The sequence below is a fragment of the Lipophrys pholis genome (assembly GCF_963383615.2).
Source record: "Lipophrys pholis genome assembly, chromosome: 13".
In the NCBI taxonomy this organism is placed as follows: Eukaryota; Metazoa; Chordata; class Actinopteri; order Blenniiformes; family Blenniidae; genus Lipophrys; species Lipophrys pholis.
In genome coordinates this window covers 16,844,363-16,988,541 of record NC_137632.1, presented here as the reverse complement: position 1 = coordinate 16,988,541, position 144,179 = coordinate 16,844,363, and the positions used below count along the sequence as shown (strand labels likewise).

Genomic DNA, 144,179 nt, shown 5'->3' with positions numbered 1-144,179 from the left:
CACACCTGCTGTGGCTGCGTATGCTTTTACTGTCTGTGTATTTGATTTTGACCTTAGATCCAGCTCAGCTTTTTTCACTGCCATCTCTCAGGATGCAAATCCATATCATCATCCATTTGTGATCCCATCTATAGATAGGTTGCTTGCTTTTTTATTATTATTATTATTACAGGACAGTTTTCTCTTGTGTTTTTCAGTGTTTATTTTCACAGTCTGCCTGTGAGCTGCTACTCAGCAATTTCTTACAAATACTCCCACATATTTTTTTTCTTTTTTTTTCTTTATTGTATTTTGAAACAACTGACATAAAAATGAAGAAAGAAAAAGTCATATTTGTATGGATGGTATCTGTGAGAAACACTTGTGCAAGCCACCACATCCCTGCCTCCTATAAAGTTGTGTGATTGTATCTTTGAAAGTGCAGAGAATACAAGTTAATATGAGTAAATCTCATTATTTTTTAAAAGAAAACAAAAAAACAAAAACTCTCAAACAACCAAAACAAATGTGCCTGCCTTCACAGAAATGTTGTTTCTATGCTTTTTATTACACAGCAGTAACTGAATAAGGGACATATGACTCTATGCCACTTGCTAAAAATACATTCAGCCTCGTGGGGAACTGAATCAAATCCCATGGAGGTTAATACAGGCGTGTTGTGCAGTCTGCATGATAACATACAAGCAAACCCATATATTTATTCCTAAAAGGCAAATTGTTTGCACCTTACACAATGTGCACTTGCTGAAAAGGTCATTATTCCCCTGAATCCAAATCCAACACTTTAACAGAGCTTGATGGCCCAATGTTTGCTCTTGCTTATCATATCTAGATATTTAAATTACTTTTTTTCCCCCCCCTCCACGCTGAATACTGACAAAATCAACGATGGAGCAAATACATAAATAAATAAATAAATCTACCTTCTGGAAACAGATTTCCAGTAAAAGAGCCAAATTTAAAACATGTAAAATGACCTTTACGTGACTCAACAGCTGTCAGTGCAAGGTTGTCTCCTTGAAAGAAAATGACTGGACAACTGCCAAAACCCAGCTTACAGTACAACCTCTTCTGTGATTGGCTTCAGGCAACGGAGGGACTCTGGTTAAGGTTAGCCCCCCCCCCCCCAAAAAACATGCTTTCTTTCGGTAAATAAATGTGTAGTTCATCATCTCACTTTCTCCTTTGATAATAATATGTTTAAGCTGTAGGTGCCTCTTTTGAGTTTTATGCAGTCAACATAATACAATTCAGTAAAATGGCTCTTATGTGATATTGTGTTGTTGCTACTCCACTACTTTGGGCAGGAATGCATTTTAGTTACTTAAGATTCAGTCAACTTGTGACTCATTATTTTCTTTATGTATGAAAATAGTAGCTGCTGTCTCTTGCTCTGTCCTGGTCCTTTGGTCCGTTTACTCCACAGTACTGTCCTCCTTACAGCATCCTGAAATATGTCCAACTGGAAGTAACCTTTCACATGTTTCCACGGTACCTCTGATGTAATGTACCCCTAAATAAAGATCACCTTACATTTTTAAGAGCTGTCTGCATGTTGGTAAGATGGATCAGCTGTTTTGCCGCTGCTGTGTCTGGTCACTTGTTCATCCAAGAAACAGATTCCGCTTTTTTTGCGCATAACTCCTGGAGAATGAAAATGCACGTGTGCAGTTTGAAGCCCACAGCTGAAAATACGGGACTTTAATAAATACTGAGGCATTCAAACAGACGTGAGGTCAGAAGATATTAGTGGGTGAATCAGTCATTCACAGAGGTGGACATTCCTGGTCCTGGATCATTTGTTATTTCACAAAACTGCATGTATTTTGGGCAAACTTTCCCCAAAACGGTATATATAAGCAGTGCATGAGAGACACAAGCTGCTTTATGTTGGCAGAATCTTGCTGGATGCTAAAGATTTACTGGATCGAAGGCAACATGTAAGTGGAAGTGACTATTTTCTTGAAGTATTTTGAGTTTCTAAATGTGTCACCAACTGATATATACCTGCAATTTGGAAGTTTTGCCCTTTCATATAATTTGTATTAATAAAATTAAAAAAATGAATGGTGCAATGGACAATTTAAGCAATAAGAATGAGCACGACTTAGAAAATGTTCATTATCAGACCATTTGATCGGTTTGTAGAAGGAAATATTGACTTCATTAAATGACCAAACTTTACATAATTACATTTGCAATAAAAAAAACCAAACTGTTATAATAAATAAGATTGATTGTAGACTAAATAAAATGTAAGATTATACTAAATGTTACCAGTGTGCAGGTTTCAGAGATAAACAATAGCTCTTGGGTTCAAAGTAAAAATAATTAAGCCATCACATGTAAACAAATGTCAGTTATTGCTGATGGAAAAAACAAACAAACAAGAAAAAGAGATATCTGGCAAACTACCAACTTTTCCACTCAGTGTGAGGCAAACAGTGTTTATGGAGAGTGAGTTTAGAATTATTCACAAGAGTTTCACTATCGATATGTGAGAGGTGACAGCGCTGCTTTAGTGAAATTTGAAAGACATTTCTTCAACATGCCTTCATTCACTCTGCTGATGAGCGGTGACGCATTGGATCCCTGCCTTTTGGAAACATGCAGCAGGTGGGGGTGGGGGTGGGGCTAAACCACACGCTTGTCAGTCATACGGCTTAAATTTCTGTTGTTTATCACCGAGTAAGTTGACAGTGTCTTGATTGTACAAGCTTTGGTTTCTTGAAAGTTGGACAGAGTTGTAACAAACATGAACCAAAATGTCCGGATTGTTTACTGGGCTGCTCCCATTTGCAGGGTCACTTCAGGAAGTCATTGAAACTCGCACAGTAGAATCGGATAGTTTGAACGCCGGACGCCTTTCCTGTCACAATTGAGGTTTGAACCCAGGTCACCTAAACCGGAGGCGTAACTAATCTAATAGTTTTTTTTCCAGAAATCCTAAAATACAACATCTAGAATCTTAAAATCTTGTGTTTCACTTACTCAAAAATTAGGATGAGGGGAAAATCATGTGTTTCTTGCTAATGAGTAACACAAAAGCACAGTTTTCTCTCCATCCATCCATCATTCAATTTTAAATAAAATTTGTATTCATCAACTGCAAAAGACAGACATAAAGTGCATTTGTGAAAACAATTTATTTTCTTTTATAGCATTTTATGAATTGAAGTTGTTTATTTAAGTCCACCGATTGATCTTTGCTATCACTGTATCCGACTCGGGGAAGCAGGCGGCTCGATCCGATGCAGGGCACACCACTCTGGACGGGTCGCCAATCCATCACAGTACTCTCTGCAATTGTAAATCTGTTTTTTCTTCATCTCATTCTCACATCTGGTCCTCCATTTTTTTTTTTTTCTTCTTCAATGAACAAGCATGGTAGTCTAACAGTGGATGAGATGAATAGTCTGAGACAGTAATATAGATGGTGACTTTGACCTGTACCAGCTCATCACTCTCGTTCCAAATCAATCCACCTTTCCATCACCGTGACCCACATGTCCATCCCTCTTCCCTCTCTCCATCCTCCTCCCTGCCTCGGTCCAATCTCCATTCATCAGAGTTTCTATCTCTATTCTCCGCTCTCGTCTTTTCTCCCAAAATTACCAGACAGATTTTCTTGACGTTGAGAAAAAGTTTGGTCTTTTTTTCCCCCCACCGCGCTTTACAGAAAAGAATAGTTGAGAATGAATTTGGACTTTCTAAATAAGTTTGCCCTGAAACCTTTTGTTCCCTGGCTCTCATGCAGTATTCATATATCGGAATGAACTGTGCCTGGCTTTGCTTTCATTTTCCTTTCTACCTAACTAATCAGGCACGCAATTTAATGACCTTGAGGCATGAGCAAAACTGTGCGACTCACACCTGCTGCTTCTTCGCTGCTCGTGTGTGTGTGTGTGTGTGTGTGTGTGTGTGTGTGTGTGTGTGTGTGTGTGTGTGTGTGTGTGTGTGTGTGTGTGTGTGTGTGTGTGTGTGTGTGTGTGTGTGTGTGTGTGTGTGTGTGTGTGTGTGTGTGATGTGGTGAGAAGGGTGAAACACAAAAAAAAAATCCTTTATTTTAGTTCCTCTATTCCATCACATTATCAAAAACTGTTGACGTTGCAGTTCGACTGATTCAGGAGCCACATTGAAAAACCGTCCATTGAGTTGGACAAGACTAACAATGTTTATCAGACCATATCTCAAAGTCACTTCTCAGCAACATCGGGAATTTTTACAATAATGCTGTATTTATTAATCCGTACTGCAAAACATACAGTTCCCTGACATGTCATGGTATGAGAATGAGATTGTGGTAAATCCTTTCTTGTTTTTTTTTGTAATCCTGCGTGTGCTTTCCAACAGGTTATTGGAGTGGTGACAGCCATGCGAATCGAAGATGGTATTTGCACAGTTCTTATCACATTGCCCATCTACTGTCACAGAAGCCCGAGGATTACATTCACCTCCGGCTTACAGCGGAAACTGATGGAAGCAGCGGGTGGCTACTGTCATCGGTCTCCTTTGAAGTCCTTATTTTTTCTTTAAATGCAACATTTAAACGATATACGATTAATCTATGTTTTGGGGGTATTTATTTTCTTTGTTTTTGTGATTTGATCAGACATATACAGTGGCATCACGGAGTCAGCTGATCACAGGACAGCCAGATTAGGTACGGTTGTGAGCATTATCGGACATCAGAAAAGAACAGAGCTAAAGGATTACACAGGGATCGCAATTGGCAACAATGGTCATGATGAAAGGGAGAGAAAGAGAGGGGAACCAGAGAACGGTACAATAAAAGTGAAAGAAAAAAAAAAAAGGTAATCTTAACCACCTAAAAGGAAGATTCTGAGCACAAAAAAATAGTTTTTTTTTTTTATCTTTTACTGAGAATTACACTTCTTTTATTGTGTTGTGTTTTTTTTTTCTATTAGTGAAGTGTGAGAAGGGTGAAGCAGTGAAGAACCAGAACAAAGAGCTGTAATGCACATCTGTCCTCTCTACTCTGCATGCAGGAGACCACCTCCAGCTGTCTGCATAATAAACACTTTCTGCCACACACACACACACACACACACACACACACACACACACACACACACACACACACACACACACACACACACACACACACACACACACACACACACACACACACACACACACACACACACACACACACACACACACACACACACACACACACACACACACACACACACACACACACACACACACACACACACACACCAAAAAACAGGGAAATATCCGGGCCTGCGTTGGTGCGCACCCTCCTGCATTCGGTCCGACTGAACATTGCTGTGAGCGCAGACATTAAGATGTTGTAATTTTTGGGATAATTAGTTGGCCTGTCAGTTTTATGGCTGTACCTTGCTAGCTCCGAGATTAGGCCTCCGAGACCTCCTGCTCTGCTGCACACACAGCGCTGTGCCACTGTGCGTGTGCGAGAACGAGAGTGAAATGTGGAGAGAGTGAGCGCGGGAGAGTGAATACCACAGAGCGGGAATTATAATACCGCTATTTAATTAGTAAAAACCCATTGAGCTTCATCTCGTCCATCAGCGATCCTGCGCTCCTATCACCATTAACGAGATAGAGATTTCCTTCAGTCATACTTTGCTAATGTGCCTTTCCACATACAAAGATTTTGAATTCATAGCAGTCATTTACATACAAATGCCTTTTGAAATTGCCGTAATCTTGACTCCTCCAAGTAATTATTTCACAGCAAATGAGAAATGCCTACAATAAGTTCGAAATTCAAATTATGCTCAGACCCTAAAGATTGGAAAAAAAAAAAAGAAAGACAAATGTGTCTAAAAAATATAAGATATGCATTCAATTGGTTTCCACTTCGCTCACTTCACTATTCAAGTGTTCTGTGGATAGTTCAAATCTGCAATAAGAGACAACAAAGTACAAGAGTAAGAAAAAAATATAGATAAATGTGATGCAAACAGAGCTGCAAGGAGGTGTTGCGGTCAGCACTGTTGCCTCATAGCGAGAAGGTTGTAGGTTCGAATCTGGTCCTCTGGTTTCATCCTACAATCCAAAAACATGTATTTGAGATTAATTGTTGACCCTAAATTTATGTATGAATATGTGTGACTGTGTCTCTCTTTGTTTTTGGACTGGTGACCTGCGTACACAATAACACACCTGATGTTTTTTTTTAATGCTTTGATGAGTATAAAATATTGGGCATGTCTCCTTGATGCTGCAGTGTTTTTATTAATAGATTAATCTACAACATCCAATGTGATTTATTACATGTGGAAACACCTCAAAGTACATCAAATTTGGACTTTGACGATCATCTCCGAGAATATTTTTCTATTGTCATTTTATTTATTCAGATTTTGCCAAATTAAGAGTTGTTTGCGGTCTTACTTGTATCAAAACTCTACATGATTGTTCCTATAAGGACTCAATACTTCATCTAATCACTCCACGGTGACCACAAGCAAATGAACATGGAAGGGTTATTGTTTCCAGTTGATAGTTCTCTTGTCAACCATGCAAAATAGTCATTGCAATACTCATATTTGTGTGTGACGTTACTCTTGATGTTTTTCTAAGTAACACACATAAACTGAAATGCATTCCATTTGTGAGTGCGAGCAAATGTACATGTTCCATTCTGAATTTTATTGAATAAAACCTGAATGGTCAAATGCGTTGCTTTGATTAAACAAAGGGACCTTTAATTTAAAATCTGAAAAAAAAAAAAAAAAAAAAACGTTTAATACTACCTCAAAATATTTGAACGTGTGATCTGTGATCGTCTGCATGTTCTTCCTGCATGTGCTGGATTTCCACAAACACCAAACCAGAAGACAGTGCAAACCACTTCTCCAACATGCAGCCCATTATCATTTGTTTCTTACGAAATAACTTTCCCTGTACAACTGAAACTGCACTTTCACCATTCGGGAGCCTTAGAATTCTTATGGACCGAGTTACCACACACCTCCAGATGGTGAAAGCATCAGATAAGTTCTGTTTACATTGTGCTCATGTACACTCACGGATGACCAGCATTATCGATCAAAAAAAGTAAATGCTTATAGAATAATTCTTTCATTTTTCTTCTTTGTTTGTGTTTGGAAGAAAGAAAAAACAAAACAATTCCATTATATTATTTAGTGCGCTGGTGCAGCTTGTGGACATCTTAAACACTGTGTTTACTGGCCGCAGTCCATTAGCTCATACAGTCTGTTAGTAATTCATGTCCGCAGACATACACTCAAGTGAACAAAACACACACACACACACACACACACACACACACACACACACACACACACACACACACACACACACACACACACACACACACACACACACACACACACACACACACACACACACACACACACACACACACACACACACACACACACACACACACACACACACACACACTCCCATGCACAAAGCAATTATTCATGACTTGAAACAGGAGATGACAAGTAATTGAATTATGGTCCACATAAACAATAAACTCTGGTGAAATAGACCTGCAGTTTCCACACACCCTGCTTCACACCCAGTTTTTGGCAAGTAGTGTGTATGTAATGCATACACACTCAACCACATCCACACATACATTGACACATGCACACGTACATCTCGAGATATTACTGGATCAAAGAAGCACCTAAAAATGATTGTTTCGACATATAACCACTGCAAAGTCTGGCTTCAACATGAACCACGAAACCGCTGGCTATGAAACTTCAATTACAAGCATGCAATAAACATAAACAGTACAAAGTGCATCAGGTAAACAATCATTACTCAGTGAAGATGTATTGTCAATTTGTGATCAATATATAATGAAATGGGATTGCAGAGACACTGATGTTCACATTAGCTCCAATAAAAAGACGCAAAGGAATTATTGTATAAGTATTGTCTCACCTTGCTTCCAGTCAATATCAGCACACGATGTAAAGTCACATGGTTCTACCTACTTGTCGGGGTATTTTGTATGTGCAACGCACTGTAATGCCGGCAAGACGTGTAGTAAATGGATGTCTGAAACTTCGTTAGAGAACACAGAACTCTGACTCGTCATTCAACACACATTATACCACACAGAGGGACGTGATCAGCTGCTGCAGCCATCTCCCCATGGTGTTTTTTACAATTAGAACATTACCTGCTCTAACCAGCGTAATAAGCACATGCCAGGGTGACCAAAAAACAAAAGAAAAAAAGAGAAATACTAAACGTAAAACCACAATAAACAGAGAAAGGTATATGAAAATGGCATCACATAGGTCCTTGCACTATTCCACCTGACCGCACCGCCGCCACTACAATATAGTGCAAATGCAGCGGGCGGTTTTTCCTGCTTGGGCAAAGCAAAATGACTTTGTAATGATTTTGTGGCTTTAGTTATTACTATGTGCACGTAGAGATGTAAGACATTACAACCTAAGAATAACAAATTACAAGAGATGTTTGTGTTCTATAAATAGAGGTCTTAATCACATTATTTTGTAATCCAGTAAATATATATGTGAATAATTAAAGATTTCAACCCAAATGTTGTTTGGGAGTGTAAATTGAGTGATCATCGGGAAGGTCATTCATACTTGCATTGCAAAACTGAAAATAATTAAATATTATTGAAAAGATAATTAGCTATGTTAGTCGAATGTTAATGTAGTACAATATCTCAAGAGAAATGTTTTGCAACATGGTAACGGGTCCTCCTATCATTTTTCAATAAATGAGGGGAAGCCCATTGAATACCACAGTGACTTCACACAATCTCAGATAACGGTAAATCAAAAAGGATATAGAAAAAGAATATTTGAGATAAATCTCGAGTTGTTGTACAGTAATGACTAAACATGTCAATGTGGAGTGAAACCAGAGACCAATGTGCAAAATAGTGCAATGAATCAAACGCACCAATCAAGCTGTTCCTGGTAACATTACATACTCCCTTGAGCACCCCAGTGACCTCTGTGATACTGATAGCGTCGAGTAGACGTCATGCTGGTCTGAGAGTAGGACCCAAAGATATTACCCTGTCCACCCACACACATGCACACTCACACACAATTATACACACACACACGTATCCCTAGGCGCTGTCCCGGGCAGCATATGGCAGACCTTGAAGTTCAAGGACACCAATGTTTCACAGATTTCGGAAATCTATCACTGACAAACGCACATTCATCTCAGCCTTACCCTGTGGAAAACACAAGCACAGACACACACTCCATATATGTCAGAAAAGTCAGCGGCTCTGCAGTGATTATTTTCTATCTGATGACTGGAGGTGCATGACAGTGGCTTAACAAAAGAGCCCCTAAGGGAGCGCTCATCTCAGACACCCACCGCCTCTTTTTCCTGGCCTTACATATCAAAGACAGCTTTCCCTTTCAGGTTTGTTGTGCGACTGCAGCACTGACATGTCCCTCATTTTTCCGAGACAGTTTACACATGTAATTCTGTGTAAATCCTCATGTTTAGATTGTTCTTGCACTGAGTGAAATCTCGAAACATGCTTGTTTCTTTTGTTGATGTGAAAAGAATTACATTTAATCCATCAACGCAAATAGTGAAATATGCAAACATGATATGGTACACCGACGCGGGGCACACAAAATGCAGCGGCTGTGACATATGATCAACAAAAACAAGTGCCGGACAGATTCTTGTATTTGTCAGTTGTCTGGCCTTGGTGTCTCGGAATGACATGTTTGAATAATCCACGTTGTGCTTGAATAAACAGAGCAGCTATCTGCCTTTCATAGATCTGATGGATATCTGGTGGCCTGAGCATTCATCACAACAGAAAGAGGAAAGAGATACAATGGCTCTGGTAATTCACAATATGTTTACCGCCTCACCTGTAGTTGATATTTGCAGATACAAATTTGTTGTGAAATTATTTTTAGTAGTAGAAGTATTTTGATTAGATGATTTGAATTTTGAGTTACTTAATCTTGAAAGTAAAAAAGCTAAATAAGTTCAAATAGTCAAATGAAATGCAATAAAATGAATACCTCAAGATCCTGTTAAGAATGTCAGATGGCCAATAACCAAGATTACCAACTTAAAATCTGTTTTTTATCATCCTATTTTCAAAATAGTTTTTTAAAAATATGTTTTGCTAATTTGTTTGAGCGAGACTTTATTATGGTGTGTGTGTGTGTGTGTGTGTGTGTGTGTGTGTGTGTGTGTGTGTGTGTGTGTGTGTGTGTGTGTGTGTGTGTGTGTGTGTGTGCGCGCGCGCGGTAATTAGCCTGTTTGTTCTACATGCTTTATGGGTCCTGTGGGGGGGGAACGACAGGAGATGGGCACACACACCCCAACTTCCCTACAGAGGCCATCTGTTGTACACTCAAAGATACTCAAACATTCACTTACACACCCACAGAAAGGTGATATAAAGACACTGATGAGGAAAGCGCACACATTGATGGGGAGACTCATTTGAGTTGACTGTTTGGAAATATCCCCCCCACTGACAGGAGAATTGACATGGTGATGAAGAAGAAAAATGACCAGTATAGCACTGAACAGGTTTCCTCCTACAATTCAACGGCTCGAGCATTTCTTTTACGAAAACCTCCTTCTGAATACAATTGATTCCTATCAGTTGTGAGAATTCACAAGTTAATCTTTTCACAAACATTGCTGTTCAACAACACATGCTGGCCATCAATTTTCCCAAGTTCAAACCAGGAGTCATGATATTCTCACACGTGTGTCTCGTTCAATCAATGGCACAGAGTTCACAAGCTTTCTGTCGAGCTTATTTCCCCTCATTTCTCCGACATGTTCATTAACGCCGTCTTTGTGGCACTGTGATAACGCACCATCTTCTATGTAAACATGAATGAATCTCTATTGTCTTGATGTGCAAATTTGCCCGTTTCAATCCCCTCCACTGATGAATCACAGCTATAAACATCCGACTGTAGGTAAATGCAGATCTTTGAAGCTATTGTTGTATATTGTTCCGAAATAGAGAAGACGGCCACACCAGGAGACATTTCGGTAACACGGATCCGCGCCCCTCTGATGTGTACATCCCAGGAAAATTCATTTAATTATCACACTCCACTCAAGCGGCTCACACAAAGTGAATACATAGCACCTCAAACAACAGGGACCCCACACCGCACACAATCAGAAACTCCACGGCAAAACAAAGAGAGGCAGTGGAGTCAATATTCCACCTTTCTGAGAGACACGTAACTGTGAGGCTGAGCTATAACACATTGTGTGGTAAGCTCTTTTTCACTTGGCTAACCTTGAATGAAGCCTCAGATGAAAAGAAAATACTATTTTCACCTCACTCCTTGGCCAGAAGTGCCTTGCTAGGGGCTATGTGTGTAAGTGTGCATGCGTGCTCATCTTTTTGTTCCACTTTTCTTATTCTCATATTGCTTTGAAACACATTCTAAGCAAGTATATTATTGGTAACATCTCATACAGTTTATCTGAGATAGATGTGTGGAGCCCAACTCCCCTTCGAACTTTCTCTTTTAGTTTTTGTGAAGGAAGTATAGAATACTATCGATACAAAATAAATAAACCATGACAAAACATGTTTTTATAATTGAATTGATTTGCGTTTAACAGAGACAAATTAAATTCTAAATTAACTGGTTAAAAATTCACAACTGTAACCATGGCAACATGTTCATTCTACATTTAAAGACTTACCAAACAGTTCCATACAAAAGCACAAAAATAGCTAGTAATTCAAAAATAATTACAGTTAAAAAAAAAAAAAAAAAAAAAAGAATTAGAAGAATGGGACAAAAATTGAATAATCCATCCATCTTTCTTTTATGCCACTTCATTTAGGCCCAGTTTAAATGACAATGTTTCAAATGAACACACATTGGTTTAGCATTTCCGTTTCAGAAAAGACATTTTGAAAGCGTTTTGAAAACGGTGTCCGTACACATGGAGATGGCAGATGGTGGCTGAAATCGATGTGGTTGGAATGTAGGACCACTAGTGGGTGCTGTTGGTTGTATTTGTAATGGAACCACATGCAGAGAACAATAAACAATGGTGAGTCATTTGTACAGACAGACGACCAAGTTGGATTGCTATTAGGAGTGACTCAACTATAAAACTATAAAGTCCTGGGATAATATGGACTGGGATTCATGCCCCTCTGGAGGCAAACATTGTTGTTGTTGTTATTGTTGCAGCATGATGCACATAAGCAGTGGCAGCATTTCTGGAGACAGTGTCAGAGCATTTTTTGAAAAGTTCCACATTGGGAACCGTTTTCAGAAAGCATATTCAGTGGCACCGAGCATCCTTGTCGTATAAATGGACACCCAAAATGCAACAAAAGTTTTCTGTTTTCACTTGACAATGTTGTGTCAACAAGGCTTTAGTTCAGGGTCACGGGGCACTGGAGTCAATCCCTACTAACTATGAGTAAATCCGGCCAGGACTTGAACCCAAGACCTTCCTGCTGTGAGTTGAGAGCGCTAACCCGAACCAGTGCAGCATTTAATCCAAATAATACAACCAAAAATATGAAAACAGTGTCAGTAAGTGAATGTTTCTCTGCAGTAGTGGAAGCCAAAACTGAACGTAGGCTTAACAAAACAACCTCTTTGCAGGGCTATTGGAATTCTGTAGATATTGTATTGCAAATACGCTTTGTATTAAGTTATTTGCACAATCAGCCAATACAATCATCTCACAGGGGGGAGAGAGTCTATCATTTGAGGGTTTATATAGCTCCCACAGCCTCCACAAATCGTAAAGGCTTTAAGGCTCTTTGAGTCGAGAAGAAATGAGATCAGGCATGAAAATATGGCAGAAAAAAAAAAAATTTTTTTTTCAAATAATGTCTACTTTTAGGATCTTTCTTCTTTCGCACATCGTGAAGGTGGCGGTGTGCGTCTTTGTCAGCCCTTTTGATGCTTCTCATTTCTCTTGGAGAGCTGTGTGTGTCTGAGGGTGGACTTCAGGAGAGGCATTTTCTGATAAACGGTGCATTCACCGGATTCAGTCCCAGGGTGACTTAAAGGTTTAGTTAAACATCTCAACTTGAATAGCATAAAGTGTGTGCGAAGTTTGTGTAACCTGAACACGCAAAAGTGTACAGCAGGCAGTGTCATATTAGCATTTGGATGACTTCTGAGAAATACAAAGCACATGTGTGAAACTGATTTGAAATGGTTTGGTTTCAGACAAGCTGCCAATCGAGAAATTTCATTCGATTGTTTTCATTCTCAGCAATGGAATCCGATACAATTAATTTCTGCTCTAGAGATAGTTCAGGACATTTGAACTGGGATTGTATGAGGTACTTATCAATTATAATCATATTATATGGAGTAGTGAGAGGTCAGCATGTCCTGAGTTTGGAGGAACACGCAGCTGTAAGGACATGGAAATCCAGCCACTTTGTGAACGTGGTAAAGAGCGAAATGTGTTTTATCCATCTGAAATTTAGTCCAGTCAAAATAAGGACAGGAAACATTTTCACAGATTTATTTAGCCGTCAGAAAAAACATTTTGGAACTGTAATTGTGGCTGTCAGATGCCAGGGGTGCTGTCGGGAAAGACAGCACAAGGGGTCACGGGATGCCATTTCCTGGGCCCTTTTCTAAGTGTAAATCGTGATTATATCTTCAGTTTAATGTGTTTCTCTTAATATTTGGTCACCCTGCTAACTCCTGTTACCTTGTTCAGAGCAGGTTTATGTGATAACGGTATGGTACCATGAGTGGAGGCTGTGGCAGCTGATCACACCCCTTGGTTTGTATAATGTGGTCTGATACTTGCTATTAAAGTCCTAGTTCGAAGTTCTAATGCCATGTGTCAGGCATCCCATTCATTGCACGCCTTATCAGCACTGCACTGTTAATATGTCTTGTTCATTAGTGGGCTTTGCGCAGGCTGAAGTTACCAGTTTGGTGGTGTGATACTATGGCTTATCTGTCAAACTATGTATTCAAGGTAGTAGCAAACCAGACCGGAATACCACTTTACCTTTGTAAAACGGCTGGTTCTGTCAATATGTTGGTATTTTTGTCTCCAACTAAATATTACTCAACCTTTGTGTCATTACTGATGCTTCTCCAAACAAAGACCTTTGCAGCAGATATTATGTTGGACATGACGTGCAATCCCACTTCCAATGTGAACTCGGGGAGGTAAAAAAGACACAGCTGCAGTTGACTATTTGTTTTTCTATTGCTACGTTTCCTCCCCTTTAAGCCAAACCACAGTCAGATTATGTTTTCACAAGTTCATCCTTCTATCCAACACTCATTTCTGTTTTCCCCTCAATACATCAGACCACAACCCCTTGTTTTCCTAGCTCCCTATTACTCCCTCAGTGGGATCCAGGGCCTTAAACTACTTTCTCTCCGGCCTATGACCGCCCAGGTCACATCCTCTATGTCCCTGACCTTCAGAGTCAGCGCAGCCTTGGGAAAGCATCCGCAGACTGATTTACCGATACGCAGGACAGCGAAGCATCAAAGGGGTCAGCAGGGCCCTGCGCTGCTTCACTATCCCACGAGCCAGGCCTGTACCCTAGGTTAGTGGTGATTTAGTGATGGGGCGATGTGGATCTGAACAGCAATGTCAAAGGACATGTGGGAAACATGTAGAAATCTGAGAAGTGTGTTGCAACAGAGTTATGTCTCGGTTTGTAGCTCCATCATTTTGGACATGCAGGGAATGAGAGGGAGACGACCGAGTGGGAGATCACTTTCCAACGTCATATGCTATTGAACCTCTATCTCCTAATTCTATCTAGGGTTCGTATCATGTAACTATCTGGAGTAGTGGCATGAGAATATTGTCCTTTTTGTGCATGAGAAACAAATTATGTTTCTTGGAAGATGCAAAAGTTGCTCAAACAAGGGTGAAATACAGGAATGAAGATTATTCACAACCTCTTAAAACATACCATAATTTACTACATGAGCAATTAAGAATTATTTATTTTTCTCTAAAGACGAAGCTTTAAAAATAAGGAATGAACGTGTAATGTTAACCTGGCATTTTATTGGTCCCTATAGAGAACTTAGTTTTCGCTTTACCCTGCTTTTAAAGAGAGGTCAAAGGTCAGGGTCAACTACAAAGCAATGCCAAGTAAGACAAAAGAGAAAAATACAGGTTGATCTCAACCATGTGGAAAGTTTCAGCATTCTTGGTGGCTACAACTTGGTTTGTTTGTATATATACATATTTTGTTACACTTCGCTTTTTGAATTTTCAGTCAATCAACAAACGAGACAATCTTGTACGATCATTTGTTCTGGTGAATATATTTGCTCAAATGGAAACTAAAAACAAAGATATCACAGTTGTATCTAAATACTGATGAATCCCAGGAACAAAAAGCACAAAGAAATATTGATACATGCTGTGGTGCCATCTATAATAGAGCTTTTTGTCAGTTTGGACTTCTGCAAAGCAAAACTTGGTGGAAACAAATGCTTCGGGAAGCAGATAGAGGAAGATGTGGATTTAGATAAAGCCTAATCTTCATGGATTCGGCCGACATCCTCCGACTATCAGAGTACTGTTTTAATCACGTGTACATGTTTGTTTATCCGGCAGTGGGGATTAAACGCATTGTGTTTTGGGGAACTATGGGCTCTCGCTGTCACTTCATTCCTTAGATTGTACAAAGACCCAATTAGCATCATCCATCTGCCATTATAGTTTCAGATGCAAAGCGCAGTCCTTCATGAAAGCGCTACCTCACTAACCCGCTTACTCATTTCAGCAACGTTTCACCGGCTCCAGGGAATTTGGGCTGCAAATTGTATACAAGTAAGATGGTAGCATATGTTGTTGCTATTTTAATTAACGGTGAGAGACAAATTGGCTGTATCCCAAACTGCTTATTTGTTAGTTCCTCCGCAGAGTCATTTCCCACCTTTGCACAGGAAAATCAAGGCAAAGAAAAAAACCTCAAGATGAAATGACCCAATAGTGGCAATAAATCACAAGAATCCCTCAGGAAATCTTGAGATACAACTGCAAGCTTGATGTCTCGTCACGTGAAGTCAAAAAATAGAATTGTATTGAAACGTAAAACGTGTAAAACACCATCCACCGGTCATCACAGAGCAGAGGAGGCAGAGACAGACAAACACACACCCTCATTCACACTTATGGCCAAATTGAAACCGTTAACCTCAAAACCTCATGTGTTTTTTGTACTATGGCATGAAACTGGATTACCTTCAAAAAACACAAACATTAAGAGAACAGGCAAAGGCCACACAAATCATTGAATCAAACCAGAGACACTCTCACTGTGAGATGAAAGTATATCTTTATTGTTGTCCATTTCAACTGGTCTACAATTTCAATTCAACTCCATCACATCCAGACTCTGCTGTGTTTGACATTGACTTTGACAAACAGCTACATACAACTATTATGGTATGATGCAGTACATTTTAATCACATACCTAAATATACAATATAATGAAGAAAATGACCTCAGTTAAACATAATGTGTGTTTACAACTATGAAATGTACTCTAATGATGACATTATTTAAATATGTGAAGTATTGGGTAAATAGCCAACTCTAATCTGGAAACTCACAGTTCGACTCGAGTTTAAAATAATACTTTTAGATAGTTCATGTATAACATCGATTGTCACCGTATGATCAAAAAGTCAACAACAAAGAATATAATTGGATTAAAGTGCTCAATATAGCTTCTGCACTGCCCTCATGGGCTCAATCATGGTGGTCCCTCATACAAGGCCTCTATTAATCATATGGCAGCCATTAATTTCACCGGGGAAAGAGGCACATGGATTTACTTCATAACAAACACAAGCAGGTTTTGATGTGTTTAGAAACAATGTCAAATCACCTAATGACAGCTGGTGCTAAACAGGCAGCCGAGTGCATGACATGTGTTCAGTTTTGCTCATGTTTAGAGCTTTACTCAAACAAACATCTTTTTCATCCACTCATGGTTTGCTTTTATTATTTGTTTTTTCATGTGATGAAAAACATCTCACTCTGCATAGGAACTCTACTTTGAAGTTTTCTCCAAAATATGATGTGTTTTTTACTACAAAGGGCACAGAAAATATGGCAACTAACATACATGCCATGACTGGACAACATTGTGTTTTATCTTAAGTGTGTATTTCCCCCCGGCTAGCTCAGTTGGTAGAGCATGAGACTCACAATCTCAGGGTAGTGGGTTTGTGTCCCACACCGGGCACCACCTTCCCGTGGGCTCACCACCTGCAGGAAGGTTCTTAAATGGTGCGATGCGATCTGGGTGACAGTGCTCAGACTGTCACCCCCGCGACCCAGAAACGGATAAGCGGAAGAAAATGAATGAATGAATGAATGAATGTGTATTTCTCCTAATTGAAGGACGATCACCATTTTTAAGGTTGCGGTCTGTATAACTACCATGAAAGTTGAACTCAGTGGAACATTCTACAATATTTTTTATCCAATGTTATTTTAGTTGCTATCAATACATCTTACAAAAGTTAGAGCTTTAACAAAAGTTTTAAAAAAAAAAAATTTCATCTGATGTTGCTATAGAAGAATAATTAACGTTGTGCTTTATCTCAATGACAATTTTAACTTTGTAAATTTTATACAGGCCTGTAAAAACATTGAATTCTAACCGTTTTAAATTCTTAGAATAAATTGTGTATTTATCCATTCAGAAGTACTGACTATTGGGCTTCATAATATCACAAATACTGAACACTGTCATATGTTGGCAACAAAACTACTTTTTTCAAAAAACAGTAACAATTAAGATGTAATTATTTTTTATTTTATTAGTTTCACATGGTTCTCTTTGGTAGAAGCCTCTTTCTTATACTTCCACCTAAAACCATCTCTTAAGATTTGGTTTGCACCAAAAGTGGAAAAAAAACAAGAGATGTTTGCATTCTTTGCATTCCTGTTGGGTTTGTTTTACACTCACATTGGCATTTCAAACAGCCGAAAAAAATAGATTTAAACAATCCACCCGCTGCACAGCCATCTTGAGGTATCTTTTTTTGCAACAGGACTTCCATGATCTCCACAGCAATGTGTAGACTGAAATGCAATGCAGTGCAAGTGGGATTATTGAGGTGGTATTTTTACTAGCTGTGAATTCACCAACAGCTGAAAACATGTGTAAAGGAGTGGAAACCTCAGCAGGAATTCCTCCCTCGCAAACATCAAACAGCCTGTGTGTAAACAGTGATAAGTCTGTGTTATGAGTTCGTCATACCATAGATATCTGAGCCAATAGCCATCTGCTCAAACTGAAGTGATTGATACAATCCGCATGGAACATTTAGGTTTCAAATTCTCTGCCAATTCTGCTCTCTTCTTTACGCCAAGATGGTGGAATTTGCAGTAATTCAAGGGTTTGCAACAAATTGCAGGATGTTTAGCAAGGTTTGCACAAAGCATGCTGCACACATTTTAGACACGAATCTGAGGGAGCCGATTATTTTTATTTTCTCTTTTATGAGGGTACGCACAGGGAGAACATGCAAACCCCAAACAAAAAGGCCGGATGTGGATTAAAACCTTGCTATAACATGAGAAATCTTGGACCTGAATGCGTTTCAGATTTACTCAGAGAATAGAAAACACTCAGATCCCTCAGGGAGAGGTTCACTCAGCTTTTAGTTTCGAAGCGCTTCGCCTGTGGAACAAACTTCCTGAACACCTGAGGACTGCTGACAAACTCACTTCTATTTAATCAGGCCTTAAAATATTATTATTTTTCCAGGCTTTCCTACAAACTGTTTTTTTAACATAATTTCTGGACTATAAGCCGCTACTTTTTCCACACGCTTTGAACCCAGCGGCTTATAAAATGACACGGTGAATTTATGGATTTTTAAGGGTTAACGGGCTCCATGCCGCCAGATTCTACTTCCGCATGTAGATACATGCTGTTTTGAGCACTTCTGCTTCTCCCAAAATTGCCCTAAAACTGATATTTCTGCTCTTCATGACCTCGTCTTGTGTTCTCTTTCTCTCTCTCGATGCGCTGTGTGCAGTAATTTCCGGCACTATGATGGACAAATTTGTGCGAATTGATGAAAATATGAGCAATACCCGTATTCCTACTGTGAAATTCCTGCCCTGTTACAAAGTGGACACCTGCGGCTTAAAGTCAAATAAAATACTTTCAAGTAAAATACTTTATTTATTCTCCTTTCATTATACCCGCATTGTTTCATTATATTTCTTTTCTGCCCGTGTCTCAATGGTGCTATAGAAACAAACGTGCCTTCGCTTGTCAACAGAGGCAGCCATAGCTTGTATTGTCACATTGGACATCTCGCTATACAAAAATTGTTCCCACTTCATCTCATAGTTTTCAGAATTTTGAAACGCTGAGATTCACCTTGATCATAAACTTGGTTGAATTGGGTGTAGCAGGCATGCTGATGAGCTTCAAAGACAACATTTTAAGTCTGATATTATTGTTATTAATATATTGCATTGACATACATTGCTTAAGCCCTGCAACCCAAGTAGGTACAACATACGGTCTATTCATTCATTTGTTTTATAACTTTATCAAAAGAGCTCTGAATCTGCTTGACACAGACTTCAAGATGCAATGGAGGTAAAACTACCGATGCCCGACACCCAGTATTGTGTTTTGACGTCTATTGTCCAACCTGACAACATACAATTCATACAATGAAATCTAATCACCAGAAGGCCAATGTAAAATCTGATCTACGAGTATTACATTGCTTGAACAGTCAAGCTATATAGTAATTTTCAATGGTCTTTTCAAGTTGTGCACAGCTCGCACAACCTTCAGAAATAAAGGAGAATGTTGTTTACTCGTCGGGTTACTGTAGTGCTGCGTGGAGTGACAACAATACGAGACCCAGATAATCACGAAAGTTTTCAACTCCAATCTCCACCCATGGATGTGGGGGTGGGAAGTAAAATGACAATAATTTAGAGAGATTTGAGAGATGAAAGACATCAAAGAAACTACAAACATGAGAGGAGACAATGGCTCAATTTAGCAAAGTGAGAGAGACATACCCCAAGACCCAGTGAAAATTATGCCCTCGCATGCCAGTGGAACTGTTGGCAGTCTGAAGCAGAGTGGAAAGACTGTTTTCATTGTACTTCAGGCAAATGGTAAGTGGATCATTGTGTATCACACTCTGGCACCGGTGAGAAGATTACAACCATATCACACAACATGTGAAAAAAGGCCCCATCTGTTCTCGGCACGTATGGCTGTTTGTGGCTGAATAGTGTGCCGTGATTATTGACATTCTTTATTTTGGTTTTTAGTCAATGTGTATTGACTCAGATGTTTGAATAGAAAGTTTTGTTTGTCAACTCAGTTCTTCCTCCATTGTTTGACCTTCTTCATTCAGTTGTGTCTCTTTTCTGTAAAGATATTACCCAGTTCTAGTTTTATGTATTAAATGTTTGAAAGTTTGCGTTACAGAGCAATGGCTCTGCAATGTGTTGTTTGTGGATATGCAGGAGGTAAATAAAATACATTCAGCATATGGCGCGGCGTCATCCTTCACAATCTGCACAGCAACTGCAACTCCCAGCATCAATAATGCATCATCGAACACCCGGAGAAACTCCAGCAGCATTAATCTTCGCACATCAGAGGAGCAGACATCATGCAAGCCACATCCACCATACTAGTTATACAGTTTACATTAAGAAGTGCAGCATTAACAGCTCCGTCCATACGCTAGACTGTCTTAAATGCAACAGTTGCTTTGACCGATCTGTAATACGCATACTCAGGCAAAAGGCACGCATTAACCATTAACACTGGCTCTATACAGGCCTGTAATCCAGCACTAAATTCTTTCATGTGAGCCAAGAGGACAATTCATTCTGCCCAGAAAGAAAATTTAGCAACACACATCTCTCCCTCGCTTTCTCTCTATTTAAAAAACGCAGTGCACAAGGCACATATGTCAGCTTTGAACATTTATCGGCGTGCTTTACTTCAGCAACATGGCTGCTGATAGTGCAAGTCACAAACAGCGCTAAGCAAGTGACTGAAAATCTGCCATCGATGAGACCGAGCAGTTTAGTCATTTCTCATTTAGTCGTGGCATGACTCAAGCAAAAAGCATAAAAGAAAAGTTTCCTGAAAAATTTAGCTTGTAAGAAACTTTCAAGTGAGAAGGAGAGCGCACTGTATGACAGACGGGCACTTATAGTATGTTCATCCATCTATCAAATACAGAGAGACAATCACACACACCTTCACCCCTACGTATATGTTTTGTACTTTACTAATTCCTGCATAATTGTACATCTTTTTTTTGTAGTAAATCAATTTTAAAAAAGAACAAATTTTTGCATACATTTAGGAGTCGTAAGAATTGACTCTCCCAGTAGAGCCACAATTCCTATTAGTAATAGAAATTGGATATAATGAAATTGTAAGCTACCTATGTGTAGGCTTTGAGCATGATTTCAGTACCTCAAGGTCGGGCCAAGTATTTTCTCTTCTTGAACTCAGAATGAGGTCAATGTATTGTACTGTTACAACGCATTAGCTGAGCTGTCAGCACTGTACAGGCCAGACTAATCACTGATTCAGTTAAACTGAAGTTCCAGCAGTTATTTGGAATTGCAATCGTGGTGGGTGCAACACATTGTTTTAGACCGGCAACTCAGTCATTGATGAAGTCTGATATTTTTTTACTCCACTGCAGGCATAACATTAGTTCTTGAATCAACCAACATAAGAACTAACAGAATTGAGAAAAGCAGCAATGTAGGGCTACAAATCTCAGACACTGTGACGGCAGGGCAAATAAAGACAGCAGCTCAAGCTCAACGAAATTTCAGTAGTTATGTCTGCATTAATAGTTTAATAATTGTAATTAGATATTAGTGCATTCCAGCCAAAAGTCATGAATACCACATACATTACATTTATACTCAACTTGTGAGCCCTTTGATAAAGATCAGTATTTGTGTATTTTTCAGTACTTATTTGCCAGCAAATTACATGCTAAAACCTAGAGGTGAGGCTAAACCTACCTAATTAGATTTAAAATAATCAACCCGAAGTGTACTTTGGTTGACTTTTTTTTTTTCCCCCCTGAAATTTTTAGCCTTGATCTACAATCAGTTCAATTCAGTTTTTGTTTTCATTCATCTGAAGTGGCTTGATTTTGTGGGGGGAAAAAAAAGTGGATAACAGATGATGCGATCATGTGGTACGCATTAATCTAATCATTCCCATTTCAATCCAGTGCCTTTCAGCCATGTATTTGGAAATGACTGGTTGGCAAGACATTGTGACACGGCTCATGGTGATGAATGCTACTGAGATCATGGGATTCATCACTTAACCACACTTCCCCTCGCTTTTCAGCAGACAATGATTGCCATGTAGGCTCTGATGTGGAAGCTTCCTGGAGATGGGTGATGATCAGCCCATGATTTAAATGTTTGACAGTGTGTGAAAGTGTGTTTTTGGGATTTGAGCAGTACGCAAATAGTGGGACTGTAAATTCAAAGTATTAAGGGAGACTTCCAGTCTGGTGAAAGAACTCCAGAATGGCAGAAAGAAAGAAAGTTTCACTGAGACCTTTCATTTGGCGCCCATGTTCACGCACGCACACACAGAGCCTGGTCCTGTTTAGAGTGAGGAATTAGGCTTCGCCGCTCAGTGGTTTGCCATCCAACTCTGCTATTAATTGAAAGCTGGATAATCTTCTTTATCAGGAGCAGATTGCAGAGTTCATGTGATGTAAACTTTCTTTTATATGCTTCCAAACTGGCCTTTGTATGACTCTTAGAAAAGAGGTACAGGATGTTGTTGTGACTTTTGTGACTGCTACCACAGCCAGGGCGAATTTAATGTTTTCCGACTCGAAATCCGAGAGCCCTTTTTGCAGCTCATCTTTCTGCACATTTGAAAATGTTAAATTGTTCTATAAAAATTTGATTTGGGCATCCGACATTTCAGATTGGAGGTTTATAAAAAGCCCTGACATGGCAGATCAGAAAAATCTTATCCATGCTCATGCACAGCAAAGCTCACTGACTTTTTGTGTGAGCATACACAGGGTCAAGCACCCTACTGTGAAATTCTGCTGGATGTACGACTGCGTATCTTTTTACAATCTGAGGTTTATCAAAATAGACTGTGTTTATAACAAAACCACTGCTCGTACTTGCATGGTTACTGCCTCAGGTTAATGTCAAATATGAGACACCCACTCTGAAAGGAGCCAGACATTTCACACAGCTTGTTAACAGATCTTTGGATTTAAGTGGACTTACTGGAAAACATTAACACAGCTCTAATACCGCGTGTGACTGTCAAAAGTAGGATCTCAAAAAAAAAAAAAAAAGAACAGGCCAACAAAGGAAAAAACACCAAATGACATCTGTTAAAATCAACTGGGAGATGTCACAGGACAACTACAATATTATTTATATAGTCTCTGTATGTGTGTGTGTGTGTGTTTGGAAAAAAGCAGTCTAAAAAAAATAAAAAACAGAACTACGGTAAGCTTCACCAAAAACAGCTCCGTAAACAAAAAACACATGAAAGTCAAAATGTTCAGGGAAAATGAGCAACTGTACTGTATGTCTCTAATCTTAAGTATTTCGTTTTCTCACAACTTTTTACTCGCAGCCGTTACATTCGAGCAGAAGTACCTGTAGTTTCAATTCACTGCTTCTTTTAACAGCCCCATAATAACACCAAAGCTGGTTTTACTTGCACTGGGATGGACCGGTGACCTGTCCTGAGTGCTTCCTGCCCTCGCCCATAATTCACTGGGATTGGTCCCAGTGACCCGCGACACTGATGGCTGGGTGAATGAATTGTGGGTGCTCAGGGAAGCTAATGAATAAATACAATTTTAAAAAATAACTTATTTGGCCATTCAAATCTAAAAAAAAAATTTAATTTCCATTTAGAGAAATATTTTAAGAATCCCATGAAATTCCATTGGAAACTAGTATTTTCTTCTTGTGTTGCAGCAGTGTTATTTGAGAAAAACACAAAATCTGCAACCTCGATTACTCCCAGCAAAATTAACGTTATTGTTGCACTGAATTCAAATTCTTTTGGATAAATTCAACATGAATATTATCAGAGCTCCCCCCCCCAACAGCCCAGATGAAGGAAATCCTTGCAGTCGTTCATTTAATTTATAACCTTAAACGCCAGGAGACTTGTCTGTGACCATGACCCTGTGGACAGCTGAGATTTAAAAAGAAAGGGTAAGATGTGAAATACATAACGAAAACCAAACATTTAGTGACAGTAAGTGCACCAATAAACCATTGAACTATATCAACTGCTGCAATAGTGAGCATTGTGTTGATATATAACAGCCTGAGAATATGCGAGGGTGTTATTTTTCTTTTGAGTGTCTAATTTAAACATTTATCTGGCAGCAGATGAGAAAGTGACAAAGCACAAACCAGCCTCCGACTGTGGTTTAAGCCCACATTACGTGTGATATATTGGGAGGCCAAATATGCTTGATGGCATAGTAATTAGGAGCCATATATTTTCCCGAGCAATGTGACGCCAGAATCATTACCACCCTTCGCTGTGATGAATGTTTCATGAGACTTGGCGGTTATGAATATATTTGTCCACATTTTGTATGTACATATTAAAAATTATGGAAAGTTTTACTGTGGCTGTTTGCGAACACTTAAGATCCCAGTTGCTGTCCACTCATTGCCAACAGATCCTGCTGTTAATGCCCCTAAAAACAAACAAACAAGCAATCCTCATGAAATTTTATTTTGAAAACGGTACATTAATTCATCATTGTTATGATTTGTAAGAATTATTTGCTGGCCATTTTCCCCAGCTTAAGAGTAAAGCTCCAGAGAAAATTCTACATTAGTGGGAAATTTTCAAGTTTAAATAATACTGGCACAAATGTCAACAACAAGCAAGCTCATTAAAAGACCCCATTGTTGTTGAGGGCATTTAGTCTATCCGTCTAAAATATCAGTTACTGGATCAGTGAAAGCATTGTGGAAACGGCACGTTTAGTTCAACGGGGAGGACATTTAAAATGCAATAATCCTCGCGAAACAGATGTAAACTGCTTACAAAGAAACGTAAACACAGAGTACTCAGTGTTTCCAGAGATGTAATTCATACTATACAGTAATGTGCTGTGCGACACATGCGCTCACATGTACATCTCTCTCTCTCCCTCTCTCTCTCCCTCCCTCTCTCTCACACACACACGGACACACATGTGAGTGCAGGTGCAGCTCTTTTGACTGATGAGTCTCTATGTGTTCCCAAAGAGCAAGTTGCTATTAGACAGCTGTCACTACATACACTTAACATGAGACTCTCCATCCCCAGTTTCTGCTCTCTTTGTTCTCTTTGACCGCTTTTTTGCCCTTCTTTTGCCGGCCCTGCTTCTCCTCCTCCTCCTCTCTCTCTCTCTCTCTTTCTTTCCGCTGTGGCCGAGTCGTGGTGGAGCCAATCTCTCATCCCCCAGGAGTGAGGTGCCGGGACTCTCAGGGTACGGCAACTAGAATAAAACTCCAAGTCATCTAAAAGAACCGAACTCGGCTCCACTGTACACTGTAGGGCAGAATGAAAAGCAATCTGTCGTGGTTTTAGGGGCTTCAGACCAGACAAGGGAAGCAGCTGCAGCTACGCCAGTGCCAGGATTGCATTTCTATCTCCACACATTGACAGAAAGTTCAACAATTACCCCGGAGCCTGGCCTCAAAATATGATTAGCATGGACCCAAATGATAATGGCTTTTACATGCAATTACGCCAAAGGGGGAATTACCCAGTGTATGGGAATAATGTAGCGGGAGAATGAGACAATTGCTTGCTAATGTCTGCTGTTGTTGGCAGACATGCTGGAAATTTGTTTATTGTACTGTAAGGTCTTACATTCTGATGGTAAATCATGGGATGGTTATTCATTGAAAGAAATCTACATCTTCTAATTGAATTACCGACATGAAGTGTTTTTGAGTGTGTTTGCACAGAGGAGATGAGAGAGAGAGAGAGGACATTTGTGCCGCACTGACACAGAGCCGACAGATATTCATAGAACGCAAACGTGCAGCCAATTCTAAGAAGAGTCCAACTGGATTGAAGTAAGGAAATGTGTGAGGGGAATTTCTCTTTCCAAAGATTGTTGTTAATTGGAAAGAGTTTCCACTTTTAGTGGAAGAAGCAGTCAAGCGTCAGACTTCTGTTAATTACAGTACATGTGACAAAATGGAGAATATAAGCACTCGCCACTTATGGGTGTGCCATTTTCTTATATTTGTAGTCCTGCTAATATCTGCTGCTGGTTTTGAGAATATGCGCAACCTGCTACACATTTTGACACAGAAAACACAATCGAGGAAATAGGCCACAGTTCATTCACTTATTCCAGGAGTTCACACAGTGTGTGTGTGTGTGTGTGGGGGGGGGGGGGGGGGGGGGGGGGACCTCACTGGTGGCAGCAGCTTCAGGATTGGCACAGAAATAGAAAAAAGCCTCTTTTTTTTTTTGTAAACAATTAAGACAGAAAAGATCAATGTGAAAAGTAAAAGTATGAATTATTTTATTAAACCTCACATTGTTAGTATTTAATAATTTAAAGATATATTTATATATTAGTAATTGCATCATCACCAAATAATTATATATCCTTATGTAAAGAAACAAATAATTCAAATGTACATTTTATCACTTGTTTCAAATGAGTAAAAATCGTCAAAATGAATGAAAGGTTTCTGTGGTTTCTGTGTGTCTAACACAGGCACATCCACACAGAGAGAAAAAGGAAAAGAAACAGAAGAAAACTGGGCAGTGTCTTCGAAGAACATCTTTCTTCGTGGCTTAACTTGATTTCTACAATTTCCCAAAGCACCTTTGGGTGAGACTCAACAACAAAGAGGACAATAACTCTTTCTAACAGATATAAATGTGTGACTCTGACACAGTTAATAATCAGTGCTTTCCTTGTGGGTGTTGTGCACACGGTTCTACTATACAGTACACAACAAAACTAATTATACTCCTGCCCGATGTAACTGGAACATTCACACGTACACAAATAGTAAATCTTGGCTGTATTATTTTGTTTTACCAAGATTAATCTATGGTTTAGTCAAAGGAATGAGTTACCAGGTTGTTTTAAACATATTTGTTGTTGAGGCTCTTGTTAAAAAAAGAAATACAGTCCTGTAACACACCCCACCAAATCCGGTACATTTCTGTGTGAAAACTTGGTAACCACAAATACATCAAATATCATTATTGTTTATATTATTAATGCTGTCTGTTATTACATTGTGCTACTTTAAAATGCTTTCCAAAAATAATAAACAGATTCTTCCTCCAAAAGAAATTGTACAGTAGGAATGTTTGGTGTAAATACACGAGATGGGGAGTATTTTACAGAATTGCATCACATTTTCCAAACAGGACAAGATCAGAGCTCTGTACGAGCTGAGTCAGCCAAACACCTGATTCATGACTATTACTTCTGAGGCACCTCACCCGATTTCTATTGTTTAGACTACCTCTAATCAGACTCCCGAGGAGCCGTGGCTGCCACCCCAGGAGGACTGCTTACTCGCTGGCCGTCAGCTGCGCGGTCTGGCGGTGTTGGGTAACCCTGACTCAGAACTCTGCGGCTTGTCTCAGAGTAAACAGATGGCCTCGGCTGCGATGACTCCGTTCTTGATCTCACCCAGAAAGGGATTCTGGCTGTCAGATGAGATTTCCGAGCGCTACAGAGGTGAGATGACTAAAACGGTCGGAAATATGTGGCGTTTAAATAGAGGCGCAGGTCCAAATTCTTGCGAGAAGTTCTATTTAGATAATCACAATTGGACTGTGAAGAGTGAATAGGACCCTGTGACTCTGTATGCATGCAGCTCTGTCTGTCCCGCTACTATCTGTCTTGGAGTTATAGTATCCAGACACAAAAAGAGAAACTGTTTAAAGACCAAAAGCAAAACAGTTGAAGATAAAACAAGATAAGTATAAGCTACTAAAAACAAAGCTTCCAAAATGTTTCTCCATTTCTGGTAAAATCATTGCACACATCTAAGGTTTGTAAAAGTGACCGAAACACCCAGGTTGGAAACTACATCCTCTTTGTTACCTCATTGTCAGAGCGCAGGGCCTGCGCCTAATGACTACCAAATGTCCATGACCTTCCCTGACACTGTCCACCATCTTCCTTCACATTCTCTACACACTGACAATTTCCCTCCATCTCATGATGTCATGGTCAGGATCTGAGGAAGGAACAAAAAAAAACAAAAAAAAACCTAATAGGATGAAGTGATCATCCCATAAGGAATTCCGTTCTCAGAGCTTACGAGCCTGATGAGGACCAGTATCCAAGAGAAGCTTGAGGGGGGGAAAAAAGAAAAAAGAAAAAAAAAAAAACCCTTTTGGTCTTTGCACCTTCTTTCTCAGACAGTAGGCAGGGTTGGGAGGTGGGGTGGGGTGGGGGCTGCGGGGGAGTAGTCTGTGTGGGTTGTATTTGATCAGACTGGACCTTTACAAGGATCTCGCTCAGATTTTCCAGCCGAAGAAACCGAGGTGCTAGCGGACCATCACATCATTACAAGGACTTTGATAACCATACCTCTGTTATAAGGGAAAGTCGGCAACGTGCCCTGAGAAGTGTGCGCGTCTGTCTGTGCGTGTATGAGAGAGAAAGAGAATCTGTCTTTGTTTGAGCTGCCGGTCTGACTGACTTCTGCTTGCTAAGGTGCACTCAGAACCTAAATCCAGGATTCCATCGCCGCTAAACGATTGTCTGGGTTTCCGCTTCGTACTTCCCGATCACTTTTCAGGTTCCAAAACTCATCATTTGTGTCCTGTTTTCTCCCTGCTGTTTAGTTTAAGTTTTCTTAAGTACTACAAAAGCTATTAGTTTCAGTCTCAACGTTAAAAGAGCTGATGTATTTAGAAAGTTGACGTTGAATTTAACATTCTTTATTTACAGGGACAATCTAAAGCAAGATATTTCAAGATATGGTGATCAGACTTTTTACTGGGGAGTGTTTAAGTAGTTTTACTTAAGGAAAGATGTGGATATCAGACAAGTTTTTAGGTTGACCTATGTGAACAGCTTTGCTGAGGTCACTCAAAGCATTTTAATGCTCTGCATGTGACTGTCACGATGCTTCACCCAACTTCTGAAATAGAATCTCCTAAGAAAAAAAAAGGCATCAGAAATTTAAAAAAACATTTTCACAGTTAAGTATCTTGTGTCTATGGGACCTTGTTCTTCACTTCTCTTTGGTTCTGTTCAAACAGTTGTCAGGAAATAGTGTTTTGATATTCTTAACAAAATGGCCTCCTTTTGTCTTGCTGCAGAGTTGTTGTCAAAGTCCAGATGACTTATTTTGCCTTTACAGGCACTCTCTAAATCTGCAGCCAATAGCAATGCGCGGGCAGCTTAACGTGTTTCCAGCCTCCACCAACTGGCTGCCCGTTCGCAGCCCGACCTGACAGAGGTCTGTGACGCACATACAACACGATCCATCAAATCTGGAGACATTCTCTCCACATAGCGATGCGATATTGTTTCACAAGGTTTTTAAACTAATGCAAGCAGTCCGGCGAATGAGACAGTAGCACAGTCCCAAAATATTTATGCTGTTTCAACTATTCTTCACCAGGCTGACATATTTTGCACTTTCTACATTACAACTCAGTCCTACGTGTCCTTCCAGAAAAATTCCCCATTCGTTTCATGGTTCCACAAAACATTTTCCCAATGGCATTGTGAGGTATTACCATGTATTAGCATGTTCTTTGGCACACATCAACATGTTTTTGTGCTTCTTGAAAAGCAGCAGCTGCCTCTGTGGTATCCTGCTGCAGACATCGTGCCTGTTCAGTGTTTTGCGTATGGTGGAAAGATTTAAACTTGTTCACATCATTCATCTCAGCATTGAGCTGTTACTCGAGGCATCCTTTACAGACCATTCTGCATCGTGTATTTAGAGTAGCCATAGTATGAAATAAATGTGGTGTTATTTTGATGTCCCTACCACGTTAAATAAATGCAGAGCACATTTTTTTGTGTTTTTTAAGTGCAAATTCAGTAAATCATCAAACTCCAATAAAGAGAGATCAAATCCCATTTAAATGATTACACTTGTATATTCTTGAATTCAGGACGCTGTTGTTGAGGTTATAAGCATACAGTGTCCACGAGCATTGTCAATGGTTAATGCCATTGATCCATACAGACAAGAAGAAATGTTTGCATGTGCAATATTGGATTAGTACATTTTGCTCTGTCTGAACAAAGCTGCACTTCAAATTACCTTGAGTGCTGCAGTCATGCACAAAACCTTTGAAAGTTTGTAAACTTTTTTTTTATTGCCAATGCATGTATTATTCTAAATATGCAAGCATGAGAGTAAATATGCAGTCAGACATATGATCAATAGAGCAAAAAGGCTTACGTTGCCACTTAATGTTAGGTCTGTTCCACCAGTGGCTCTCCATAATGATGTATTACCAACATAATGCCTCCATTAGGAAAAAGTGTCATCTTACAAAATCAATACCGACATGTCTGACAGTCCCCACGAGTCTGTATGTCCGTCTATTTGTCCCCTGCTAACTGGTCATGTCATTAGTGCATTACAGCGGCTGCTTCCCTGAACTGTTTGGACGGCTGTAACTGGAAGAGGAAGTTGGAATCAGAGAGCATGAAAATCCGGCTGATACCGTCCGCCCTGTTAATGTCGTTTTTCCTCCTTTAACAATCAAGGGAAGTAGAGGACTTTAATAATCTTTCAAGGACCTACATCCTCTCTTTTGTAGATCATCACTGTGCTTGACAATGTTTTCCCACATTTAAACTGGTGGTACACATGTTGACATGAACAGAAAAACCTTCCTTTAATGTGTGTTTTTTTTTTTATGTATTTCCAAGTAATTGTAACAACTTGAACAGTGTTAGATAAATAAACTTTGCCTTTGCTTGCATACCTACAAGTGTACAATACAAGCATAAGTATAAGCAAGGATTTCCGCACTCGTACCTCCCCTCACGCACAGAGTCGCACACAAACCGTAAAGTCCCCATGAAAGCAGGGCAGAGATCTAAGGAAGCATAACAACGTTTGACAGTCAACAGCCCTATTAAAGCAGGCCCCACTGCAACCAAACACAGTGTTAATTGTAAATGTCAGGCAGAATTAATGCAAAATTAAAGAGCTTCACTTTCTTTGTGTGTATATTTGAGAGGGAACAATGAGGAAACAGCACGGGAGAAACCTAGCCCAGTGCAAGCTGGTGTAATCAGCTGGTCTCATAGCATCAAATCTGGAGAATTATGAATGTAAATGGAAAATGATCTGTGCTCAAAATCAGAAAATTATACATTTTGACTGTATAAACAAATTACACGTATGTGAACCGTGTAACACTTATATCTTTATGACAAAATACATATGCTGTTACACTTGTATGTACTTTTCTACATTTTCCTCTTTGCTGTGATCACATTGCAAATGAAATGAGTGATGATGAAAGGAATAACCCAGAGCTGGACCCTTCCTCTGCGTTCCTGCTGAACTGGTGTGGTATGAGTGACTGACTCGTTGGCTGGCTGACAGGCGGACTGTGGTAAACTGGCTTACTGTGGGGAAAGGCCGGAAAGAGCTTGTCATGTCTCCTCAACAGTCATGGAAACGCACACGAGGGGGAAAAGAAGAAATAACGGGGTGAAAGGGAGAGACAGTCAGACTGAGAGACATGGTGAATGTGACAGAGATAGAAATCAAGCTTTATGCACAATGTGGGAGCATCCATGCATGTGCGCCTGATGCTTTCAACAGAACAATGCTTCGTGCTATTTGTTGCTCTCCGTTAGTATTGTCCCAGCTGCCTTTGGATTGTATTTACGTGCGCAAGCATGGATCTGTGGCCGTGTTTACAGCTGAGATCATGGTCCTTGAAGACTTAATGTGGGCCTGCTTATGACTGTTATAAGAAGACTGCAACAGGTCCTGCAGCGAGATTCTGAAAAGTCTGTGTACTGTGTTACACAATACTCACTCTAAGCTGTTTAAAGTTCTTAGCTGTGCAGCAAATTGATAGCATGAATGGAGCAACAGGCAGCAAACTGCAACGGAAAAGAGAGACTACAACTCATGATGAGATCTTTTTTTTTCTCTCTTTTTTTTGCATTATTTCCTTTGATGTGTCAAGCATGTTATTCGTTTCCTACAGGGGTGAAAGCAATTACAGTCATTATTGTGTTGATACGTACTGATTGAAGTGTTTGTAAATCATTTTGTAACAATACAGAAACCCACTTGAGGATGAGTATGACCATCTTTTTTCAAGCACTGCAGCAGCTGGAGCGCTTCAGCTGCGACATCTATTGAAACTCAGCTGTATAAGTCAATAGTGGCATTAACATGTGGCCTCGCAATTCACTAAGGTCATGCCGAGTGAGAAGGCATGAAGAGTGTCAGAAATACCAGTAGTCAAAGACAGACCTTGTCAGAAATGTATCCCTGTATCCGTGGCCCTCGACCTCAGTCATAAAACTCACAGACACAGAGGAAAACCCGCCACTAAATCAGCCTGTTGCTGCCTCTCACACTCCAGGTCTGATCCGGGTGATATATGGCTTTAATAAGTTGATGGAAAGATGGGGCATGGGAGAGGATGAAAGGTAGACAGGAAGAGAGGGAGAGTGAATAGGGAGGAACTTTTGGAGTGAAAGTGTACGTGCATCAGGGGAAATCTTAACTTTCATAAAAAATACACGTCAAAGCAAACCGCAGTTTCCTAGAAACACTGAATGTGAATTTTCTTGTTATGTGATTGATCACAGAAGCAGGACAGAAGGTACCATCTGGTGGGCTTTGGATGAAGAAAAAAAATTAAGTTGATGAAGTACAAATTTCTGCCAATGGTTTGTGAGAATGGGTTAAAATCTTTGTGAATATGAACAGATAAACACAGTGAAAATGTCTAATATAAGTAGAATCCATTGTGTCGTATCCCCTGATTGATAACGTTATATAGAACTTTTTAAATTATTCTACTTGAAATATTATACTTTTTTTATTATTATTCCTTTGTCAATCCAATCTGACCTGTTGTGACCATAAAAATGACAGTATGATAACCATTAAATAAAACTATGCATCCACCTCCCAAAGTTTTCCTCTGTTTTAGTGCAAAGAGGTACAGATCTACTGGGAGACCGTTTCAATTTAAGCGGAACAAGCTGAACTTTTTGAGCAATTTCAGCATTATACCATCTCTAATGATGCCTCCTGGTGCAAAATACAGTCAAATGTCCAAAAACCATGTTCTCCATTTGCAGCATTTTGCAGCCTTCAGCATGTTTTTTTACAAACTTACCTGCACAGTATGGCTTTGATGCTATAGTTGCTCTTTTAGTAAGACTCAGCACAGGTCTCACTGAGACTGTCTCAGTGTTATGTTACATCTGCAATTTGTTTTTCTTTTAAAATCTCCAATTGTGAGACTTTGTAAGGTCTAACTGGCTTTGGGCCTCGAGTGATGTGTTTGACCTTATTGCGGTCTGATCAGATGCTGTTAGACAAATTGGTCAAATTCAATCTTCATGGTGTGATCAAACTATTTTCATTATTATCAGAAGGTTAGAAACTACAGACATAAAATACAAAAGCGTGGGACAGTATGGTGCATGATTTTAAACCAATCTGACACACCCTCAGCATTGCACATTTTCCAAAGCCATTTACCCATTTTAGTGTTCTCAGTCAAAATGTGTTTTCTGTTAGACCAGCGCAAGCACATCGGTGCACAAAGAACAGCTTTTCTCTGTTTAGTATTGTTTGTTTAGCTAATACAATAACTCAGAAAGTATGCAGGTTCATACGCTCTGTCATAAACTTCCATCTAAATACCCTTTAACGAAAATCTGTGAGAACCAAATAGGAAGTAAACAAAAGTCACATTGCTCCAAACAGAGACAAATCATTCAACTGTGACGCAACGAGCATGCCAGCAGTGAAAATCAGACGCTTGTTTAGCAGCATGCAGTTTGTCATGCAATCATCCCTGCTGCTGCTACAAGCCAGACTTGATACAGTAAGCAGTTAATGTATATGTGAGAGAATGAGAGCGCGAGAGAGAAGGGAGTGCTGGAAGGTGAAAAGTTTGAAATAAAAAAAAAAAAAAAAGGTGGAAGAAAGTGAGGGACAATATAGAAAAGGGGGAAAATGGAAAATGGAGTTTGACAGTTATGATGTAGAGAGAGAGAGAGAAAGAGAGAGATGACAGAGTGCTGACATCAGAGGGCCAGCAGTCCCCTCCACATCACTCAGCCTTCATGGAAAATCAATTCTCCCTGGTATGGCCAATGGTGTCAACAGCGGGCAGGACCGGCCACTCTACAGCCTCGCTTCTGTCATTAACGCTAAAAGACCGAGTGGAAATAACATCCACTCTTCGGCTTCATCATTACACTTAAACTTGGACCCTCTTCTTAAAGCTTCTTGGCCATGCTGCACTGCACCAAAAGAAAGAAGAAAAGAAAAAAAAACTTAGCAAGAAAACAGCAAGTTCAGCTTCTTTTTCGTCTCATCGTGTAGGGTGTTTGGCAACTTAGAATGTGGTGACAAGCTTCAAGAGCTTGCTCTCATGCAATGTTGGAGTGAAATCAGATAAATGAATCTCGGATGTGACTCCAACCCAAACTGCTCAGCTTGTAGTTCAGCCAGTAGGTGTGGTTGCAGAGTGCAAACAATTCTAAATATAAAACAAATTTGCCAAAAGAAAATGTCAAATCTGACAGCAAACCCTTCAGGAATAATAAAGCCTTCTTTTAGAATCACAATGCAATGCATCACTGAAACAATGACAATGATTAGCCAAAGAAAACTAACCGATTCACTTCTGATTTAGTTTTGTATGTAAAAACATGTGATTTTTACCTGATCTCCTTGAATGAATCACCCAGAACCTGAAAACATGCCTTTTTCCTACACAAGTGTCAAACCACCATTAACCATACTCATGTGGACAAGACACATCATCACCTTGTAGGTGACTTCCTGTATGTCACTCCATTGGTCAGCTAAATGCCACACCCCTCTGTGTCTATGTCAAATTAAAACCTTGCATTACAAAATAAAAGACATTGCAAACAGTTGAGGTATATATTCGCGCTCATCTTGTTCGTAGGGCACAATGTGTGTGAGGGGTTGAAGAGAAGCGGGGTTCACACCCAGTATCCAGTATTTTTCTGACTTGACTGACACACACACACACACACACACAAGCTGTGATTGACGTGTACAACCTCTTTGTATCGTGTTTGTAAATAAAACCCCACATTTGAAAGTATATATGTTTATACTGATACATGGATGCCACACTTGAATGTCTTCAATGTGCCTATACAGTTGAAAACTAGAGCTGCTAAACTGTTTATTTGTTTTAAAGAAATGACAATAAAGAACTTCAATTTAAAAAAAAAAAATTTAAAAACAAGGAGAAACAATTTAACTCATTTCAACTCAACTTTACTTCTATCACATTTATATAGTGAAGCCTGACCCTTCAAAGACAGCTAAAACAAAGTACTGTACATAAATAATCCTAGAACATAGAGCCAAAATGAGGTGTTGTACAAAACGTTTTCTATTGCAAACAGGGATTGAAAGCACTTTTGGCAAATTAATTAAAATACATTTGTGGGCAGAAGCTTTTCAAACATACATTTGTATTGTTTAGAGTCAAAGCAAAGACAGGATGAATTAGTAAATAATGGGAATCACACTGTTAACTACTTTTTTTTTTCTTTTTTTTTTACATAGTCCCATGTCATACAAAATGTTTGTTGTAGGACATGGGACTAAGAAGGAAAAAAAAAATCCAGAGATGGCCACGTGGTTTTCTTTCATTGCACTCATTCACCTCAGTGACTGTGTTGTTCCTGGTCCTTTTTGATCGCTGCCTCTCTATCAGACCACCACTGGTGAGCAGGATGTGATGATAGCTTCACTTTCCTTTATGTTGGCACCATTTGTTAAAGTGACAGAAGCACTCTGGGTCCTGTAGTCCTGGGACCAACGTGTGAGTGTTTGCTGTGATGATAACACTATATGTTACTTTGGCAATAAAATGATTGAAGAGTCAGGGTGGGTTTAAACTCCACCGAGATCACAGACCTTACAAAGCCAACAAGCAGCATCCATCTATCTTTGAGTTTGTAGCGTGGCACATGTGGCCAAACCAGTATTGTGACAGCTGAGCGTTCCCAGCAGTGTTCCACATGTACATATAAGATCTTCGTCGTGTCAGCTTTTCCTTGCTTTGTGTCTGTATTTTTTTTTGTTTGTTTGTTTGTTTTTTTGCACATTCTGCACAACACTGGAGGAGTGAGACCTTAACTGTTTCCCAATCTGCTGTTTCGGGCAGATAGATGTGGTGTGCAACAAAGATAATTAACACATGGCATCACAGTGCTTTCTCAGTAAACTTTGAACCCAGGAAGTGCGCTTACAAGGATGACTTCCTCAGTGTAGTTCAGAGAGGTAGCTGAGCGGAGCAGCGGAGTGTCAGGTCATTTGAAAAGCAGCTGCGCACAGTTGGAGGCAAAATATTTTTTTGAACCAAAATGGAACTTGAGGGGGGGGGGAGACGGAGGAATGAGGCTAAAAAACAGGCAGCAGTGGGAGTTGACATCTCAGCATGGGGAGGATAGGATGTGGATTACACAAGCGCAATTGAAAAAAAACATGCTAAAAAAAAAAAAAAAAAAAAAACTGATTAGAATGACAAATATCAAAACATATGAACTATCCACCCACGCCCATGATGAAGTATTGCTTGCCACCAGATAAAACATATTAGTATAACAGCAAGGGTGACCGGATTTGGATTTTCAAGTAGGACACTTGGCCTGACCTCGAGAGCCTGAAATGATACTTGAGCTTCATTCAAACATGCACTATAAATCCAAAGTATGCCTCTGCTGTATGAATAGAAAAAATAGTTATATAGCAAGAATAATATCTCCCTATTAGTGAAGACACAAATTCAGATATAATACTCAAAATATGTTATTTAGTCATCATGAAGCATGATGCGTACCCTTTGAGAAGCACTAAAATGACTGTAATAAAACACTGTACTTAAATAATGATAGAAATAATTGCTCGTGTCAGGGGGAAAAATACTATTATAGAAACATAAAATGTCTGTTTTCTAGACGAATAAAACAGATGAGAATAAAATAATGTTTTGAATAACTCTGTTGTAGAAAATCCAGCTCTCATAAGAAATGTCATCCTGTTTTCTTCAGTGTAATAAGGTAACACTGAAACAGTGGCCTCACAGAGATACTAGTTTAAGAATACATTTTGTGGTCAGATTACAAACTGCTTTGATGTCTGTCCTCTCTGCTATGTGAGCGTAATATATTGGCTAACAAGGACGCCTTTTGGGGATTAAATCACGTGCAGCAATGTATAGAAGTACCCCACTTAATTTAAGTACATGCTTGAATGCCACTTGAAAACTGGCCATTTTAAAGAATTTATGATAAAAACAAAACAAAATGGGGGGGGGGCTAATCTAGACTGCTAAAGTGTACACAGATTAATACAATTGCACTCGTGTCCTGGCTGTCATCTTCTCCTTGACCTTAAGGGTGTAAAATAGTGGTTTATCTCATGAAGAAGGTACATTATCGCCTCAAATAAAAATCAATTTGAGAACCACAGAGGCGACGTCTCCGGTGACAGTCCAGGTCTGTCTGAGCCATAGAGGAACAGTAAGTCGTTCAAGAAGCCAGAAGGGGCGTCATGTTTTTGCCAATTGCACGTTGGCCCCATCCAAAGAGAAAAATTAATTTTACACATTGTGACTTTTTTTTTTTTTTTCCTTTTCCCATTACCTTCCAGGTGGAACCGGGTTTTCTGTATCTGGAGCTGAGGAGTGAATTTCAGCAGCGTGCTACCAGGGCAATATGATGAATGGTTCAGGCTTAATCTCCTGCATTATTTCATTACTGTCTGCCATTGTTTGAAAGGTTCTTATCTTCTTGGATAGAACTGGCAAGGGCATCACACTTGCCAGCACACCTGCCTACCGTCTTCTTTTCTGTGGTTTTGAATTGCTTCATCATCCCTCTGCATGCATTCACTCTCTCCATACCTCCCCCATTTCCGCCCTGCCTCTGTTTTTCCCATCATGATGGTGGTTTCAGCACCACAAAGGTTTTATAGATTAAAAAAAAAAAAAAAAGAAAGAAGACAAAACTAGCAGCGGCTTGTCAGGAATACTGTGTTCATTGTTTCCTGACTAAAGGAGGGCAATGTCCTGTTTTTTTTCACTGAGCACATCTGCCTGGGAACATCTGGATAGTGTCAGCCTTTCAACATTGTGCAGAGCGACAATCACTCTTTTCCCTCGCTGACACATCTCATCTCCTCCCAGTCAGCACGCAAAGACGGAGAGCGAGAGACAGTGATAGAAGATGCAGACATTCCACTTTAAAGTCGCAAAACAAATCAATGTTAACCAGAGGTGATTGGAAACAAAATGTTTTATTAGATGTGGCCAGACTAATAAGGGGCAGGATGGCCGTGTTGAAGGCTGGTTAACAGATGTGGAAAGTGTGTAGATGAAATGAGATAAGTCCAGATCGCAGCTCAAGGAACTGATGGGGCGGAATGTGTCTTGCACTGGAAAATGTTTCTTTCACAATCTGTGTCAGGGATTTTATTACTCAATAACAGAATTTGAAGTGTTTTGCAATAAAACACTTCATAATACGACATTGTCATGATTACATGTATCATAATTATGGCACACGAATTAGGGATCATTACTTTGGTAACATTTTACAGTTGAATATTTGCTTTTCTTTCATAAATTCTTTCACATGTTTAACAGCCACTTCTTGTCATCAAAACAGGATCATTCGGATAAAGGGATTTTTTTGGAATGATGAGTAATGACATGAATAAAAAGCTACAATACCTTTTGTTTGTGAATGAGAAATTACACTTTATTTTCCTGTTGAAATATAATAAAATATTTTGGATGTTTTATAATCACATCATATCACCAGACTTATTAACATTATTTTAATGTAGTGATATTACTAAAATGGAAAATGTTATTGGCTATGAAACATTCTTATATGAAGTGTAAACAGATGCATGCCAAAGTAAATAATACAGTGGAAATACTTTATGTTACCTTATGATAGAAAAAATGAGAAGACCAGAGATTTTTCCTCCTTTTTTGAAAACAGTAGCTATAAGATAAGGAAATTCTTTGAAACCCTTTAGTTTACCTGCTGTGAGTGTACCAATAATGGACAAACCATTACCTTTTTCAACTATTATAAACTTTTTGACATGCACCCGTATTCATTCAGAAGTCACAACATTGGTGACCTTTATTCTGAGGAGCATAGGATGTTTTAAATAAACGTAACGACAATGTCAAAGAACAGTTTGTTATCTCTGTAACGATTAAGATGTGAAACTCATTTGTGATAAATAATTTGCTTATGTTATGGCAGTGTTCAATGTCTGTGGTCCAAGGCCATTGCCCCGCATGTTTTCCAGGTTTAACACATTTGAATCCAAGATATGTGTCGTCGTGAAGTTCTGCATAAGTCACGAGAGCGAGCAGTCATGCTGGACTGAGGCCTTCCGGAATGAAGATTGGACATCATTTTATCACTGCTGGCCTGTGACACTATTAGTTTATAAAACTTTATATGTTTGCAAAGAAAAGTACAAAAAGAAAACACAAGGGCACATCTAACATCCATTTTTTGGAAAATATTTTTGCGAATATTTATTATAAAAATATAAATGTTTCCACTACAAATCATTTTACATTAGTAGACAAGGCCATCTACATTTGCACGCAGGAACTCTCACACAAACACACAGATCAGTCTTGAGACATAAAAATTAAGGATTTGAATATGGGGTTCAACAGTATTGCTCTCTCAGAAGTAAGTCAAAATCCAAAACACAGACAGCAATGACACATAATTTACTCTATGTTCAGAAAATAAGGGGGGGAAAAAAACAACAACAATGCACTGTTGTGTAATGTTAACAAATAAATAATGTAATCATAATCGCTTTTTTATGGTAGAAAAAAACAAAACTGACACATATAATTCAAAATAACATAAAATATAATACAGATTTTTTTTTGTCTCCATTTTTTAATTAAAAATGTTTCACAATTTTTTTATTTTGTCTTTTTATACATACAAACATTTGTACAAAAAAAAAAAAGAAAAAAAAAAAGAATGGCCATGTACATGTAGTGAGATCCGTAGTGCTAGTTGCTATCATTATGATGGTTTACTTTATGTACATGCTAATTTTGAACACATAGCAGCAACAGCAGCATCCACAGGTAGACCAAGTAACAGAAGACAAGACCGACAGACTGAACAGGGCTGGGTTTCCCAAAAGCACCAGATTCACCCCTGTCCGTTAAATACATTTAGTCTATAGCCAAGGCAATAACATTTCCATTAAAAGTGCTCCAATACTGTGTACTATAAGTGCTAGAAGAGGCTTTAAGAGAGCACCTTCGGGGTTGAACATTACCCATCCAATAGCACAAAGTACCAAAGTGCCAGTTTCAAAATACTGGGTATGTGTTGCACTAAGGGACTGGCTGGGAGACATCAAAGTAGGAGACGGGCATCTACAAAAATGGACCTCCTTGAACAAAGACCTTCGAGGGGTGCCTTTAGGAAATCCCATTCTCGATGCATGGCGTGTTAGGACACTAACTCAGAGAGCAATCATTCGTCAGAACTGTGGCATTACCACACTTGGTTAGTTTAGGCAATTGTTGATCAATCCCAAGAGGAAAGGTTTAAAAACAAAAAAAAAAAAAACGAAAACCATAAGTTCCTTGAAAGCAAACTGTAAACTGGATCTATTTGCTTCAGGAGTCCAACGTGATCCAGCCTGACTATTAGAGGCACTCCACTTTTTGTATTCAACGCTCCAGAATTTATGGATTAGATTCAACTTATCTTCAAATAAAATTTCCAATCAGAAAAAGAAGACAGAGTCAACATGGTTTTTGTTAATAAGTTATGGATTCAAACCTCAGCAATTGGACAATAAGTTTTCAGAATGGCATCGAAACAATTATCTGACACACAAAGTTTAAAAAAAAAAAATCCTTCACTTCAAACAGATATTGACACTTTTTTTTTTTTTTTGCGAGAAGTTAGCGATGCAAAACTTGTCTTTCCAACCAGAGAAGATGAAGTTAAAACTCCCGGTTCAAAGCACTTCTGCCACACGTCTAAATGAGAGGGCTAACATTGTTTCCTCTAATTCAAGTCCTTTCTTTCCTCTGCAATTTCACTCTTCCTCCTTCCTCTTTCCATGCACATCTTTCCCAACCTGTACTCTCAGGCTCTGTCTCAGCGCCATTCACTTGGCCTCCCCTTGTTAGAGAAAACAGAACAAAGCACACATCCTGAGATTTCACACAAAGGGCAATGGGTCACAGAGGAATCTGCACGACAACTGTACAATATCTGCTCAGAAGCACGTAGAACATTGACGTCACCGAAAAGAAAAATCTGCGTGGGAAATGAGTCGCGGCCCCTGTGCCTTCCAAACACAGCATTCACTACATTATGCAGGTGACTGACTCATGGCTTCCATGTAATGAGACTGATTTTCTTATTATTGCTTTAATGTGTCCACAGAATGAAAATGCTATAGGTTAGAGCGAAAGAGAAAAATGGCTCGGTTAGCATCTCGGTGTGTCCATACCAGCTCAGTTCTCTCTCGGATAGAGACTGTGAATGTAGGTAGTTGCAACAAAATCTCACACCTCAGATTTTGTGACTCCGGGAAGGGGTTCCACCTCTTGGCCGACGGCTGTGGTTTGCTCCTCCTCGCAAGCAAGGCATCTCAGCCGTTCCTCTGCTCTGTTTCACTGGCTGATAGTCGGGAGTCGTGCGGCCAAACCACAATCACGGAGCGCTCCAGCTTTATGTTAGTCCAGCTCTTGCCCTGTACTTTCCCAGTACAATCACAGTTGTTATTCCTTGTCAACACTGTCCGACCTCCGGGTCTTTCCATTGTTCTCTCCCCCTCTATTAGTCTGTAAGGCATCTCAACATGGGCACGGAGGGCCAGAGAGTAGAGCCAGCCAGGTATCTATCTGGCTGATCTCCATCTGCTCAGAGCTTTTCCATTTCTCTCGCAGGATGTCTCTCAACCAACCAAAGAAAGACATAATTTGAATCATATCATATTCCCCCCCCATTTCCAGTCTGGAGTTGCAGCCACTGTGTCGGACTGCGATTAGCAACCACGGTCAACGTGGACCAACAGATAGGTCTCTGGTGGTTTTCACTTTGTTGGTTTTGTCTTTTTAAACAGGTACCGGGCCATTCTTAGTGTGGGAGTCTAGAGCTTTCAGGCTGCTCACTATCTTCTTCTGCGGTCCTACAATAGTCACTCCAACCTTTTTCAGATCCCTGGTTTGTAAAGGAGAGAGGAAAAAGAGGGGAGGGGGGGGGGGGGGGGGAAACAAAATCAGACAGAGGGAAATATGGGGGCAAAGATGTAAAGTGCGCATTAGTATTGGTGAATGTGACACCCATGTGACATTTAATGACATGCTCCCAGTGGTGCTCCTTTCACTTTCATGTGCAGTTGTCATTCACAAAGGACTGCATTTCCCAGAAGGCTACACTGACAGCTCCCATTATGACCCTGTCGGTGCAGGAAACAATGGCAGGCAAGAGCTACAGTGGCACAGAAAATCTTGCTTTTAAGTTGCTTAGAGCTGGAGATCTTTGACAGGGGAGCTGTCAAATGGGGAGCATCACTGGGACATGTGTGCAAAATTGTTAATACTCATAAACTGAAACATGCATAAAAAAAACACTTTTAGAGGACTATTGAGAAATTACAGCATGTTATTAGGCGTGTTATGCAGTGAAAACCTGAAATAAACAAGTTAGCTTGGTGTACTGAGCCTTCTTCAAAACACACATTGAAAAGAACTACAAGAAGTACATTGTATATATAGTTCAATATACAGAGTATTGAGGATATTATACACAGGAAATCGTGTTACATTTCGTCCTTCCCTCCGACACACAGGGCTGTATTAGTACAAGCAGTAGAGCTGCAGGCAGAAGTGTGGCATTACTACAGAACAACAAACATTTTTAGCCATTCATTTTAGTGCTACAGAAAAGGGAAAAAAAACAATCACAATCACATTTTAATTTTTTCAGATGCAAGCAGATCATTTAGTTTGCAAATGCAGCCAAAACAGCAAATAATTAGAAACATCTTAACCACCCACAAAGAAACAGGGAACAAAATCACACACTTTGCTTCACACCGTCTGTCAAAATAAAGGGACAGTTAACGCTGCATTGTGAACTGCCTTTTACAATAAACAAAAACCCGGGAAACCGCTAAATAATATTTCTCTTTTTAGGCAACATCAAATATTGACCGCATCAGTATATTAGTCAACATCTCCTGACACCGAGTTGTTATGAGCACCAGATTTGGAGCTTTTACGGGTCGTATTTCACTTCTGTTTATAATTGCAGATTACAGTTAACACTGATCCAAACAAAACTATCCCTTTGGCAGACAGACAAGTGGAAGCTCATTAGTGGTTCTGGAGGAAGACTACTGGTGTCAGACAGGGCTGAGGCTTAATCCCAAACCCACCATCCACAGTCTTAGGAAGGTGGAGAGAAGCTGGGGGTTAGAGAGTGGTGATCCCCATGGACGGCTCCCATTCCGGGCAAGAGGCTGGTGTGACGTGGACCTCCGTCAGGACCACTCTACTGGAGAGAGCCAGGTCCAGCAACGTTAACACATTGAACTGGATGTAATCAAATATCGTTATGTCACTGATTACGTTTGACACATTGAATGAATGCTGGTTATTACATTCTTGCAGCGCTGTAAAACAATGAATGTTATAATCTTTAAAAGGATGACAATTCAAACTTGAACAAACAAAGAATGCCAGAAAAACAGATGCAATAGCAGAAGAACAGCAGAAAAGTTTTATAAAAGAAAAAAAAACAGTAGTATTGAATGAATTTTGTGCCTGTTATTGTGTTTTCGGCAAAAGTTTCACAATTATCCAAGTTTTAAAGCCATTGCTGTCAACAGATCACAGGATTATTATCAGAGATGATTTTAGACAACTTTTAATTCCCTACAGAGCCACATTGTCTTTCTCTATCTCTCTCTCTTTTCTGTATAACTTTATTTATCCATTAATTCAGTATTTCCTCTCTGGTCTTTCTTTTTTTCCCTGCAGCTGTCTTTCAGACTGAAGCTTCAGATTCACCATGACTAAAGTTATTTAGCTCCTCTCTTTAGCTCTCCTTTCGTCTTACTGCTGGTGGATTCTGACTTCTGCATTCACTTCTGTGTTCGCGTTATAAAATGACATCTTTGCAGTTTCCATTGCAAAGCTATTGATCCTCTTTTTGGGAGTTGTCAGCATTGTCACAAAGACCTCGAAATCTCAGAGCTTTTTAGGTCAGACTCCCGAGATTGTTTTGTTGTATTTGTCTGCAGCTTAAGCTGGGCAATTTCCACCAAAACACTGTAAGTGTGCACCAAACAGTCAACAGAAAGACTTTATGTGGTCATCTTAAAAATAAAATAAAAATGAACATCAGCGTATTCTCTTATCCTAATCATTTTCAAAGAAATCATCTAAAGAACAACAAACTTAATCAGGAAACAAGACAAACATACAACACAATGTACATTACAATATGAATAACACACATATGCACCATGGTTGATTATCATTGCTCAATGAACAAGAAAATTGATGGAATAACTAACAGCATCTAATCCTTACAGGACCAAAAATCCAATGCATCGGCTTCTGTCCTGTCATACGTTTCCGTGGTGTATTTCATTGTGAATTCAGCTATTAGATTACTTTTCTTTCTTCAGTAGGTTAGGTCAAGGGTATCACACTTCCTTGCGCGCACCCGGAATGAACTCCGGATAGACTCTGTTCACATGAAGAAAATAGCCTGAAAGATGCAGTATTTCTGTAGTCAGCCCATCCTATCCTCGAAAAAGGATTAATCAATTACTCCAGAAGGTGAGTCAGCACACTGCAGCCAAGTATGATAACTGTTCCTCGGAGGTCAGAGCATCGCTGAGCCTTGTGCTGAATATCAAGGACTAGATTAAGACTGAACAAATCAATAGAGCAATCCATATTGAGCAATGCATAGTCCGAGCCAAGGCGACGAGTCTTGTAGCTGAGCTCGGGTGCTTTAGATGGAGCCTTCAGTGGATTAATACAGCAGTGATCCAATTTAGCATACCACCACAGACAAGGCATTTTACAATGATGTGACTTATGTTTTTCCTCAGTTTGCGGCACACAATTTCTGTCAAGATGGAATTCCACCTCGTCTGCAAGTCGGCTATTTTATTCAGGAACATCGCGACAGAAGAAAACCTTTCATGGTTTAAATGGCATGACAAATATCTGGAGAAGAGAAAAATATTTTCTGTGAATAGAAACAATAAGATGAGGCAGAATGAGAGAGAAAACAAAGATTTAAAAAAAACAAATAAAAAAAAACATCCTCAATGCTGAACAAACAGCAATAATTGAATGTTCTGCTCAGAGACAACTGCACAGTTCATGGCAATTTAGAGCTGCCGACGTGAGAAAGCACCTTTGGTGTGGATGCGAGAAGCCTCTCTTCTTCAAAGTACTGTTAAGAGCCACTGCTCGTCAGCTTGTGGTGCCAGCTCAACAACTCAGCCTTACTTAAACGGCGGTACATGACACAGTACTTCACTCCAGCATATTAAGTCTCGCACCGTTAATGACTGCCCGGTTTGTGAGGTAATTGAGTTACGGCTGCTTGTCGCTCTGACCACCACACCACAGCAGCCCCCACTGCTGCCATCACCACTGTGAAGGGCTGCTTTGATCACAATGATTAGAAATGTCCAATTATTTACTCTGTCACATTCCACATCAATTAAACCAGCGGCAGCAGGGCGAGGGAAAAACAGGGGGCAGGAATAGAGCGACAGACAGAAGAAAAAAAAAAAAAAAAAAAAGGCTACAAAAACAAAAAGATAAAGCTTCATTTCCCCCAAGTAGCTGCGTTTGGGGAAACCCCTTTTCCGTCTTTGGTTTTGATATATTTATCAATATAGATATTTGAACACAAAAATGGAAATTATACCACAAAAACATAATGTAGTACATAAGTAAAACATTTTTAGATAAATAGTTAGGATTTGAATAGAACGGTAATTCCTACTTTTATGTTTAACACAGTAATTCAGATTACTTAGCAATAGTGATGAAAATATTCACTGTGCTTTAACTTTTTGAATTGAAAACAAATGAATTCATTCTAAAAACACAGTTCAATGATTGTGCCATTCACAATGTTTCTGACGTTACACCTATTTTGCACAAGCCCTACAGGATGCTCCTCACATTCATATCTGGGGAACTGAATCATCAATGACCAGAAGCGTCCGAAGGTCCTTGGTACTGGTCAATCTGCTCAACATCCTTGACTTGCAATTGATATTTGTCTTTCAAATAATTTCGAGGCCATCTTTGCTCGGTCTTTGTTTTGCATTTGAACAAATCAAAGCACCGAGCGTTTTCTAGCTCTGCATACCTATCTGACAGCTATGCCTTCATTTCCTCTTTCAAAGCCCACTCTCTCCTCTTTTATCTTGTCAAATCTCCCCTTTCATTCTCTCCCTCAGTAGCGTCTCTCTTATTCCCTTTCCCACATGGTACTCGCATCTCTTTCTCTCCCTGACTCACTGTTGCTTTCCCTTTTCTTTTCTTCTCCTTTCCTTTATTGCTCTCATCTTCCCTTCTGGTCTTACTTGCAACATTAAAAGAGCGTGGCTAAAGACCTGTCGTTCTGAGTTACCGTGAGTCTCATCTGGACACCTTCAGTAATGCATCTATACCTTTACTTAGTGAGAACAAGATTATGTGTGTGCCTGTTCCTCACTCAGAGCCTCTTCAGTTCCAAGTTCTTGTCTCCGGTGCTGGGGCCCTGTAAACTGCTACTGGCATGAATAGGCTAGAGAAGCGCCTGATATCTGTGTCTGTGGGTGTGCTGTCTTACTCGGTGGATGTCTTGGCCAAGGTGTCGCAAGAGCTGTAGCTGACCCCGGAGAAGGCCTCTTTGCAGGGCAAAGTCCTCATTCCATCCATCCAGTCACCCATTGTCCCCATCGAGGGCACCTCCGAACTGCTCCTGTCCAGCAACAAATTAGCAGGCCTGGGTAGAAGGGACAACAAATAGCAGCAAAGTTAGGAAAGAAACTTGTGTAAGTGGAACATAGATGCACGAGCACCCTCCAGATCCTCAGCTGGTCATCTATATTCATGACTGCAGCAACTGTTTGTCGTGCAGCTATTTTTTTTCTTCTTTTTATCATGGATGGAAGCAGCGTAATGCTACAGCTGAATGACTATCAAAGGTATTCGGATATGATGTTTACGCTCTGATCTTGTCCCTTCGAGCAAACACTACATCAGCACAGAAAACTATGTATGGAATGTGATTAAACTATATTTCCCCCCACAAAACATTTGCATCCTACAAGTGGACGCTCCAACAGACTATGTGAGCAGCATTGTCTGCAGCAGTAGCAGAAGCTTGATCATATATAATGAGCTGTGTAGCAAACCCATTGGTATGCCTCAGTGTGTTGCACAGTCGAGACCGTGTCATGTGTGGCTCGAGGGCTTTTTAATCTCAGAAACAGATGGGAAAGTCTATGTTGTCACACCAACTATTTCTCATTCCCCTTTTACAAATAAACAGCTGATGCTGTTAATTGCTCATTGCTGGCGCCATCCACGGTCACTGAGTTAGCATTGAGTTGTTTCTTCCAACTTGTGTGAAATAACAACAACAGTTTCTTCTTCTAGTTGTTGTCACTTTCCTGATTATGCCAGATGCTAATGGAAAGTCAGGCAAACACTTTCATGGTATCTTCAGAGGTTTGATACTCTGTGCTTGACACCAGTGCGCCACATTTTTGGTTGAACAATGCGTCAAATATTCAACGCCGAACTCCACCATGTATTCATATATTAAAAGGCGAACGGGCAATGTGTGATCAAGTAAGACTTGATAGACAAGGCAATGTGATGGTTTCAAGTGAACTGAATACTTCCTCTCAGGAATATTGAATTGCTTTACATTAATTTCCCGTAAACGCACTCTGAAGTCATTCATTTGCCTCGTCTTGACCTACTCTTTAGTGTTTGTCTGAAGTTAAAACTTGTCCTCGTCGTAAACCTTGATGATTTTCCTTATGGAGACACCACAAAGACGACAAGTCCCATTAATGCAGGTGTGTAAACCGATTCAGGCCCAGACAACGTAAGTCAATACACACACACACACACACACACATACTCACACAATACATTTGGGCTTCCAATAAAGCTGTATCAAACCATCACCCTAAACATTTCCATACTGCATTTATCATATTCAGAAACAAGATTAGTAACAAAAGCAGCATCAGTTTCTGTCTAATTCCATTATCGTTTCCTGAAACACATGTGCAGTGTGGCAGAATGCAACGTGAGATTTGATTAGAGTTGATGGTTTCAATTGGATCAAATCAAATTAAATGCAGTGCGTTGGGCTTTATAATGCTCAGTCAACAGTAGAGAGTGAAGGAAAGGCTGCAGGCACCGCTCTGACCAACTCTGATTGATGTTTGCCAAAGAGGGGGGTGGGGGGGTGGGGGGGAGGAGGAGGACGCTGGAATGGAAAGACTTACAGCAAGCATGAGAGGAATATTTGCACCGAGAGAGGAAGGGAAGCTGAGGATGATAGAGCTAGAGAGCTATGTTCTTCATCAAAGTCTAATTTCAGAGGCTATGACTGATGCTTGTTTGTACAAATGCGGTTGTTGTGAAACCCGATCACACAAATCAAAGCGAGGAACAGGAAACCAGGCCAAACCTCATTAGGTCAAACGGGGACCCGAGAGTCACCGATCAGTTAAATAGCTGTACATGAATGTCTACTGCAGGATTTAGGAGGAGGGCGTCTCAAAGTACACACTTTTGAGTTATCGATGCATATGCAACACCTGTCTGGCGGTTTAGACAAAAGCACCTGTGCTAAAACGTGCACATATGGAAAACCAAGAAAGCAGAAAAGGACAGCACAGAAAAAAGGTAGTTTCCCCTCAGGGAATACTATTCATAGCCAAGTAAATAAAGTCATTATAATAGTAGGAAGTCCACCGCCAGCTTCCTGACTTAGATTGGCGGGAAGGTTTGGAGTGATTCTAAATTTCTGTGTGTGCATGCGAGTGAGTTTGGGAAATATTACTCAGGGAAAAAGTAGGTGTGAAAGGAAATACAATTAGCCATGAACCAGCTACGCATAAATGTTTCAATCTACCCAAAATATCACAGGGCTGTAGAACTTCAACAAATGCATATAAAAATGAGCATTTATATAAAATTTGTAAATAAAAAACTTCCCTAAACAAAAAAAATATTGAAATACTGTGTTTTGCTTAAATTTGCTGGAGGATATCTCCAATTTCTGCTCATATGAGTTCCTTTTCTTGATACAACAAATGACAAAGAACTAGAAAATGTACATCATACTTACATAAAATAGAAGGAAACATGAACGTGAGTATCAGTCACTGGTAATAGCTGCCAGTACTTTGGCAGGATGACAGGTTCTAGTTGCTCCTGTTGCATTGAGCCAAAGAAGGAGAGACACGCTTCTTGTATTTTCTATACAGACTGTGTTTGTATTCATTTTGTGAGTATGGATGAAGGGAATTTTGTAATCAAAACACTGTAAACTCTGATTTATCAAATATAAAGTTGTCAGCATGACTAAAGACGATATGAGATACTTTCATACACCAACCAGGGTATTTCTTTAAGAGGACCAGTGAGGCCTAACAGTATTAATTATATTAGAAACATTACAGCGTGCTAAAAAGTTGACTTGATTTATTTTTTTTTTCTGATAATTTGGAAAATTAAGTTCTTCAATTCACAATAATTTTTCACTTCTGTTTTTTTAACTTTTTTCCACAAGGTGAAAAACAAGTGAAGCATTAATATCCTGATATAGCAGAAATATTCTATGTCGCTGATTGATTAAAATAAGTAAAAAAAAAAAGAAAACATTCAAAGGAGTGCTATAATGAGAGATCACTAAGCTGCTATTAAGTCACAATGTGAGGAGTCCCCGACGAAAAAAAAAACAAAGCGGCGGGTTGAGAGAAGAAAAGCAAGGCGACATGTCAAACAGAGAAGAAGGAGAAAAGAAGGAAGAGGAGGAAGAGGAAAAAAGATGCTCTTGAGGTGGTGGAGTGGGTGTTGTTACAATGATTGAGTCTTTTCCTGCCAGATCAGAGGCCTGTCAAAATGCTGAGGTCCCCCCAGGACCCCCTGGAAAGCCTGGCTTCTCAAAGAGGAAGGAAGCTGAAGCTCGACGGATGGGATTCGCGAGGAATAGAGGGAAGTATGAGAATCTTCCTTGGATGATGGTGACGGTTAAACACTTGTTACATTTTCAAAAGTGTCAAGGATGAATTGAGATGTTTCTTGCTGATATAAATCCACTGAAAAAATATCTAAATAGATCTAATTATATTTTACATGTCAACTTTGGGCCTCATCTTTTTTGCACAATTGTTGATCTCTCTCATTTCTGTACCGTATCCTCCGCATTCCCTTATCTGATCTGCTCGCCTTGTTTCTGCTTTCTTTCCCACCTCTGCTGTCTCCGCTGAGAGGTAAACTGCAAATGACCTTGTTTCGCCTCCCTTATCATTGTCTGTGTTTCTTTTGTTCTTACATTTTCAGCAACATCTCATGACAACTCAAGAGACAAGATGATTGGAGGGGAAACAGAAAGATGAAGGGGTTGAAAAAAAAAAAAAAAAAGCATCTGTCTGGCGGCTTGGGGGGCGGGTGGGGCTTTCAAAACTCCTTGTGGACTTAGCGTCACACAGCAACGCAGAAAACACCCGCTTGAGCAGAAAAAAGAGAATAGATACACAGAAAAGGAATAAAAAAAAAAGCCTTCCTTTCTCAGTCGATCCCCGCTCCCTCTTCTGCTGTTTCTTTCATTATTGTGAACTCCGAGCAGCCGTGGCAGTGCGGGGCTCTAGTTTTTAGAGCTCGCAGGGGAAGAGGGGAGAGGTGGAAGAGGAGAGGAGCTCAAACAGAGGAAGCATGCGGGGGCAGGACCGTGTGGGAAGAAATTGCCTCTCACTGTGTTACTGGGACAATTCCCAAGGTGGATCTTGGAGGAGGTTAGCTTGATATATGGGGCCAATATTTGCCCTTTCAATTCCACCTCTGTTGGATAAGATAGATATGATGTAGTTTTAATCATCGCTTCTCAGGTGGTTTGAGGAAAGCTAAATTGCTATTTTGATTCGATTTCAGCCAGAAAGTGCCGTCTTGCCTATTTCTGCTCGAAGATTGAGCTTTTTAAAAACATTTTTTTTTCCTGGTATTTTGTTTGCATATGTTACGCTTAATTCTGAGTATATCCGTTGTTTGTTTTTTGTTTTTTTAACAGTCCCATGGTCTTCTGTCTATATTTTAGACAATCTATGAATCCAGCTTAAAAAATGTTTTTGTTTTGATTATTTTAACCCTTTTAAATTCCCCATAAGGCAGACAATTTAGGACATTTCGACTCAAACCTTAATTCCAGCACAACCAAAACTTCCATTCATCCATCTTCAATGCTTCCTTATCCAATCCAGTTGTTGGGCAGTAAAATTGATCCCAGAGGATCAAAGGTGAAGGCAAGTAGATCATTTAGATTTACCAATTAACGTCAGCTGTATGTGTTTGAACTGGAAGAGGAAACCAGAGTAGCCAGATAAAAACTATCCCCCGAACAGGAAGAACATGCAAACGCAGAAAGCCTCCCAACTGGAGATACTCTGGATGTAAGGTAGGACGGCTATTCACTACACCACAGCCCTCCTAACTTAACTTATTAAAGTATAAATAAATGAATCAATGAAGCACCCTATGAATTCACAGTTATTTAAGTTTTTTGGCTTATGAAAAATGGTCTTTTCATAAAATCCCCACACTAACTAAATCTGTACATGTATATGTATGTATTGAAGAAACCCCTTTTCCATCTTTGGTTCCGTCGAGAAAATCCAGTTTTTATTTTGGACACATTTTTACCGCTCTGCAATCTTGCACTGTATTTACAAGAAAATCTGATAGACAGTGGCCTCCAGTCCTCACTAGACTCCTGTTGGCCCGTAATTAGTCTCTGACAGCCAACCTTGGCCCACTGACCGCAGTCTTTCTTCATCCACATGCGGGGAGGGTAAACTCTGACCAGGTCCCACCCCCGAAGCCTCCAGATGCTCTACCCTGGTTCTGGGCTTTGGTCTGGGCTTTGTAGAGGAGGACGGGGGGGGGGGGGGGGTGCTGCATTAGCGAGCCAGGACAGCCTTGAGACAAACGAGGTGTGTAGAGCTGAGTGCAGCTGCTCCCGCTGTGCAACTGCCGCCGCCACGACACACACACACACGCACGCACACACACACACACACACACACACACACACACACACACACACACGCACACACACACACACGCACACACACACAGGCACGCACTCAGAGTTCTCATAAATCACCACACCAGCCTCTGTCGGCCAGCCTGCGCTCACCCAGTGTTAAAAGCCAATCAGGAAAATTACATGCAAACTCCAAGGGACCCATTTTCAGTTTCTTAAGAAATCATTAGTCAATGTTATGAGCTTTGACGTCTCCATAATACCATGGCCGTCTGCTGCAGACCCAACGCCTGGATCCCTCCCTACCCTGAACTGACAACTGTACATGGGCTGCCCTGTATCCCTACAGCCCCCTGGGAAAGAGTGGTGGTCCCAACTATGGAAACAAGCATGAAGGAGGGTACATAGAAGGGCAAAAAGTAACCTGAGAACAAGGGAAAGTGAGGTGGAGGAGGGACAGGAAATGGAAGAAAACTTGGACTCAACATGTTATGAAAAGGTAAAAACTACATATACTCATTCATTCTTAAGTGACTTTGAAAATTTTAAAGTGGAGATCATTAAATTAGACAACCTACAAACATAAACAATGTGCAGCATTGAAATGAAACCACAATCTGTGTAAAAAAAAGATAAAAAGGAAAAAAAAAAAATCTTTCCACCAGTCTGAAAACAACTGGTTTATTGTTCATTACATTAGTTATAATGACGTCGAGAGAAAAATCGTCAACTGCCATGAACATGTAAATGCATTTCACTGTGGCACAAAACTATATCTGCTGCATATAGAAGGCATGTGGAACCAGTACTGTTGATCTGGTAACTGATTGTAAACTGATCAATAAAATAAAAGCCATTCCAAAACTAACTTTCCTTTCAGATTACTAGACAAAGACGTCACACACTTGCAATTTGAAAAATTGCTATGAAGGTAGAGACAATTAAAAATGGCTTACATGATGCTTACAATACAGGTGTTTTGCCATTTTCTTTAAAGTGTATGTTGTATATTATCAGTATCGATAGTTCGCAATGGTACATTTACCCTTTTCTTTGTTGGAAGATCACAATTTCAGTCAAAACAGGCAAAAAAAATACAAGATCCCCACTAATTCAGCGTAGAAACTGGAGCTTATCAAAACATCCATCCATCCATCCATTTTCTCCCACTTATCCGTTTCCGTTTCACATAGCACCGATTAAGAACCTTTCCTGCAGGTGGTGAGCCCACGGGAAGGTGGCGCCGGGCTCTTATCAAAACATACTGCTTTTAATAAGAGAAATATTCCTATTGAATTTATTGCCCCCTGGTCTAAACCTACCATTTTCAAGATACTAATGACATGATAAATGAAAGATCCAATATCGCTTTGATACCTGGAAGTGGTGTTGGCCGTGATTTTGAGGCTCCCGGGGTTGCGGATGAGTTTATCCAGGATGCTGACTATCTGTTCAAACTTAGGCCGATTGTTCCTCTCTTTCTGCCAGCAGTCCAACATCAGCTGGTAGAGGGTGGCAGGACAGTCCATGGGCGGGGGCAGGCGGTAGCCCTCATCCACAGCTTTTATTACCTGCAGAAAAAGACACACAGGATTAGAGAAACGAAAAGAGACGTTAATTCAGACTCAAGCTCAGTCAATTAGTCTGCATGGTTATTATTTTTAATTGGAAAAGGTTTGCATACTAACGCTGCTGTAAATATAATGTCATCATTACACCTCATGTGTCTTTTATCTTAATCAACTGAATGGATGAGTGGTTCTTTTTAAAGTATGAGCACCTGTGTAATTACATTTCCTCCTGAACACAAATATCTCATCTTTCCCAACATGAACTATGTGGATAAATAATTAGCGGGCCTTACCCATACCCATTCTAAAAGAAGTTACCGTGTCAAACTAAGGTGTACTTACATCCTGATTGGACATCTCCCAGTACGGCCGTTCCCCATACGACATCACTTCCCACAGCACAATGCCATAACTCCAAGCATCGCTGGCTGATGTGAACTTCCTGTAAGCTATGGCCTCTGGAGCTGTCCACCGTATGGGGATTTTACCTCCCTGAGAAACGGGAAGAAAAGTATTGCAAGTCAGTTTCTTGTCAAGTTATGAAATCAGTAATTTCTAAGTGTGACAGGCTTGCTACCTTAGCATGCCATCGGCTTTTACTGATGAACCCATTGATATTCAGCAAATGATTTTGAAAAAGTATATATCAAAGCAATCCAGATTTCATGGACAGGCTTTTGTCCCTTTCAAGAAAATCTTATAAGCTGTTCTAAAACCCTTAAATCCCAGAGGCCTCTGTGGTTTGGACTGAGGAATGGGAATCCCAGCTTCAAAACCCAAACATGTTATGAACTACATCTATCAATATTTCCAGCGTGCTGTGAAGTTCCTGCTTTAAAAAATGTAAGCAGGTTTCATGTCTTTTAAAAACAGGTAAGACACAAGGAAGCAATTTCTCAATTTCATTTGATTGGCTTGGATTTATTTACTTTCCCAGACTGGCACGTAAGTATATGTAAGCTGATAATAAATGACTCAAAGGAAGAGGAAAAAAAAATCTTTAATCAAACTTTATCAGGATCAATCTTGAAGACGGAAAGAAAGAACATTAATCAAACCCTAATCCAAAGTTTCCTGCATAACTTTTCACTATAGCATGTAGTTGCATTTGTCATTCTGGCCGGGCAGCCAGACAAATGAGCAAAATGGAGCTGAGGAAAGAGGAGTGATGGCAGCCAAAGCTAACAGAAACATTGGCCAAGCTGCTCAGCCTGGTGCCGTGTGTTCACACACTGTGCCCTTTAAAAATCTCATTCTTTACTGCCTGGTGCCTACGGGAACACGGGGGAACATATGAAACAGTAAAACACAAACAGACAAATGACTGCACAAATGAACAGGAGTGTACTCAGGAACATAATAAAACCACAAACATAAAAACACACTCACCGCCTCTATATTCATACTATACCCACCTGTTCTACCAGGAGATCGAATAATAAAATGTGCCGAAATCTCTTCACACGCAGCAACACACCCACATGCAGACACACAACTTTCATTCAGGTTTCTCTTCAAAAGTAAAAACTAGGAAGCTTGAAATATAAAAAACTGCTTTTGTTCAGTTATGTCAGTTACTGTAACATGGCAGAGTTTATTATTCTGTCGTATTATCTTAGATTATGTTTTCTGGGAGAAAGGCAAATGGCCCACTGACTGTTTATTTGACAGGCAATTCCCAGCCAGCAAATTATACTCTGTTTGAAGGGTTATCACGCTTCAGTGAGACCATCCTGTGTTGAAAGTGACCACAGACACACACACACACACACACACACACACACACACACACACACACACACACACACACACACACACACACACACACACACACACACACACACACAGGTACACGCACACGCACACGCACACGCACACGCACAGACAGGCATCCATGCACAAACTGAGTAGAGTTGATATTCCTGTTGGCTTTATCTCATTTTTGACATGACTTGTAGAAATAAAATGAATAAATACCAAAATAATTAAAGGAGTTTATTTTCACTACCAATCTTATTAAACTTGTCCAACTTGTCTCTTTAAATCTGAAATGTGTCATACCACGAGTAGACGTTAATTGAATTTTATCTCATTTTTTTACCCCTTGCCTGAGTAATGAAGGTGTTACAAGAAAAATCCTCAGCAGACTTTTAAGATATATGAAAACACTCTAAGCCGTTTACAGGAAAATCCAACAACTCAAGATCTATTTACCATGTAAGGAGGCAAAGTAAGGTCAGCATTAAGCATATACTTAGCGTGAGATTAGACCAATGAAAATGAACATGAGCAATTATTGACAATTTGGGCTGAAGAAAGAAAATATTTGGAACAAAAACAAGCTGCAGGAAGCTCCTGGTCTCAGTAAGAGTGATTGTCAGAGCAGTGTATACTAACAGCGGTAGTATATGGTGCTCGGCATGATATTTAATAATATTTTGTTCCCAAACAGAAAGTAATGCTCCGTTGCATCCTCCTGCAAAGCATTTTTATTCATGTCATTTAGGCACTTAATTTGTGTTTGTGTTCCAGCTCACCCTGGTTGTGTAGGCAGCCTCCGGGTCGTCCTCCAGGACCCGGGACAAACCAAAGTCTGACACTTTGCACACCAGATTGCTGTTGACCAGGATGTTTCGAGCGGCCAGGTCTCGGTGAACGTAGCCCATGTCTGAAAGGTACTTCATCCCCGAGGCGATGCCGCGCAGCATGCCAACCAGCTGGATTCCCGTAAACTGGGCATCATGTTTCTAGAAGAAATAAAGAAGGACAGACGAGATAAAAGCACACTGTGTTAATGTCTCACTCCTAATGTACATTATATAGAGCACAAACAAGAATCTGACCTTTCTGCTTATTTGCATAAAATGTAACCTTTCTACATTACCATCCAGTCTTTTCATTAACCTTTAAAGAGCACCTTTCACATTCTGCACCTCATCTTTAACTCAACTGTGAAATCCTAAAGTCACAGTAACGTATGGAAATTAGAATGAGACCAGTATGAAGATGGGTTTCTTTCGCTTAGTATATCACTTATTATTCAAATTGGATCACTTAACAATAGGAGTAAACTGGCCTGATATACAGTATATGATAGATTAGCTCAAAAAATAAATATAAATTGTTAATATCATAAACTGTAGCTTCAGGGCTTAAATGTTATTTTTTATTATAATTGCTCTTGTAAACTGTAGCTTCAAGGCTCAAATGTTATTTCTAAGGCCATAAGAAAACAATCGTGATAAAGATTCCACATACTGACACAGCGCTATTCTAATGAAAATAATCCAAAAGGTACAGATATGGTGCTCAAAATATAAGGAGAAACAAATAGCAACGATTTTTAATTGCAAAAATAAATATTTAGACAACGATCGAACAGTCATGAGAATCATGAATAAGTCAGTCACATGTCTGTGCATGAAAAGCAGCATTATAGAGCAGTCCAGGCTCTCTAAAGTTGACAGTTTTCCAATCTGCATTCTGCAACCTTTCACTGTGAATTTCATATTGAGAAAGTTACTCAATTACCACTGGCAATTACATGTGTGTCTTTCTAGCATGTGGCATATGAAGAGCAATCGAAATAACAGTAAAAAGTTAGCAAGCTACAAAAAAAAAAAAAAAAGTAGCCAGATTACTCTAATGTAAATGTCATGAATCTCTCAGCCAGGTTTAGTACACACTACTACAATCATCGGGGAGACTGCTCAGTGGACACTCATTGAAGACGAGTGATGCACACTGAGGCACAGACTCTATCAAAGTAGAAATGTAGATTTAAAATTCTTTTTTTTATTGGTGTTAATCTAAGATTATGTTTGACTGAAGTCATAACACGTGAAACTGTGTTTTAAGTGTGGTGTAGGCCTTTCCTGACCGCAGGTCCTTGATTGACAACCTCAAAAAAAAAAAAAAAAAAAAAAAAAAAAAAGGTAAGCCACAGAAAATCATTGCTTAAAAACTGTTAGTCATTCAAGGGGCGCTGGATCAAAACATATTCGTGAACATTTGGCCGTGAGGTCAAACTGTGGCTGGAAAAAGTGTTAAGACCGCAGTCTTGGAAAAGATTGTGAAGAAATGCAGATGGACACGTTAGGGAGGCTCCACGAGAACAGGGCTGGAGTTAGAGCATCCAGAGCAGAGGGATCCAAACTACAGGCGGGTCAACTGGAGCCTGTGGCTCATTTTCAACAAATTGTCAGAAGTACAATCCTTTCCACCCAGGAATCGATTCTGCTTCTGGGTATCGACGCTGGGCAGAGCTTGAATAAGTTAGTTATTCAACCAAAAAGAGGCTAAACAGAGCAGTATTGCTGCTGGATGTCCTAAACAAGCAAATCTCAGGATATTTCCTGACAAATTCACTCATACACTTCACCTCCAGTGAGTTGTCCAGCAGTTTGTGCATTTCAATGTGTTTGATGCTCACTGAAAAAAGTCGACACCGCTGATCTGGAGCCAGCACAGACAGACATGTCCGCTAAATGTATAAGAAGTAGAACTGGAATGTCTGAACCGAAGCTGCTTCAATGTCAGTGTTAAGTATCTGCAGCCAGCGATGACTTGAGGCACAGTATGATCTGTTACTGTCCGTTGTTTTACCTCCACCAAGAGATTTTAGATCAAGGCATGCTAAGACGACAAGCTTCGTAAAGATGCTGGTTTTCTTTTCCAGCGGGACTTTCCACCTGCCCACATTTCCAAAACTCCACGAAGCTGCTTCACTGACCATGACATTACAGAGTTTCATTGGCCAATCAATCTGTAAGTTGTTTTCAGGACGAAGATGAAAGAGCCACTCCGCAGAGGAGCTGAAAGACATTACCAAAACAGGCTGATCGCCTTAATGCCACTCGGCATTGATGCAATCATTTGTGCAAAAGGAGTCCTGGGCAAGTATTGGATTTCTAAATTAACATGACTTTCGGTCCTTTTGATTCTTTCTGGTGGGTCTTATGGAATATTTTAATATGTTCTAAAATACAGAATTTGTGACTTCGAATATGAGAAAAGGCTTGAAATATTTCGGTCCATGTAGAAGAAATCTATCCACCGCTCCTTAAAAACAGTGGGTTTCTCTGTGTTTGTAAAGGATCACGTCATATGGGAGATGAGTGTAAGATGAGTGTGTTTTTCTTTGGAAAATGAGCGAGACCCACCTCACAATTTGTCTGGAACAATTAGTGGCCAGACCACCTGGTTTAGTCACTTCAAAGTTTGCAGCTTCAGAATGCATGCTACAATGCATGAGCTCTGAAATTGAATGCATGGGTGTGTATTTGTGCATATGACACATTCTGAGACAATGATCAAGTGCAGGCCTCTGTGAAAACGTCAGGAAACAACAGCAACCCGCCCTGTATATGCCTGGATGCATCGCAGACACATGTGGAAAAGGGCTAAAATGGGCTGCAGTATGTATGTTTTCATGCCAGTGTTGTGGTTTGGCCGGGTGCTTCGGCTAATTTCAGAGAAGCAGGTCGATTCCTCTTTAAGAGACAGAGCCATGGCAAGAATCTAATTCAGCGCTGGCTGAGAGAGCAGTGGGGATACAATTATGAAAAAAAAAAAAAAAAAAAACCCTGTCATCTGATGAATGGTTTGGAAAGTAGATCTGAAAATGATCAATACCACTAAAATCAACAGGCTTTCTTAAAAAAAAAGATAATTTGTGTCTGGTTAATGTATGGAAATGTATGAAAATCAGATGTTTGTTGTACTTACTCTTAAGAAGCTGTCAAGGGAGCCATTCTCCATGTATTCAGTGACAATCATGACAGGTTTACCTGCAACAGAGATGAAGAACAGCTCAGTTAAATTACTCGCATAATTAATGTTCTTAACATCTGTTTGCGGTCCGACACAAATACCCAACAAGCAAAAAGATGCAAGAGCTTAATACATAATTGACTTTAGATTTACACTGAGAAAACAGTAAAAGTCACAGGGAGTCAGCAGGGCGGGCTGCAACTTGATTTAAAACAGACAACCACAGGTCCTGATAGTGACTAGGCTCAACTTGCTTCTCTTTCTGTCTTTTACACACACACGCACGCACGCACGCACGCACGCACGCACGCACGCACGCACGCACGCACGCACAAAGCAGAATAGAGTGATCCAAGTCATAGTTTTAGAGTCCCAGCAGGTCAGCTGTCAAAGTGTGACATCTTTATTTCTCTGGAAGATCTGGCTGTAAATCCATGCTGCCTGCTATCATCTGTACCTGATCAGACTAAAGCCAACACCAGGTTTATGACATGGAGAGAATGAAAAAAAAAAAAAGAAAAAGAAAACCCTAAAGAAAAAACCCCTTTAAATCACCCATTGTTAAAAGAACAGCGTCAGCGTCATGACTTGTTTGTGTCCCAGGCGGCCTTTGTTCTCCCTCCTTCACTATTGACTTACCACCAGCCCTCCCGTTTCTTCTCCATCTTTATTCTGATTAATGTGGCCTCCTCCATTCCTCCCCATGCCCTTTTTAATCCCTCAGCGACCTTTTCCCTATCAGTCCTGCATTTCTTTCCCTATCACTCCATTCATCCCTCCTGCATGTTTTAATGTGAATCCTTTCCACATCTGGTCAGGCGGTGATTTTTTACGTTTTTTTTTTTTTTTCCTGTTTTCAGAAGTGACGGGGGGTGATTGAAGAGGGCGACAGAACTGGTTGTTAAAAGAAACAAATCTATTAACCTCACCAGGGGGAGAAAAAAAAACTGTTCCATTAACAATGACGGAACTTGGCTAAGTCGACACCTTTAGATAAATAAAAGCAACTCCAAACAAAACCGATGTGCAGGAAAGTTCCACTGTGATTCTTAGTCAGAGTGATTTGGGTTATTTTTGATTGAGTTCTATTGTTTTTCCATTGAAAAACACAATGAAGACAATAGGTAGGCGAAGCGCTTCTCTGAAGTCAGGGATCTTGGAAAAATAATACTAAAAGCAATACTTCCAATCTCTAATCACCGTGAAACATCCAGAACCACACATCTTTAGGCCCATTTTGTTTTGTTCTCATACAGAGACGAATACAATAATAAGTCAATTTCCTCTGATTTTCAAATAAAAATGTAACTTTCTGAATTGAGCACGGGGTGGGCAAATGTAGAAACCAAAGCTTCTCCGTTAAATTTAGAGAAATAGTCCTGGTCTGATTTTTATAATCTGAAGTATGTCATGTGCGCTAAAGTATCTCAAGGTGAATGTTTGATTTTATTTTCAGACATGAACAGCAGTCCCCTGGCTAAAAGTCCTGTTTTTGACTGATCCGACCACCCCGGCCTCCACTTTATGTGGACTTGGTGACTCGTTACGCTTTGGCTGTGTTATGGGGCAGGAGACAGAGTGCGGTGAAGAATTTACATACACCTATTCACACACATAAACACTGCAAGTGGTCACATCATAAATATCAGTCATTTTAAACTTCCAAAAACTTAAACCCACTTTAGTGAGTTTCTGGAGAGGTGGTGGCAAGGTCTTCATTTCTTTTTCTTTTTTCTCCCCTGAAAACAACTATTACTCAATTTTTTCCTACTCTTTGTACTGCATGGATTGTCACTAAGGGCTGTAACACTTTTACTTGCAATTACACTGAAACAAAAAGTCATCATTTAAACACAGTCACAGATCAGTTAAACACCCTCCGCCCACACCTACTCCCTACAAGGCTGTGATGGATTGTTCCGTTTTCCAGCGAACGTTTTTTTTTTTATAGCCGCAGCCGGGAACACACACACCCGGTTCCCCCCTCCAGTCCTCCGCCCTCTTCTCTTCCCTTATTCTCTCTTTCTATCCAACTTTGGCAGCAAAGACAAAGGCTCCAAAGCCCCTTTGTTCTGTGAACCCGAGTGCAAGTGTGTGTGTGTGTGTGTGTGTGTGTGTGTGTGTGTGTGTGTGTGTGTGTGTGTGTGTGTGTGTGTGTGTGTGTGTGTGTGTGTGTGTGTTCCTACAAATATGAAGCCTGTGGATCAGCCAAAAGCTGCAGCAAGGTAAATGGGGTGTGAAAGTCTCAGGATTATTAAGAATTAACAGGAGCAGCTTAATAAATCACCCTACAGCAATGTGTGCCTGTGTGTCTGTGTCCGTGTGTGTGTGTGTGTGTGTGTGTGTGTGTGTGTGTGTGTGTGTGTGTGTGTGTGTGTGTGTGCAGGTATGTGTCTGTGTGTGTTGCAGCATATCAAATGGACCTCTGAAAACTGCGCCCTGCACTCACGCTGCCCTGACTCGGGCACATGTGTTAAGGGCATCCCTCTAAATGTCATGTAGGCACGCACACAGAGGACTGGGTTTTGGGCGTCCCCTATTAGTCTGAGCAGCACATTAAACTTTGTCCTGTGTTATTACTGCACTTCTCTCCGGCTGGACATCAATAGGAAGAGTGTTTCAAGACATATTAGGTAAGCAGTCTCAGTGATGAGCGATCACACACACACACACACACACACACACACACACACACACACACACACACACACACACACACACACACACACACACACACACACACACACACATATTACTAACAGGATGTACAGTGTTCCAAGGCCGAATGAAAGTGAATCTAAGAAAAAGCTCAATACGTGAGGGAATGTGCTTCTCGAGCAAAAGTCTTTAATTGTTCTTACTTAATACGACCTTCGCCAAACATTTAATCCAATGTTTTCGCGTATAAAAGTTATGCTTGAAATAAGGATATAACTGACCCAGCTACAAAACAGGGAACATGTAATTATTGTATTATTATAATGCATTCCACAGTAATATCTGTTCATCATGTTTTGGTTCGACATGAACCCTCTGCTTTCCTTTGTACATATTTGAAATAACTACACATAGATAAGGTAGGGTAAACTAATATTAAGAGTATCTGAATACATTAATATAATAGGATATCTTTCTATTGAACATAAATAAATAAGGAGAGAAAAGCAAGGGATCATAATCCATAGGTACTCAACGGTTTGTCTTCATTCATTTATTTCTCCTTCCTGACACAATGTGGTTTCAATGACTTGTCTGTCGCTGTTTGTGAATTGCATGTTCATTTTGTATTTTTCATTTTGGTTCTGATTAGAATAAGCTGAGTATTTCACTGCATGCAATGGGTATGAACTCAAGAAGAGCAATTACGGCGCTGAGTGTAAGCCAGAGAGAAGTGAAGACCAAAAGACCTAAAATCAAGGACAACGAAATGAGGGAAAGTTCTTCAGGTATTTTATTCTACTCTTTAGAATAACCACACTGGCAGAGCTACTTAACAAGCCAAGTGCCGCAGGGAGAGATAGAGTCTGGGCCCGTTTCTCAGCGACAAAGTTCAGACTCATTATTTCCTTTTTTCTGTAGTCTTTCCCTTTTAAAGAGGCCTTCTGTGTGCTAATGATAGTCTTATAAAGAGGCCCAGAGGGGAGCGAGTCAGAGATATGGATTTATGGATTTATGCCCGCTTTGGACACAGGCTTTGATCAGAGCACATTGATCTGCAGAGATTTACACCACAGCAACTCAATAAAACTCCTCCGCTCTCTCACAGAAGTGTCGGCCACTTTAGGGCCATTTGTCAAAGACAACTGCAAATCCAGAATCGGTAGAAAGACTCTCTGGAGACGGCAAATTTGGGATGGAAAGTGAATGCAAATGATCTGTTCGCTTCTGTTCAACATCATGTTTCCTGAAATTTGAATTGAATTTTAGGTCATATCAGCACCGCACAGCGTTGAAGTGGTTATTATCCTCACCTCACTTTGAGAGTAACTCTGGTTCTAGTCTGGGTACTCGCACAGTACAAAAAACATGTGCATGAAGTTGAGTGGCAACTCGAAATTGCCCATAGTTATAATAATAATTACATCAAATATGTATTGATTTTAGGTTAAGCAGTAACTAACATACAGACCATTATTACACAAGTATGATAGATATATTTTAGTTCAACAGATGAAGTCATTTCGACAGACTGTTTCCCCTTCAGCGTACTTTCAAGGCGAGAGTGATGCATTAACTTACTGCGTGTTACCACGCCTTCCAGCCTGATGATGTTTGGGTGATCGAACTGTCCCATGATTGACGCCTCAGCGAGGAAGTCTCGCCTCTGTTTGTCTGTATATCCTCCTTTGAGGGTCTTGATGGCCACACAAATCTCCTTCTTGCTGGGCAGCTTCAGTCGACCACTGCACACCTCTCCAAATTCACCTGCACATAGAAAAAAAAAGAAGAAATGTAACAGAAAATTATATTTTGGGGTGAGAAATAGGTATAAATGTAAACAATAAGAGTCAAAAATCATTCCAAAACTGAAAAATAATGTTGTTTTAATAATTGTAAAGGCCCATGTTTTAACCCCTAAAAGAACAGATACTGCTCAGTCGTTCGCGGTCGCTCTAGTCGAACTTCAGCGAGGCCGACACACCAGCTATACTTGCCCTATAAGTGTATAGAGAAGTCATGTTCCATTGGTCATGAAGGGATTACGGGCATCACTTAAACGTGCGGTTACCTCGGGAGACGTACTGCACAAAGATCTTGAACTTGATTTAGTGAAGTGGTTCAATTGTTGTTTTAGGTGCGATGATGTATGATTTTCACAGATGCCTGTCAGCGGCTGAGCAAGACGAATGCACGGATTAAAAAGGATCTCAGTGATTACCTCCCTGGTGAGGTAATCACCGAGTTCTTGATAAAAATCAAATAACTTCAGCTTGAACCAAAAGCAGCTGCCGAGGCTTCTTTTTGAAAACCACAAGAAGTGGCCGAGTTACTCTGATGCTTAAGTCCTCACACTGGCTTCTGTTATCATCATTCAAACAATTTCAAAGAAGTGTGGCTTATCCCTCACTCAGTGAGGAAGAGTCAATGCACCACCAGATGTTTTGATGTTAGTCAACACTGCTTATTGATTGCTTATTGATTAGGCAGACAACAGCTATTAATACCTATCAAAGCCGTGATACCACAGACATCATTTCATACATCCAGTCATTTTCAGGTGTTGTCCTTTACTACCAAGTGAGCTGCACGTAGTGCTGCTCCTGCAGCAGATCCAATGTATTATTCTGTTGCTTTTCATGCTTGTGTAACTGTTTTAATGCACATCATCAAAGTGATTGTAGGTTTTGTAAATCCTTTTTCCCTCTCCATTCATTTCCGTGCCACTGCTGTATCTCATTAATCCTGTTTCTTCCTTTTTTTTTTTTTTTCCTGGCTCTGCTCTCTTCCTCCTGCAGTCTGCTCATTTTATGAAACACAATGAATGACCAATGCTTACAAATTGTGGCACGTAAATAAACTTGTCTTGCCTCCGTCATGACCTAACTCCAATCAGTCAGGAAATAGATTTGTTCAGTTTGGGAGAATCGCAGCAAAATCCAAAAAGCACTTTACAAATAGCAAGTCCCCGCGGAACAGACAGAAAAGACAGCGGTGTGACCTTTCCAACTATATTTCTATACGCCGAATCAAAATGCTCCATGACTGAACATCCACTTTGGGAGAGCTCAATTAGCATTCCTCAGTGGTGACGGGATGTGTGTGTCTGTACCTCAGTGTGTGTGTGTGTGTGTGTGTGTGTGTGTGTGTGTGTGTGTGTGTGGGTGTGTGTGTGTGTGTGTGTGTGTGTGTGTGTGTGTGTGTGTGTGTGTGTGTGTTCAGCTTCATAGGGTGATTGTCCAGTGGAAAGTCAGCCCAGCGACAGGCTTTTGGCTGGACTGCACAAGAGGAGAGGATCTTGCATATTTTTAGGAGTGTGTTCTAGATCATATTATATATGCATCGTGAGCATGCTCATTGCGATGTGATGTCAGAGCTCATATGTGCGGGTCAGTCTGTCCATCAAGAACAATCACATCTATAAAGCAGCTCTGGATCAGTGAGTGCAGGTCAGCCCCTGGTCTTGCAGCAACGGGGTCTGGAAGAACTTAAGCCAGCATAATTACAACCTGTCTAAATACCAAAAGTATGCCTGCTTTTTCCTGCTCCGCTCAGTTTCTCCGGTTCTCAGCGGTGGACAAACGTGCCAGGCCATCGCACCTTTTTATGTGGTCACTGTGAAAAAGAAGATCTCAGTCTAATAAGGCTTGATTAGGGACACTCACTCCTTTCCTGTTATGAGTGGAGCTAGGTATTCCACTTTGATGTCAAAGTCTGACCCATGTAAGCAGAGCGGCGTGTGTGTTTCATGTCTTTTAACACACAATCACCGATTGGCATGAAGATCAAAGTCCTGTTAAGATGTTTGACGAAGACAGATGGAGGTTGAGGCACGGATGAAGAAAGAAAGAGGTATGCTGTATACAGTTCACAGTGCTTATGTGGTTTCATAGAAATCACACAGATGGGTGGTACTTTGCATTGAAGCTGACGGACACAAATGTTTACATCACGGCTTAAGCTTTAATGTTCACCTCTGGTGTTCTGCTTACTTTTCCAAAAGTTAACACAGATTAACAAAAGCAAACTCCTTCCTTTTCTCCTCTCCGTTACATTTGCATCTCCAAATATAATGTTTTTTTACGCAGTATTTCCTTGTACTGTTCTCAAAATGTTTACTAAATTTCCGTTCACATTCCAAAACTAAAATGCCTAATAGTGCTATTAAAAACCTAATTTGCCTTGTCAGCCGCTGCTGTCATTTAAAACGTCCAGAACATAACTTCACAGTTCTTTCCCACATAAAAATAGACGCATTGCATAATCTCATGTTGAACTTTATATCGGCGTGGAGAGGCACTAAAATACATACATGTTGTCTCAGTTATGCACTGTGCACATTAAAAATGTATGGCACACTTTAGTTTATGTAGCCTTCTTTTAATGGCCTGTGATCAAGCAATAACAGTTTATAAGGATGATGAAAAAAAAAAAAAAAAAAGGATATACGGCATTAAATCTTAACACAAAATGTGCATTTCCAATTATGTAAAATATGTTTATTACACTTGTCTTGGTGGCACTATTCCATAAAATGCACGGTGACAGTGTTGCTTGAATAAATTATAAAGTGATGTGTAGAAGAAGAGGGCTTTATTGTCATTTGCATCATCATGCAGTGAAACAAAGAGGAGTGAAAAACCTAAGGAGCAGGCTCCAAAGCATTGTAACAGTCAGAGAAAAAAAAAAATAATAATAATAATAATCATAAAACAGCTTAAAACAACAGTTACAATAAAGAGATAAATCTAAAAACTAGTTATACACAACATATTTATCTGAATATCTGATTATCTGGGAAACAATTATCAGCCAGTGCATTACTGTAAACCTAAAAGATCGCAAAGTTTTGTTTAAGATAGACTATGAATGAAATACTTTCTTGAGTGTGGAGTAGTTCCTCGTAAAGCGGAGTGTTGGACTCAGCCTGTCCCGACAGTTTTACAGTGTGAAGGGCTGTTTGGACTCCGGAGACTCTTTTACTGTGTGTTCAGTCTCGTTCTATTCTGAATATACTCAACATGAGTCATAAGGCGTTACCCTCCCTCGCTTCTGCTCTCCTGCTCGAGTTATCGGGGAGTATCAGGGAGAGGGGAGGAACATTGTTTTAACATTGCAATTACTTAACATCAGGAATTCTAAATGATGGTGATTTTATTTTCTTATGATGAGTGTAGCGAAAGACATGAATACGAGGAAGTGAAAGAGGGAGAGGAGTCGCAAACAGCTGTGGGTATTCTCATTTCACCCTCCTTCCACCCACCATAGGTGAGGTCTGGTGAGAGCAGACATCAAGCTGGGGCATTAAATGCTTTTTCACTCCCAGCTGTGAAACGTATGACTAGCCTGCTGCTATGAAAATGTGTATAGGAACTCGACATGCACCTAACTTTTCCTTTGTGTGCTTGCGCTCTTGATATGTCTTTGTCTTTCAAACAGAGCATGAAGGTGTGACAAAGTCAGAGAATGTAGATTTGATACGACGGTGATGCAATATAAGCATATTTTTTTTCCCCATCTTGTGACTCTCCAGTAATGTCATTGCTATAAATTTAAAGTAAGTTTCAAAAGTCTGATACAGCAAAAAAAAGTTGCACCTGGGTGTCTGGTCTTACCTGCTCCTACAACTTTATCAATGGCAATACAGGAGGCATCCAGCTCCTTGGCGAATTCATGCACAGCCTGGCTGGGGTCCTCATATGTGTGGGGGTCCACGTAGGTCCGGATTCCCGGTAAACGCACTACAATAGCAGGGAGAAAGTTGCATCATTTAATCACCATTTGAAAAGTCTCTGCCTCCCCCAGTGTTTCACAGCGCCCTCTTGACCTCTGAATGTGTGATTGTAAACTGTATAAGCAAGTGTGGATGATAAATGGCTGCACAGTAAAAACCAAAACTTTGAAGATGATATAGTCCCGAGTGACTCACTAATTAGATTTCAGTGAAGAATTTCTCGAAAGGCACAGGTCATGATGAGCTATCAGCAGTAGCCCCCGATACAGTAAATCATGTACTGGAATAACAGTTACATTTTTTTAAGACTGTAAAAAAGAAGACAAGCCTCTGAGTGAAACTGTTGTCATGTGTTTAAGTAACTCTCGTAACGGAAGCCACTTCGACTCGCGTTATCAATCTGCAGCTGATCTTACAGAACAAGACACTATGCGACATCTCTTTTAAGATGATGAATGAAATTAGATCAAATAAACAAGTACAGAGATACAAAGTCTAAAAAAATAAGAGTTCATTTTTTAAAAAAACATTTTACTGTATTTCACACAGCAGGTCTTCCTTTGTTCCCTTTTAAATAGTAGCCACTACTGAAAAGACGATGACTTAAGAGAGTCTAACACTTGTAGTCAAATGCCAGATCAATGATTTAAAAAAGCAGCAACTTAAAGGAAGATAATATCAGATATGGGTTAGGTTAGATAAAAAAAAAAGTGCTGCCCTTTATGCAATACAGCTGCAGTTTAGTGTTCCCTGCATGCCAGAATTTATGCTCCACATCTGACCCATTCTAACTATTCAATGAGCACCAGGCACATGTTGCTCAGGAGTTCTGAAGCTGATGCCTGGGTCAAGGTTGAAGGTAGAACTATTGCAAATAAATAACGATTTTAAGCAGATAAGACAAACAAGAAGAAGTCCATATAGGGAATAGTACTGTAATCGAGCTTCAGCTTGATTTAAAACTATACAAAAATGATTTAATTGTGAATAAAAAAAAGGAAAAAAGTCAAAAGAAATGATCTTCGTCGGAACGAGTGGAGGGTAAGAGGCAATTTTAACATCTTCCTGCAATTGTCAGGATAAAACTTGTTTCAATTATGAATTCCTCTTTCAGGGCTGGTTTGTATAAAGGCCAAGAATCCTCTTTCTCAAACCACTTGTTTTGATTATTGTCTTCTCATATGACCAAACAAACCAAAGTGAAGACGGAAGCCACTTCCAGCTTGGAAACATCTGCTCCAAAACAACCACTGTCGGTCAAACATGTGAAAAAAGCTCTGGACAAGCCACGCCTGTCCAAACGAACCCTTAAACTATCCACAGTGACGCTACCTACTTTGATTCACTCTGAGGAAAAAGCAAAGTGACGAAAAGACAGATTAAAGTAGGACGGAAACAGAGTCTGGTACTTACAGTGGCCGTTTCCAAAGTGGAGTCTTTTCTCATCAGGATGTTTGGATTTGCTGCGGCAACAAAACCTGCCAATCCAAACAGAGGAAGATCAGAAGTGGTGCCACATCTCCCAGTAAGACTTCACCCACAGACCCGGCCCGGAGAATAGCAAGAGCTGCGTCTGTGTGTGTAAGTTCCTATGAGCCATAAGGGGAATACTAAGTCTTATGATGTGTCGATACAGCTTATGGAAACATTATTCTTAGAATTCATTTAGCTAATGGTTAAATGTGCCTAATCTCTCATCCAAATCAACTGTCAGTGACCTCTGAGGAAGGAGAGTGAATGGACATCATTAAGAGACGATGACCATGATCCGGCTGACATTTCCAAAACGAGCGTTGCACAAACCTGCCGATGAGTACGTAGAGCAGCACAGTGAGCAGGATGATGGCCACGGCGGCTGAAATGGCAATCAGAACAACTTGGCTGCTCTCACTGGAGATCGAGAAGGCTGCTAAAAGACGGAGAGCAACATCTAATGAGCAATGGTGACTTTGCTGAGATTACAAAACCAAACACAACATTTCACCAGCTGTGGATAGTCATGTCAGCTGTATTTGTTCATTATGTATTATTTATTGTACCGGAAAGGTTACATTTTGAAATCTGTGCCTGTATGTATGTAAAGACATAAAGCAAAAAGCCTCCAGCGTGTGTTCTGCTTACAGTCAGGGCTGGTCTCAAACTGGAAAGTAGGACTGCTGGCACCATAACCAGCCGCAGTGCGAGCTCTGATCTGCAGCAGGTAGGCAGTATTTGACTTCAGACCATTCAGGGTCACATTACAACCTCGAGCACGGAGGATGGTGTAGCTGGTCTCCTGCTCTTCCTGTAAGACAAGGAGGACAAAGAAACAAGATGGCAGGGTTACCAAGGAGGGAAGGAAATGCCAGTCCGACATCTGACATTAGAATAATAATAAAAAAATAAAAAAACCCTCATTCATGAGAATGTATTTATTTAGCGTTGGTTGGAACTGTTCGACATGGTTACACCACATGGATAATAAAACACTGTATACACCACGAGCATGTCCATTTTCATGCACATTCCTATTCCGGCATTCATGCACACAAATGCCCCAGACAGCTTGGCAGCTTTCTCCACTGTCTGATGAATTATGCCCGTTATATTTTATGACTTCTCTCCTACTGATCTGAACTGATAAAACAACAGGAGGATTTACACACTCGGCCTGCATTCAGCACATTGTTTCCAGATGTGGAAAGGTATAAAAAGAGCCAGGAAAAGAAGACAGGGCAGTGTGGGCGGAGGAAGAGGAGAAAAGACAGACATACAGTAAGTCTTACACAGAACAATTCCATATTATCTTTATTTTATTGTTTTCATACAGAAATTGGGAGTTTATGCAGCAATGAGAGTCAATAAACTGATGAAATATAATTTTCACTTTGCAATGTCAACACAAAAAGGGAATTATCACTGAATGTCAGCATGTCTCTGCCTGATAAAAAGTCCAGCCGTGTTCAGTATAAAAAAAAACTTTCATTACCGTCAATACATATCAATACTGACGGAATCCTACGCTATGAATCTAACTCAAACTGAGGGAAAATAGGACAAGGCCAAACCTAAATCTTAATGACAACCTATTAGAGATGGCTTCAACAATCCTGAAAATGAGCTACATGTTTCACAACGTAGCCAAGCTCATAAAACTCATTCAAGGCCAAACCTTGTCCAGGCACTGTCAAATCCTGCGTTTATAGAGGAGGCTATTAACAGGCCCTCATTTGAACAGGCAATGGCATCATCCACTGACACACACCGTCAGGGTCCAAGAGAAACTTCACGCCCACTAATGGAGTGGATCAGAGTTTTATGGCGCACAAAGCTTTTTGAACTGGGATGTGTGTGAGGAGGAAACTGATACGCCAGACCTGCACAGGGACAACTCTTCATCGCGGCTATAAATCTCTCGCAGCTTGTCACTGTTCAGTGCTCAGGACAGCATGTGATCCCTGAAAATCGCTCACAGGTGTAGCACAAGCACCTTTGTGTTCGTGTGTGTGTGTGTGTGTGTAGTGAAAATACAGATACTCACACAGAGAAAGACAGTGAGGTCACATACGCACAAACACACACACACACACACACACACACACACACACACACACACACACACACACACACACACACACACACACACACACACACACACACACACACACACACACACACACACACCTCTTCTGTGCAAAACGTAACATTGCCAGTTACAAAGTCATTAACTATCTAATTATCTGTGCTGTGTGTGTGTGTGTGTGTGTGTGTGTGTGTGTGTGTGTGTGCGTGTGTGTGTGTGTCCGTTCGTCCGTCTGCAGAGCTCTGGTGGAACTTAATATGGCCTCTTTGCTGTGCTAAGCTTTGATAGTGTAAACAAAGCTGCAGCAAATTATAGTTTGTTAAGCACAGAAAACACACACACACACACACACACACACACACACGCGCGCGCGCGCGCGCGTGCGCGAGCGCACAAATGCGAATGGATGCAGACCCCAAAACAGGAGACCAACAGCAGCAGTCTTGTAAATACAGAGTTTCGGCCAGCATTCCTTTCGTCAAAGACTAAATAAACAGCCTAAATTAAAGCGGATTTGAAGTTCTGTCTCTCTCAGCTCTTTAGATTATGGTGATAAAACATGCAAAAATAATCAGCAAAGTGTATTCCCACAAATTCTATTTTCACAAAGTGCTCTTGGCAAATCTTTATCTACTGCAGAGCGCCCTTCGGATGGTTAAACTGACGGGAACGTTGTCCAGCTAGCCTGGGGTTTCCAAAAGATGAGGCACGTCGCTTCTACTTCTGGGAATCCTTCTGGTTGGGAATTCCCGAGACCATCACCAAACCTTCCTGAAGCGTTCCCATATATGGGGATAGGAAATAAACAGCTCATGTTAGACACTTGAGAATTGATTTTCTCACTGTGATATGGTGATGCTCTGGTAAGAGAAATGTGGGTACGGTTGAAGGAAAAAAAGAAAGGCTAGTTTTTATACATTTACAAAAAATGTTAGGCTGTTTAGTCCTGATATAAGTTCATTCAATCGGAAATGAACCAGTATAAGTAGTACGCATTGGTGTTAATTCCTTTCTGAAATATGTTAGATCCCTGCTTTAATGTCTGATTTGCAAACCTTTCCCATGAAGCCAAACCCTGGTGGACACACCAACTCTCACCCACATATCAAACGGGGCTTTCATTAAAAAAGCAACCGGGAACTTCCCAGGTCTGCTCTTGATATTAGAGTGTGTCTTAAGCCTTGTTTACACAACGTTTTCAAGTAAAAATGCAAAACTTGCATTGCGATTTGGGGGTCTGTTTACTTGACAACGATGCTTGGAGTCACTCAAAATGACATTTTGAAAACGGCTCAGGAGGTTTGAACCTTTCAAAAACGCTCTGACTCCATCTAAATGGGGGGAAACGCAACTTTTCTGAAACGCTACGATTACGCATGCGCACCACTGCCGCAGTAAATAGTTCTGTGTATGCGCGGGAAGGTTTCTTTCATAACAATCAAAGTGTTGTGTGCCGTTCACTTTTAAATTTAACAGCGCTTCTCCGATGAAGTGTAGATTTAATCCATCATCATCTGAATCACATGTGGAGACACGTTATTTCTTACAAACGATCGATACTGAGTGGTCCCTAAAATGACAAAGAAAGACAGTTTAAAGAAGTGTCAATGTTTACAGCGAACAGTTATCTGTGTGCATCTGTGGCTGTTTTTCATTACTTATGACCAGCATTCACTAGTGGGCCCCAAATGAAAATTACGTAATTTACAGCGTTTCTGCTGTTTCCATGTAAATGAACACTGTTTTCAAACCATTGCCATGTAAACGCAAAACTTGAAACAGAACAAAAATGCAAAAATGTGGCGTTTTCACTCGAAACATTGTCACCTAAACGGCACCTTAATATGGTTTTCTTTGAAAATCTAACTTTGACGACCTCGGAGCAAACTAAAGTGCAGGCGCCTCCATGATCTACAGCACAGAGCCCAAGTCAGGAAAGACTGACTGAGAACAAACAGTGTAAAACTCACTGACACAACACTAAATTTATTCATTTCCTGAGAGCTTGCCTGGCAGTAGTTTCAATTCTGCAGCACGATGTTTGTATTTTCAATTAATTCTGTTCATTGGCTAGTAGCACTCTCAAGTCCATGCTTCTTTCAATTAAAAGAATTAACAATGAAAATCCAACAATTCTTGTTTACAAGGGAGTCTTCCTCCCATGTGGCTTTGCAGAAAGGAGAACAAAAAGACACATTTGCCTTGCACACTGTTGCTTTCACAAGTCTTATTTGTTACGTTAGACACAACAGCTGCTGCACAGCATTGAAACACTTTTGCACAAATGATCATTTCAAGGGTTGTTCTTCATTATAAGTTGGCAGGATATGTAAAACAAAAAAAAAAGAAAAGAAAAACTGTGTTACTTAAACATGAGAAGGCTAATAAGCACTGAGGATTTACAGCGCCACATTAAGAGGCCAAATGACTTGTGACAAATAATATTTCTGTTCTGCCTCTAGTTAAGCTCCCTGCAGAGAAGGCAATGTTTATTTAAATTCTATTGATGAAATATTTCACCTTTTATTAGGTCCTCCTAAAATGCTCCCTTGTGTTGCTTCTTTTACAAAACAGCATACCTGTAATTGTAAAACGTTGCTTGTTGCCAAATGTCTTGACTCTCAGAACGTATTGGTCCACTGAGGATTCCATTTATTGGTATTTAGCCCTGACTAATGTTCTGTGGTTGTTAATAAAAGCTTACATTTTCGATAGTGACATAAGCCAGACTGGACTCAGTGCTTACATTGCTATCTGATTACAAGACTGTCTACATCGTGGATGTCTGTTTTAAGCTGGTGTAAACACAGACAGTGAACACCACAGCAAAGCAGGACGTTTAGCTGACGATACAAATTTGAAGTGTTAGTACAAAGTATTCCCTTTTTAATCTGTTTCAGTCTGCTTTTGTCTTCTCTTTTAGCAGCGTGTTTATGCCTATATGCAATTACATCCGTGAATGTCTGTGTATGCGCCTCTCAAGGCTTCTTTTCTATTTCCAAAGTGAGTCACGGTGTGGTCTTGGTGTGCAGAATTCATGCTCCAACGTTTGTCCTCCTGTGGCCTTGATCCTTGGCACGCCGGATGCCTCCGGCGTCTCTCTGCCTGCCACACGAAAAGGCCTTTATCGCGCATTGTTATCGAGGTGGGGGTCTGTTCGGGTTGTCCAATTTTACCCTTCTGCATGGAAGAGCCTTTTGTACGGGGCTTAAAATCCCGGGGTATATATGACTGTTGAGGAGAATCCTCTGGGAACTTGATTAGTTTGTATGTGTGTGTGTCTGTGAGTGAGTCTCCATTGTGATGACCAAAGACCAGAGGTTTTTCATGAGAAAATGTCTTCTTATGTCTTCACCCTGATAACATCCCAGTGTCCCAATGTTGTGGAATATGGATTTATGATGAGTGAGCAAGTGTGTGTGATTGGACAAGCACAGTTAAGTATTAGTCCTACAGTGCTGCTCTGACCTAGTATCACCCATTAACTTTCCCTCACACTCTTCTGCAGCCTTGCTTTAAAATCTTAGGTAAGGATGGCTGAACAGAGACCAGAGTTTAGAGAGGAAACAGCTTCTGTCAGCCTACTAATCAAGAGATTAGGGGCCACTGTTGGCATTCAAGCAAACTGATCTGCAATGCGCATATACATATACACACACACGCACGCACACACGCATGCACACACACACACAGACACGCACACACACACTGAATCTGCCAGAGTGATTAAACTTGCATCCATGGCTAATTTCACCATCAAATGTCACCCATAGCACAGCATTGATGCTGAAAGCCAATGTAATTCGTTCTGCACTAATTTCCCTCACAGAGGAATGAGGGACCCCACAGATGCATTTACTGTCTGCCATAAAACTTGTCTCCATTAAGGAGCACACTGGAGAGGAGGACAGCATGAGAGAAAGGAGGGAAGATGGAGAAGGGAGATGAGAGGTAAGCGAAAGAGAAGGCGGCGAGGAGTAAAAGGAAGGGGTAGATGGGCGAGAGAAAGACAAACAAGTAGAAAGTGTTCAATGGAAGACATACATAGATTCAGACGTGTTACAAAACAAAACAACTTTTCTATTTGTGAGATAACCATTAGCAAACTAATGTAGTGTGACTCATTAAAAGCCAAATATTGTGTAAATTGAGAATATTCTTTCACAAAACTATACAGCAATGTAAAGAAAAAACTAACATTAACTTTTTAGGATAACTTTTTCTAGGCCTTGTGTGGTGACATGGAGATTCGAGAAGTGTACTTGGGATTGTGGGTTTACAGGTTTGAATCCCACAGCTGATGCGTCACCACTGTGGCTTCCTGAGCAAGACCCCGTCCTCGAAATAGGATTGGTCAGTGCAGAAAAAAAGGAATTTCCCCAAGGGGAATGATAAAGTATGATTAGTTTATTAGTTAAACCTGTGTTCTGAGGTTGACGGGTTTGATCTTTATCAGCTGTGACAGCCCACTGCTCCTACTACATGAAACTTTGACTTGAATGAGCTAAATTCAAAGAAAATCTTTCCAAGGGGATCAATAAAGCAATACAATAATATGAAATTATTATTGTAATGCAGATATTAGCATTTAACTGAGCCTTGCACAAATATCTGGAAACAACGCTGTGGCCACACCTACATGTATTCTGCATGCTGTTGGTGAATTTTTTTCTTTTCCATAGCAGCATAATCCAACAAAAATAAGAGAATTATGGAAATTGTATCCAGTCAATCTAATAACATTGGAAAAGTACAGAAAGGTTACGGTTAGGTTGCATCATTTAATCGTTTTATAACCTTCAAATGTGCATGGAAATCTAGTGTTTTTGGATCAGAGAAAGTCTGCAATGCTTTCAGTTGTCTCTGCTCGGAAAAGACTGGATTGATGTGTGGGCCTCAAATGTGGAAGTGTGAGTTTCAGTCTATCCTCCAAAGAGAAATAAAACAGTACCAACTATTTAAATCATCATCCACTTTTCTGCATTTATAGATGACATAGGTAGTATGGATATGTTGGAAAACAGCACATCGACCTCTCACCAACTTCACAGAGAAAAAGATTTCCTTATTATGGTTGCATCCTTGTTTTCACCAGACTGAATAATGATGCATCAGTTTTCTCATCTTCCTACCTTTTCGTAGTATTTGATCTCGTAGTCGAGGATGATACCATTGGGTCTCTCTGGCTCCTGCCAGGATAGTGAGACACTGTTTCGAGATGTCTTCTCCTTCCTGATTACGGTCACTGGAGACGGAGCTGGACAGGAGGGACAGGGAGACACAGAGAGATGGAGAAAGAGAGAGGAAGTTCCTTTAGAGTAAGGTTCACTGGAAGTTCAGTCCCCGGTGTTGAATCCTGGCAATTGTCTATGGTTCCTGTAGACCTAATTCACTTTGTTTTGCGTACACGTACGCAGAAATCCCACCGACACTCAGGCAGATTCAGACATCCAAACCCTGTGCAGGCACTACAGTAGACAGTGTGAAGGCCAGCTGACCCAGCCTGACCCCACTAAAACTAATAGAAATCCACTCGACAGTTTCCATAAATCTATCCTGAACTAACATATCACAATTTTCCATATTCTATACCCACTTTATTCAAACCAGGATTGTGGAGGCTGGAGTAGATCCCAGCTGACGCTGGTACGATACACAATGGACATGTCACCTGTCCATCAAAGGGCGAACAGAGAAACAGGCGAGCAATTGTGCTCTCTCTCTCTCTCTCTCTCTCTCTCTCTCTCTCTCTCTCTCTCTCTCTCTCTCTCTCTCTCTCTCTCTCTCTCTCTCTCTCTCTCTCTCTCTCTCTCTCTCTCTCTCTCTCTCTCTCTCTCTCTCTCTCTCTCTCTCTCTCTCTCTCTCTCTCTCTCTCTCTCTCTCTCTCTCTCTCAGAATCTTTGTTGAGTAAAATAAAACTTTGCTGGCTGTGTGAAATGACAATTTAGTGCTAACCAGTGAATCCAGGGCCAACAGAATACATTTTTCTCTGTGACCTATAGCTTTTCCATGAAACAGATGGGTATAAATGCAAACCAAAGTAGCTTTGATCTTGGGTTTCATAAATCTTGATGCGATACCGTTCAAGCTCAGGATACTATAGGAATGAGAACACTCGGAACATGAGCAGTTCCGTTTTTTTTTTTTAAGGTTTTCCAATACAGAGATAATGCAGTGAAAGCTTCAATACATACATCATTATGAAAAAGATTGGTTTTAAAATGAGACAGCATCTCGGTGAAATCAGTATAGTTTCGTCACAATATAGATCGACAAAGCTATGCCTGGTTGCCACTTAAATACAAACCGCCTCTTCATTCAAGTTTTACACGCAAAAAGACAAGACCTTGCTTAAACTGCAGGAAGGAAATTTCTCACCAGAGTAAAGAAGTTTGTCCTTTTTTTGTCCTGTCTATTGTTCCATTATATTTTAGAAAGGCTTGTTATGTTTTCTATTTGAGATCCCATAAACCATCCACGTCCCTTTGTCTCTTCGCCGTGCCCATGCCTTTTGGTTTGTTGCTATTCTCCCTCTCCAGTCCTCCTTGCCAATCCTCTACCCATGCATCGCCTTGCCTCGGGGTGTTCACATGGTCCCAATCTAGTAATTCAGCACATCACTCCTTCTATCAAGCCTTGCACCCCTCCCCGTTCTGTGTCTTTCTCTACACTCCTTTTCTCGTTTCCCTTTTTTACTGCTCTCTAATTGCCAGGCAGCTCCGGGGCCAGCCCGGCATCTGAGGCATCGACTTTTAATTTTATTAGACCACAGGAAAAAACATGTTTGTCTTTGAAATGTTCAAGCCTTTCTTGATTGAGATTATATGGCTGCAGAATGTGTCTGAGTGTGCGCACATATACTGCTGTGTGTTTCCGCGGGAAGTTATTTTTTTTTCTCCCGTAATGAATCCAGATGGGGAGAATCTGTTTCTGTATCCCCTGCTCCTCCTCTCCGCCTCTCCCTCTGGTTCTGATAGCGGGGTGAGGCTGTGCTTTTTATTGGCTCTGTGGTTTATGGTGGTAATGATTTACTGTGTCTGGGTCGCTCGGAGGGAGCTTTCGAGTTCCTCTCCTCCTCTGTTTCCCTTCTTGGTGCTTCCTTTTCTATCTTTCTCTGCATGTCTATTGCCGAACACTTAATTTGCTGTCACTCTCTGTTTCTGTCTGAGGCGTAACTGTAAAACTAATACTGCGTAAAAAGCCTGTAATGGTCTTAAAAACTGCCTTTCTGTGTCATTCGATTGCGTATTGAGGTAAATGAAGCAGCTCTTAAAACATATTTAAGTGCCCCATACAATACTGACACTCTTGGTAGTGATAGATTACTGGTGGCGGTACAACAGTATTAAATGAAGAACAGATGTTCATTGGGTGAAAACTATTTCTCAAATGTAAAAATTTCATCATCATCCATCCGTCTTCTAAAGCACTTCATCTAACTGAGGCTCATGAGGGGCTAGAGCCGATCGTAGCCGCCTATGGCTAAATGAAGTGTACATTGTGAACAGGTTACCAGTACCTCACAGGATAAACACAATCACACACCCTCAAGTTCCCACCTACTGGCAATGTGGAGTCACCAATTAACTTCAAATGCTTGTTTTTGGACTGTGGGAGGAAACTGGCTTATCAGACCAAAACACACACATGCTCAGAGAGAACATGCAAACTCCACACAGAAAAAAGCTTCAAACCTGGGCTTCCACCGGGTTGGTTCTTAAAGCGATGGCAGTGCGCTAACAACTACATCACTTCCTCATCATATCAATGATAAAGCAGAAAGGTGTTTATTTAAATGGCCTGTGCCTGTGTTTCCTCCATCCAAACCCACCTGGCCGAGTTCAACCACACTTGCATGCTCACCTCCTCAATATGCGGATCACAGTTGCTCTGTTGTTAGCATAGTTATGACAACAAGTGGAGGGCAAAAGGAGGCGAGAGGAGGAGAGCTATCTGACAGCACCTTGACAGCACAGCCAGGACACACTGCTTCTTCCCAGGGAAACACTTAATCCAGCTTTTAACAGCTTTGGCATCTCAGTGTGTGTGTGTGTGTGTGTGTGTGTGTGTGTGTGTGTGTGTGTGTGTGTGTGTGTGTGTGTGTGTGTGTGTGTGTGTGTGTGTGTGTGTGTGTGTGTGCGTGCGTGCGTGTGTGCATGCGTGTGTGTGTGTCTTTGAGAGAAAGTGTACAGACGGGTGGGGCGAGTGCACTGACATACCTAATCCTTGTAAACTCTGAGGGCTGATGGAGAATGTGCAGCTGCAGCCTGAGATATTTGTTGTGGAGTGAGGGGGCTGGGAGTGTGTAGCATGCTGACGGTGGGCACAGTGGGAAGTCGGGTGTTTGTATGAGGGGAAATCTATGATATGGGAAAGACTAAGACCCATCTCTTGTGATGATCACTGTGACATTAAGAGGGTTCTCAATATTCTGAGCACGCACAGGCCTCTTAATGTTGATAAGCCCCCTTCAAACCTAATATATTTTCCAGATAGTGGCAAAAATCCCCCTGATCCCATTATAATGCAAAGATTATAATGGTTACTAACAGAAGAGTCAGATTTGTTAAACTTGTTTGGCTCTTTCACGTAGAGCATCCTTTAATTAAAATTTGTGTGTTTTTCATCTATTCTGTGTTTTTTCTGCATTAAAAATGTTATCTGGGTCCTCAATTCAGTCATGTGGCAGAATACACACTGACACTCACACAAAAAAAATCTATATTTACAACTCATCTCCAGTTTGTCACTTAAAAGAGGTCATGCCTGTCCTCTGTCACTTATGATACAGTCCAGCTGTGGCAACACAGGGCAAACACAGTAGATGTCTGTCTATATATGCAATGTGTGTACAAACAACCTGTCACATTTGCATAGGCCGTTCTCTTGACAGGTTCTGCTTAAGACAGTTTACATAGTGTCTCGATTGAGTGTGTTTGTCTTTACACTGTGCATGTTGGATGTGTATCCAGTTGTTTAGTTTGCACTCTTCGAACTGCATCCATTCAATTTATCATCCTACATAATGAAAGTTATACTGTGTAAACACTCGTCTCATTCAGGGAAATCAGTCTTTCACGGAGTAAGTACATCATGACCTTCACAAAGAAACAAACAATATGGCATGCAGTGATGCTTGTTTGAATGAACAGGTGTCACATTATGATGAAGGGACAAATGCAAAACAATTACAATATTTTTCTTTGTCACTAGATAATTGATAATCAAACCTCTGCTGGTATGAATGTTCCTTCAATAACATGAACATTTTTATTTCATCAATGCAACCTTCATTCCCATTTTACTCAGAATAGGCCGCCTATCCAACATGGTCAACGGTTGCACATGTTCACGCAGGACTGACACAGAAAGGCAGATAACTGACCTCACGTAGCTTTTCTTTGTTGTGGGGCAACAGTGCTAATCACTGCTCCGGCGTGCCACCACCAGTAATCTCAGCACAGCAAAACAGAGGTCTAAGTCAAGAAATTACTAGGTTTACCGCTATAATCTCCTGTTTTGTCAATGAGGAGCACACCCAAGTCTGAGGGTATTCTTATGTGCTGTCATACCACCTGAGGCACCACTTTACCTTTTATTAACTGCTGGTTTCGATTCTTTCTCAAAGTAAATTCCCCCCACTGGCATATCGATGCTACTAAACACAAACTGATGTAAACTGGTACGAGAAGGAAAGGGAGAAATGGATATCCTATATCTGGATTTAAATCAAAAACAAGTGAAGGTCTTGAAGCATTAAAAGTCTAAATGCATTAACCTTCCAGGTATACCTGCTCAGACCACTCTAAATTCAAATCTGTTGCCATCTGCCTATCATCACTGATGTGATGGAGTCTGACCTTGCTGTATGACAGCTTATGAAAGAAACTCCCATCTGTTCACTCTGGTCAAAAACAACCTTCCAAGAGCTAAATCATCCTTCAACATTTGGAAGAAGAAAGCTATACCGAGAGGAAGAGGAACTCGTAAATATGAGGAGAATTGATGGGTGTGGGTCAATTTTGGAAAGAGACAGGTTGAAGGAAAAAAGACTCAGTGTCCAGACACAAAGATACATGGAAAGCAAGACCAGAGTGAAGTACAATGATTGACTGGGGAAATACTGAACTGGCACTATAAAACAATTACCAAATACAAAAGCAAATTGTGCTTCAGATCAGCAAAGAGAAGGGGGGAAAAGAAAGGATAAATGAGTTAAGGAACCAGAGTGAGACCTTTGTACATTCCTTGCTAGAGTTTGGGATTTCTGAGGTTAGGCACTTTCTCCTGCAGCCAGATTTATGTTACCCTTTGGAATTTTGCTGCACTACTTTTCTTTTTTTTTGCCTATTTCACTCTTCTATGCAATAGAAGTGTGGAGAGATATCGGTATAAAAAGATTCATGGGAGTTTTAGGAGCCCATCTTCACGTTAAAAGACCGTTAAAGGACATTTTTTTTCTCCTTCCATTTTTTTTTTTCCCTTCACGAAGAAGGAAGATATTTGATCCTCGTCGTTAAACAAGAGAAAAGCGGCCTGGGTCTGGGCTTGTAAATGTCCAAAGCTGATGGCTGAAGTGCATATGTTTTTGGGACAATAAACCATAGGCCAGTCTATTATAGGATGAGGATATTCAGATGGAGAGGGAGAAGAAGGGTGAGAAGGACATTATGGAAGTATTTTTGAGCTTTCTATACACGCCTTACAGAGTTCCACTTCTCCCGGACACACAATCCCTCAGGCTAACTTACTCCTGAACGTCATTGTCATTTTGCCCATCTAACATTAAAGACAGCCAGAGGGGATCCAATCAGCGAGAATATGAGAGTCGTTCAACTGAGATCATGAAGTGATTCATCATGGTGCTACAACTTGCAGAGACACAAAAGACTTATTGGAAGTGTTTGTGTTGAAGAAGACTACTATTAATCCTTTGCCCGATAAATTGCTGAAAATTAAGTGTTTCCTTCAACTATAGCCAGAGAAGCAGAAGTGCGGCCTAATCAGCCTGAGCACAATATGAACTGTTGATTGTTTTAGCGAACGCGACAAACCGCTGATGCTTCTCCGAATGGTTTGGGGCCAGGTTCAAGTTGATGCATAAGGTGGAATTGAAAAAGACAGAAAAAATACTTTCCAGATGAATAGGATCAGGGATTTACTCACAGTCAAATCAACTTTTTAAATCGCCCAGAGGATATTCTCTATTAGAATGCATTAGATTTGAATCTACACACAGCATGTTTGACAGTTTGAAGGTCTCAGTCCTATCGGAAAATACATGGCCGCCCATTATAAGCGCATTACTGATCATATCTACCGCAGGATAACATTTATAAGAAGACAGAGTTTCTGTCTTAATGTACGCAGCCTCTCTGTCGACGTGAAGATGTACATAAAGTTGATCTCCGGAGAATTTAAATCAAAACCTCATCAAACACACAGCTGGGCCAAATGTCAGTGGGCATGTTTGCAATTCATGAAAACTCCAGATTACTTGCTCAGTGATGAGACCAGACTAATTGATGAGCCTCGAGGATGATTACTATCAATAGGCTAGTTCACTGCAAATCATATTTGTGGCTGGGAGCATGTTTGAATAGATGATAAGAGACAGAGAGGACAGAAACAAGCTGATCAATGTTGCTTCTCGGTTAATTACATGTTTGTCTCGGTTTATGTTCTGATCTAATTGCCCCTCATTTTTATGGATTATTAGTGATCCCAAAACACCCGTCTTTATAATAAAACATTCAAGTGAACTGAAACAGTCAATGTGGATGAAATCTATAATGTAGAAGTGCCTATACAGTTTGCACATGATCCTTGGATGTGATAAGCTCCCTATAAATGAGTAGGATTAATGTATTCTTAATGTATGCTCATTTCTCGGAGCTTTTGTCTGTTACAATGCATTTGGGAAACACGCCTTAAGCTTAAGAACACTCAATTCTGCAGTGATCTGAGCCTCAAGATGCTTTTGGGAAACAGGGTTCAGGTTTTTACTTTAATCTATATAAACACAATTTACAACTACTCAGTGAAATGATCTGGCAGAGTGACATATAAAATAAAAGCACGGCTCAAAGTTGCTGACTTTTTTGTTTTGATTGTCGGAGTGGTGTTGTCACGGAGGGAAAGTGGTTAGCCTTGTCCCAGAGGAAATTATAATGCTATCTCTTTGGCTCAATCCAAAAACGTTCCTGCTTTGTTCAGTGATGAAGCGGCTATGAAGACCGATGAATTGATATTTAAATGGAAGCCTCTCGATACACCCAGTGGCCGTACAAACTCACCAGCTTGGTTGGTCGTGATGGTCACAGCGGCGTACTGTCTCATTTTCGGGGCCAGTGCCGACACACCATTCTGTGCTTCGATCTCAAAGGTGTAGTTGGTGTGGGCTAGCAGGTCGCCCACCGTCACCGTGGTGTTGTGGAGGCCCGCGGCTCTTGGCAGGAAGCGGACATTGCTCCTGCAGGGCTCACAGCGCTGGGTGCCACTGTTGCTCCCATTAGCGGCGACGCCGCGGCAGCGTTTGCAGAGGACAGTGAAGGTGAGGTCCCTGCGACCTCCGGTGTCCTCAGGCCAGCTCCAGTCCAGGATCACAGACGTCTCATTGATGGAAGAGATCACATTTCTGGGAGCTGAAGGAGGTCCTGGTACAGAGAAAGGAGAGAAGGGTCAGGGGAGATAAAGGAAGAGGTTATGTGATAAGCCACTTACAGGCAACTGGCGACCCGTCGGCCACATGCAAACCCTGTATCAGTTTTCTTTAAAGCCCGCCAACCAATTTCCAAATATCAATACATAGTTGGTTTCACAACTTATGGGATAAACTTGAGTTTTTTTCATATCTCCAACTGATTTAATGGCAATAATAAAGCGAAAATTTCAATGACATTTTTTCGATTTTACTTGCTCATTCACAAACTTGGCTCTTTTCGATGACGTTTGCAACCTAGGAAAAGTTGACGTTCATGTGATGTCTCTCTGTGTGTACACTGCTGTTGAGAAATGAGATTGGCTTCAGTGCCCCTGAATAAAAATGGATAGAATATGGATGGATTGACCAGCGTCATTGAGTCCATCCTTTGAGGATCATGTTGACATTACTGTGTGCTTTTGTGTTTTTCCTTCCAGACCAAAATGTGGCAAGTATGTGCTGTGAATTGGACCAGAGGTGCTCCAAATTCTCTCACTCCTAACAACGTGTGACAGTGAAATCCTTGTGCTGGGCCTTGTTTATTATCTTTGTAGATCGTGTCAATATTTTAAAGTGGCCATCTGTTCTCTGTAGGACGAGAAGCCGTTTTCGTCTGAATCCTCTTTTTTCCCCTCATTTTTTCAGTTTGAAATGTAGGTAACCGGCTCACTCACTTATTCTCTTTTAGGGCTAGTTGTTGATAGGGGAAGAAAGAGATTGCTTTGTTTGCTATTTTGGTATTTTCACGTTGAAGACCTTTTTCAGGTAGTTATACTTTAATAAAACAAGAAGTTTTTTGCATTATTGGAGAGGTTTGGGCTGCAGTGGCTGCCGCACTGGTTCAGTGTATCTCTTTTTGCATGCAGGTCTCCAAATTGGTAAGTAAAAAAAAAAAAAAGAAAAGCCTCTGTTAGAATAAAAAAAGAAAAAAGTGCATGTCTGCCACACTAAAAGGCTGACGTATAAACACACAAACATCTCGAAACAGACAGATTTCCAGATTCCCCGTCTAAGTTCTATGACTAATTATACAGAGGACAAAACAAAGCTGCCAAATAACTCAGCTGGGAAATTGAGGAGGCGAAGGAAGCAGTTAGATTGAAATGGGCTTACTGGATTGTGTCTTCAGATGAAAAGCTTTGTTTAGTTTGCTCGACGAATTTACTTCACCCTTAAACTATGTGCAGCTCCCATCCAGCAATCTTCACTACAGTCTTTTATGTGTTTGTGCGAGACAAATCAAAAGAACAATATACCAGAGATTCAGCCATAAAGAAAATCAGATAATGAGATCATTGTATCCACAAGTCTCATAAATCCAAACTGCGGACTTTTAAAGACTTTTTTCTTTTACAATGCAACATATCCAGGATGACTTTGAACTTCAATAACAATAGTTTACCTACAAAACAGTTTTACTGAGTGAGGAAAATGACTAAAACACCAAAATCTGTAAATCGAGGAAACACTTACGAAACCAATTACGGAACAAAATAAACCAAGGAAGATAGTCACGTATAATTATAAACTGCACTGGCCATTAAATCTTTCAAATCTGCATCTCCATTTCGAGTTTGCATCAGCGACCGCTTTCACAAGGCACACATGGAGGTGATCTACAACTGCAGGCAAAAACTCAAACGTTTTGGTACTTAACATGTTTGGATTCAATACACATGCCATTTAAGAGGTATGTGATTGTTTCCAGTGTATTTTGCAGCATGACATACATGCAACTGAGGTCATAAAAAGCCTCATCAAAAACAGTCGGAACCCGCAGAGTCACTTTTAGTGCCTCCATTTTTAGTTCTGTTTTGTATACGTAAGCTCCCGCCCTTCACGGGTTCACATGTTCTGTAACATTTATAAATCACAGGAAAAGGCAATTTACAGTCTTTGGCTCAACATGTTGACTAAAACAAGGTTTAACGTCACATTTCGTACATTTTCTGTGCTAATTTGTTCGCGCTGTCGGAAGTGAAGATTTGCAAATGCACACTTTTAATTGGTGAAACTGAATACTTGTGGGAATAGCATAAAGTTTATAAACTGAAAATATTAGTTATATCATCTTTTCTTCACACACCCCAAAAAAATTGTTGAAAGCTTTTACTCTTTGTTTCTGTTTATTACTCCAATTCCTCCTTGCCCTTCAGGACTTACCTGCCAACATTTGCAAATTTGCAGAATAAACTTGAAACAACCTCTATCGCGGCACTAACAGTAAAATCCCTCTCCTGAGATAATCATGATCATTATCTCCAACAACTTATCTATTCATTTTCAGCTCTCGCGTCACTCAATCTGTTCCCAACGAGGTAAAAATTGCGTAGTTGACAAGATGATGTTGAGATAATCACAACAGGGACCTGCCATGGCTGTCTTTCTAATTAGAATTCTGTCTATGACTGTGGGCGTTGATTGATATTTCTACTGTTCGTTGTTCCTCTCTATTTTTTCTTCGTCTTCCTAGCCCCTTTAGTAACGGACGTATTTATAATCTCGCATCAGGGATTCCAGTGATTTATAACTTTCGAGGGAATGAATTTTGGAATGCTTGCAGGAGGCATCTGTAAACCATTTGCATTCAAAGGAGACAAAGAAGAATCATGCAGGGAGTGGAGAAGGTGGTAAAAGACCTTGACCTTCGAATAAATCAGGAATGTTAACACTTTTTTTCCCACCATTTTTATTTGTCAGTCTGAAAAGTGCATATTATGGAAAGATTGCATTATACACCAATCGGGCCGGTACCTCATATCTCAGGGTGGACAGTTGAGCCCATTGAGATGTACAGGAAAAGAGATTCCTTTTTGTCCCTCCAAAGCACCCGTACCCTCGCTCACATCACACGCATGTAGAAGGAAGACCCGTACTGACTTCTCATGCCAATTATACACTGATCTGGCAACTTTTCAGCAGTTAATGCAAAATGTATTAAATGCTATACAGACTCCCAACTTCAGAAATCAGCCCATCAGTTTCTGAAAATATGATCATATCCATATTTTTCCAAAACACTCTTCTTTTCAGCTCTAAATTCAGGAGGCAACTGTCTACTTTAATAAAACAAGTTTAAAATTACTCTACATTGTTCAAATACACTTAGATCTGTAAATGAGATGCAAAATGGCATTGACATAAACATGAAAATAGCCATAAATTGTGACCACTGGTATCGGGAGAAAAGCTAGTACATGGCTATGATTATGAAAATAACAGTGTGGTAACAATAACTGGACTTTTCATCAGCTTTTTACATATTACGTTTGACATAGATGACAACAGTTACCGGTATATTTTTTTCTTCCTCTTTCCTAGAGAAACAATAAGAATTCCAAACTCAGTCCCCGGACCAAATGACTGTCATCAAAATCTGTCACACACCTTTCTATTGTGTATTTCTCTATGACGTATTGGTGGCCCAAAATAAAGGTTGGCTTACCACTTTGAGAGCTTTGTTGTTTACCTTCGCTGTTTTGTTGCTGCGTCCTCTCATTGACAATGCTAGTTAAACTCAAACAGAGCAAAATAACCTGTCTGCTCCAAACTCTGACTTCCAATTAACCGATGTAACTTTTGCTAAACGTAAAGAGTGAATCAGTCAAGACCAGAGGTGGGCACTCCTGCTTCACAAAAGCCACAGACCGGCATGTTTTCAATAACATGTTCTTCCAACAAAGTTACATTTAATGAACGTGTCATCACAAAGCTCTGCAGAAAGCTTGTTAACAGGCTTCTCACTGCAATCATGTGCGTGTTGGAGCAGGACAACATTTGAAAAAGTGTTTATCTCTGCATCAAACTGACCCACTGTTACATGGCTTTAAGAGAGATCCCAAATGCACGGCCAACTTCAAATTAAAGCAATGCTTATGCTTTATCCAAGCAAACACAGGAAAACAAAACTGCACAGAAACAAACAGAGCTACACAGACAGACCGACAAGACACAGGGACAGACTGAGAAACACATCAGACAACACAGGGAGGAGTGGGAGTCAAGAAGACATGAGGGTGGGCCGGCAGGGAGTAGAAAGCCAGACCACAGGAGGAAATGCAAAACATGAAATCTGGGAAAGACAAAACGAGGAAGAAACATAGCTTTTTTTCCAGTAACTAGTTACTCCACTATTTTCCTAAGGAAGTAATGTAGTCAATTTTAGAATATGGGCAAACATGATATTTTGTAAAGATGGGTCAGCATCAAAAGAATTTGAAACCATCTGAAAGCACTCAAAGCATCACGGTCACATTGTAGCACCTGCTTCACATCAGGCTATCTTCAACTCCTCGTGTGACGTCAATTCCACCCATGCTGTAAACACACACTTACTGGTGCAGGCCATGGAAGCGGGGTCTCCCTCTGCTCGGAAGAAGTTTTTCTCACAGCCACAGTGCAGCGAGCCCTCGTGGTGCGAGAAGCTGTGAGGTGGACACTTTGAACACTCCGAGTTCCCGAGGGCAGATTTGTAGAAGCCTGCCCTGCACACTGCAAACAAAAGAGCAGAGACAGATACATGAACTTCATGCTGAACCAGCACATCGACACACCGACAGCTTTGTAATAGTGACATTCCTTTTCAGAGCACCTACAACGATAGCAAGTTAGAAATGAAAAATGTGGAGTGTTCAATGCTCACACACACACACACACACACACACACACACACACACACACACACACACACACACACACACACACACACACACACACACACACACACACACACACACACACACACACACACACACACACACACACACACACACACACACACAAGCTGGAGACTGGATGTGAATCTGCTGTTAATGTAACAAGAATCCATTGGCTGCTGGTAAAAACAATAATTCTCTGAAATGTCTTTGTCTCCGTTTCCCCTCTCTCTCGCTCTTCTGCTCTCAGAAGGCACAACATGAATAATGCAAATTGTCCCCTCAGATAAAAGGGATGCTCTCTTTAAATATATGTGGTATTAAATCTGCACTCAGCAGCTCTTTTAACTCCTACTCGCCACAAATCTGTTGCAATCTGCGCGAGTAGGGTGACACTCCACCTGTGTAAAGTATATTGCATGCCTAACTATACGTGTGTTTGTGTAGGAAGGAAGATGAAGGGAAATGAGATCAGTAGGGGAAAAAAAAACTCTCTTATTTTTTTTTCCTCTTCCCTTTCTCTACCTATTTAGTTCCTCTCTGCTTTTGTCGCTGCTGCTTAGTTTTCATCTTTCAGAAGCTGGAATTCTTGTAACTTTATCTAGAGTCTGTGCAGTAAATCAGATTTAGAGTTTGACATCCAGAGAACTTTGTTTTTGAACAGAATGGGTGTCCACTGAATTAGAACAATTCACATATGACGTGTATGTGTGTGTGTTTAAGTGTATGGGTATACTAATAGGGCCGCATGGTGTTGCAGGGGTCGTCACACAGAAAAAAATCATCAACCGTTTGAGTTTGGTTGCCTTTACATGGAGACTTTGCATGTCCTCCTGCACTCTCAACACAGTAAGTAAACTGCATGCTCATCCATGTCCAATTAAAACATATCCTTTAACTTAAAAGCTTCCCACACACAAAGAGGCGAGTGTTGATTAGTGGGACCGCAATTAATTAGCCACACTTGTCAAATTAAAATCCAAAGACAATTAGAGTGGTCTTTTTTCCTTTCTTTTAAGGCAAACATGTTCCTCTCATATGACACTGTTGCACACGCACACGCACACGCACACCCACACACACAAGCGCGCGAGATTAAAGAAATGGCCAGCAGCAATCGCATGGCGCCAGCAGAATGTGTAGGCTCAGCAGAACAGGTCTGACAGATCCCAGTGGTGGACAACACACTCCTGCAGAAGCCGACACTGCTGATACCACTGCCATATCCATCACTGACACTGCCACACCAAGGTCCCCACGCTGCACTAAATACTCCACTGCTTCCCCTCCGCAGTGAGCATGTGCCTGTGCATGCCTGTGTGTGCATTCGTGTGTGCGAGCGGAACAGATTGTGAAGCTGGTATAAAGAGCCCAATATGATCCCGCTGATAGAACGGCAACCACAACGCTTGCTGACACGCACAGAACAGACCACCCTGATTGGAAGACACGCGAGGAAATTAGAGCTGACAGCCAGCATCCTGAGCCAATCAGGTAACAGAGGCAGTGAGATAACCGCTGGCTCAGCAGACATGTCACACAGAGCATAAAAGTGAATTGTGAATAAACACAGAAAAGTTGAAATGAATTAATCTCAAACTAGAGGCCAACTGGGTCTTCATTGGATCCCTGTAGCTGTAAACAAATTTTGGCAGAGCGTGTGTGCCGCTAAGTTCAAGATGACACCAAACAAAGATGCCCTCAGTTTATTCACCAAGCAGTTGAGACACTGGGCTCAAGTCCAACTCGATGTGTTTTCGTTGAGCGACCGTATCGTGACATTGTTCTCAATTTTTTTTTTCTCAAGCCATGTTTGCATTGCATGTGTGTCGTTTTGGGGTTTTGCTGGGACAGACTGATCTTGTTTGACCAGATTGATCAAGATATCTAAAAATGTGCAGTTGCTCTCATGCCTGGATATTTCCAAGCATATCTGCAGTTCCCGAGCCAAACCGAAGATCTTCTATCCACTGTGGTTGGACGGGATCACCAAAGCCGATAATAAAGGAATCCGCTGGGCTCTGTGTGATGCCCAATGGAATCACACAGAATTTGCCAAAATATGGATGAAATAGGATATTTCCATATCAGTCTTAGCAGTTTTCACAGTAAGCCAATGAGATTGAACTGAAAAAAACAAACAAAAAAAAGTTTTGCAAGTCTCTGCTGTGTTTTGATGTCATTTATTAAAGACTTGAGCTGAAACAGTAACTAGTGCTCTTTTTCCATGAATCCAAACAAGAGATTGGTGTATTATGAGCAAAAGTCACCTGAATGAATTGTAATTATTTAGACTTTAATGAGAAAATAGGAAATATCCTTTTAAATCTGCACCAGTATGTTCATCCATTTGGCATTCCTGTTTATAATGGCACTAGACATAATCACAATCTTAAATCTTCTATGTGCCATCTCTCATGCTACCCCAATGGAAAATTCACTTCAGATTTTGTGCTCTTTTTTTCATGCATGTGAGATTAATTTGTGACCCCTAAATATCCTCTAGGCGTGAATGTGAGTGTCTATGTGTGTTTGTCCTGTGATGGACTGGCGAACTGTCCAGGGTGTACCCTGTCCTGGCCTATAATAAAGTGGGAATTGGCTCCAGCGCCCCGCAATCCTGAGCAGGATGAAGAGGAATAGAAGATGGCTGGATGGATGGCATCACAATTTCAGAAATTGGTGCCTTTTGTGATGGACTAATCGTCTATTCGCTTTATTCAGTTTTATTATATTGCTTTTTACCCTGTTATATTGTGCCACAGAATATTTGTGATGTGTATTAATTCATTTTTATCTAATTGTATTTTATCCTTGAATAACTTGTGCCACACTTTGGCCAAAAGTATGTGATTTTTTTCAGTTTTTTGTTTTTTTGGAAATGTACTTTATGCATAAATCTTAGCTTGACTTTCTTGACTGGTAAAATATACCTATATTAAGCATGCCCAGTTTGATTAATCAAATGTATAAATTTTCAACTAATCAGAAAAAAATGACCAGTGACTTGTATTTTGAAATTATGAAAAATACCAAGCATTAGAGGCCCATTATACTGCACTCGAGTAAACAGCTCAAGCAAAGCGACGCTTCACAAAAGTAAGGAAAACAGAAGGTAAAAATATATTAAGATACTTTTCAATGTGTTATACAGCCACAGAAGTCGGCAGGCACCGAGAGAATCTCATAAACCCTCAATGTAAAAGTTAATAACCAAAGCTGCACTTCTGGTATGAGGTTTTCATTCGACAGTGCAGTGATAGGTTGTATTTCCTTGACCACAATCCTAAAAAATATTTTCACAACTGCTGGAAAATGATAATAAAGGTCCTGTTTCTTCCCTGTGAGTCTGCCAGAATAAAAAGCAACCCTGAAAGTGACTGATGGTGAAATCAGATTCGGCTTGCCGGAGCTTAACTCCTCATCTAGAGGGGAGCCCAGATGTGTTACACTGACATTCACCAGCAGTATGTGTGTGTGTGTGTGTCTGTGTGTGCAGGAGCATGAGCGAATAGTGCAATACCACAAGCAGTGTGTATGTGTATGTGTGTGTGGGAGCCCCAGGAGAGGAAACACAGCACCCCTTCAGATGTCTGAGTATGTGTGATTAATTAAAAGATGTGCATGTGTGTACTTGTATTACTCACACTGCAGGGACATTAATCAGTTTACCCCCTCACATTATGGGAGGCCAACAATAAGATACACAATTCCCCAAAAATGATTATCATCCAGACAAAAAAAAAAAGAAAAGAACTTTAATTGATTGGAAAACAGAAAATGTTGAGGATTTTCCTCCCTGAAGCATCTTCGATTTAGATTCAAATCAACTGTACCAAAAGGAGCATATGTATCACACACACACAGAAACACACACAGACACCTTCAAAAATAAATTTCCGAAAAACAGGTGAATATTTAAACCGCGGATGTTCTATGGAAGTGTGAGTGTATTAACAGCTTATGTCCCCAAGATATAGGGACATAACACAACATCTTATTGCTATCGACACAGTGACAGCTGTAACAGAATCTCTTCATTCACTTTTAAACAGCAGTGTACACATTTACACGCAGATGAATGCACATTTGCACGCAGCAGCTCCGGCCACATGATATGGTGGTTGTAAAATAACTGGGGCTGCAATTTGCTCAATCAATAGTCTCGGTCACGGGACACCCTCATCAATAATTAACATGACGGCTGGATGATAGAGTGGCCACATGAAGCCTTCTTCGCATGTTAGGAATGACCTAATCCTGGATTTTGCCACAGCAATGCGATACATTTCACAATTTCTTGATTTAGTCATGTATGGTATGCATTTGGTGGAACTTTTAATTTGTGGACAAAATTTCAACACACCTCTTCAGAATCTTCCACTACAGTAGTTGTTAGTGCCACGACGTTAGAAAAATTCTCCAACAGTTTCAGTGCATTCATTGGTCATTGTCATGCAAAGAAATGACATCAAATTATGAATTACTAATCCTTTTCAGGATTATAATCTCATTAGGAGCACGGATCAGGCTTTATTGGAATGCCCTGTAATCATCAGCAAAATGTGATTACACTCAGCATGTTACTTCTCAGATGACTCGTGCCCTCTTGACCTCTGACCTTGCTCATTACTGGTAAATTGATTGGTGTCATGCAGAGAAACTAACTCTCCTTGACCCCGATCTTCTCCCTCTAATCTGGAGGTCCAGCTTTGGTCTCCATCTCTCCTCCACACGCTTTGAGGTTCAGTTTAGCTGCAAGTAAAGCCAAAGTAAAACGTTGGCACAACAATTGATTTCCTGTTTCCACACCACCCCTCCTCTTTTCTTTCTCACTCTGACAAGACTGCAGTGACTTTCGCTCTCTCTCTCACTCTTCCTCCTCCATCTCCCCTTCCTTCATCCTGCCCTCCCTCCACTGCATGTCTGTGGCTTCCCCCTCTTTTTTCTGTTGCTCCCTCCTTCTTTCTTAATTGGAATAGCTCTCTTTGAAATGGAAAAGTTATTTACTTTGACAGCTCACGCATTCGGCTGGCAGCCTTATCGGGAGCCACTTGTAAGGCTACTGGAAACATGGCAGCAGTAAACATCTCGCCCCCTGCCACGAAAGTCGCCCCGGGGCCAGATGGTAACAAGTTACAGGAATTTCAGAAAGGTCAAAGTCTTTAACAAAACCACGGTGCATTTTGGTGGGAAACACTCTCTGCCTAATAATTATGTTGTTGTCTAAAAATATTAGGTACATTGTTGACTGCTAACAAATCAAACATTGGGGGATTTTTTTTTTTCACTATGAACATAAGTGTGAGGATCTCACTTAAAAGCAGTGGGGAGTTAATGCGTTTGTTTTTGTTTTAGGGATATGTTTTTCCCTCTTTTTTGAACACACGTAATGTTGACACAAGTGATTAGGTTTAAGAAGCCACAAACCCACATATTGTCAGTGTAATCCATGAGAAACTCCAAAAAAGGATCCAAGTACATTAAGAATAATCATTCAATTCTTGATGTTATGACATTTTGACAGAGAGATGTGTCCAATATTTAAGTTGGATTGAAACCAACACTTTAACACTGACATGCTTTTAACCAAAACTTGAATAATCAAAACCAATCATGACAAAATAAGAGACTGCGTTGTTGCTTAATGCATCCAATTTCATCTGTATCTCTATTATGTTCAATAATTCTGCCATTGGCCATGTCAGTCACAATGGGGACATATTGGAGTTTATTTGTCTCTTATGATTCAGTATGATCGGCCAATTTGCTTATGCCCGCCAGTTGCTGCAAAAAAGATATTCAGAACATCTGCAACCCTGCGGAGCTTCCCGAGCCGGCATCCATCAACTGGAGGACACATTAACTGTCCAAATGAAACCTTCAGATGGGTTCGCTTTTGACAAATGTGATGAAAGTCACTAAGAGTTGATTAAAACGTAACAAAGGGTTGCAACACGGTTCAAACTCTAAAGGACGTAGCTATAAATTAGAAGGTGGAAGTCGTGGGATAAAGCTATAGCATAATTGAAATGTTTATGACGGTACAAGTTACACTGTTATTCTTGATACCTGGCTTTATTTCCAGGCAATTCATCATTTTTCTTAACTGAACACAAGATGTTTGTTGCCTCTGTTTAATTCAACCCATTTTAAATCAAATATGTATCTTGGGATAAAAACGAGCAGCTTCTGACCCGGATGGCTCCGTGAAGTGTATTATCCACAGCAACAGAAGTGAAGCTGTTGGCTTCGTGAAGTCACCGATGAAGGGCCAGAACAGTGTGTGTGTGTGTGATGCAAAGTGCAGGCTAATGACTTGGAGAAACCCTGCTATTCAAGGCTTTACACCCTCGCAGAGATGCTCTGCTGCTTGGATGCACCGCCGGTGTGTGTGAGTATGTGTGCTTGTGTGTGCGTTTAATTCAAAGTCCAGAATACCAATCAAGATACCATACAACCACCAGCAGTTTCTTTCAGTTTGTGTAAAAGAAAGTTACCCTGAGTATGTGCTGGTGTGCTTGTGCGCGACGGTGCGCGCGGACTGGCACAGTAAAGCCTAATTAAGTGATCTGATCCAACACTGATTTGCATAATAAAGCAGCCTGATGAGAAGGGTAAAGGGAGGACAAAAGGAAGTAGATGAAGATGAAGGGAGGGGAGGAGGATGGGAGGTTGTGAAAGCAAGGATGAGCAGAAGGGGGGAGGAAGATAGAGCGTTGCCATTAATGATTTTCAGACACAGAAAATCAAGAAGCAAACGTATGTTTTTGAAGTTAAATACCCCAAGCACCACAGACACTTCACACATTTATGGGGAGAGAAAGATACACAACTTGCAACCTGCAATAGTGTGCTTGTATGATTTAATGCATCCCTGTTTTGTTAAAGCAAAATCACTCAACAGCAAACTCGGCTGCATTGAAATTTTAATACTCCATTAGCTGAAAATCAGACCTGGAGTTAATGTGAAGAAATCATAAAACCATGAGCTGTCAGAAAATCCTACCTGCACCGCGTTGTGTTTTAGTGGCAGCCAATATTCACATTCATGTGGAAGTTTAATCTTGATGTCTAAACTCATGTTATTCATACCTGCTACAATAAAACTACAGCACAACAGGTCCAAGCATGCAAGACAGAGGAACTGCCATATGCCGGTAATACTGCTAATTTGTACATTTCAATTATCAGAGTTTTGAATTTATTTATTATCTTGTAAATACTGGTGTGTGTCGTTTTATAGAAAATCACTACTGTCATGCATAATGTTTTAATATTCATTATTATTTATTATTCTTACTTTCTTAACGTTGTGCAAAATGGAGCTGCTGTGACTGAATGAAATAAAACGTATTGATATAAAAGAGAACAAAAACCTAAAGACTAAATGTACATATACTGGTTAGCTCAGTAAAGTACATACAACTTTTCTGTTGGAACTTATTTCCATACTTCAGCTCTAGTCAAACACAATGAAAGTATTTTTACACTGACTTATTATAACGCAACAGATTTGAATATAAGTGAAAAGGAGAGAAAATCACACTGGACTTTCTAACTACGTGAGCAGAGGGGTGAATATAAACAGCTGTTTTATTAGAGCAGCTTGTGTGTCGTTTTGTGTGTAAAGCTGCTACAGAGGGCAATAAACTGGGACAAAACAGGGCAGGGACTATAGAACCCCCCCCCACACACACACACACACATGCAGAGGCATGGATCAACTCCCTGCTGAATCCATCAAGGATATGATAACTGCTTCCAACGCACTCCACACTCCAGAGATTAGCCAGGTCAGTCGGAAAATCCAGGACAACCGGAGAGAATACACTCCCACCAGACACCTACACACACTCACCTACACAGGGGCGATGTCAATTTCAAGGATAAAGACGCGCGGAGACGGAGCTTTAACGTGCACATAAATACTATCGACAAATTCATCTGTTCGAGTTCCATCAGTTTGCTGGCTTGAAATAGTAGCAGGAGGGGAGATTGAGTGAAAAGATGCAGTGAGTCAGACACAAAAGATAAGAGGCCTCAATCAAAAAGATAAGATACGTTTAAATCCACACACACACACAAACACTCTGTCCATCACAAGCTGCACAAACACCACTGTCTACTTTCTTTTTCCAAGTCTGTGTACGTGTGTGTGTGTGTGTGTGTGTGTGTGTGTGTGTGTGTGTGTGTGTGTGTGTGTGTGTGTGTGTGTGTGTGTGTGTGTGTGTGTGTGTGTGTGTGTGTGTGTGTGTGTGTGTGTGTGTGTGTGTGTGTGTGTGTCTGTGTGTGTGTGTTTGAACAGAACACTGACCTCTCACTGCCCCTTCACACACACATGCACATTCCTGGGTTACTGTCCCTGGAAACACGGCGCACAACCCAACTTGCATGTTAAAGCCACTGGCCTCTGCTCATCCTTCACAGCACCTTTGTGTTCCTCTGAACATGGCCGATTACCAGCCATGTAAACCAAATACTCATTCACACAAAGACACTAGCTATCGTCATCGTGGTGATTTAGCTGGCCAGACCATTGTAACATAATCCCATGTGTGACAATGGTTGTCAATGGCAACCACGTCACCATTGCCAAGCTGATATGGGAAAACTGATGCGGAGCCCAGACAGATTTCCTGTATTTACACACGATTTTGGAATAACATTAACAACACAACTGCACTGTTACTAACCGACAAGCAAAAGAAGACAGAGAAAATAGAACACTGAGGGGTGATGTGTAAGAAGTTATTACCAGATACATCTATACTTTTCAAAATGTAGTAAATATATTTTCTGTCACCGCTGGTCACAACAAGGAAAGTTTATTGACCAGTGCCAGTGAGGACACACTCTCTGGTTTGAGAGAAAATAGGTCATCTATAAAGCTGCTGGACACACACACACACACACACACACACACACACACACACACACACACACACACACACACACACACACACACACACACACACACACACACACACACACACACACACACACACACACACACACACACACACACACACACGCACACACGCACACACACGCACACGCACGCACACGCACGCACACTGGTGACCCACTTCACTCAATGCGCTCAGTCGGCAAGATTCAAACAAAGAAAGCGACATGGCACATTTTACATTTTAGAAATTTCACAAAACACCTCTCCTCCCAACCTCCCCAATACCTTTTTTTTTTTTTTTTTTACAAGATTGATAATAAATATTGACAATAAACAGGTGATAAAAGAAGTTGTTCATCAGTCCACTGACTCTGATATGAAAAACCCAAACAACAATCGTATTATCTAACATTTGTATCAGTTGTAGAGCAACCATTTCCTTCTTGGGTGTAGGTGATGATATCCGACTACACATTTTGAGGATGGGTAAAATGCATGGTCAAGTGAATATACTTGTATATTCAGAGTAGTAGTGAAATTCAGTGCAGTATCCCCTGCTTGATGGGCTGTCAGCATTGTAATTCAGATGAATACAGCATCCATATGTTTGCTGACACCGAGCCCCAGTAGGGGAGAAACTGGATAGAGATTTGAAGTAAAGACCACTTCACTGCTGGAGCACCTGAAAACAGCTGAAGGACAGACACACACACACACACACACACACACACACACACACACACACACACACACACACACACACACACACACACACACACACACACACACACACACACACACACACCATGTATGAATATGCTGACAGACACCTCATTCACAAGCCTGGGGCCATAGCTGCTGCCATATGCTGAAGAGCCCCCTGGCTCCTCTCACTTCAGACAATATGAAACTCCGGCTTTCAGATTGCCCACAGTGTTACTCTCATCGCGATCCATGCAAGCCACGTAGAAGAGTGGATGTTGGGAAGAATGGAAAGCAGAAGAAAAACAAGAATTTCATCACAGCCTGGTGAATCATGGGTGTTTCCCTTTCGGGTTCACCTAACACCAACACCAGGGCACTAATGTGGCATGAAGTCCAGTCTCTCAAATTCAAAACTCATTAATGTTTTCATTTCTTATTGGAAAAACATGAATCAAGCAGTCTTCTGAAAAGAAGTGGGGGCAATGATCGGATGACTAGAACATCTGGTTTGAAATCAGGGCTAATACAAACACAATTGTCAACAGGGATACAATCTAAACAATTTCATTCACTGTTGAGTTTTATTAGGAAAGCTGTGAATGGTTCTTCACTTCAGTGAAATAATGTTTACATGTACTATTGGTAAGTATTTGCTGTTTCTTACACCAGATCAGTGGTTTTCAAGTACGTGAGGCCTCCCCATTGGGGGTGATGTCATATCTTAGCCTGATTTTATTTATTTATTTATTTTTTTAAATGTTTGAAAAGAAATCCTGATGAAAAGAACTAAATAGAAGGTGAAACCATTACATATTTTAACAAAACACCAATTTTTACAACAGAATTCAATGGAAGTATAATGAAATCAAAAACCTTGATGGGAATCATTCATCCACACTTTGAAAACCCCTCACTATATCAAAAGGATGCTCTATTATACATATGTGTTTCGGCATACATGATTTCATTTTCAGTCATTGTTGTGGGTGAAGAGCGCCGGATGTTGAAGGTGGAATGATACTGTACAAAGAAAATGAAAATAAGTTCTTCACCTGAAGGCATGATCTACATTTCCCTAGAAAAACCCATCAAAGTCCCATTTATCATAAGGCAAAATGACCTGTCTCATCTTCACTATATATATATACACAGTATGAACATACCATATTGTGCGCGTGTATCTCATTAGTTCTCACCTTGAAAGTGAGCAACACAATGTGAATCTCTGACAGAGGTGGCAAGTTCACCGTACATTTGTGTCATGCAGGCCTGGGGTGGCTAATAGGATTCTCTAGTGTGCCTCAGGGGATAAAATGAGAGAAAATTTGATCAAGGTTTCATATAACAAAATAATAATCATGCTCACAGCTTCACGCCAATGCAGCTCCCTCCTCCACTTGCACCGCTGAGCATTTAGATAAGCAACACTGCATTTTATCTTGTCTTCGACTACTAAGCCAGGTAATATGGGAAAAAGTAAGAAGAGAAGGCAAAGAATCTGAAACAGGAGCGACGGATGCTGATGTCAATGGGAAATCTTGCCTCAGTCCTGATTTAGTCATTTAGAGTATTAACAGATTTGTTGGTTATGTCAACACTTCAGACTCATTCTCACCATTTGTACATTATGTAGTCATCTGCAGCCGCTCAGTGCATTACAGTATTGTCATAAGACAGCTCATCTGTACATCGCTGGAATGAAAGAGTCGGAGTGACTTTGGTTTCCTGTTTAACCGGCTGTTGGCTGGTGTCATTGTGGGCTTGATGTCAGAAACGTCATGGCACTATTAAACCTGACACAACTGAAACATCAGGTCTTCAACAGTCTAAATCCTTTGCTTACACACTTGGCAGGAGATTTATTTTACACTGCTATCAGTTCCAGCTTAACTCAGAGCTTACCTTTGCTACAATACAGTTTTGTTTCTTACTGGCTCAGATTTTACCTGTTTGAGTTCTCGGTGGATTGCAGCAAGAACGTGATTATTTGTCTGAGCATTCATCGGTTAGGGTTAGAGTGTGTTGAAGGTGTTTTCTCGCACTTGAAACAAATGCTTGGTGAGATACTTTCCTCTCCCGGGTCCCTCTGTGGAGGATTATGCAGCTTGTTGAAAATCAGGAATCCAGAACTTAATGCCATAGTTTGTAATCAGCCGGGAGCTGATATGCAAAACTTTGCAGAAACAGCAAAATGGGGTCTCCACAGGCTATAGGGACGAGTGCATTGCAAGGTTATAGCAGAGCTAATCTACTTTTTGAGTGTGTGTCCATCAAATGCAGCAAACTGTATGTGTGTGTGTGTGTGTGTGTGTGTGTGTGTGTGTGTGTGTGTGTGTGTGTGTGTGTGTGTGTGTGTGTGTGTGTGTGTGTGTGTGTGTGTGTGTGCGTATCCATAAAAGCGTCTGTGCCTGTGTGTGTGCAGCAGGATTCCGGGGGCAGGTGTCTCAGCAGTGGTTGGGGCCGAACTGCACTAAATCACTCCTCAAATGACACACCTCTCCACGGGTGTCCCACCATGTGTTACCGCTGAGAGGGAGCGAAGGAGAGAAGGAGCAAAAGATAGATAAACCTCTTTAAGGCTTCTGTAATCAGCATCTTGTGAGTCTCACACGGGAGATGTATCTCGATATGCTACAGTTTGTTCCAACTGCACGCACGCGTAAACCCATTCTTGCTGTGTGTTTGCGTGCATGTGTGTGCGTGTGTGTGCGTGTGTGACAGACCAGCGCAGGTGAACCACAGACAGAGCCAGACATCCTGGCACTATCCAAATACACATCAAGACTCTCCACTTACTCCCTGCTCCTCCTCTTATTCTCCCATCACTCTCGGTTGCTGCCGTGTACACACAAACACAAAATTGTGGACATCATTAATTCTCCTAACCGCGAATGGCCACGATTAAGCATGACCTAACTTTTTTTGTCTTTCAGGTGGCCTTTTGAAATGCACACTGAGAATGTGTCGTTAAAATCAAATGAAATGCTCACCGGCCAGAACAAAAACACACACGTGTGCATGCATATATATCGTGTGACATTCCGTCACTGAGCCTCGCTGATTATGTAAACAACATATCGGGTGCAGAGCGCGTGTTCAATTCACACATCAAAGTAAAGTGCCGCCACAATGGATTCTGAATGGATGAAAATGATATCACTCTGTTTGAAATGCAAAGAAAAGACCGTCATGCCATGGAGAAGGTGCATCTATTCAACAGCGATATTCCATTGGTTGATGAAATAATATTGCACGTTAATGTTGCATTGCAGGAAGACGTATTTAAAGTGTGTGTTCTCCAGAGAGAATTGACCAAAAACACTGTAACGAGAATGTGTTGCATGGCAGGGTGGTGTAAAAAAAGTTCCATATCACCTTCACATATTACCTTTGCGCAGGAATGAGTCTGTTATGACTTTCCAAACTTTCATTTCTGTGACTCTGTGGCCTCGAGTTGGAGGAGGATGTTTAGTGGTGGTGTTTCAGAGATACTTGAAGAAGTGCAGGTTCAGCAGAAATGTATTTCTAGTGTGGCACCCCGCAGAGCTAATGCTGGTGGGAATTTGTGAAGGGCCAGCTCATTGCAGTGGGGCACAAAAGTTAAATAGCCAGATTGTACTTGTCCTCTCGAAGCAAAGCTTACAGGTTTCTCCCTGAATCGCTGATCTGTGCAAATACAGTATGTTCCGCTCTCTGTCTAATATGCTCACAGACAACAAACCTGCACTCTGCCTGAACTGATCACGCGTGCATAATAAGATTCCTTCAATTTGTTGCTGCTGAGGGCTTTAAAACAAGATGGAGATTTCATCTTCTGAAGTCTGAAACGATCCATAAAGACTGAGTTAAGCACAAAGCTTTCAAAGTGCCTTAATTGCCTCAGTCTTTTTTTTGTACAGAGTACTTGTACTCGCATAGAAAATAGAACTTCTTGGGGGCAGTAGGACTCACAACGACAGAAGAATATTGACTGTTTAATAGATACCTGATCCAGTCCAGTCTGGGTCATCCACTGCTTCCCATCTGACCACAGTTAGTGAAACCTAACTCAACACTCTGTAAAAACTGCAATGAAACCTCCCTCAGCCCATCTTTAAAAAGCTGCGGAGTTATAGTGCCCTATTAGGTCTTTATACGGTTCCAGAAGCTGTACCTGCTTTGAGAGGAGCCAAACAGCTTCTGTTTTCTGTTGCCTTTGACTAGAGAAGAAGTAGTAATACTGAATGCCATGACAAGCTACCAGGTACTGGAAGCTTTCAAAAACAAAACAAAAACATTCTAGTCCATCTCCTGTTTTCCCACAGTAGTGACAGTGTGTTCGGAGAACAGTCGTCAGTGTTGCTAACTGCCTAAGCAGACGACGGGGCCACCAATCATCTAATTAACTGGCGTGCAAGAATATTCTCTGTTTTTAATAAAAACATTGGTTTGCATTACTTTAGGTTGTTGTTGAGAGGAGTGGCTGGAGCAAGAAAGGCTCCCTCTGCTGTCATTCATCAAGGGGGGAAGCGGACATTCATCATCGGTTTGCTAAAGAGTCCTGTAAAGAATGAGCTGTCACGGCCCATTTAAGTCCAAATCACAGTCTGAATGGTTTTGTGTATTGTTTTAACATGAAGCAACTAACTCAGGATCCAAGTAAACTGTTTCATTTATTTTGAAGAATTATTTGCAATTAGTGTAATTGTAAAAATTTAGGAGAAAAAAAAAATAAAAAACACACAATAGCTGGGAGCAAATTCAGACCTTTCTCACACACACACACACACACACACACACACACACACACACACACACACACACACACACACACACACACACACACCTCATAATGCTGAGGCCAGTGACAGGCTGAAAGGCAAGAGTGATGGATGGGCAGGGCTTAATCACCTTTAATCAGCTCTGTCCTTGAATAATGATGAACAGCCCTTTTAACACACAGAGAATGCAAAAAAAAAAAAAAAAGATAGAAAAAGCTTTGAGAAAAAGATGTGTGTTGCGTCGTCTGTGTTGAATTCATAAGTAGCGGCAGATGCCTTCCCCCCCCTCCCTGCTTTCATTCCATACATCCACCTCATCAATGCAGCTGAAGCTCTGGCCGCCGTGTTGTTCGTCTCAGCAATGCAACCCTAAACCAAGTATCTTTATCCTATAAACAAAACAGACGATGTTCCCATTCATTTAAGCAAATACTGAACACCATAGTTTTGTTACTGCCACTTCACTATACAAATTCCATGTTAAGCTGAGACAGGAATACACAGCAGCTCTCAGTGCCAGGTGCTCTGAATACTAGGGACCACTCTCGGCTCTCCAGGTGTGAAAAGCATGCTGGCAATCAAGAGAGAGCGCTCTGTTAAACACACACACTGTTGAAAATGCCAATCATTTCCAGGTTCAAAGAAAAAAGGTGTCCTTTTTCTGCCATGCACTGGTAAATATATTATATATATGTATATACACATGGCTTTGGATTTTACCTTCCCTCATTTTGTATTTTATCATTTCTCAGTGCAGGTAATAAACAAAGCGTTTCTTAACCGTTTTATCTGAAACAACCTCAAAGCAGTGTCAGCCACATCCTCGTCCTCTTCCTCCCCATCCCTCCCACTCTCCCATCAACCCTCGCAGGCTCCGCGTGGTTGACAGGCAGCTGAAGGGCAGTGCTGTCAGGGAGGCCAAAGGCTGAAGCGTGGGGGGCCTGGTGGGGCAGCTGAGCCCCAGGACAATGCCATTACAGTGGGGATGTGGACTGCATGAATGACCTGAGGAAATCATGGGGCCAGCAGGAATGTTCTCCTGCTGGGCGAACACATGGTATTTCACTCTACAGCAGGGAGATAACCCCCACTCTCCCTATAACAGCTACCCAGAGTAGTCCATCATTAAAAAGAAACCCAGTGACGGGTTGTCAGTGCAGGCAGATGCAGAATGTGGCATGGTTACATGCCGGCAAACATGTGAAACCTCAACGGAGATCACAGTCTTTACAGACTCTCTGGAGATCATCAAGCATGTGCATGCACACTTCTCTTTGCCCTCTTTTTTAGCTTCACCTTCTATCCACCAGAGGTAACTGTTCTCAGTCACAATGACGCTCTCGGGACTCCTTTTGAATTGTCAAACAACCAAACACGCACTGTACCAGTTACAATGGTAAAGACTTTTACTAAAATCAACACATTCATCTCCCACATCCATGTAAGAGAGAACCTTACACTGCATTTGACAACAGTATGTAGGAAAGCCATGCATTTTCAAAGCTGCCCTTGATTGTCATGCTGCCTGATGCAGCCCAATGTTTACGTCTGAAAGAAGCTATGGGGCAAGTTACAACCTGACATGCTGGTCTATAGTGCATAAAATACCTCACTGTCAGTGACCACAGGTTCCCCGCTGACTGTCTTGCAGACTTCGAACGTGAAGGGATGATGGTAGGCAGCAAGGCATAAATTGCAGTTGCCGAACTGTCACTTACATCAATGTTAAGAGTGTTAACACCATTATACCTGAAAAACTACAAACATGCTGAAAAAGAGAGATAGAGAGCTCAGCATTATGTCTGAATCCAGGTTGTTTCACCAACTACAAAGAGATGTGTTGTGCTGTTAATATTCACTGAGTTGCTGACTACAAACAGCTGTTGCGTCCTTGTTAAGAACTCAAAATGTACTAGTGATATTCACAAATCCTTCCTCTTCATGGCATGTAATCTGTCTTTTAGATCAGACCAAAATCAGGTCGTCAGCATGAAGGCGGTTGTGTTGTTGGCTATAGAAGATCAGTTCCTCCCCCAGTATTGAGTCTTTTGCTCAATACTTAATTTTAGCCAAAGACAGAAAAAAGCAACACAAGTGGGCTGTGTGAAAAAGACCTTGCTTGGGTAAACATGTCTGATAGGTTAACAGCAGATGGAAAAAAAAAAAAAAAAGCTTTACTGTGACATTGGTGAGTCTGGTATATATTGTGTAACTATGGAATGAGTAATGTGTTTATCTGAATACTCACTGGTATTAACCCAACAAAAAGCAACAGTATTGGAATGCAATTGATACTGAACAGATTTTGCAAGTTTAATCACTACAATATTTGAAATATTGACCACAAAAGAAAAATATTTGAACAGAGTATACGGCTGTACAGATGCAATTTTGGTTTCGTGAGAGCCAATAATTAAAGGCATAATTTTCATGATGTTTTATGGGAAATATTGAGCAAACTAGCTGTAATGTATTTCGCTGGAATACTGCACATGCCAAACCTTTGTTTAACACTGCCCAAAGATTAAGGGTCAAGTACAAATAATTGAAAGTAATGTGGTATCTTTCATCTAATACAATAGTCCTCCTCGTCTTTTTCCCATGCACTGAAAGTATTCTCCGTGCCAGCAAAACCCTTCTTCTCTTTCCTTATTGTTTTTATAGGCCCATAAATAGTCCAAGCTAAATTAATGAGGCCACAGAGACAGTGATGGAGGAGTGAGAGAAAAAAGGAATGGAGAGATGAAAGAAGTGATAGATGGCATCATTATATCGTTGCACATCTCACTTAACAGAACTGTTGGCTTTGGAAGTTGCATGTTTTAACATGTGCCAAATATAATCTTGCCATGCTCACATGTGGACATGCGTGCACTCGCATGCACACATTCAAACACAAAGCCCTTTGAAGCATTGCAAGCACACAAGCTCTCTACACGGATTCCAACGTATACACATACATAAGCACAAACAGGCTGAACAGTAAATTGACCAATAAACACCAAGTTTTTCTCGGTGGGTGTAGATTCTATGGACAACAGGCCATGCACAAGCACACATAAAAGCTCACTTACTCACACACACACACACCCTCATAATTAGCTCAACAGCAGTTATGAGAAATGAAGATAGAGCCTATTCTTTCCCCACCTGGGGACAATTTACTGAGTATCTCAGTTAAGCTGAGCACACTGGTAATTAACACTGAACCTCAGTCGGTTTGCTGGCTGATAGCAGAACTCCGCAATCCCACTTTGTTTTAGGTGGCAGACTCCACAGAGCCCTTTTTTTCTGCAGAGCCAAATGAGCTGTTTTTCATTGCAGCATCCTCACACTCGAAATGAGAAGAAAACTAAAACTCTGAGGAATTCAACCGTTTAATCCAGTAAAACCTGTATGCACTTGATGAAACCTATCCAGGATATTTAGTCCACTGGACATCCACCCAAAATATTTCTTAAATCAATTAATCAATTAGCCACACATACAGAATCCAGTGACCAATATATAGCACCAAAATATACACTTAAAGGTGAGTTCAAATCAAAATCAGGAACAAAATAGCATACACACCTACATGTTGAGACATGGGTTGAGACTGGCAGTTTCAAGAGGTCTGCTTCTTAATTAAAAGGTGTGTGCGCCAATGTCGATGTATGGCATTGTAATTAACACCTTATTTTACCGATAATGGGATGCAGTGCAATCGACCAACAACCAAGCAGTCAGACCTCTCTGGTGCTTATTTTTCCATCTCTCAGCCCTTACATTACCACTTGTGTGTCGAGAGTGTACGTGTCACTCAGCACAACATTAGCATGGTAAATACATGCAGATGGCAGTCACAGCCAGTAACCTTTCAGGGGCCATTTACATGTAAATCCATGGATTAATTGGCGAAAGCTCATTAGAGTTGGGGTCTCATCAATACCATACACCTCAATTACCCATGGCGCTGAGCTGTCATCAAGAAACCACCCTCCCTACTGACACCAGCATAGACACAAACGAGAGCCAACGTGCTTGACACCTCTTGATTGAAGTTAGGATCACACAAGGATTAAGATTAACTGTTAATATATAATATTAAATATTCAGCCATATTTTTTTTTTATTGTTAACACAAAACGTATGATATTGTGCTGAATAATACTTTTTTTATTAAATAATTTGTAGTCATTATATGTTCCTGACTATATCGTCTGTGTATTCTAAAGATTCACAGATTTGCGAGGCTCATTGCAGTGTGTCGACACTAACATGCTGCTATGTTTTGACAGAATCTGATGAAAACGCCCCATAACTAGTTTTATGTTTATGTGCTACTTTGAGATCAAATAAATGCCGTGTCACAAAAAAGGGACACGAACAATTCCTTCAGATTTAAGAGAAATGCCAGTATCAGCCACACTCACACCAATACAACCGTTTACATCACCAGCAATCCAAAGTCGGCTGAGAAAAAGAAGAAAAACAGGCGGGAGTCAGTGCGAGGGCCTTGCATTAATCAGCAGGAGTTCTCTAACGTTCCTCGAGACTTTGCACTTTGGCATCGCCCGCAGGTGCTGAAATTGAACTCTTAATAGCAAAAGACTAGCAGAGCGGAAGGAATGGGAAAATTGGTCGGTTGTATCGCTGGGCGTGGGCCGTGCTACCTTCACCTTGACAAATGTCTAGTGCCATCCATTTGAACAGACAGAGGCGGAGGGAAATGAATCGTCAAGAGGAGGGAAATCTGTGGATGATGAGTACAGTAATCTTGTTGGACACTGCTGTCTGCCATTTTTCTTTGCTCGTTTTCCCACCGCCTCGAACCTCCCATGCATATTTGTGTGCAAGAAAGGTCAGCACTCTACAGTATCTCTCAACCTTTAAAGGTTGGATGCTTTGTCCTGGCATAAGTGTCACTTTATTCAAGCCTCTACAAAAGGAGAAACTGAGACAAACACACACAGGAGGCCTCTAGTTCGGGGGAAGTAGCATTACACATTTTTGGCAGGTCAAACACTTGTTGGCACACAGTCCTCGTATTGGTAGACAGCACTAAAGGGCTGACTAAAAATACTGAGCTGCAACAGCTATGGTATGTCATGAAGCATTATCTCAGCTTAACACCATATATGACATTTAGAGAAGGAAAAAGTGAAATGCCAAGCAAAAAAATAAAAACACAAGTCACATCTTCTGAAATAGATTAAAGAAATCTAGTAAAACAAATAAATCACCAATCATTTAAAAAAAAATTAAATAAACACGCAATGCCTAATTTTCCTACTGACACAACTTCTATTTTCATTCTGCACCAAGTAAAATGGTGAAAGAGCTTGATGCAATATGCATGCTTGTCACACTCTTGTCAGTAGTTTTTTGTTTACAAGCTGGAAATTGGCAGGGAGATAAAAAAAAAAAAAAAAAAAAAAAAAAAGGTCTATTCAGTGTGAACAATTCTTATCTAGATTGTTTGACAATGCCGATGAAAGGCGAGCACAAGGATGGGAAAAGACACGGACATGCACACATCTGTGGGCCTTTAATGTTGTCCAACGTGGTCTAGCAGGGCAGGCTCCATGCTCGGATGCTCTGGGAATGCTGGGCTGTGTTTGGCATTCGGAGTGCAGGGACGGCTAAAGGCCTGATCACTGAGGCCTGACTGCCTTTAATCAGCACGCACAGACGGACACACACTCATATGCATACATAGTTGTAGTACACTTCTTGCACGCCGAAGAACCACTCTCCTCTCACAGATGGTCGCGTTCCCACACGGATGCGCGTTCAAAGCAGAGGGCACGTCGTTCCATCTGACACCATTTCCGAAGCTAACCGCCATTGATGAAGGGAAAATGTCACCAGTCTGCTTCCTGCGGGTGGGCAGGGACGGCATGAGTATGCAATAATTGAGCACAGAGACCTTTTACTTTATCTCTGTCAACTGTTGGGGGAGCAGGAATCAAGGATGCATGAAAGCTGAGTCTATGGATCATTTCAGAAACATCAGGAACATCGGCGGCTTCGGCAGTGGCACAAGCCGAGAAATAACTTTTCCTCAGATTACTTTTTAAGTTGTAGGTATTCACACGGGGAGAGGGCGTGCCTGTGTGCTTTGGGAATGAGTCAGTGGAGTCCACTTACTTGCCTTTGTTGTACTTAAGACAGTGAATGTCTGCACCATTCGTGGAAAATGCCTGTTTTCTCTTCCCAGGAATGTTCACTCCCTTCGAGAAAACAGACAGCAATTAAATCTTTTCAGCTCACAAAGGTGCCCCAGCAAGTTTTTGGATTGACCCAGAGTCTTTCCCAGTTATTTCTGCTTCGTGCCTATGCGAAATCTTCACAAGGTTTTTCAACCTCCTCAGCTGGCTCTGTTTAGTAATCCTTCTCTGGATTGAGCTCTAAAATGAAAGGTTACCTCAGCTGTTTGCATACACAGCGCTTATCTCCAAACTTTTTCCAGGCACGCGCTCAAACATGTGGTCATATTCGATGGGGTAAAACAAAAATTGACCTGCAACTCAGGAACACTCTGTGGCTCTTTCCTTGCCACGGCTGCTGCTTGTAGCTAAAAAACGTACGCCCACATTATACCACATTTGTAAGCAAAATCAAGGCAGCAGGTAATGTAGGAGTCATATTTCTATTCCTGGACCAAAGTATTGCCCCATAAGGGAAGAAGGTACCTTCACATAACCCTGAAACAAAAGGCTTACAGTGACATGCTGAAAAACAGTGCATCTTTGTGACTTTGAGTATGATTTACATAGTTAAAATATTCCCATCACGTATTATTATGGTTGTATAACGCCAAATAAAGTAGCCAGTATCAAGTTTACCAATTCCTGACTGTTTCTGACAGGATTCCTTTCTTGTGTCATCATAGTCTGCAGCTCAAAAAAGTCATACGACGCCTTTTTAAAATGCAGGAATTTAAAAAGAGAACTTGCTTCTAACCACGAGTTAAAAATGTTTAACTGTGATAGACTGGCCGATGCATCCTATGGTGTTAGTATTTTGAAATAAATACATATGACTGAGAATAACTGCCTTAGAAATACTGTATATTTAAATTATGTATAATGATGGAGGTCAACTTGACAACCATGAATGAAAACACTGCACTAGTAAAAACACACTTTAAGTTTAGTGAGAAAAAGTGTATTTCTGAGTGTGTACATCAGTAACACACTTTTCTTGCGATTGTAGACAACTAGTCTTCTGGTCTCCTACACACTTTTGGCTTACTTATGAGCAGCCATACTCCTCCCACATACAGAATATCACATGCTCATTCTGTATTTCACTTTCACCCTGCGTCCTGTTCTCATAAACATATATGAATCCCGGAGGAGCTCTGAAGCCTCACTTCTTGCAGACCTGATTTAAATGGAAGATGGAAACAATATTAACACCAAGGTTACTACCTTAGCAAGGTCAGCAACACACAAGCAAGCATAGGTACGATAACACAAACAGATTTCAAAATGCAAGGATGGGTAAAGGAAGAACTGGGAAGGACAAACTGAATGGTGGGCTTATATATTGAAAAAAGAGACAAAACAGGATGAAAACAAGTGTGTTTTTGTTAGTAGTTTTGGGAAGATCACAGGAGTGTAGATTGGTTATAGTGAATTTGTGTAAAAGTTAAAAATAAAAGTTTATCAGTGAACTAGGATGAGCAGCGTGGGGTTGCACAACGTATCACACCTTTATTTAAAATGTAATTATGTCAAAATTAACAGCCTTCATCATAGGGTGGTGTACTTACAGCCATTAAAAACTGCTTTCCACTCTCGGTCGGATGTGTCAAAAAAACATTTTTAGATGAAATTAGCATTGTCAGCTCACAGCACGAGGGATTTTTGTGTGGTGTTGCTTGTGCACAGTGTACTTTCTTAGTGTTAGAACCGACTAATGGTTTGGAGATGAATACATATGGGGTGCAACAAAGTGAAATCAAACAGAATGAGAAAACAGACAACAGTTAAGATGGTAATTTAGGTCTCTTTCTGGTCTCCAGCTTTCTCCCCTAATCCAAAAGCATGCTTATACAAATAATTGCCGTCCTGTCCAGAGCATACATTGCTTCTTGTTCCTTGTTGTCTGGGATTGGCTCCAGCCCTCCTTGGGACGCCTACTCTGGAATAACTAAGTATATGAGGTGATGGGATGTTCATAAGAAACACTGCTGCCTGACATACTATTATCTTAAAGTCCTCCGTGAAATGAGTCACTATTTGAAGTTAAGAGTGTGAGTGACTGGTTGAACTTAAATGTTTTGCCGAAATGTGTCACATAATTCAGCATGAGAGAGAAACACCGAAAGAGAAGACATCAGAGATCTTCAGACACTCAGAGTGGCTGTCTGATTTCTCTAGTGACAACTCTTTGACAGATAAGTACAGCTGCTCTAATGTGCCACTACATCAATAGTAACCATCTCCACATTAACTGGCGAAGACCTCACTGAAGAATTGCAGCTAGAGTTCCATGCTGTGCCCTTCCTCTCAAAAGTGCAAAAACAGAAACTTCTGTGTTTGCCTGGCTGTCATTAAAGATCGCAGTGTTTGTTAAAACGGAAAACAGCTTTTGGCGGATGTCTGGGATGATGGCAGCGTGGCAAGATCAGACGGATGCTCGAAGACAGACATTTATGCAGTGACACTTGGGTTTTTCAAACTGAAATGACACTGAGAGGCCTGTCTTTACTGAACGCTTCTCAGCTGTACAATGAGACGATGCCTCTGACATCTACTCACTGTGTCACTATATGCCTACGGTGCGTGTTTAGATAAGTGAGACACTTGACAGTCGCAGCCCCTGGATGTGTCTGAGGTTGCAGCTGGGGGTGCCAAAACATCCTCCGCAACAAGGACAGCAGATATCTTGAAAGGATTTGACATCAGCTTACACTAAATATCTGTTACTCACAGCAGTGTTCTCCAACTCTGGTCCCAGGGAGCTACTCCCTGGCATCTTTCAGATGTCTGCCTGCTGCAATATACCTGATTTAAGTAAATGGGTCATCACCGAGCTCTGAAGGAATCTGATGATGACTGATCATTTGAATCAGACGCACTAGAGCAGGGAGACACTGAAAACATGCCGGGTGCTTGCTCCCTGTGGGGAGAGTTTGGGGAAGACTCTGCTAAAGTGTTGCTCAAGAGCAGTGGCTCATAGTGCGGTCACGTGAAGAACTGCGATTGATCTCACGTCATAGCGAGCAAGTAGACCTCCAATAAGTGCTCAAAATAAAACAAGTGAGACTCATGCGCTGAGCACAATTAATGTAGTAGAAGGGAAGAAAGAAGGTCAAGTCCAAATGCAAATGTTGATCATAATGTGAGAGTTTAGTTTTTTCAGATTTTATGCTAAATTAATAAACATCTGTGAAAAAAAACATGGCTGAATTAAGTCACAATTGTGGTAGCTGTGCTAAGGAAAAGCCCGTGTGTCTGTAGAATTGCAGAGGAAACACTCATGGAGTACAACCGACGTAGAAGAAAACATGTTGAATTGATAGTGGCAAGATCACAAATCATGAAACAACCATTTTGTGCCAGAGTTTTCAGCAGGGGTCGGAACACCAGGGACAACCCACTGTCTTTCTCTTCCTCTTGCTCCGCTTCTCTCCAACTTGCCCCGTCTCATCTATCACAAATGATGGAGTGACTTCCTCCGTTCTGCTGCACCGGCCCCCTCCCCCTGTTACAGTACATGTGTACTTAAACACTGAACGTGTCCATCAGACAGAGCGCTTCCTGCGGTGCCTGTACTTCTGTCCTTGTCTCGCAAGTGACACGCACGCTCACAAGCACGCACATAGTGTACACTACTTACATCTGTAATTCCACTGCTATCATCCAGCCATGTGAAGCCACATCCTGCGACTGCATACGTGACAATGTACACAGAGAATTCATGCATGTGCATATCGATGTATACAAATCTCATTTTCACACACACAATGCAAACACACTGGGTTTCTGTGAATGTATACAGTGCAGACACAACCTCACACACACTCACTGCGGTGGACACACAAGCACACTCACAAAGACCTATCGCTGTGAAGAGGTTTGGTCAACTGGCAAGGGGCCTCTCTAACAAATAAACACCCCATTTATCTAGACCTTGGTTCAGTGTGAGTATGTGCGTGTGTGGTAGTGGGTGCGTGTGTATGTGCGTGCGCGCATTTGGATATATTTGTCTGCATGTGTGTTAAGTTGAATTCCTGAGCCTGTGGTTACCAACAGCTTTGATGTCCCAGCAGCACCAGGGCCCTGGGGTGACAGGCTTACCCGCCACCCCCAGCTTCCACTGGAAGGCCCATAAAGAGAAAAGCAAACAGGCAATAATACCCTGAATGAACGAACCTTTCCTGCATCCAGGGCTATTGCCTCATTGCCTCTGTGTGCCAGAAAGTGTGTGTGTGTCTCTCTCTCTCTCTCTCTCTCTCTCTCTCTCTCTCTCTCTCTCTCTCTCTCTCTCGCTCTCTCGCTCTCTCAGAAAGTGTTTTAATGTAGTGGGACTAATACATGGACGATCATTTAAAGGGGAATGAAACCAGACAAATTTCTGCACTATTTCAGGCCTCATGCATTTTGACGGATGAACACGTCGATGTGTATTTCTATTTCTACTCTCTCTCTGTTTCACCTACATGTTTATGTATGCATGCCGCTATTGGTTAATGAAAAGAACACTATATTTTAACATTTACATTTAGAACTACACACTGGCCCTAATTCAAAACCCTTCCCATAGCAGCATATACATGTTATCCTCTTCTTCACTCCTCTCCACAGCTCCAAAAAGGCTACATGCTTGCCAGCACACAGCCAAAACGCTGCAGCAGAAAGGAAGCCTCTACACTAACCTAACCTGACAAGAGAGGAGGAAACCAATGCAACAGAACACCAGAGTTAGAACAAAGCCGTGTACAGTATACTGCTCAATCCACCCAATCAAACACACACTTACACAACCGATGGAATGGATTTAGAAATGTGTGCAGCAGAGCTACATCAGTGACCTCCAATCGCAACCATGCAGGGTGGAGGTGCCCTTCAATACACACCCAATGCCCAATGGTAACAGCCTATTGTTACGGGACTGCTCCCACTGTGAATGTGTGCAGCTACAATAAATGATGTCTAGCAGGGTGCTTGCTGAGTAGAGAAACAAGGGGTCAGATGACTCAGTGAACTGGATAAGTAAAAGCCAAAGCTCACTAATGCACATGTATAGAATGCAAAAAAACGTGTTTGGACACATTATAAGTTGAGTGATATATATCAGTCTGCATTACAAATACACTGAAACCATTGCACTTTAAATGGGACACTGTGTGGAGGGAGTGTGCATTTCAAAGGGTCTGTGAGTGTGTGTGTTTAGAAGTGACAAAGCTCTTCTGAGAGCTGGGCAGTTATATAATGGCCAACACAAACAAACAGCGTCCTTCTAAAGAGAGCAGAACCGAGCCAAACGCTTCATGAATTCACAGCATTCAACCTCAGCAGTATTGCAAAACACACAAAAAACACAGTGAGGAAATGATATAGAGAAGTCGGTCATGTTGTAGTGCATGTTATAAGATTCCTGCAATTGTATCAAAACCTTTTCAGCTTTTTACAGAATTGTTAAAATTATTTCAATAGGATGAAAAACTGAAGCCAAAGTGATCACTGTTAAGGCGTATCACTGCTGGCGCATTGGATAAGTCCTGGCCTTGAGTGTGGAGGATTTTGATTTCAATGAGGTGGTGTAAAAATGGCCCAACTCTGCAGTACACAGTACAAATTTTTAATGACTTGCTGTGGTGACTCCCATACAAAGGGGAGCAGCGAAAAGAAAGTTGATTCTTTTACTTTTTATTTTTGTCAGGAAGCAGGCTTGTCTATCAAATATCCCCACCATGGAATATATATTCCATGGTGGGGATATATATATATATATATATATATATATATATATATATATATATATATATATATATATATATATATATATATATATATATATATATATATATATATATATATATATATATAACTACTGGATGTAGTTATAAAATGAAAATGGGTCAAACAAAAACACATAATTGACAGTTGTGTGCTTTGACAGTTGACAGCAGCTGTGTCTTCTGTAATAAACATTAAGATGCTTTAAGGGATTTCTGATCACTGGGGGCAGGGAGACTCCAAAACAAACTTACAGAGTACATCCATCAAAAACAGATCAACACCGGCATCCCACTGGATTATTCCCTCTGCCTCCTTGGTGGCTCTAAGTATAATACTTGTGGTATGTTCTGATGTACATCTGACACAACCTGTGTTCTGACTGCAGTTGACTCCTTATACCAGCAACTTTGAACTCTGTACCTTTGATTAATAAACTGAATGTGACTTCAACTGAAAAAAAAAAAAAATTAATGCATAACCATTATAGGCTACGTTTGAGTAGCTTCCCTTGTCAATGCCGGCTTGTATGACAACTTCAGCACAAGATGCATGATGTGAGCGCAGAATGTCTCCTTGAAAACCAAGTCATTCTGTGCACGAGGACAGCAGCTAAATCACTTAAGCAGGAGAGTGGAGAGTGATATAAAACATTTGACATGGGATGGTCGAAGGGCTTTGAACCAGCAGCCAAGCCCATCAGCCACTGGGGTGCGCAGGGAAGCAGAGAAGAAAGAAGGGCAGTAAACAACAAGGGAAGGACACTTCTATTTTGAAATACTGTGACTGGTGGAGTCTTTAAAAGAAACTCATTGTGGAAAGTCGTGTCAATAAATCTCGATAAAGCCCTATTTTTTTCTCCTTTTCACCCTACTTATGGAAGAAAAAATATATATAGCATGTAAAATAGGCAGATCTCGTGAGTCAAGCTTAAAAAATGAGTTGACTCGAGCTGATATTGTGTCTCCACATAAAGATATACAGCGTGTGTGTGTGTGTGTGTGTGTGTGTGTGTGTGTGTGTGTGTGTGTGTGTGTGTGTGTGTGTGTGTGTGTGTGTGTGTGTGTGTGTGTGTGTGTGTGCGTGTGTACTTGCAGTAAGCATTATGGTTCTGGCTAGTTTCAGGATTGTGTGTCTTGATAAATCCAGAAAGAATGTAAACCTGGGCCTCTCCTCCACGTACAACAGAACAGCTGCTTTAAACACACACACACACACACACACACACACACACACACACACACACACACACACACACACACACACACACACACACACACACACACACACACACACACACACACACACACACACACACACACACACACGACAAACAGTCATCCCTTTGCTGTTTTAGGATCAAATTAGAGTTGCAGGAATTTCACACTGATGGTAGATAGGAGTTAGTTCACCTGCTCCAGTCTGTTCTAATGACAGATGAAAGACGGACTTAACGAGATTAGATCTGGCCTCACATTCTCTGTGGAAAGGCCGAGGGCTGCTCACAAAACATTCGGTAATCCAGACGACGACTGACGCGTCCATTCACATTGTACAGTCTTACAAGCTCCGTGTCCACTCACAGAGCCTTCTCTTGACAAAAGAAAAATAACAATCCCATGACATATCAGACACAAATGTTCACAAGCGTTGACACGGCGACTTGCAAAATGTTATATTTTGACCATCACAGGCACAAAAAAAAAGAAAACCGTGCACACGCTTATGTAACCGCAGTTCACTCATTCATTGCCTGAGCCAGACAGAACTCGTGTGTTCTTTGGAAGGCGCCACTGACAAAACATCCTCGCTTTCACAAACATATCTGACCATGGACTGACACACAGATAAAAACAGACACACACTCACTGACATCCTCGGAAGATAACGACAGTCTAATACTAGTGTGTACTCTAATAAAGCCCTTAAACACACTTTGGGGTCTGAACAAACAAAGACAACTGCTGGCATACCCACTCCCTTCCTCTCCTACTCACACACACACACACACACACACAGACTGAGGTAAGCAGGAGAAGCTGCATCGAGGCATCTCGTCAAAGAAAACAAAGCATGAAATATTCAGTGAAGGTGCTCCATCCTCATCTGAGTCAGTAATAACGGTCAGAGCTAACATGGCTCAATCCAAACATGTTTCTCATCCTGCTCCTGACTCAATCTAAGTGCTGCTGCCAGACAGCATGCATGTATAATCACTTGATTATTCACCCATGGTCTTAGCATAATTATGATATTTTTGTTTTTATTAATGAATCAGCAATTTGGGGAAGGTGGAGATTTATTTTCTCGAGGACACTATGGAGTTGCCGAAATGTTTCCAAATACAGCTATTGTATTTGGCCAAAATTTAATTGACTACTTAACATAGGAAAACATAATTTTCATGAATCTATTTTGGTTCTATTTTCGTGAGATTTGCCAGACCTCTTAAGAGTGCCTGATTTTATTCCCCACAAGGCCAGAATGTTTCACTCCTGGATCCATCATATAGTGTTCCTTGTGACTTTGCTTTTAAAGGGGCTGAGTAAATACAAATTAAATCATCATTTATTGTTAAACACATGCATAATATGTATAATATTTTTAAAACTTCCTTCCTATCCATGTCCTATTTTAAATCAACTAATGGGATCAAGTGTTCCATATGTTCGGGGGGGGCCGATATTTGTTTGTTTGAAGGTCTGTGACATGTAAATACTGCACAAACTGTGTCTTAAACATCTGTTTCTATCTGTTTTAGCTGGCTGAAGCACTGTAAATATATTTTCATCCTTTTTTCTGCTATCTCTCTGAGCAGGGACCTAACCCTATTTGGCCATCTATCTGTTAACACAGAAGGCCTGGAGAGCGAGCAGCGCAATGGGGCCCCAGACGGCTGCACGCGGGGGCTATGGGGGCCTGTTGGTGCAGCTGTCCCACTCCAGGGTAACATAAGACCTTATTAGAGTCCATTAGACCACTCTGAAACTAATAAGAGATTGTCAAATACATCCAAACATTCACACAATTCACAGAGAGGCAGGAAGTGAAGGGAGGGTGGTATGAGGGGGGCAGGGATCTGCCATTTGTCTGAACAATGTGCCATTCTTATCGCAATCGCTTTTGTCGTTTCATATGGAGGGTGAAAGACAGAAATAGAGGCAAGCAAAGTCCAAATATCTTATATTGATTGTGGTAGCTGAGCGTGATTTATTTATTTTTCCTATGAATTTACTGATATCATTTGAAATATGTTTTTAAAACATGATAGACATAATTCCATATATTATCATGTATGAAAGAACTAAAATATCATTTGCCCAAAATGTGTTTTCATCAGGACATTTGGGAAAAAAAAGAGATTTTTCAGAAATATGTGAAAACATTTTGACCCTTGGCAGCTCTTGATCATGTCAAACAATAAGATCATAGTTGGAATCAGTCACTGAACAAGTCTTGCAGAGGTATGTGTCACCCCTCTTTAGACAGGAGTTGTTCAGACATCCCGAAACCCGCATGTGATCTGCACATAATCCTGCATATTTTTCCTTAAATTAGGAATTGAACACTTTCATTCGCTATTGTAAAAAAAAATGTTCTTCACTGTTATTTAATACATAAATTATTTATTATTTACTCCTTCATATGATCCACTCGTGGCCAGGGCTTGTGGTCCTATATTCAGATGTCCAGTGTCAGGTTGTTCTGGCAGCATCACAAAAGTTTGGTCTTACATCTGGACAATGAGCGATGCTCATCTGGAGTCCATGGCCAGCGAGCTTCCCTCTGGCCCTGACAGCAGGAGCTTGACCTGGGAGACTGCCTTTGATCTTTAATTAACACTGGACACGACCTTCAAACGGAGAGTGACCTGATGTATTTGGGTGCGTTTGGGATCGCCTACCTCTCACTGAGATCACTAAGGAACAACTTCTTCCGCTTTTAAAATTTCAAAACCGTTTCAACTTTAAAGCCCTTGCAGGACAGCCGCAGTGCAGGGGTGGCTACTTTGAAATGGATGCAGTGTCTGGCTTCCTAAGCAGAGAGGAGCTCGCTGAAATCGAAAAAAAAAAGAAGCGCATACCGAATGGCGTGGAGCGCAGTCACAGCCCAAAACAAAGATGTTAGGACTTCATGGGGCATGCAGCTGTGACTTAAGTCTCATTCTATTACATGAGCAGTTTTCTATTGTGTTTTGCATGGTCAAACACAACCAGAGCATTGTTTTGAAGGAATATACACAATGGTCATTAAATGGAAATGAAATTGGATACATGTGCGCTAAACACTCTACATGGTGTTTTCAAAATGCCACGGCCCACTTTACAGTGCAAGACATACGCCAATAAATAGAGAAACATATTAATATATTAGTGTTTTCTTATAAAAGTTGTTGAAAAAAAAGGAGAAAAAATTTAAAAATTAGAGTATATCATGCATAACACTGAGGGATCTGAATGGACTTAAAAGCTGGCTCATACTGTTTGAGGAAAGCTTTATTTTGTGCTTGCAACCACTGGATGCTTGAACCTGAAGGGGATTTAAAACTTGTGTTATCCACTTTTTTTTTGTAAGAAAGCTGTTTATGTGAAAGGATTTGGGGAACAACTAGAAAGATCCAAGTAAAAACACAGACAAACAAGTTGTCTGCATATACCAGTAAGACCCTGAGGCGCGAGATGTTTCCCAGAGCAATGTGTCAACCACAAGATCTAGCACAGTTCTGTAGCACCAGCAGCCAAAAAATCATTCAGTGCCTGCAATCATTCTGACATTTTTATTCTTTCCAATAACCAGCTGGCAATAACAAAAAACAGTCCTCTCCAAAAATCTGTGATGATAGTGTAGCAGGCTGAAAAAACGAGTCATGAAAGGAAAAGTTTGCCAAGTCGATACAGATACTTTCTGACTTTTGCAACCACCTAAAATGACTACTCAGTCATGTCTTCAACAACACCCACAAGCATCACCGCAACTATTCCATTATTCACCGTCCACTTCAGCCCACTCCTTTCTTCTGAGTTATCAGACCCATCTCTGCTACTCTGGGTAAGATCTTCCCATAGCTAATGATGTGTCACAGAGGAGATTACGATTGAACAACTATATGCTGCATCCTGTCGCTTGCAAATCTGAAAATCACATCACGCACATGTGTGGAAATGCAATTGTGTGTACATGTATATATACTCACTTTTCAAAAAACACCCTTGGAAAGCCGAGTTCATTCAAGAGTTCTCTCATAGAAAATGTGTATTCACAAACATGCACACATGCACACGAAAGCTGGGGATCAAAGATTAAAGCTTTAGGGGCTGACAGATATGAGGTGTGAGCGTCTTTACATCAGCCATGGGAATTTGTTGAATTGCCTGGGCTTTAGTTCAGACATAGTATAGTTGAATATAAGACATAAGATGTGCATTCGTACAAAAAAAGAACTTTGTAAAAGACATTAATGACAAAGTAAAAAAAAATTATCTTACTTTGGCAGGTATTGCTCCTCTCTTCATATCCTGGGTTACACAGACACTTCCCAATAGGTACGAGCCACTCCCCCTCCGTGCTGCAGTACATTCGTGGGGGTTCTTCCTCTTTGGAGTGATTGACACACAAGCCTTTGACCTCCACCAGCGACTGGGAGTCCATGGGCACTGTGTCCGGGAAGGAGGCCAGGTTCCTCACAGTGTATGGGCACTTTTTAAAGTAAACCCTCACCGAGACTAAAGCTACACAAGCACCCACGTCCTGGAATGCCAAGTAGAAGCCCTTCTTGCTCAGAGGCCCCACCTCGCGTACCTCAGTATTGAGCTTGAGGATACGATCTCCAAGATCTGTTTGGGTAAAACTCTCATCGGCAGCAATGGTGTCAATCTTGGAGAACTGGTGCTCTCTAAAGTGGCTGCCCTGGTCGTCATCTGTCTCCAGGTACAGAAGGTTGAAAGTCTCCTTGCAGGTGCCTAAGACCAGCGGGATCGAGTTGCAATCCCTCAGGGTGAACTTTAGCTCCACGTAGATCTTCTGGGCCGACTGGCGAGCGATCCAGTTGGTGCGGAGCCAGTTGTTCTGGCTGTATTCCATCACATTGCAGACCTGGAAGGTCCTGATGGGAGTGTAGTGCTCATCCACCCCGCTGATCTCCTCCCACTGGAAAAGATGAAGAGGAGGAGAGGTCGAAAACAGAAACAGAGGGAGACCAGAAGGAGCAATAGAGAGGAGAAACATAGAATCCAATACAGGGAAAAAAAAGGGAGATATAACGGAGTGCAGGTAGGGGGTGGGGAGTAAGACATAGTAGAGAAGACAGATTTAGAATAGGTAGAATAATAAAAGGGATAACATGAGATTAAGCAAAATAAAAAAGGTAAAAATAAAAAAGGGCAAAGGGAAGAAAAGGGCAAAAACATTGTAGGAGGTTGAAGAAGGGAAAGTGGGATTTGGAATAGCAGAAGATAGAATAAGAGGAAAGGAGAGGAAGATAGCAGAGAGAAAAATAAAGTTATCCCCACCCTGAAAGCATTTAGAGATGAATTATTTACATCCAGATTCACTCTTGCTGAATACTAAGCATCTAATAAACACTTAAGGGTGAAAAATCACACTACCAGATCTCGTGGAAATTACTCAAATTAATTAAAAGCAAACTTGCTGCCTTAGCCACATTCTCTGGATTTGCATGCTGTGAAAATATCTTTGCGAAAAACCATGAGGTACGAGTTCCCTTCTCAATCTGTCTAAATCTGTGTGAAGTTGCTTAATTGCTGTTAAATATTAACAAAACCTCATAGTGTTTTTTTCCACCCTTTTTACTAACACATTTTTTTTTTTTTCTCTAAAAGTGAGGACTTTCAAGCTGCAGTCTTGGTTATTTGCATCACAGTACTACTGCTACTGAAAGAAACGTGCTGAATCCACTATGAAACAAAAGAATCTACGACGTAGAGACAGATGTGAGAGTATACCAGGAACGTTCGTGTCTATCTTACATTTTCCCTCCACTGGGAGAAAGCAAAAGAGAGGGGAGAGGAGAAAAAGAAAGCGGGGTCATTCCTTTTGAATTCAACACAGCGGGAAGACTCATTGATCATGCGCTTTGACTTTGCTGCACTGGTAAAATTGAGAATGAATCTGAGCGGCGATGGATGGATAAACACCTGAAACAGTGGGCTCGTAGTGGTTGAAATGACGGCCATTCGCATGGATGGATTCAGATATGTAAATGGACGCATTGCTTATCTTTATCTCGACATGAGAGTCGAAATGGATATTTGCCTGAGTGAGTGTTGCCTTTTTTGGTGGGTAGAGCTAGACAGAGAGACTTTTCTGGGTGATTCTTGAAATAAATGATCACTTTTTTTGAGACAGCTTTTATAGAAAACTGAAATGTACAAGCGCAACCCCCCCCCCCCCCCCCCCCCCCCCCCCCCCCCACACACACACACACACACACACACACACTCACATTCACATCGGTCTTAAGCGAAGTGTTTAAAGTTTCATAGCAGGCGAACACAGCAGGTGCCTGCAGCCTGAACACAGAAATTAATGACGAGCCGAGAAAGTTCAGGTTCTCTATTACATGTTTTGTGTGTGTGTGTGTGTGTGTGTGTGTGTGTGTGTGTGTGTGTGTGTGTGTGTGTGTGTGTGTGTGTGTGTGTGTGTGTGTGTGTGTGTGTGTGTGTGTGTGTGTGTGTGTGTGTGTGTGTGTGTGTGTGTGTGTGTGTGTGTGTGTGAGAGAGAGAGAGTGTGTGGGTGTAAGCCACATCTATGAGTATCTGGTGTTCAAGGAGCTCTCAGGCTGAAGGATGGCCACTCGCTTTTCATCTCACAGGAAAGTTAATGAAACACCCCTGAGAGAGCCGCAGAATGAGGAAGAGGCAGAGAAACAGGAGAAAATAAAAGAGTGGGTGTGAAAGAAAGAAGAAAAAGGGGAGAGATAAAGTGAAAGGAAAACGAAGGGGGAGAGATTCCACGGGTGTTTAGTCTCCCCTGTCATGCTTTCCTTGGCGTCACCTCATTCATCAGTGGAGACCGAGCTCTTGATTGGTTTAACAAACACAGGGAAATGTCTGCAGAATTGAGTTGGGCTGAATATAGAGAGGTGAAGCTAAACTTAACATTTCACCTCACAAGTAACGGCTTGACTTTAAATAGAAGTTCAAAAATGATGTGATGACGTGCAAAGAAAAAAAGTGTGCTGACAGATTGTGAAAGCAGAGGGAACGTGAGAGCTGCCTCTATGATTAGTGGCTCTGTTGACACTGTTTGATAAGACAATCTATTTACACAACTTTAATGAAAAGAATATATCCTATTATGCGTCAGCTTCGACAGAAATAATGTCTTTTTTGCTTGGATTTAAAGCAGCAAACCAGGGATCCTGCTCTGTTGTGAGTAACTGCAGAGATTGAATCGACAATAAATACTAACGGTGATAAACAAGTTCCCATACTGTCTGAAAATGTATAATAAATTGGGCTGCTGTGTCATTGAGGAAACTGATACTCTATTCGATGACACACCGCTGGCAAATGTCAACGTCTGCATTTCATATTGTTTACAAGTGCTTTGGTGAAGGGAACATGTTGCACCGTTGAGTCAGTATATTTTAGTCTCTCTGCATGAAATTATTTGTCTTTGCGTTTGTTTGGAGTTGCTTCATGTCGACCAATATGATGCAAACTGTGCCAGAGGACTGTCTTCACTTTTACCGAGAGCCGTCTTTTGGAGACATTCAAAGTTTGCCAAACACAAACACACAAAGGGTGTAAAATCAAATCCAGATTTGTGTAAACCTATGCACCTAATGTGCCCTATCTTGTTTCATAGAACATTACTCAAGTTCAAGTTTGAGCCAAAGTAAATGTGGGAGACGGATCCGGTCCTCCTCATCCCCAAACATTATAGCAAAGGAATTAACTCCACTTGCTCAGGTTTGTTTTCTGTATCCTTGGAGCAAAAGGAAAGATTAAGTCAAGGAGAATATCTTCAAATTTTGATCTACCTCCGGGCACAGGGGTTCAGGAGGAGTAACAATCTCCTTTGTCATTTGGTGGAATTTGAACAATAACTCGTGGACTTAAGAAACCTTGAATACATTGCTGCGTTCCAGTTGCCTTAGACCTCGGAATTTCAAGCTGATTTTTTTTGTTTCAGAGCAGAAGTAAGGAAAGACACGGGCCCCCTTTAGGTGGGTTTAATGAAGGTGAACTCAAGACAGACATTAAAGTTCGGCTTTCTGATAACTGGGTACGTGACATGCCAGTGTAAAAGTATTTGAATGTTTTTTTTATTCCTGGTTCTTGAATCATTTGAAGGACTTTCAAAGACCGTTCTGACTGGGAGTAAGAGATTCTTCAGTATGAAATGCTAAATGAGTAGTGGCATATTATTATCTTTAGCCTGAAAAAAGTCGCACAAGGACCGCTTCATGAGAAGCTTCGACAGTGTTTTCCCACTTGTAATGACGTGATAAACTGAAACACTACAACCCTTTGTTTCCTGGAAACGTTTCCAGTCACTTCTAAGTTAGGAATCCCGAAACCTGATGAAACTGGAAAGCAGCATAGACCAGGAATCAGCCATCCAATTTGGATTGGGAGCCGATATTTCTACCGCTGCCACTGTTTAGTCTTGCTTTTTTTTTTTCCACTTTCCATAATATGTACCCACGGAGCCACTCCCTACTGTGAATATGTGGAACTGTACGTCACCCTGGGTAAATAAAAATTTAAAATCAGCAGCCGCCCCCTTGCTTCTCACCGGGGGGTGTAACTGCCCCCTCCCCTTGCCCCCTAATTGATATATAACAACACAGGGACCCTTACAGAGGTCCTTGTGACCTCTGACCACGACCCCTAATGGTCACAGCTGGGGCACAGTTTGGTGCGATCTTGCCCCTGGTTTCTCTGATCTGTGCTGTAGGTGAAGCAGCTCAAGGGATAGTAAAATGAAGTGCGGTAACTTGATACGCACAAGACATAGCTACGGCAACAGGCACATCTCAGAGTCGCCGAGTCAGCACACCATTTCAGCTACTTCAAAGGCATTTAGGTCAATGGAAGTTAATGGACCGGTCTATAGACCCATATAGGGTAACAGTGCATTGAGAGCCTGACTGTTTGAGTTTGAAAAAACAAGATTGACAAATACTGCATTTCAGATCAACCCAAACATATATTTCTCGAATTTTGTACGGAAATTTTAAAAGAATTGTTGAAATAATGAAATTCCAAGCCTGGCAAAGGTGATTTTTCAACTTCAATTTTTGATTTAGAGAATAAGTAACTCACCCTGTATTTTCATCTGTCGACTGCAGTTTAACTGCAGGAGAAAGGCGGCTTTAAAAGCTAATATGTGCTTAGCCAACACAGAGCTGGATTGCGTTCAGGGATCTAAAGAGGTCAGCTGGGCTACAAGCTCAACAACTGCAGCATATCAGTGAAAAGACATTTCATCAGCTGGACTTAGCAAATGGGAAACCTGAATGTGTGTTGCGTACCTCCACTTCGTCTTCCTCAATCTTGTTCTTAAACAGCTCAGGGCTTTGAACTACTTATCCCGGTTTTTGCTTTGCAAGGAGGGAAAACACTCAAAGCAATTGCTAAAATGTGCTGGAAAGGCAGGAGCTACCATATTGTGTGTATTTAATACCAGCAATGCAATGGCCACATTTTTTGCTTAAGGGATGAACGCCACATGACTGACTGGCTGATTAAACAAGTGTCTGGCCACGTATGGTCAGCTAAACTGCAAGACTTCCTGTGTTCTTGGTAAATTGAAAGTTTTGTTTTTCTTTCACAGCGCAGCTCCACACTAATCTTTTACATTTTAAAAATTATATTTTATGATGCTGCCGTGGAGTATTCCCTGTGCTCATATAACCTTCAACTTCACATACAGTATGTTTTCATCCTGCATATATGAGGGTTTAAGACAGCTGGTTCAAAGAAGAAAAAAAAAAAAAACGGAACAACTTAATTTGATACATATTTTATACCCTCTCCTCATCTTTGGTCCCTTTTCTACCCTGCTAATCCTTGTTTATGGATCGGCTTTTCCCCAGTACTCCCTACGTTTTTTGGAGCGAGAGTCTGGAGTTTATGCTGGTCAAGCAGATTTTGCAGATGGGGTGGACACAAGGGGGCTTTCAAAGCCGTTGGGTGACTAAAATAAGTTCAAACTCAGCGGGTGAAAAGAGAAAGTAAGCCAGCAAAACTGGAGGGCTCAGTAATTAAAATGTGAAGACCAAATGTGTGTTGGTGAGAGACACTTTCTACAAATGTCAAGTCTTCGTCATCATGATAGAAAGGCTCAGTCAATACCATTGTTGCCATTATTTAAACAATAAACTAGCTAACTAATATTTTTCAAGGCTAACCGGGTTAATTTTTTGCCGAACCTGGAAAAAAACAGTGTAATATAGAAGTCCTATTGACTCCAATAGTGGCAGAAGTCTCACAATACTGCAGACACTTTACTTTTTAAAACTGTCAATGCCATTTACCGAGTTCCTGACAAAGACAGCAATGCCATTGTATTCCTTATGTCTATGATGAGCGGCCTTCACTTTGTAGACTCGCATTAATTCTATTTTGTATGCACAGGCAGTGTCTGGGGTGTTGGTTTGTTGTTGAAGAATGCTTTCAAAGCATGCAAGAATGTAATCTTTAACACTCTTTAGTGATGGGCTAAGCCCCCTGGACGCTGCTAAGCAATCAGCCGGCCTCCCAGACAGATAACAGTATATCTGGATCACACGCACTCAAACACGCAGACACACACTCATCAGTCCAGTCAGTGGCTCTGGAGTGAGCATCCTAGTGAGGCTAAGCTCTTAATTTGTTCTGACCAGAGCGCGTTGTGTCTCGGTAGGCCAATAGCTTCGGCCCCTCCATCAATGTGAGTGAGTGTTTGTGTATGTGTGAGTGTGAGAGAGAGGGGGGGTGGGGGTGGGGGGGCTCAGTGCCACTGCCACATTATGAGAAATCATTTGTGAGCAGCGGTCTCCCAGGGCACGCTGCTTATCGGAGCGCAGTCAGTGGATGACGTGAGTAATTACAGATGATTCACCTTGAGGACTTGATCATCAGCAATATCTCTCTCTCTCTGTGTCTGTCTTTGAGTCTTCTGCGTCCTCTTCCCTCTCTCTCTCTTCTTCACTCTCTTTCATCCCTCTTGCATCTGCCTGTCTCTCTTTTTTTTTTTTGATCCCTCCACACGCTCTTCTATTTCTCTCTGGAGTCATTTTCATTTAAGAATGACATTGGCTTTTATTCCAGCGGCATTTTTGATGAACTGTACAACCACACACTTTTCATCTCAACTTGCTCAAAGTAAATATCTTGAAATAAAACAGACATCGCTGTGCAAACTGCATAACCTCTGTTACACATTCCGGAGTCCACTGCTCGATGGAGTGCCCGATATCAGTGAGCATTTTCCTTTCCCTAGTTGTTCACACATGAAAAACTTCTATCAGCAAAACATCAATCTCACCCTTCAATTGGTCACGCGATTGTTGTGTCGCCTGCAATTGTCTTTGGACTAAATGCATTTTTAACAGCATGCAGTTTTGTCTCTGGGTCATCTTTTTTTTTCTTGTGGTTCAAACCCATGAAGAAACTTGGGAGTGTTTGCATGGTGCCAGCACTTTATATGGCCAAGGGAAACAAGGTTTGGCAGCTCCATGGAACAAATGACTGGATTACCTTAAGCCACTGCCAAGGAGTAATTCTAACACTTAATAAAGGAAAAAACGAGGAAGTGCGTGAGAGAGAGAGAGAGAGAGAGAGAGAGAGAGAGAGAGAGAGAGAGAGAGAGAGTGGGCTAGCCCTGAGGCACAGTAGTCTAACCAGTTAGACAAATAAACACTGAGTTAGAGCCCACTGGAGAGTTTGGTAACAGAGACACACTGGTAGAAGAATCTGCAAAACTTTTATTCTTCAACTTCGGGATGTTGGTGTATCATTTCTGTCTCTATCAAAAAAATCACCTCACCTATTCAGTTACATTTTAACAAATGGTATGAATGAAACATGTGCAGATTTGGATTTGATTGAAAAAACAAAAAACAAACATGTACATTGAATGCTACTCACTTTTGTAATTACAGAATGAGTATGCATCGTCTCTTTTCTCCTTCATGGATAATAAGACAGGAAAAATGTGTGTTGAAAAGATACAAGCTTATGTATTTACATATGTGACACAGAATGAAGTGGTGCCTACTGTTTAACGAATGGATTAACAAGCAGAATGTTAACAATGGAATTCCAAAGTTTACATGCAACAGCAGTAAAATGCTATCTACAATGTTGATGCAATATGTACCAAAGAGGTTGCAAGCTTATCGACATTCTTATGTGGATGCTTTTGTGCCTACAACCTAAAATCCTTTAATGCCTTAATCTTTCTTTAAACACACACACGGACACAAACACACAAACACTCACACATACACGCAGTACATTCTCCCTTAAGCATCTTGACCATATGGCAAGCTCTGAATACTTAACCTTTAACCTGCGAGACGAAGAATGGACAAAAAAAAAAACGTCTAAAAAAAAAAAAAAAAGTGGGTTAATCTGCACTTGGCTCATTGGTTCAACATGACAGTGAGAACCGCAGGAGTTCGAAAATCCAGATTTCATGGGCTGCCCCCCCACATCTAGCTCATGTTCGAGGCTCCTTTTCCTAAACGTAAACATATTCCAACATGATGTGAGCGAATGTAGAGATAAAAGATACTCACCCCATGCGATGGGTAGGAAATCCATCCTAACTCCCCTTGGCTCGCTTTAGAGTCTAACAGGTTGACTGTGGTGAGGGGGGAAAAAAAAGAGGAAAAACAAAGACAACATATGAGTGTCTAGTCCTTGTTAGCCCCAATTAGCCTCTTTCTAATCCCGCAGGAGGGATCACCAACCTCGAGCACTGATCACGACTCTATTTACTCAGCTGCCACACACGCGCACTCACATGCATGTGCCCGTCCCATGTTAACAGTGAAAGAGGGTTTTCTTTTTGTCTTTTGTTTCTCTTGAAGCAGAAGCGGGCCAGGCAAATGACACAGATATCCCAAGAAGGCATTGAACTCAAGTACAGCCAGCATTTCAGAAACCACAGTGAACATATTGTTATTCTTGCCGACTCATGCTTTTAACTCATCTGAACCCTGTTCTACCTTTCCATGGACATTGGACTGGAACCAGGTTAAGTAAAACTGCGTCGAATCTGAATTCAAATGCAATCACCAGCTTCAGAAGTGGTCTGAAATTCAATTGGCCACACCGAAACCAAAATATAAATCCATTTATATTAAGTGGAAATACAATTTGGAGTGTGTGTCCTGCCAGGACTCTTTTTTTTTTTTGCTTTCTCAAAAAGACATCAAGAAGGAAGAGTGAGGAAATCCATGTCTAATAAAGGGAATGTGACCAAACAAATACGACAAGGCACTCCAATGATGTGATGGTGCAACTTGAGGCTTTGGTGGAGCGAGACGGCATTCCATACTGTGAACTTCAGGGTGGTGAAGTAATCAGCATTTCAATAAGATGCTACGCCCTACTTTTGTACAAGTGGCAGCACCTTCATTTGCCAATTTCAAAGAAGGAATAAGCAGGTGACGGATATTTATTGATATGTTGGCCAACGGATATTTATTGATATGTTGGCCAAACAGATATTCAGTACCTTCGAGAAAAACAGAAAATGATCTACAGCATTTTCTATTTTGAGCATGTGGCTGTGGGACGACTGACTGTCATTGTACATAACTGTCAGTATGGCTCAAAACACAAGGAGTGAGGAATGTGGAGGCACCTCCACGGTCAATGGTTGCCCCACTTCAGCACCAAAACTGTCACAAGCAGTTTTGGTAGCAGATTTTGATTGTTGATTAACCACAGTAAAAGTCTACTGTTGGTGGTGCCCGTCATATAAATTGTTTGCATGGTAAAATTATTTTCAAATATTTTTCGTTGTTTTCGAAGTGGAGGCGAAGTGAGAAAACAAAAAAACAAAAAAACATGATGCCTGACAGCAGTGTGAAGAATAACTGAAAAATCTCTAGTGGGCTGAAGTGTGATAAATAGTGCTACAACTATGCTGAACAGGATTTTTATTTGTACATGTTGGGGCATATGTTTAATTAATTTTCACTAGAGAACAAACAAATCAGACTAATCAGTCTAAAATATGAGAATTCTCATGTTGCTGTTTGTTATAAGCATGAACTCGAAATGGCCCATGTGGGTGGAGTAAAAGAGGACAAATAATGTGTTTAGACTCTTCCTCATGAGAGCAACGCAGTCCACAGCTATACTGACAAGTGAACACTCACACACACACACTTTGCCCAAGCGAATGCCACATATATGGCAAAGTGAGGCAGCAGTGCAGCCAGGCCCTGCAGCTGTAACTCTATTCACTGTGAAAATATGAGGAATACATTCTCCCTGCATTCTCCCATTCAAACCTCCAGTAAGCAACAGCGTACACTTCGGATGGCAAAGAAAATATTTGTGGGACTGCTGTGGCGCGGTGGAACCTATTTTAGTCCAACGGAATTGACATCGAACGAGCAGTGTGAACCAAATTTGAAAAGAGTTGTGATCTCTCATTACTGCTATTTCAGATTGAAAGTTACGATATAAGCATACGTACATTTTCCAAAGCTATTCTGATAACTATCAGCCAGCGTAGGAAGCTTTAAAAAGAGGTAAAGGGAGATTTATGATGATATTCAAGGCTAGAAATCCTACCAAATTATGTCTCACCTGTCCTGTAGCCTTGCTATATCACTCAGCCAACTGAGCCATTGAGTGGCAGGAGACACATTCCTATTAGAGTCTAATGAAGCTATCTGTTCATGTCAGATAATAGCAGCTCAGTATCCAGGGCCATTGCTTCCAATTTACATTTCTCAACGAGCCGAGCCCACCACTCAAAATTGAGTCGAGCGAGGGAATTTGAGAGCAGAAAATTAGACAGCTCTCATATCGCAGGAGGAAAAAGCCCCCTCCAGCTGCACTTGGCTGGAGAAATCAGCACCCACACATGCACACATGCACACAAACGCACGCATCTCCCCACCAGCGCACGCACAAACACAGAAATCACACCAAAAGATGCCTCCTCATCCAAGAAACGAGAGGAGCAAACACATTGAATCACACACTGGATACGTATCAAAACTGATATGCCCACGTCACACTTTTAAAATTAAAACATCTTACAGACACATACTGTGTTTGCACATACCCACTCAAATGTGTTTTTTTTTAGATTATCACTAAAACATGTGCCTGGTCGTGCACACAAGCTCTCAGGCAGGCAGGCACAAAATAGGAAGACACAAACACTTGCTGAGTTTCTCTCTCTCTCTCTCTCACACACGCACACGCACACGCACACACACACACACACACACACACACACACACACACACACACACACACACACACACACACACACACACACACACACACACACACACACACACACACACACACACACACACACAGTCCGTTAGCACGCTAGCTTCAGCCAAGCATATAGACCCTGCCCCATCAGGGAGTGCCTCTAAACGGGAACTATGAGTATTAATAGCAAACTCAGCCAGCCTGTCTGGGAGGCAGCAAAACATCACAGAGGTGGAAACAGGTGAATCAATATATAAAGCAAACCGAGGCCACCGTCAAACCCATAAGCAGACCCTGACGGATGGAAAGCTTCAATTTTTTCTGTAGCTTTAAACCTAGTATCACTTAGAATAGCAATGTGTGGGTGGGTGGACGATCATTTTTATATTTACTTAATTCCACCAATCAGATCAGGACCTATATTACTGGAACTCAAATGACCGCTGACAGAGTCCAATTTCTAGATGGCGAAGGGGAAGTTATAAGTCAGTGATGCTACTCTGGAGTCAACACGGGGCAGGGCTTGTTTTACAGTAGAGTTCAGTGGAATAGACATGTGATGTTCTAATACGTCCCATCAAACAAAGTGAAGGAGGCTTTGGGCTTTGCTGCTCTGTGCATGTGGAGGTTGGCAGGCCGCAGTGCAGGCAAAGCAAGACGACTTGTGTCTGTGTTAAAGGGTGAAGTGTTCACCTCCTATTATGAATTATTCAAGAGCAGAGTCGCTCTGTCTGATGTTGCTGCTGCTTGCCCAACCCTCTGCCCCCATTCTTTTCTTTCTTTCTTTCACTTAATGCTTGATATATACAGTGCATGCCACACAGATTTTTATTACTGGCATTAGGGCACACACACCAATCCTGCACCCATACTGTATAATCACGTATTTCTACATATAAACCCAGCCACACGCAGACAGATCCACCATAAAAATAAAAAAATAAAAAAAAATCCCTGCACCTAACTCCAAAGCCTAGATCACATGCTATTAAACTGATGACACTCTTCGTCTTTGGCTGGCCATTTAAGTATAGGTCCTCGGTACATATGGAGGGTTTCTTTCATGGCTGCACACATTTCCAGCACCTCTGTAAAGTAAGATCGCTCACGAACCCTCATCCGTCCCAGCGGGACTCCCGCGCCGGGCTCCCCGGGCCAAGCCTCCCTCCCGCCGGCTAAAAATACCCGAGGCCCCCCTGACGTCCCGCAGCGGGCCAACCTTACACCGCCAAAAAGGACATGCCGCACTACTAACTCGCAGCTTATTCTTTTTTTTTCTATTATTAAATATGTAAAATTAAATAGTAGACGACGCATCGTTTCTGTTCAAAGCTGAGATGAACATTATAGGGCTTTACTCGTTATTTCCTTAAACTTCCCCTCGGAGTTTTACGCACGATCATTACGACCTAATGAAAACCACACAGCAAATGAAAAACACAACTGTTGGTGGAGGCACGGTGCCGAGATGGAAGATTAAACGGAATACAGCGAGACTGCTTTTATTAGTAGGGAGGCAAATAATAACACCACTTTGCGATCATCCTGTTTAAAATTGAGGTTTGTTTTGCGTGGAAATATTTCTTTCCTTTACTTGTTAAGTAATTGACGCGTTTAATCTATTACGTCTGTGAGAAGTTGTGCAGAAGTGGAGGCTGCCAGAATAAAAGGCCTCTCGAGTCATTTCCTAATTTACTGATGACTTTCATATGAGCTGAGCAAACCTGTCAGTGGATTTACAGGTGACATTATCGTAGGATTCCGTTTGCAAATTTACGCACAGACTTTTAAAGTGTTTTTTTTTCTTCTTTTCTTTTTTTCATAATTGCCAACGCGCTTGGTCAAGTTTGATCACGAGCCCCTTATCTTGAATTTAAAAAAGGAAAAGGAAAAAAAGGTCATTCTGCAGTCCTGTACAGTAAAATGGCTAAAATAATATTGTGATATATTTTTTAAGAATCTGTCACTTTCGTTCTAAACGTGCACAGGCCTATAAAATAATTGCGCTTCCTGCCTCCTTTAATTACTTCTTGAGTTAAGTTTTCTAAACTCGTGCGATTATCCGCAAGTTTATCAACTGCACGTGATTTTTAGTTGTTTTCTGTCCACATTTTTTCGGGGGAACTTTTTGGTGGTTTGTGTCTGTGCTTCTCTTACTTCACCGTGATGCATGCCATAATTTGCATCAGGATAACATGAGAGTAAGTTGGTTGTGATCGCAGGTCGACATCCTGGTATGACACAGACAGGGCTTCGCTTCTTTTTTTTATATATATATAAATAATCCAACTCCCCTACAACGGGAAAATAAAGTGCACAGATTAAAAACAGATTATGTGTCTATACGTATTTTTGGTGCTCATTGTCTATATGATAAAACAAAAAGACGCAGCAGCTCCACAGTGACACTCTCTGGCAGTATGTCTATACACGACATGAAAAGGTGAATTTGCCTGAATCTGAGTCCAATTTATTCTTATTTAAAATAATATATAATATTAATAATATAGCTTTAAACTAACAAACTTCAAATTGTTTTCTTCTCGTTCTTCTGGTTGGCTTTTAGACACATTGTATAAGCCTGCCTCTCGCTCTGTTTCACACACACACACACACACACACACACACACACACACACACACACACACACACACACACACACACACACACACACACACACACACACACACACACACACACACACACACACACAGCTGTATATTTTTCTTAGGTGGAAGTGTATTTTGCGTGGTTTTGTTGTTTTGATTTTTCCCCCCCTTGCGAGGCTCTGAGTGTTTATCAGGCTGATCTTTTCTTTAAGTGGGCTGTGTAACTGAGTTTAAAACGATCCAGGCTTTGGAGCAGGCCTACAGTACCTTTGACTCTTGTAGTTTGTCTTCTGTATTTGTCAGAAAAGTGCACATTTTCCTCAAGTATCAGAACTTATCCAGTGTATTGCGTGACACTGACAGCTGCTCAGAGAACTTTGCGCGACTTTGGAGTTGGGGACCTAACTAAGACGTAACCGAGCACACGCGCACATTTTAATGAAGGCAAGGGACATTTGTTAATTTCGGCAGAAGAAAAAGTGAAAACAAAACTAACTCAAGCGTCTCAAGGTGAAACTTTGCTTAACTGTATTGGACAAAGTTCTGAGTGAAACTTAATGTTTTCTGAATTGACAATAATAACGAGTTCAATCAGAGTTTTAGTTGTGTGAAATTTTAAGTTTACAAAGTTCGATCATCTGATTTCTACTCTAAAACCAACTGTCCTGAAATTTTCCAAACTTTTTTCTTTCCTTCTGAAGTTGCTTCGCTGGCTTTCTTGCACTTTAATAAAGAAGGGAAATCAAGAAAAGGTCCCCATCTTGTGTTTTTCTCCCTGCCTCTACACATTTAATTACCGTGTAATGGCATGAGCGTAAGCAAGTCTTCATTGATTAAATTACTTTGGTATTAAGGTTTAAATCTATTGACTTCTTTTAACAAACTTTGAAGCGAAGTGAACTATACGTGTCGTTGTGTTGTCCATATGTTTTGTGTAGTTACAAGCAATCACCTTGAGGGTTACCTATTGGGGCATTGGGATGTTAAAAACTACATGATATAAGCTATTATATGTTCTGTCTCATGTGGTGTGTTAAGGGTTACTGGACCGAGCATCTTCAGCACGCGTTTGCCTTTTCACCTTTTCTTTTCCTCCGCTGAAAACGCTTTATCAGTGACACTTCTCACGAGGTATCACAGTGAGACCTTATGTCAGTAGACCTGCGTGAGAGGGTTGATCAAACTTTTCTCTATGAATATAGAGGCTTTTCTCATGCGTTGTTTCACATGTTCGTTCAAGTGACTGGACTGAGGGACCCGGCGTTCCAAACAAGCGAGAACTGGTTGAAACTTACTACATCATTTGGAATTGAAACCTGCATGTGTACTCGCACTGTGATATACACATATATATTATAGAAACTTAGTGAGAAGATGGACAATTTACAAGACGGTCACAGTAGCCTGCGAGTTTTAATTGAGGTCAGAACCATAAAAAAACAGGCAGAAGCGTTTTTACGCACCATGCGAATGTGCTCGTCTTCTATTTATCGCCTTTAAATCGAGTTAGACTGACAGTCACCCAGTAACTGGGGCGTCTACCCTAAATGGATTCCGGCATAAAAGAGACAGACATGAAGCGCTCACAGACACACAAGACGATGGAGTTTCTTTACATCTCTTCGCTCCGAAACAGCTTCACATGGGCTCTTTGGGAGCTGCGTGCGTCCGCGCCGCGCTGCGCCGCTCACTTCATTCATCCCAATTTAAACAACGACTAACCCCGCTTCACTATGATTGTCCGATATCTACCTGTCTTGTCTGTCTTCTTTCGCTTTATCCCTAAGTTTATTGACCTTTGGTTGCTTGTTAGATGGCGTGCGCTTTGGACAGCCGTGTTATTGTTATAATAATTCGAACACCCAAGTCCGCTGTGAGCGCACAGCACTGTCCGCGATGAGTGCCGTAGCGCACCGTTCTTTCTCTCACACACACGCATACACACATCCACACAGAGACACGCACATGCATGCACACATACATGCTCTCACATGTCCGAAGCCCGAGAGTTTCCTTACCTTCATTAGGAGGGTAGATGATGGGAAACGCAGGCGCAACGCAGGACAATAAAAGAAGTAAAATAAAAAGGAGTGATCGCGGATTGCAATCCATGGCGGCGGATCAGAGGTACATAACTCCATGAAGCCACTGACTGATCTGGGAACGTCTTCTCTCCACTCAGCTTTCTCCCTCTCTCTTGCTTCGTCTCCCTCTGGTTGGAGCAGTTTTCCGCTGGGTCCTACAGAGTCTGACAGTTCAGCAGCAGCACAGCGCCCAAGTTCATCACAGGTCAGTTTGGATCCTGGAACCTCGAGCATGATTTTTATTTTTTTAACGATAAAGTCAAACTGAAGCCATTCAACAATTTTACAGCCTGAGTCAATCAAACACTGAAACATGACTCGCTTAAGTGGAGAGCAGGGACTGAGAAATATTCACAATTTATCTGTGAACAAAAAGCTGCACCATATGTTCTTTTCACCAGTAACAAAAAAAAAACACAGCATCTCTTAAACACTTTTACACGTGAAAAAAGAAATCATGTGAGTGTGATTATGAACACAACGCATGTCAACTTTACAGACTGTGATTGTAGATTCGGTTTGACCCATTTACAATTCAAATGGTTAAAATAAATGAGTGGAAGTCAAGTTGGGGCTACTTGAAAGCTGGTAAAAGATTCTGCTTATCCGGGGACAATGAAGACTCTAATTTCTTTATTAGAATAGCCAAAATGTTGTGCTGTTGGACCATATGTGACTATCTCCAACTCTCGGTGCTCTTTTCCTTTAAATTCAAAAATTACCCGACATTAACTTTTCAATAAATATCAGCATCCTGAGAGCAGTGTGTTTTTAAATTACTGTGACTCATAACTTGGTTCACCTTAAATAAGCCAAACTAAATATATCAGAATAGTTTTCCTGCACAAACACATTTCTGAAATACATATATCAAAAAAACATGAGATTACGGAGAGAAGCAATGATTATATTTGTCTACAGGACAATAACAATCACCCACTGAAGGTTGACGCTCTATTGTGTTGATGGACATGTTTTGTGCTTGCATTCACTTCGACCATGTGCATTTTTTTGTGGAGGCCATTAGGGGCCCCTGACACCACAATACTTGATGTATACTGAAAGGCTGGGGTGGCAGTGTAACGTCAGGGCCCTCGCTGAGACGCCAGCTGTTGTGGTGGGGGGTTGGAAGCATGTGATGTATGGGAAAAAGTTAAAGGACACAGCACACAGCAAGGCCAACAATGCAGCTCCGCACGGACTTTGAGAAACAGATCCTGAATTTAAATGACTTGTTCAGTTTCTGGATGTAGCCCGTAGCCAGAGATCTCACTGGAGATTCAAGAAATCTGTTATAAGGTACATATCCAAGTCAACGGTCAAGCTTCAGTCAAATAAGACAAAGAATCTGCATTTTTCTGGTCTGCGTGAAGGACATTCGTGACTGAGTAATTGCATGTTTGGGAACGTGATGCAAAACGCCAGACATGCACATTGAGTAATGCTACCGTTATGCAGCCATGAAATTATTTTAATAACTTAATGAAAACCAACTATTATGACACAGTAGTCTACACTGCTTTATTTAACGTGCATAAGCCTAAACATTTTACAGAAACACAGTAAATGACTTCCTTGCAGGGCATTATTACACTCACACTCTTTCATTGTCCGGACCCAGGGGTGAAAAAAAAACGTTTTTATTTTTAGATCATCCTCAATCTATTCTGCTGCATATAATATAATGCACACAAATGTTCTTTAAAATTTAAATCAAGACATTTTTTTCCTCTTATTTTAAATTGTATTTTTACATTGCATCTAGAATATTTTAGGAGAAATAACTCAACAGCCAGCTTAGAGCACTGACTTAGATTTATGACTTTTATATTGTCAATGGAGAGAGTGAATAATGATGCTAGGAGGTTTCTGGCAACATCATTAAGTGACTTTGGCATGTGGATTTACAGCAGGGTTTAGACATGCCAGCCTTTGTCATACATCATCTTTTACATCCCACTAATTCACTTATTACACACACAAAGAGATTAATACAACAAACTTACACTAAACAATTGATTCAAAGGACAGCGGTTCTGGGCTTGTAGTTTGCAGGGTTTAGTTTCAATGAAAGACTTTATTTTTTTACGTACTGCTGCAGGAAATAGTTTTAGGCTCTATGGACTTAGCTGCATATGCTACAATCCATTTGATTCCAATGGGGATGTCTAAACTTCCAAAGTATCAACAGACAGAAAAAAACCAACAAAATTAAAATGTTTGTTTCAAAACAATAAAAGAAAGTGACATTACATGTGAAAACCGTGTCTTCTTCATAGCACAATATGATTGACTATGATTATAGTGAAGGGTTTCAAGAAACCTCAAGCTGACAGTCAAACATAATCAGGAGGAATTGTTTTCACTTGGTTGTCCGAGACGTGCTGTCACCGTGTTTCAGTCAATAAACCTGCAAGTTGTTTCAGACTAATTGTTAAAAATCTGTTTTTGATTGTGGCGGATTGGAAGAATGCGATGGTTCCCTCCCGTAGACTTCGCTCCAGCTATTTATTTATTTTTTTTTCCCCCTTCGTCTCAATGAGCGCTTGTCCGTCTTGAACTCCTGCCAGTGGAACAATCCGGTATGAGGTGGAGGAAAATATTGATCTAGAGCCGCAATTGTAAGTCATCATGTGTCCTGACAAGGCTGAATTGCGCTCCAAACTCACAGAACAGATGTTGCTCCGGTAAAAGCTTTGAAGCTTCCAAGACCCGGTCTCCGCGCACACTAACACACCAACAAACAAACAGATAGGCGGACCGTGTTTACTGCTTGCTGTCGGTACCCTCTTCCTCCCTGTGGTTCGCAGGCGGCACATTCCTCCATTTTCACAGCGTAGAGAAGGAGGGGAAGCCAGCGGGCTGCTGGCAAGAAACACTATCCCCCCCCACACCAAACATCATACCACAAACTCTTTCTTACCATCGCCAGCACCACACTCTTTTTCAGCCTTTTCCTCACCCTTTTATTTTCGTACAGCACTAGAGGGGATTCTAAATCTGGAGGAAATTGTAATGGGCCGGTCATTCTTCCCATTAACGCACAAGTACATCTTTTTTGAACACGATCCTCATGTGGAGGAGAATAATACAGCTAAAAATATTTTTTTTAACTGTCCATCTCAGAGATATAGTGTTTTCTAAATTGGCCACAGCACTAATATTTGCTGCAGATTCACTTTCAGAAATCGAATGAAAACACAATATTTGTGTGTACTTGAATCAGTGAGAGAATCGTGTCCTATAAAAGTTCCCTCTTGCATTTACTGACATTGTCAAGCTGGTGAAAAGCAGTAAAAGGCATCTGATTACAATTTATGCATCGTGTGCACAGATGCAACCAATTTTCAGTGGAAGTCTGTGATTTGGCATCAAGTAGAGGAACTTTCTTTTATGGGAAATACATGTTAATTGAGTATCACAAAAGCAGCGTTCATCCTTATCTTTTCAGAAATGTGTCACGCTGAGTGTGACAAACTGTTTACACACCAGAAACAGAAAAGAAAAAAAAGACAAAAAAAAAAACAAGTGCCCTTCAATTTCCCGGACTAGCTCCAATGATTAATTGGGTTATGGTTCATGTAGCAAATCCTCCCTCCTTCCCTGAGAGAGATGGTTCAGATAGGACTGAGTGAGCAGCCATAACAACGTGAGACAGAGCTGGACCGCCTTTCACAAACTCTCTCTTCCTACATCCAGCCTGGTCCCATCATAGAGTTACTCAGTGGGAAAAAAGGTGGCAGTGATAAAGCATGCTGGGAGGAGATTTATGGACTTGTTTGTATCAATATATATAAACAGGAAAAGGTTAGAAGTATAATCATCGCCTATTGTTTAAAGAACGGACTGCCTACTTCAATAACAATTGGAAATACAGCCAGTTGCTGCACTGGTCGCTATGCTGTTCAGTTAATAGTCGGTTTCCCATGATTTGTGGTCCTGCATTGATTTTTTTTACAGGGTCATTTCTCCATGGCATGGACATTGGTCAAATCTATGATCAATCTAGTGTCGCTGTGATTGGCAGCAGTATAATCAGTAAATTGCACAAGAAACAACAACTTAAGAGAATGAAGCCCAAATGTTTCCCAAAGTAGTGATACGCCAGTCTTTGAAATTTAACGTAAGAATGAGTGAAGAAAACAAGGATTCTCTGCTATTTCTGTTTGACCTCATCGAATGCTTTGAGTAGGGATGGAGAATATCATCAGTTGGTATCCAAAAACCTCATTTCTTTAATTAGATAATACAAACTTTCCTTAAGCTTAACTTGTGCCTGTGACAAAAAGATAAAAGAAATATAGTCACTGCTGGTAAAATACTGTACTTGGATGGTTTTTAATGAAGATTCATCAATATATTCCTGACGTATTTGTCGCATAAATCAAGCAATGGTCCGCCATTCAATTGATTTCAAATTGAATTATACTTTAGAAATGTCCTTTCTTCAAAACATTTAAACCTCCAGTTCAGTTGTGTACTGCTGTCACTTCTAGAACAGTGTTTTCTGATGGTAACAGATCGTCTGTCAAAATTACAAACTCAAGACTTCCGACATCCTTGATGACTGCTTCATGGGAAATACTGACGAAAACACCAAACTCCATGACTGAAACAACTGCTCATCAATAGTGCATCCACTGTGTGCCCGAAGAAAATAACATTTATGTGACTATTCTGCTAAAAAGAAAAAACCCAAACCAGATCCTACCTGGGGCCATATTCAGCAAAGCAACGGACTAAGAATTGCTTAAACTGAAGGGTTTGTTTACTGTAGCACAACTAAACAAGGCTAAACCAGAAGGGTTGGTAATTACAGGGAGAGGAAACAACATTTGGTCTCCTTCATGGCACTGAGGTTTTGTCACATGGGGACAGACAAAAATGCAAACATGCTGACATGAAAAAAAGAAATCTGTCATCTTTTCACTCTCTCATTTGCACACACACACACGCACAAACACACACACACACACACACACACACACACACACACACACACACACACACACACACACACACACACACACACACACACACACACACACACACACACACACACACACACACACACACACACACACACACACACAATGATATCTTTGTGGGGCTTTCCCGTCGATGCATTTCATACTTACAGTGACCTTTGCCTTCACTAGTACCGGTAAGTGTCATAACCTGCCTCAGCCCTCACCTTAACTAAAAACTAACCTCAGCAATAAAGCAATGTCTTAAAAAACACATAACAACTGAGTAGAGCAGGTAGAGTGGGCACCGCAGGTGTAACATCAAGATTTATATTCAGCCAAAATTGTGATGAACCTTCGTTCATAGGAATTGATCTTCAACAGCAGAAGTACATATATTCTGAGTGTGACAAGAGACTGAGGGCCCCAGAACAGTAATAAGTGTACATCCACAGAAACACGCACATAATGTACAGAGATATTTAGTTGCTTATATAATTATACATACATATCGCACACAAGTCCCCTGAACTAAATGGATATTTCAAGAAAAACGCACACCCACACACACACACACACACGCACACACGCACACACACCCACACGCCCACACACTTTCGATGGATTTACAATATAAACAGTTCCTTCTTACTCCAAACATAACATCTCCACTGCTACTTCTCCAACTCACACTTCAGCTTGTACCTGATCTTCATCTAACCTTAAAACATTTCTTTAACCTAAATTATTGTATTTTTCCTCATGGGGACTTCATATTAATTGTTTCTGCACGAGGACAGAAAGTCCCTGTATTGTTAGCGTGAAAACAGATTTTCGGTCCCCACCACATGAATGCACATCTCCAAGCACGCACACACAGGTTGTGTGAGAACATTTAAGAAGCTGGAGACAGTATGCGGATATCCCCCTGAACTATTCTGATCTTGTCATTTTAAGATGCAAAAAAACCCCAACGTTTTAAGAAAAGAAACAAACAAAAAAAAAAAAACCATTGGAGAATGTACAGTGCTTGATTTCACCCCTATAAAGATAAACTCATTTCATGGTGTTGCAACAGAGCAATCAAGGCCAAGTACCGCCCGAGATAATTAGCTAAAGTGAATGGAAACGTTGTGCTTTCCAGGAGGGAGTTCTACCCTAATACAAGAAAATGTCCGTCACAGAACCGGCTCTCATCAATCTTTGAAGGACATCGTCTCTACTCCCATTTCACTCCCTCTGCTGTTTCTTCCGCCAGTATTGTCTTGGATACTATTCCTTCTCCATCTGCTGCAGGATTAAAGTCGGGCAGACTCCACACACATACCACACACACACACACACACACACACATGCACACCCAGGTTTCAGAACAATAACTGCCAAATAGAAACTTGGCAGCACTGTAGTTGACTCTCTGAGCAAATGCAGTTTTTCTATTTTTATCACTAAAATGAACTTTGACTGCCAAACGTGCCAACACGAGGAATCTCAAGTGCCTGCAATAATAAAAGCAACAACAGAAAACAGAACACATGTATTGAGGTGATTTAGGGAGTATAGCATTTGGTGTAGCAAAATAAAAAAAATGAAAAAAATAAAAAACAAACATACTTTGGGTCAAAACAAGCCAATGGCATTAAAGAGATATCTGTTATTGTAAGTATGTCTATTAATTGTATGTGTTCACTGTCGAAAGACACATTCCTCATCAAGAAGACAGTCAGGTCTGTTGCCGCACTGTTGCAGAGCCATTTAACTAAAATATTCAGTAGAAAAGCACCTTAATTATACAGATGATGGAGTACAGGCCCTGAAGTTGTGTGTGTTTGTGTGTGCCAGCATCACACAATCTTCCATAATAGCAGCTAATTGGCCAATGGTTCTGCAGATTTCTCACTCTCATTGGGTGCATCTTTGTGGTCTAGACTGTTGCTACATGCACTTTTATCTAAAGATAAGCATTTCAAAGCAGATAAATTCAAAATAAAAAAAAGAAATTAAAAAATGTGCACCAATTGCAGAAATACATGTACAGACATGTTCACAATGAACAACATTCATTGTTCATAAGAATACAAAGTGTGGTCTGTTATGATAGACAGTGTTTACTTCTGCTGCTGCGAGAGGAAGAAGAGAGGAAGACGAGACTAAAAGGAAGACACTGTGGAGAAAGGAAGCACAAGCGCATACAGTCGTGTCTTCAGGACATGATATTGACTTACATTAATTTTCTTCAGACACTATAACCTTCTATGTAATAAGTACTTTCATAACCAAAAGCTGAATCTACTTATCATTACTTACTCCTTATCATAAAGCGCATGTTTACTCCAAAATGCAATGATATACATTATTGTTGTTAACATTTTATGCATCCTGAGGAATGATCCCCCCTATAATATGAGTATTACTTCTCTCGCATCATCCTGTCCACACAACTTGTTGCTTGTTCCATACAAAGACAAAGTCTTTCTCTTT

At 40.9% G+C, this 144,179-nt stretch overlaps 1 protein-coding gene across 2 annotated transcripts; it reads right to left on the bottom strand.

Annotated features, from left to right (window-relative positions):
* Positions 1 to 39,872: 39,872 nt before the first annotated feature.
* On the bottom strand, positions 39,873 to 136,842 carry epha3 (eph receptor A3). Of its 2 annotated transcripts, XM_080478239.1 has the most exons (18): positions 136,666 to 136,837; positions 129,365 to 129,429; positions 121,098 to 121,758; positions 88,959 to 89,114; positions 84,217 to 84,576; positions 77,053 to 77,177; positions 70,480 to 70,642; positions 70,162 to 70,267; positions 69,772 to 69,836; positions 68,240 to 68,365; positions 64,206 to 64,391; positions 59,922 to 59,983; positions 56,732 to 56,941; positions 54,537 to 54,686; positions 54,001 to 54,194; positions 47,185 to 47,340; positions 43,748 to 43,866; positions 39,873 to 42,528 (listed from the first exon to the last, which is right to left on the bottom strand). In XM_080478239.1, exons 1-17 carry the CDS (start codon positions 136,757 to 136,759, stop codon positions 43,785 to 43,787), a joined length of 2,961 nt encoding a protein of 986 aa, XP_080334365.1. In that variant the 5' UTR covers positions 136,760 to 136,837; the 3' UTR covers positions 39,873 to 42,528; positions 43,748 to 43,784. The 2 variants fall into 2 exon arrangements, with proteins under 2 accessions (XP_080334365.1, XP_080334364.1); XM_080478238.1 differs by lacking the exon at positions 43,748 to 43,866 and having other exon boundaries at positions 136,666 to 136,842.
* Positions 136,843 to 144,179: the final 7,337 nt, after the last annotated feature.

What these genes read in the sequence shown, in the direction of transcription:
- epha3 (XM_080478238.1), bottom strand. Translation starts at nt 136,759, where the DNA reads ATGGATTGCAATCCGCGATCACTCCTTTTTATTTTACTTCTTTTATTG. An exon ending in ACGGCCAACACCACTTCCAG is followed by an intron (nt 47,341 to 54,000) that starts GTATCAAAGCGA and finishes CCTTCTACCCAG; the next exon opens with GCCTGCTAATTTGTTGCTGG. An exon ending in TTGGCCAAGACATCCACCGA is followed by an intron (nt 42,529 to 47,184) that starts GTAAGACAGCAC and finishes TTTACAAACCAG; the next exon opens with GGATCTGAAAAAGGTTGGAG.